The sequence below is a fragment of the Anas platyrhynchos genome, chromosome Z, assembly GCF_047663525.1.
Source record: "Anas platyrhynchos isolate ZD024472 breed Pekin duck chromosome Z, IASCAAS_PekinDuck_T2T, whole genome shotgun sequence".
Classification (NCBI taxonomy): Eukaryota; Metazoa; Chordata; class Aves; order Anseriformes; family Anatidae; genus Anas; species Anas platyrhynchos.
Genome location: NC_092621.1, coordinates 56,095,101 through 56,239,279, shown reverse-complemented (window position 1 = coordinate 56,239,279; position 144,179 = coordinate 56,095,101). Strand labels below are relative to the sequence as shown.

Below are 144,179 nucleotides of genomic sequence, written 5' to 3'. Positions count from 1 at the left end.
GTTGTGAAAACAGAGAGCTAAGTATTTGGACGAGAACATGCTTCCACCTGCACTATGACCTCCACAACTAGATATGGAGCCATATCAGCCAGAAGGAAGTTTCCTTCACAGCTGCTGCTTCTTACACTATCTGGACTCTTACTTTTACTCTTCCTTGCCTTTCCTGCATTAGCACACAAAAAAAAAAAAAAAAATTTTGGAGATTACCTTTGCCATCTGATGTCTCCGTTTCCAGAAACTACACGGAATCACCTTTATGAGAACTGTCCCACACTGCGAGCATGGGTGTTGCAGTCAGGCCAGATATGTCCCTTCTACGTCAATAACCAAACCTGTCAAGTTAAGAACATGGAATTAATGAAAGGGAAATCCTTCTATTTTGATCTGAGTTCACTTTTTTTTTTTTTTTTTTTTTTTTCTAGACCAAGAAGAACCAGCAAAAGTCGGGTGAAAAATGAAATGAAAAATGTTAAGGCCAGGCAGCTTGCTCACTGCAAGTGCTAATCTGAAAGCAGATGGAGTGCATCTTCATACACTCCATCCTGAGAGAGTCCACTCAACAGGCCAGACCAGCTGACGAAGTGCATTGCTGTCCTGAAGTTTCATGTGATGGGCTACTTTTAAGTCTCTTGTTTATGCTGTCGTACTTGAGGTCTATGGCAGGACCACAGCACACTCTTATTTGTCTACCCTTCTTTCTTGATCGTGTGTGGGAAAGAGAGAACGTGCAGAGGCCCTCAGCCACATGTTGCACCTGTCACTCTGTGCAGCTACATCACTGAGCCAAAGTACCAAACTTCATGCTTGTGAAAGGACTTGACACAAACTACAGAAATCTAAAATGAAGCATCCAAACACTTACAGAAGGGTGGGCCCTCTCGATGCACCTCAACGTGGGATCCACAAGTCCTCACGTGGTTTCATCCAGCACACTTCTCTGTCCCTCCTCGCTCAACTTGCTCAGAGGCAGCTGTTCCCAAGGTGTCACAGTGACATCATTCAATTCTGTTGCTGAAGTCATCACCGTAGGCCCCTGGCAGCGGCAACACAACACTCTCTGTTGCTAATGCGAATGTCTCAGAAACAAGTAGAGAAGTACCACTCTCCCCAAGCTGACTTGAATTGGAGTAGTTCCAAAATTATTCTCTGCCCCCCTACATCTGGGGAAGGTGTGTGAGAAATCTTTTCCTTAAGAAAGGATTACAAGCCAAAAAAAGCTTGCTTCTGATACGTTCCCCTTACTTTTAGAGCTGTTCACCTTTGATTTCCAAGGAAGAAAAAAGAAGGTGAAATCAACAATTCTCCTCCTCCGAGTTGGGAATAGGAAATAAGCCCAATTATTTAGGAAGCCTGAAAAAGGAAACTATACATTTCCTTGTTAAACACCTTGTTGCTTCTGAAAACTTTTCCAGTCCTTTGCAGCTGCAGTGCTTTTCGGTGGGTGGGCAGCCGAGCTCCATCACGGCCACTCTCTCCCTCCCCCTCCTCAAAGAGAAAGGGAGAGAAAATACGATGCAAAGGGCTCAAGGGTTGAGACAAGGACAGGGAGATGGCTCAACAAGGATCGTGATGGGCAAAGCAGACTCAGCATAGGGAGACAGTAAGATTTCCGGCCTAACTACTACTACTCCCAGGCTAGACAAGTGAGAACCAAAGGAAAGAAACCAAAACCACTTCCTTCCCCCCATCTGAGCTCTTCCAGCTCCTCCCCCCGTGCAGCGCAGGGGAACAGGGGGACTGGACTGGGCGTTGTGGTCAGTCTGTAGCACTTCATCTCCACCACTCCTTCTCGGTCCCTCTCTGCCCCTGCTCCACGTGGGCTCCTCTCCACGGGCTGCAGCTCCGGCCCGGGGCCTGCTCCTGCGGGGGCTCTCCATGGGCCGCAGCCTCCTCCAGGCCACATCCACCTGCTCCAGCGGGGGCTCCTCCACCCATGGGGGGGCTGCAGCGTGGAGATCTGCTCCATGGGGGACCCATGGGCTGCAGGGGGACAGCCTGCTCCACCAGGGGCCTCTCCCTGCACAGCCCGCAGGGGAACTGCTGCTGCCTGCCTGCAGCACCTCCTGCCCTCCTGCGGCACTCACCTGGGGGGGCTGCAGGGCTGGTGCTCAGTCCTGTCCCACAGCTGTTGTTATGCAGGAGTATTTTTCCGTTTTCTTAAATCTGCTCTTACAGTGGCGCAAACAACATTGTTTATTGGCTCAGGTCTGGCCAGCCAAGGGTCCTTTGGAGCCATCTGAAACTGGCCCTTATCTAATATGGGGCAGTTTCTTGATTCTGCTAACAGAGGCCACCCCTGCAGACCCCCTGCTACCAAAACCTTGCCGTATAAACTCAATACATTCTCTTACCAAAACCATAAACCAAACCTAACCAAATAAATAACGTTACGTTTAACAATAGAGCAAAAGGAAATAGGAAAAAATACATGTACTCAATTTCCTGTAGCTACGTAGCAGACAAAGTGTATCCCCAGGCAGGTAGTTACATCATTATATTTGATGAACCAGATCATAGCCTTTTTTTTTTTTTTTTTTTTCCTAGCAGATCCGCCTTACAGGCATATTTGACAGTTTCAAATGAGGGAGAACTTCAAATGTTTCCTTCAGATTTTTTATCTATATTTGCTGTTGCCAGCTTTACTAGATTATGAACTTGTCCCAAGACTTCCTTTCTGAATGAATTCTGTATCCAAAACACCAGCACCAGCACAGAAAAGAAACAATTGCATCCTTTCTTATTTGGTTCGTATCTATCAGATGTCATTCCACTCTCTTTTCAGCTTTGCTTCAGTAGCCAGTTTCTGAGACTGTTCGAGGTGCTTCTCTAGCCATCTGATGCTCCTAATGATGGTAGCCTACACAATCCCATTAGTTCATCTAAAAAAGGAAATGTCAATCAATACCTCATCTGGGTCAGCTTTAATCAAGTACCTCTACCAGAAAAGCACTTGCTATCAAATGTAACAGAGAAGGTAAAAAAATGTGTTTAAAATACATAAGCATATTAATGAGTTGTGAACCTTTCCTTATCCTGACCTCTGAAGCACTGTACATGGAAGAGGCTTGCATATTACATAAATCACCAGTGACTTATGAAAATTGACAAGATCACATGAGTCAAGTCAGTTTTTCTGTAAAGCAGTGCTCCAGCCAGTTATGATTACAGCTTGTGATAAGCTCAGCTCCCACCTTTCTATTTTTCTTTAGGTGGTCCCTGTAACAAGGAGCACAGGAAGTCAGCCTATCATTCAATAGACCACCCACTAAATTTTGCACGACTGAAATCATGATTGAAATAAACATGATTTTTGCAGTTTTCCTAATAAGAAATTCACATTGATTTTAATTAGAATTTAATAGTGTAAGAACTACATTTGGTATAAAATTCTCTGGCCCGATATATGATCTATAACAGTACCTGTTGCCAATGCTTAATGAATACGTATAAGAAACAGGAGCAACAGATACAAATAAGAAACATACATTTTCAGCTTCCAGAAAACTTCTGTGTGACACAGTAATTATTTATCAGATGCATGTCTATGTTGTGAACTGCAAATATTTTTCAAAGCAAAGACAAAAAATAAAGACAGGAATATTAGATAGCCCACTGTATAAATAAAAAAGGGATACACATACTACTGTAAGACCCATTGCCTACAGCAGTACTCTGGAAGGATACTAGCTTATATCATGCTGTATAGATAGTCATGGCCCAATACTGAAAGACAAAATTTTAGTGAGAGTATTTGAAATATTTTATCTTTCTGGTTGTTTGTTAGTATGTCTAAAAGCATACAAACTTTCAAGAAGTATTAATAGGAAGTCACAAACATCTTCTTACTCATACTCTGAGGAAAAATAAGATATACCTCAAATAACACTGAGTCATCTAAAGAGAAGACAAGCACCTACAGCTTCCTTGAAGGTTAGTGGGAGAGATGAATACCACCTGTGATAATCAGACCATTTTCATGTTAATAGGATTTTAGAGACTTGACATCACTTTAGAAACCTGTAAGTATTTACATTTTTCTTTTGAAGGTTCATGGCATACTTTAGGAGCTGCAAATCACTTAAATCAGAGGAGAATACATGTCACTAAAGACAATTCACTGAACAGTTCAGGATACAGACTACTTGTTGGTACTAGTCAATTCCAGCACTTTAATCTCTCATGAGCAAAAGGAACAAAAAGTATACAGTACTACACGGGAACATCTGTCAGGAAGTAAAAAATGTTTTCTTTCACTAAAATAAAAGTAAATATAAAATAAGCAAAATAAAAGCACTTTCCTACTCTGATCACTGTTCAGACTAGCTATAATTCAGACTACTTCAGCTGAATTTTTGGCAGTGCAAATCTTCTTCTGAAATGTTATTGTCAGTGATGTGACAAGTCAAAAAGACAATAAATTTGAATTGTTTTTACTAGCCAGAAATATACCTCAGTTGACTGATGTTTTGTTATTTGAAACAGTAGAAGCCTACCCTGGCAAGACATATATTATTCTGCAGTGAATAAAATTCAGATTTTCAATTCTGAAAAATATAATCTGCAAACTTTTTTACACAAATTTAATAAATTTTTCTTTCTTAATGATTATTAAGATTTTGGTTGGAATTCACATCACATTAAAACACTACCCCAGAGCTCCTGGAACTTAATTCTCCAAGTCATGGCTCATATGTTAAGTTAGTTTTTTTGTTTTGTTTTAATATCTTTTTAAAAAATGTCTGATCTAATGAAAGGAAGGTAATTACCTGTAGAAGTATTTATAATAATCACAAATAATTAACCTTTATCTTATTTTTTGGTATGTCCTGCCAACCATGACTAATAGCAGTATTTTGCAGGCAGGCAAATACCAGCATTTTAAGTTCAGTTCAATTGTCCAAGTAATATTTTGACACATTGGGTTCCAGTCCACAGCATGAAGAAGAGCTGACAGATCATGGGTCTTGATTGTATCACCTTTCAAATCCATCTTCATTAGCCTAGAGAAATGAAATGTAAGTAGTTCATTACAGCTTTTATTCAATTTGTGATCAGCTTGTGCAGTTAAGACTGCTCATTCATAAAGATGTATTGTTAGAGTCTCTAGAATCAAACATGATGAGTCTGACAAGTGAAGTCAAGTCTTAAATAGTTATTTATTAGAATGTGTTTTAAAGGCTTTAGAATCTATTTAAAATAAAGGGACTTTTTTTTTTTTTTTAAAAAAAAAAAGAAAGTATGGAGTTTAATTTTGCTATGTTATCTGTATTGTCTGAATCTTCCCTGTGTTACCTGAATTGTAGGTTTTAAACTGGTTTCACAGTGCCTAGAGTTTTCTTTAATGTACTGATGTAAATGTTTCTACAGTGTGGTAGTTGCCAGATCTGAAAAGACTACACAAGAAATCTTGCTTTGAAAATTGTTCTTAAAAAACTGTGCAGGAAAGTAATTACATAAAGTAAAATATGCATCTACATTTTTCATGTTCTACAGAACTGCTATGGAGATCATTATGCTTTCCTGCTAAAATATCTTAGTACTATCTTTTATATATATATATAATTCAACAAAGAAAATTCCTTCCTTTCTGAGATAGCTGATGCCTGTCAAAGCATAGAGGTTTCTATTCTTTTATACACTGGAACAAGGTAAGAGGTCAGGTTCTAATTGTTTTTACATAGACTCATAGGCTGCAGATATTTCTGCCTGATGTCAGCACAAAAGTAGGATACAAATCACACCTATATGTGACATTTTCTGTTTGTGTTTGTTTGTTTGTTTTATCTTCTCTTCATTTAATGGCTACATTAAAGAACATGACAAGATCAATGCCTAACTTACATAATATTTCCTGCAATTTTGCTTGACTTATTTTAATATGGTTGACACTTCTCTCTCATATTGACTTAGAGGTTAAACATCATAAAACTTCATGTCTCCATTCTGAAAATATCTTGGAATTAGATACTTTCTATGAATTTGCAGTGTTTTTTTGTTCTGGTTTTCTTTTTTTTTTTCATGAAAATGAGAATAATATGGATTTTATAAAAAGCTACAGAAACAGGGAGAATTTAAAATCTGTAATGTAAATTTTTCACCCATACCTAGCCAAATCATATTTTCACTCAATTTTAATCCTCTGAATTTACATCCAATCAAGACACAGGATGGTCCAGTTTTTGTTTTAGAAGCTAATAGGCACAGCTGAAATGATAAGCTAAGTCTATATGCATGCTGCATTTTTTCAAGGATCTGGCAATCTGCCCAGCATTTGAAAGTCAGGGAGGATTTCAGTAAGTAGCACAGTAAGTAACACAGCATAATAGCACCAGCTACTTATCACTCTGACTTTTGGCAATCTCTCCTTCCTGGGAAAACTAATTGATAGCCAGCTATGGCACTCACAGCTGAGCTGGGGTAGCTTGTATTAAAATTCAGGCTAAAGCTTCTTAGCACATTAGATCACAGAGGGAAGGAACAGTATTCCAGTCCATAAACAGAGTGGAGAACAGAAATAAACATCAGAGGAGCATTCATCATTCAACAAGGAACAGAACTGTTGTGCTGTGCTGTGTGTACCAACTGACAGAACCAGGGAATAGAAAAGGTCAGCGAAGGCACTGGGCTCCTTATTGCATGGCAAGTGGAAGAACTGCAAATCAGAGAGCAGTGTGACATCAAAATTGGCCTTACGTGACATTATTACAGCTGATGAACAGCAGCTGGCACAAGACTATCCCCAAGAACATGCTGACATTAAATATTAACCAAAATACCAGTTCATCATGCTCTAGCCACTCCAGCAAACTTCTGTTTACCCCATAGCACACGGACAGTCCTTTCCTTGGGTAGCTGAGCCAAATTTGGAATAGCTCTCTCTTTCATTTCTTGCTAGCATAGGATAGAGAGAGGCAGGAAAGTAGTTTTCTACTTGCTTTGCATTGGAAATTTCAGGATAATCTTGTCAGGCATTTATTACACCACTAGCAATGTACTCATTAGCAGAGTAATAGTAAGATTAAAATCATGTACTTTACCTTGTTTTTTAACGGAAAAAAAAAAAAAAAAAAAAAAAAAAAAAAAAAAAAAAAAGGCACAAGACTACTTAGAAGGAAAAATACAAGGATACATGACTCCTAAGATGTATCTCCAATTTACAGATGTAGGGCTCAGGTAGCAGGTCATGGTTTAGTCCCAAAGAGTCACTTGTAAATTCTCCTTATATAGTCTCTTCTGAGTTCCATTCTACAAATCATCTGGAAAATTACTCCAGCACACAAGAAAAGACATTATGAACGTAAAGGAGAAACGTGTTAAAAAGCATTTGATGATAGCAACTAATGTTTCGACCTAACTGCACTTCACACACACGCACAAATCTGTTCATTAATTTCCTATCTGCACAACTTCAAGGCTTTTCTTGAGAAGTTAATCATCTAGTCAACAGGTCTTAAATGAAGGCAAGTATCTAAGCCACATACTTTAATTTCCTACCACATCCAATCCAATTGCTGAAAAGACTAATTTCATGCTGGACACAAGAGGGTATTGCAAGCCACAGGTGAGTATTAAGAGTTCAGAAAAAAAAAAAAAGTATTCTGCTGGAAAAAGACTTTCTCATTTCTGGTCTGCTCATTCCTGATATTTACAAAATCTTGTCTCCATTGAATGGGCAACCACATAACCCTGCCACCAGCTGCTCCAGCTGTGAGGTTATGCCAGGACTTAGCTGTTTACTCAGCTCTATCTGCAGTGTAGTGTCAGGATCCCTGGGAAGCTGCTGGGAACCACTCCCAGAACTACTTCTGCTATTCATTCAGAAAGGTTCATGGTACTTTTCAGGGAATTCTTGGCTGCATGAAGTTTATACAATCCAGCTCATGAGGCCAAGAAGATCAAATACCTTTGCCTGTTATATATAAATTTTCAAACCACCTCCCTGGGCAACCCGTCCCAGTGCCTGACTGCTCTTTCTGAGAAGAAATGTCTCCTCATTTCCAACCTGAACAACCTAGCACAACTTGAGACCATTCCCTCTGGTCCTATCACCAGTTACCTGTGAGGAGAGGCTGACCCCCCGCTCCCCACACCTTCCTTTCAGGCAGCTGCAGAGAGCAATGAGGTCTGCCCTGAGCCTCCTCTTCTCCTGACTAAACACCCCCAGCTCCCTCAGCCACCCCTCACAAGCTTGTGCTCCAGGCCCCTCACCAGCTTCACAGCCCTGCTCTGGACACGCTCCAGGGCCTCGATGTCCTTCTTGTAGTGAGGGGCCCAAGGCTGAACACAGTACTTGAGGTGCGACCTCACCAGAGCTGAGTACAGGGGGACGATCACCTCCCTGGTCCTGCTGGCCACACTATTCCTGATAAAAGCCAGGATGCTGTTGCATTTCCAGGCCTGGAATTATTGCCTGATTTTGCCAATTAAATAATACTTACGCATTTCTTTTAAAAAATACATAAATTTATTTTATTTGTAAATGGATCACATTGGGCATGTCCATCTTTTTTACTTTATACTGCAAGCAGGAAGTTCAGCATGATATTTTCTTTCTTATATTGACTTTTAGAGTTATATAAAATGAAAAAGACTTAAAATTTTCTCTGGCCTGATTTGCATCTAGCCATCTTCAGCTTCCTACCTTCCAAAGGGTAAGAAAAAAATCAAGAAACAAGTAACCTGAGAATAAGTGACAGCACCCAAGCAAAACACTCAAAAAGCTTGCCTTATTATTATTATTACTATTATCTGTATTATCTCTATTACTATTAATAATAATCTTATTAATTTTGTGCCTAATAAGTAACAGTTCAGTGAGTCCTGAGAATCAGCTCACTTGCACAATATCAATCTATACTTTCAATACTTGCTTTAGTTTTCAGTAGAGTAGTGGAGCTCTGCTACTAATCAGTGAGACAAGCTGAAAATACCTATATCCGTCAAAAATATTGTTTAAAAAATGTACCTCCTGCAATGTAAAAGTTTTCCCTTCACTTCACAAGAACCAGAGGAATTCCTGTCTGAAGTGTGTCCATATTCGTCATCCCTTTGATCTCCACAGCTGAACTTCCAAGACTGCACTGAAAAAAAAAACCACAGACAAAACATAGTCTGAGACCTCACCACAACAACAACCAAAAAAGAAAAGCTTCAGTGCTAAGATGCAGTACTGAGAGATAGAATAATTCTTGATTCCTATATCACAGGCATATTTTGTTGAACCCTTTCAACCCTGTTCAACCATTTGCTGAAAAAGGGCCGTGACCAAAAGACACAATTTTTAAAGACAATAGATAGAGCATTAAAACTCAGTTTTCAGAGAGATCTGTATAGACTGTGACCAGTGTGCGCTGATACATTACCATATTTCTGTTGCCAGAAATACAACATGGCTGTTGTGGTTCTCTGAAAAGGGATTCACTTTACTGATGAGGTCAGTATGCAATGCATGGTGGTTTTTCTTTACTCCTGAAGGTACACTGTTTCCCTTAAATGCAGCTTGTTATTTTTCTCTCTTTGTCAAGTTAAACTTACCTCCAGTGAAACAAACAAACAAACAAACAACTGGTTCTGGTATTCCATAAATTAGTCCTGGTTTCAGCTGAGATAGTTTTCTCCCTAGCAGCTGGTATGGTGCTGTGTTTCGGATTTAGGCTGAGAATGATGCTGATAACACAGGGATGTTTCAGTTGCTGCAGAGCAGAGCTTGCACAGAGCCCAGGACTGTTCAGCTCCTGGTGCTGCCCTGCCAGCGAGGAGACTGGGGGTGCACCGGGAGCCGGGAGGGGACACAGCCAGGACAGCTGGCCCAGAGGGATGTCCCATGCCATGCTGAGCAATGCGTTTTATTGCTCAGCAATAAAACGGGGGGTTCAGATGGGGAGGTTGTCCCTGCTCAGGGTCTGGCTGGGCATCAGTCAGCAGATGCTGAGCAACTGCATTGTGCATCACTCATTTTATATATTCTTTTGACATTATTATTAGTATTAATTTCTCTTCTTTTTGTGTCCTATTAAGCTGTTTTTATCTCAACCCGTGAGTTTTACCTTCTTTCTGACTCTCTCCCCCATCCCATTGCAGGGCAGTGGTGGTCAGTTGGCTGGTGGGATAAACCACAACAGTTGGGTTCAGGATGTACAACTTCTAAGCACAGAGTATCTGCATTTTGCCTGGAGCCTGCAAGCATCCACTGAAGGACAAGCCAGGCGGCTGGCAGTCTGAAAATCTGGAATACAAGATCTGCTTTCCAAGCTCAGTTCCCATAGCCAAAAGTGGAAAAACCTCTTCTATCATTATCTCCACAAGACTGTGTTTTGTCTTCTAATAATGTAACTTACTGCACTGCTGGCAGGCCTGGGAGCTACACAGTGAACACAAGCAAATGGGAAGTCAGAGTCTATAAAATACAATGGGAAAGTGAATTCCAATATACTCGATGTAATTTCTTAAGAGATCAATTAAAAGTAGATAGAGGGATAGGCAAATCAAACCAGTTGGTATATCTGATCATGAAAAATCTGCTTACTAGGAATGAATTGACTACAGATTCTCAATAACCTTCTCTAAAACCTGTCATCTGAACATAATTACTGGATATGTTTGAATGCAGATGCACATACCAATTAAAATACACATCTGCAGCTTAACATTTGCTGGAGACTGAAAGAGGAAAGTAACTGCATATTTATTCTGACATACTAGAAGGATACAGAAGAATCCACATTGTCAGCACTTACATAAATGGCACATCTGGTATAACTTGGACAACTGCCACTGTAACATTCCAGTGTCTCATGAGCAGATTCATGATACATCTCAGGCCAGAACTGTGAGAAGAGTTAGACTCCTAGATGTAACAGTTCAGGTCATGTTGTACATCTTTTGCTTTTCATAGCAGTTAATCTGTAATCTGATTTTTGATAATATGAATATACTCCACATAAATTTATCAATCCAAAATCACATTAGCTTAGAGTTTCAGTTTGTTCAATGCAGCAAGCTCAGCAGTAAAATAAAACAGTAAATTAAAGAAAAAACTTGAGGTGATACAGAGAAATCATGTAACAGAACAAGAATGCTTATTAACTGATAAAAGGAAATGAAAGCAAAGAGGAAACTGATTCCTGGTTTGTTTCAACAAACAAGTCTGTTTTGGCTAGGCTGTTTCAAAAGTCATCACTCTGCATTTCTGTAGTTGAACTTCCCCAGGTAGTGAAAAGTTCTGCTGTGTAATGTTTCCTACCTCCTTTCATAGGAAATTCTGGAGCATCTTCAAATTACAAGCTTCCTAAAATAGGAAAGCATGAACTAATCAAGTAAATTAATTTAAGTTGCACATCAAATGTATGTGTTGTTCAACTAGTCAGAATTATATCAAAAGCCTAAAGCACAAAAGCATACATGTAGAATGAAAAGTAATATATATATATATTAATATTTTGCAGAAGAAAAGGGTGTTTGAAGCATAATTACTCTCAATTTTGTTGGGCTTTGCAGAGCTTTTGTGGAATTTAGACCTGGTAGACTAAAGCATGGGTAACTGGCATTATTTAGCTGCACAGTTAATTCTGGGGAAAAAAAAAAAAAAAAAAGTTTGTAATAATTATTTCTAAATTTTATTACACTTTGCATTGCTATTACATAATGCTACATTATGTGTAGGTGTTCCAGAACTTTGCAAACAGATAGAAATTACTACTATATGTTACAGTTCTATTATATAAATTTGTGCTTTACAGTACATATGAAAAACAGGTATATACAGCTCAAGTTATTAAAAGCAATAATTTAGTACTATCATCCTCAATGCCTTTGTTATGAGCTGCTTGTTATTTTACCCAAAAGTACAGTCATTCATAATACAGAGCACTAAAATTACTTCTCTCATATTTCTTTGTAGTGATACTGTGATGAATGCTATACAGCTAAGACAGCACTACAGAAATAATTGACACTAAAACGTTGCCTGTGGGAAGCTTCATTTGAGAATTCAAGAATATTTTGTAACTACTAATTAATCATTTTTGTGCCAACAGCCATGCATATTGGTTATATTGCTAACATAGCTTTTAAAGAAGGTAATAAATGCAATATTTTCTCACACAAATACACGTCAGTAATCTAACAACATTCAGTGGTTGTCAGGTATTGATGAGAAAGAATCCAGTTGTCTTGAAAATTATGTCAGTGTTGAAAGGAAATAATGACCTCAGTTAACTACATCTCTCGTACCAGTTTAGATAAACCGAAAGAACTATTATGTAATTTTTTAATAGAAAAGGAGGTGCTTGATAACTCAAATAAATAAATATTAGTTACTATCAGATATCTGAAATTGATAGAAGGATCTGTTCTCACTTTTTTAATGGTTTCTGGAAGCATTCAGTTTTAATACAAAACAACAAAAGCATGTTGGTCCTTTTCCTTAGGTTTATATAAAAAATATCAGTACTAATATACTAATAAGGAAAACCTTTTTCACTGTTAAGACAGTCAATTGCAGCTTGTCCAGAAGGGCTGTACTGTCTTGTGATTGATCAATAAACCCTTAAAATGGAAGAAGGCTCAGCAAAGATGGGCAACAGCACATTTGTATTGTGACTGAACTGTGCATCGCAGTCGCTGTATTTTGCTAAGTGTACTTACATTTGTATTGTGATCTCAGTGTATTTTGTGTCACTGCTAAATTAGGAATCCCATAGAACATCAACCATCATCAAATAAATAAAATTGGTATTAAACTTTACACACTCTATGCATGAAATATGTAAAATAACTTGGTCAGAGTACTGGGCTCTGACAAATCTCCAACACTGGCGAGTTTCAAGGCCAGACTGCCTGAAGTCCTGAGCAGCCAGAGCAACACTGTAGCTTATTCTGCTTTGAACAGGGCTTCAAATAAGATTTGTGACACCCTGAAGTCTATTCCAACCTGAATTGTTCTACATGTCCATGATTCTAATGGTTTAGTCCTAACAACACTGTGGTACTTCATCCTAAAAGAAGGTACATACCACAAGAAACACAAATTTTATTCCTCTTCTCCCCAGTTTAACTTTGTTCCTTGACAATCTTCACCTTCAGAGGAATCTGGTTAGCCTTCCACTCTTGGCCCTATGAATATACTGAGAAGCAGCTTTGGAAAATTTAGTGCAGAAGGTTTTTAACATGACTTCTCATTTTGCATGAATTTGAGTGATTTGCTTATAAAACAGAGAATAAGCAGATTTTATTTTTTTTTTTCAGATGTTTTGAGGATTCCAAAAAATGAAATGAAAATCAGGCATTATAGGAAAGGTATCTTCTGTGGAAGAAATATAATTTGCCAGGGGTAGAAGATTTATTTCTCATCAAGCTAGTACCATGCATCATCAGTTTTAATATTTATGATCCCATTTGCAGGCTGGCTCCATATCTGGCTTGTGCATTAAAAGGGGCCATTGGAATGAAGCACTTCATCTGACATTATTCCAAGTTAAAAACTGAATAAAGCCTGTCCCTGTTCTTAGGGGCTGCTCTATCTCTGTGCTGCCTCTTGCACTCTCTTTGAGCTTTGCTGCACAGTTAAATTTTGTCTCCGCATTTGAAAAGGATGTAGGGCAAAGCTCATTCTAAGCTCTCTCTATTGTAATTTCAGGTCCCACGGTTATGGGGATTATGATTAAGATCAGTCCTTCATTAATTTTATTTCAGTATAATTCTTCTGCTTAAGTCAAATCTGGACTCAGTGTTTTCAATGACTGAGAAAAGGATGAAATACATAACTTTGTAAAAAGAAAAAAAAAAAGAGCTGTCAAAACTATGTTTTAGAATTAAAAAATATATAATTTTACAACTTTAATTCTTACTTTAGACCTTTAAAGTCAAACAAGTGAATAATCTTCCACAGAATCCTTGACCTTCCTAGACTGTCAATGAAAGTGAAGGAAACCAGGCTTGGGAATAAAGTGTAGGATTAAGGAAGTAACATCAGTTAACACAAATCTAGCAAATACTTAAAAGTGTGCTTATGTGAAAACCTTAGTCTTATATTAAATAAAGTTTCTACTTTGTGTGAAAAGATGAACTCCAATGCACTCTGAAGTATGAAAGGTTCAAAGAGAGAACAATTTGTTAACATTAAAGATTTATAGTACAGATACATTAAATTAAAATTAAGAATCTAATTCTAAGTGCTAGGGTCAGAACAAATGTGAGGAAATGAGGCATCCAATCTAACAGTTTGAATGAGGTACAGACCAAAATATTAAGAACAGTTGAAATCCTATTGTTTTCTGCAAGGTACTTGGATATTTCAGGTATAGCAGGCAGATTGATGTTGTAAGGTCAAAAAGTCTTTCCTTGATATTATGGACCATGTAGTATTGGCCTTTGTTTCAAAAGTTTTTCCCCGAAGGTTTTCATGAATTTAGAACAGAATAATAATTCCCGTGGGCAGAATTCTGTGCTGTCACTTGCCAGAGGGACCAAACCTGATCATTCAGTATAGATTTCAGGTAATGCTGGAACAAAGCTGGCAAAAGCCTTAAGACACTGAAAGCATGCACTAGGCACAAAGCAGGCAAGCCCTGCGGCAAGCATGGGAGCCTGGCAATTAGCAGCTAAACAGTGATAAAGTCTATATATCTTGTCTATCAAGCTCCCACACTCCAATCAAATTTCTCATCAACTCAAACCCTTCAGGCTCCACAGTGGGCACTGAAGTAGTGCTGTGGTTTCACCCTGGCAGGCAGCTGAGGCCCTGGCACACAGCTGCTCATTCACTCAGCACAGGTGGGATGGGGGAGACAATCTGAGAGGTAGAAGTGAGAAAAGCTGTGGGCTGAGATAAGGACAGCTCACTAGGTAAACCAAAAGCCACACACAGAAGCAAAGCAAAACAAGGAATCCATTTGCAGCTTCCCATGGGCAGGCAGGTGCCAGCCACTCCCAGCAAGGCAGGGCTCATCACATGCAGTGGTTTCTTGGGAAGACAAACGTTGTCACTCCAAAAGTCCCCCCTTCCTCCTTCTTCACCCCAGCTGTTACTGCTGACCATGATACCACATGGCATGGGACATCCTTCTGGCCAGCTGTCCTGGCTGTGTCCCCTCCCAGATCCTGCTGCATCCCCAGCCTCCCCAGGGCAGTATGAGAAGCGGAACAGTCCTGGGCTCTGTGCAAGCACTGCTCTGCAACAGCTAAACCTCAGTGTGTTATCAGCACTGTTGTGGCCACAAATCCAAAGCACAGCACCATGCCAGCTACCGTGAAGAAAATTAACTTTATCTCAGTCAAGACCGGGCCAAGAAAGAAAGAATATAGTGTCCAACAGCAGCACTGTCTGGCATAGCCAAACTTAACTGCATAAATAAATAAATAAATAAATAATATGAATCAGGTTCCAAATACTTTTTTTTTTTTTACCAATTCTTCTCTTGTACAATGTGATACTGTTTTACAAGAAATGATGAATCTGGTATCTTAAAAAAAAAAAAAAAAAAAAAAGAGAGAAAAAAAAAGTTTGCACTTAATGTTGAAAATATCTATCATTAGGTCTAATTTTTTTAGATAGTTTTAGTTTAGATAGATCTTTTTTTGAATAGTTTTCAGCTCTTTGATGAAAGATATTAAGAAATTACATTATGAATTTACAGATTATTTATGTAGAAACTTCCAGTGCATTGGTCCTCCATTTGATGACTTGATTAAAATCAGGTAGAAGCAGAGCACAGCAGTTCCTTCCAGCAGCTGACTACCCCTAGACTGCTCATATTTCCCTAGACTGCCTTTTTCCATTGGGGTGCCCACACCACTCCCCCACTGACAGTCAGTATTTGGACTCTTAATAGAGCATCCATTAGATACAGCATCTGATCTCATCATAATCCCTGTGACCCATAATGGGACAATGGTTCTCTAGGTCCTTGAGGGAATTTTTTATCCAACCATGCTTCATTTTAAAATTATCAGCCTTTTACTGTTTCAGAGGCAATCTTATGTCCCTTTCCCCTTCCCCCCACCTTGAAAGGGGTGGCAGTCTATGTTGGTTTGAGGAGACTTCATGATCTATGTCATCTACAAAAAAACAATGGTTCTTTTGACTTGTTACTTAGTTTTTCATATGTGAAGCATGGAATCAATCTACTAGCTTGCAGGAATTCTCAGAATGTGCAAATAACAGGGCATTGCATTTCTTCGTATTAGAGTAATTCACTTTGAAGATTGACTTCTGTAAGCTCATTCTTATGTGACTAGGAAAAAGAGTATAACATCACCAAAAAGGAAGGAGAGTTCAGGCCTATCAAAGTTGCCTGAAACTGTTGCAGATGGTAAAAATTTTTGGAAGGAAGCCTGCAAACAGTGAGAAGAAACTCTAAAAAATTAAATTGTGGTCTGAAGTAGAGAAGATAGACAAATCAAATGGAAAGTAAAGTAACCAACTGATAGCCTATACCAGGAAGTTCATTTCAACTTTGCCTTCTCAAAGAAATTTCCATTACAATATTTACATTTCTACTTTGCCACTTGGATAGAATTTTCATCATAACTTTCTCCTGTGACTAAAAATAGCAGTATTTATTGCAAAGAATCAGTATAGGTTGGTATACAGTATGAAGAATTTATAATATGACTGATATAATCAATTGTTTCATGTGTATCTATCTGTCACCTCTCAAGCAAAGCCAGAATGACGAGGCTCTGAAGGCAACATCAAAGTAATTGGACTTTTGTAAGCAGTGGTAATTTCACTGCTAGTTTATGATTCTTGGATCACATGCTGTCAGTCTGCCAGTTGAGACCATGTCACATCTCAAGCTTCACAAAAGCTTCACACACACACAAAAAAAAGAGACAGAGACAGAAATAGGATTATTTTCCATATTTTCCAAACTTTTTATTGGCAGAACTTGGCAGAACTGACCTAAGATCACAATACAATATACAGGAAAATGCAAAATGAGTGTGGGGAGGATAATAGCAGCTCAGTACAACATGCAAGGAATTGTCCAGCTGGATGTGTGCTGACTAAACAGATAAGTGAAGGCATGTCTTGAATCCTAAGTGTTTTCTTCCATATGAAGTTCCAAAAATTCCTAAGTATTTTCCTTCCATTTGAAGTTCTAGCAATGTATAGCACCAAAACACACTATAAGAATCAGAAAAGGCTGAAACTGTCAATTCACACATGGAAACACATGTACTGGTATAAAGTATATTGGTGGTATACTGGTTTCCCACAGTCTTACACTGAAGTTATTTCCCTGTAACAGAATGATTTGCTGATGGACACATTTATCAAACTTATTCACAGCCTCCTTTTACTACCTAAACTTTCATATTATCATTCTGTAAATCTGGTAGTAAAAGTACAAGTAAATTCAAGACACTTTTTTTTTTTTTTTTTTTTTTTTTTAAATGAAGAATTCTCCTGAGGAAGAATGGCTGCTATTATCTTTTATAAATATTCAAGGTATCTCAATTTTTCATTTCATGCTCAGTAGTCGGGCTGTACTCACACAAAAGAGCATGTCAGATAGTTCAAGAGACAAATTAAGTAATAATTCATATGGAAAATTTCCTACCTTATTAATTCAGCATCATCTTTGCTGTTTGCCAGAGCCGAGTAGGTCTTTCTCTGTTCAGCAACAGATATGGACAATTTATATGTATTCAAAAGAAAACTCCAGCCAGCAGCTGAGTACACACTTCAAGGACATCAGAGGCAATGTTACTTAGCAGAAAAGACAAAAAAATGAAATTTCATTTGGAGTTGCAATAGTGTTTTTGATTGCTGAACAGTGCGAAAATGTTAAGCATAAGGAACTAAATCTTCTGCAGAGATTATATAATTGTAATGTAGGGGAATTTTGTGCATTCTCAAATGTCATTGATGTTCCAGTTTTAAAATAGTCTTGTTATTAATATGCATGTCATGACATAAATGTACGTTAGTATTTCACAGATGAATTTATATCCTGAAATTACACAGTGAATGGCCATGATTCTGCACAAACTCATGATTTTGCCCAACCTGACACATTTCTCAACTCAGTTATAATTCCCATTGCATGCAACGCAAGTAAAAAAAGGACTAAGATACAAACAAATGTAGTAGGGACCACATGAAAAATCTGTTGATGTGTATCAACCACATTAAGTCATAGAATAATGTAAAAGATTCAGCTGTTTTTCTCTTCCCATTGATACATGGGAGAATATGGTAAGAGCAGTGATGAAAGATCAACAATCATCTGTCACATACATTCAGAAATAATGGGGGCGGGAAAAAAACAACTGTACAGAAACAACAAATCCTGATCTAGCGGTCCAAGTAGAACTCCTCTTCTTTGTCACTCACTTGAAATCAGCAGAACCATATGGACACAAGGGCCTGCCATCCTGGTGCAGCATTGCAATCATCCTGGGCAAGTTTTTCAGTACATAAACTGATGCCTTATCTGTGTTTGCTGAACACTTTTCACACAGTGAGTCATACCGGAATTAGAAAGGAGTTTCAAAGGTTAGGTTAAGTCTTCTTAAAGCTGAAGGAGGTAAAAACATCATCTACCATTTTAGAAGATGGCAGTTCCATTTAGCGGGAACAATTAATTATCTGTATGGGAAGGTAGTTATGAAAATATCATTCTAAGTTATGTCTGGAATGGAGATAAAATGAAGTCTCCTGTTATATTTTTCCAGTAGTAGGGGTAATAGGATTTTGTAGGTAAGCAGAATATTTCAACAAAAGATTATTGATTTACTCAGTAAGTCTCCATCTTTCAAGAAGGACAATGCACAAGTTCAAGAACAAGATGAGCATTCACATAATGAAAAGAACGGAGTAGGAGGAATCAACTGTAACATATTTGTATGGTGCTGCTGTGGTGTAATACCTCTTTGTGTGTTGTCAGTTATTATAAAACCAAACCCAGAAATTCTGGATCTAAAAATAAAGAGTTTGTCTCTGATACTGAGTTAAAAAACTACGATGTGTTACTAACATGGCACACCTCAAGTGGGCATTAAAAATGGGAAAGAAAGCCTCAAAGTGAAGAATGAGGAACTATACTGAATAAATGTATGTGTAAATATATACTCAAGAATACATGGCTTTCCAATACTGCTTCATTTCAAGTAGAAAAAGATTTTCCATACATCTTACAGGAAACTACTTTTCCTCCTCAGTTCTAAAAATTAAATCTCAGGGTAAAGTAAAAGAAACGCGAGCAAATGTAAAAAGAAAAATAAATCATTTATTTACTCTTCACACCATCTTCCATCCACTTGCTCATTTGCCTTCTCAGTACAGGGAAGATATTGAAGGCGACATGCAATCTGCAGAAGATCTGAAGGAATCATTCTTTTGGAAGTGGAGTCCTCATTATTCCAGGTCTTCTTGTCTATCACTGATTTAAAATTCTGCAGCATGTAATGCTGTACATTCTACTTATTGTAAACACATTTTTGGATTTATTACAGGTGACATTTTCTGAAGTGCAGAGAATTTGCAGCCACCACAAAGCATCAGCAAAAGCAAATGCAGACAACATTAATGGCTAAGAAAACAAATGAGCTAATACATGTATAAAATGTCATGTGTCCAGTGCAATATAAACCTGGTGACTTGCTGCAACATCAGAAATACAACTTCATTCCACCATGGGGTAAGACACCTTCAGATTGCTCAGACCTTTCTGGCTTTACAAGTCCCCTAGATTTCCACTGGAATAGCTCTACACATGCTTGGCAGTAGGCCTTACACAAACTTATGAGACTACCTGTAACATGACAAAGCTGAAATACATTTACTGTAGGAAAACAGAGCCATGCTACATACAGAAGAACATGTTATTCTCCTAACTGTACACAAAATTTATGTTTAACTAAGGAGCAGCTATTAGATGAGGTTCGTTTGTATGCTTTGGCTCCTTTGCAACACACTAAAGAAAGTAGAGCAGCTCTAACCTACCTTAAGAGACCAAAGCAGCAGAACACAGGAGTCAGAACGTAACAGTGAATCTATAAAACAGCTTAAAACCTGAAAGATGCTGATGTTGCCAAAAAGGTTGGTAGCCCTACAGCCACAATTGCTATTTACCACATTGTCTTAAGGAGTAATGCCTTCAAAATAAGCTTTAACATAGTTGTCTTTCCAAACATGTTTCTGGTAAAGTTCTTATTTACAAACTTCATAACAGTTAGAGAAGATCTGAGATCATAGTTTTCCCTACCAAACTGGAAAAAATGCACTGAATCATAGTATTATAGAATGGGCTTTATTGGAAGGGACCTTAAGGGCCATCCAGTCTAACCCTCCTGCCATGGGCAGGGATAATTTTCACTTGATTAAGTTGCTCAAAGTCCCATCCAAACTGAGGCTTGAAGACTTTAGAGGATGGGGATCTACAGCTTCTCTGCACAACCTGTTCTGGTGTCTCACTATCATCAGTGTGAAAAATGTATTCCTCATCTCCAATGCAAAGTTATCCTCTTTCAGTTTAAAGCCATCAGCCATTGTTCTGTCACTACAGGCCCAACTAAAAATTGTCATCTTTCTTATAAGTTTTCTTTAAAAATTTGGGATGCCTCTGTAAGGTCTCCTGAGAGCCTTCTCTTCTTCAGGCTGAACGTCTCCAACTCTCAGCATGTCTTCATAGGAGAAGTGTTCCAGAACTCTGATCATTTCTGTGGCCCTTCTCTGGACCCACTCCAACAGGTCCATGCTTCTGTTGTAGTAAGGACCTAGAACTGGACACAGTTCTCCAGGTGGGGTCTCATGAGAGCAGAATAAAGGGAGAGAATCACCTCCCTCAGTGTGCTGGCCACACTTCTTTTGATGCTGCCCAGAATACACCTGGCTCTCTGGGGTGCAAGTGCACATGGCCAGCTCATACCTAATTTTCATCCACCAGTACTCTCAAGTCCTTGTGTGTAGAGCTGCTCTCAATAAATTCATCACATAATCTGTACTGATACCAGGGATTGCCTCAATGAATGTGCAGAATCCTGCTCTTGGCCTTGTTGAACTTCATGGGCCCACTTCTGAAGCTTGTCAAGGCCCATATGGATGGACATACCTTTGTCACTAGTGTATCAGCTACACCAGTCAGCTTGAAATCAGACACAGCTTTGCTGAGGGTGCATTTAATCCCATTACCTACGTCATAGAATCTTTGAATATCCCATATGCTCTCTTTGTGGACATTAGTGGCACCAAGATGCTATCTCAGAAGCTTCTCCTGTGTCTGTGACTTCTCCGTCACCTTTCTGTTAGGTGTGGAGACAGTTAGGCAGCACTCTTACCAAGGCCCAGAGAGAAGCTACGGTACAGCATTCCCACTCTACCATACGTGGTTGCAAACCAACCTCTGCCACCTCCTCTGGCTGCATCTTGCATTGCCATGTCTTCTCTTAAAGCAGTGCTATCCCAGGAGCTGGAATAGGTGGGGAGTAAGACAAAGTTTTTCTGTGGAGAGGAGAGTCAGAGTCTTGGCCTTTATGTCTGGGGTCCGGCTGTTCAGGAGATATCTGAGCAAGAAGACTGTGTGGCCCCCATGTGGAGGTCTTCTCCACAGCAGAGAGCTGTAGCTGGAGATCAGCAGTGGGAGAAGGAGGGAAGTGCCATGTGCTGAGTGGGGCATTGCCGGTAACCAAGATCCCAATTACCATTTGCAGTGGAGTTACTGGAACTCCTCCTCTCTTTGTGAACATTAGTGGCACTAAGAGGTGACCCCAAGATCTTTCTCCACAGCTGTCAGTGCTTGGACTGCCACAGAGCTCCTATCATCATTCACCACAGTCACCATCTGCTGCAGATTATTGCCACCTGGAAGTTTATCAGGAAGCATTACTATCTGGGGCTAAACACTGTGCAACTAGCAGAGCCCTGTCCTTCCAAAGAACACATCAGGTGGCAGCAGCCACCTTCCCACAAAAGCAAATACAGCTCCAGAACAGGGTAGACAGGCTCCAGGCACCAAAGAATTTCAGATCTGAGTGGCAGAAAAATGATTCCCACTTCACCAAAATGAGGCAAACACACACATCACACACATCATTTTCATGGGAAAATGGAGCCCTGGATGGCAGCACCTAAGCTTTTCCCATCTCTGGGTGTCAATAAACACTGCTGGTATATCTCCTACCACCTGTATTTCCTAGGATACAATGAAGAAGTACACTCCAACTCCAGCAAAAGCAACAGGAACCACTCTGAGCTGCACGGGAATGACAATGCCAGGGAAGACATTGCTTGCTTCAGTAGAGACAAATGTTCATTGCAGAAGAGCTCGCTTTGTAGCTCCTTTTTAGGAATGGAGTGCTGCAGGTGTTCAGAAGCAGAACTAGTACCACCCAAAGGCATTTGCACCTAGGTGAACATGAGTGGGTTAACGAGGAGCAGTCAGCCTTGTGGACCAAGTCAAACACTTTCCTGAGAAGACGAATTATTATGCAGGTAGGAAGGACTGGACTTTGGTCCAGTCTCCTGCTCAAAGCAAGGCCAACTAGATCCGGATGCTCAAGGCACAGCCTCTCTGATCCTGGTCTCATCTTTGATCACTCTTAGCATTAAAACATTTTTCATAAATCAAACTTTCCTGTATCATTGTGTCTGTCTGTCATCTTTCATGCTATTACTGCGTATCTTCATGAAGGCTCTGCCTTCTCTACATCTTTTCTGTGCCTTCACCTTGGGTAACTGCAGGCAGCAATAAGATTTCCCATTCACCTTTCTACGTCAGGCTGAACAAATCCAGTTGTCTCAGTCTCACTTTGAACATCCAGTGGCCCAGCACCCTTTCCCCCTTCTTGGCCTCCATTGGATTCACTCTGTGAGTGGCCATGTCTTTCTAACCCCAAATGGGACACAATATTCACATATTCAGAAGGGCTGAGCAGAGAAGAAGAATCACTTAATTCTGGAAATTTATTCTGGAATTAATCTGCTAAGAGAGCCCGACCAGGGTGTGGTTGTCCTTCATTGATGCCAGAGTTTCATTGCTGACTTAGATACAATTGGTTGTCCCCAGTGCTCCCAGATTTTTATATATTTTTTTTTGTGTGTGCGTGTGTGTGTGTGTGTGTGTTTGTGTTTTGTGTTTTGCCCTGTCAAGTAGCATCTTCCACAACTGCTGTTCCCCACAATGTTATTTTTTTTCTCTGATGTGTCTTCATGGGCAATGTGTCCCATCATCCAGGCAGTTAATAAAGGCATTAAACAGTGAATTTTGATTACCTAAATATTGATCCCTGAGGGCATACCACAGCCTTCCTGAAAATGCATTTTGTGGCATTTTTCTGAGCTCACAGAGGCTGCAGAGCTGCAGCGTGGGGCCGCCGGCTGCTGCCGTGCGCGTCCTTCCTGCAGTTCCCACTCCTTCAATCACGGCCCGGCCGCCACCCAGCGGCTGCTGCAGGAGCCTGGTGCACCTGCAAACCGAAGCTTTCCCACGTTAACCACCACAGCAACCAAGCCCAGAGGAGTTATAGCAGGGACTACTGTGATTTTTTTAATTACTGTTGTTATTTTATTTAAGCTTAATGTTAACTTAATATTAACATATTCCATTTTTTTCTTCATGCTAAGTTGTCTCATTACTGAATCCTCGTAATTTGGTTATTTCAACAACAGCAACAAGGAAAATGGAAACCATCCTGCTTGTGGTCATTTCAGATTTTGTAGTTTGTCTCTCTGGCTGCATTTCTCTTTTCCTTTCTTCACGTTAGTTTCATACTTCCCCTCCTTTTTCCACTGACTGATTTAAATTGTAATTGCTAGGAGGTAGTACGAGAATGGGAGCAATAATGGCAGCAGATAAGCAAGAATTAGGTAGGTTAGTTGAAAGGCAAATAGGTCATACTAAAGCATTGGATTGAATTAAAACATTTCATTCTGTGTGAAAGAAAAAGTTGTTGGAAGTGGTTAAACGTCTCTGACTAGAAACTCTTGGGGTAGAATACTGCAAAAGCTGAAAGCAAAAGTCTGAAATGTGAGCATTTGAACATTTCGATGATGAAATATATTATTAAGACTGAAAGTATATGGATAAAAATAAAATAAACATACTATTGCTGTTGTTGATAAAGAGGAAAGATGAAATATTCCTTTTATACCATTGGGAGATTTTACATATAGCAGTAAGGGGTATGGTTTAGTGATGGGAGTAGGTCAGGTTTGATGGTTGGTTGGATTTGATGATCCTGATGGTCGTTCCCAACCTAAATGATTCTATGACTCTATGACTGGAAAAGCTCAAACATAAACAAATCATAATTTGGTTTGCACTTTGGAAAGTGAAACAAACACACGTGTTTTAATGGGAGAATGATAATATTGGGTTTTAAGTAATTTTGTCTTCTCCAGACCATCCTGGCATGGTCTCGCCCAGCCCACCTGCTCTTGGTGGGGTGAGCCTGAACATGCAGCCCCCTGAATAAGGTCCCTCCCAGCTCTTGGGAAGTTCTGGCTCAGGCTGCATGCTCTGCCTGGAAATGCTGATGCTTTCTAAGCTGGAATGAGCCAGGCTGCTGGGCTGCAAGGAGAAAGGGCTGGAGAGAATCCAGTCTTTGCCAGCCTGGAGAGGACTGGGCTCACCCAGCTTGGCCCACGGGGGACCCCTGCCTGGGGCAGAATGTGAAGAAACTGCTGCAGGCATGGAGCCCCTGCCCAGGCAGTCTGTCCCCCCTGACTCCCTGTTCCTGTCCTGTAACCCCATCCCGGAGTGTCCATGGGCACAACTGGGAACTGTGTAGAGACAGCCCTGGGCAGGGTGTGCAGGACAGAAGGGAGATTCCCCCAGCCCCAGAGAGGTGGTTACACTGTCCCCAGCCCCATTCAAAGTCTCTATGGCAGATATAATCTGGGGATCATCAGAAGCCTTTTGCCCTGGGAATACATATCCCCCATGGGACAGAGTTCAGCAAGGTCATCTTGAGGACCTGTGTCCAGCTGAGTGGATATGGATGCAAAACTACCCACATCAGGCTGGCCTGAGTGCCATTATGCTTGGAAGTGGACATAACCCTCCAACAGCAACAGAGGTATGACTGGGAGAAGATTCCAATCTTGTGAGAAGAGTGGATGGGGAGAAGACCTCTAGAACCTGCTGCTTTCCAGGAAACCCAGGTGTCCTGCTAAACCATCGTGTCTGCTCTGCTCTAGCAGCCTGACTGTTTTCACAACACTAGAAGAACCCACAAGTTTTTGATACTTCACCAGCTCCTAAGGCCCTGCTACTTCAGCAGAGAGATCTTAATCGTTTAGACTCACACCTCTACACCCTCCTTCCCACCTTGATATTACTGGTGGAAAAGAAACCACAGTGTCCAGGAACCCCACCCTCTGTTGGATGTCCTCAATCCACATGTACTCTACTTTCCAGAGAAACCAGGTAGCCAGGATCTCCCACCCTACCCTCCTACACTCTTGTTTGCACCCTGACTTTGTTACATTCCCACTACTGCAAGGAAACCAGATGTTTCAGATCACCCATTCAATGGAGACATCACCCCACCTGGGACATGACTTCCCTTAAACTGTCTGTAAAGGAGAGTGCAAAGCCCTTCTTGACAAGGCCATGAAGTTGTGTGCAAGAAGAAAGTTCCTGTAGCACAGGGCAATTGTTCAGATCTCATGTATGGGGGTTAGGTGGCAAAGTTTTGGTAGCAGGGGGACTGCAGGGGTGGCTTCTGTTAGAAGTCTAGAAGCTGCCCTATGTTAGATAAGGACCAGTTTCAGATGGCTACACAGTCTGTTTTTCCTGTGACATTAATTGTTGAGTGATCTCCCTGTCCTTATCTCAACCTTTGAGCCCCTTTCGTTGCATTTTCTTCCCCCTTCCCTTTGAGGAGGGGGACTGAGAGAGCAGTTGTGGTAGAGCTCGGCTGCCCAGCAGGGTAAAATCCCCACAGTTCACTACTCCAGTCTCCTGTCTTGAATCACAGTTGTTCATAGTACTGCCAGTTGTAAAGAGTGGCAGCCTGACTGTAATGAATTAAACACGGGAGAACAACACAGAGTTACATCTATAATTTAGGATTTCTAGAAACTATCTATTTGAATGCAAATAACCCTATCATTGCTTAGTTATCTTGCAAGTGTTTCTCAGTGTATTTCGAAATACCAACTGTAAGGTCATGTTAAATACACCTGAGACTGCCTCCCACCTTCAAGATCAAATGTAGCTTAGATTTTACAGATGCAAAAATACACAGGTGTTAAAGAACCTGTAAAATAAGCTGAGCACATACAGAGTGTTTTTTTCCTTGACACGGTTTTCAGCAAGTAGAGATTATGTGTTTCTTTGGGGTACCGAGAGTTAATTCTGTCATTTTCAGCTTGGAAAATTGATTTTCAGCCTGGAAAATTGATTGCAGGTACATATTGAATTATAATCCATTTCTTCTGCCCATAGATTTTTTTTTTTTTTTCCCTAGGGTTATGTTGTCTGTAATAGGTATTAGTGTATACTCCTAGAGGTAAGTAAATAAATAAATAAATAGAGAAGCTGTCTAATAAAACTTGGGGAAGAGATGGAGATAATGAGGACATGAATAACATCATTTTCTTCTGTCAGTATAAGAAAATGTTTGCCTTATACTGAAGTAGAAATCCAGCAATTTAATCACCGTTAAAATTTACCTGTGTTAGCTTTGATGACAGTGAGGTTTAAGGTGGATTTGGTTTGTGTTGAATTTATGCAAAGTTTTTTTGCAATTTTGAAAGTTTTCCCAGATTTTTCCTCTGCCTTTGATCCAGAACCAAACGAAAGCATTCTTCTTTCTTTTATCTCACTGACTACACTGACTACACTTTATCTCTTTGCATTCCTCTTTCTTTTATCTCACTGACTACACTGGAGAGTTTTTTCTAGACACTGCAGACAGCTCCAAGAAACACCAAGGCTGTAGCAGCAGACAGACCACTTTTATGTAAGCTCGAAAGACCACATAAAACAGCGGCCTTTGTGGTACTACCAGAGATAGGAAATTATTCCATGCTCGACCAGCAGGTGGAACCAAGAGATGGCATGTACTGTGTCTCTTCTATTTAACTGCAGCATTAGTGAAATATAATTATCCAGGTCTGTAATCAAGAGAGGAAATGCTCAGGACACTCCTTTGTAAGGCTTTTCATTCCTTAGTTGGCTTTTGTTGCATATTTTCATTATCTAGTTTCTGTGTGAGACTATTGCTCTCTGTAGGGTCTGCTCTGCTGTCATCTTTTCTTTCCAAGCCTCCAGCTCCAAACAGCAACAAGGCTGAGCATATATTCCCCGTACAGCATTCCCATACTACACATACATACAAGGCTGGCCACCCAGAACACCACAAAGCACAGAACACACACAAACAGCATCAACACACACGCACACTCTGGAGCACACACAAAGCTCACCAGCACTCCCATGGTCCTTCCAGCAAAGTAAAAGCACAGAATTACTGCATGGGCTTGTGGACCTCTGTAAATTAAAATATTATAGCAAAAGGAAAAGAAGCTTTTAGAATGGGCAACAGATATTAATTAAAATAAATAAATAAATAAATAAATAAATTAAAAAAGGAGAAATTGCCCATAGAATTAGAAGCTTTGCACTGCTGTTCAGTCAAGCTTATTTCTATCTTAGTTACTTGTATTTATATATATATACATGCATGCATTCATATATGTTATATTAATGAGGATATCTTGATTTCTTTAATAACAATAGAGAAAAGTGCACATCAATGGTTGGACTTGATGATCTTGATATAGCTGGACTTGATCTTGAAGGTTTTTTCTAACCTAAATGATTCTATGTTTATATGAATTTATGACATTTATGGCAACATTTTTCATTCAAAATCAACAACTTACTTTTTATTTGCCTTTTCATTTATGAGTTCACGTGAGTCATAAGCATCATCCAGAAAAAAAAGCAAGACTATGTTAAGAACATGACTTTCAAAATATCTAATTTAAAAATCTTGCTAAACTTAGTCTTGGCAGTATTTTATATAATTTATACTGTTGGAACTGTGAAATATTGTAATGTTGCTATAATAACCAACAAGATTATGGAACTCTAATATATGCTTGAATTTAGACGGCATTGATTTAAATGTTTCCATTTTATGTAAATAAAATGTAGGCAGTTATGAAAATATATGCATGTAATTTGAACCTGAAAATAACAAAATGTATTTTTGATATTGCTTCTCCATACTGATCCACAGATTCTCATGTTCCTTGGTCACTTCATATTGAATATTTTTTTTTTCTAAACTGAACTAGAAGAACTTTAGGTGTGGTAGAATGACACTAGCTAGAAACTAAATGCTTTCCTAGTCATTCACACAATCTTTTTCCCCCCACTACATTAAGAGAGAGAGTCAGAAGGGCAAAAGCAAGGAAAAAAACCTCGTGGTTCAAGATAAGGACAGTGTAATGAGGAGGAGTAAGGAAGGACTGGAGGGGAGAAAGAAAAATTAATCAAGCAAATGAAACAAAAGCAATCATTTATCACCTCCCACCAGTACACTTATGCCTAGCCATGGTGTGGTGGGTTGACCTTTGCTGGTCACCAAGTGCCCAGCAATCCATTCTCTTACTCCCTCTCCTCAGCAGGAGAGAGGGGGGAAAAAAATGGGCTGGGATGGTGGACCAGAGGTCTCTGTTGCTAGCAACTGGAGAGACCGTAGTGAGAGAAAAGAAATGCAAACCACTGGAGCAGGACCAGGGGACGGAGGACTCATGTCCATTCTGTCAACAACTGGAGGGAGTGAGGATGTGTGAGGGTGTGACTGTTAGCGAATGTCAGGTCAGTCAACCTGTTACTGGGTGAAGTGGCCTTGGAGCCAGGTGTGTGTGTGTGTGTGTGTGTCTTTTTTTCAGGTTTGGGCCCCTCACTACAAGAAGGATATTGATTGCTCAAGAGTGTGTAGACAACAACAATGAAATTGGTGATGGGACTAGAAAACAAGACATATGAGGAGCAAATGAGGGAATTGGGGTTGTTTAGTCCGGAGAATCGGAGGCTGGGGTGAGACCTCATTGATCTGTACAACTGCCTGAAAGGAGGTTGCAGAGAGGAGGGCATTAGTCTCTTTTCTCAGGCATTTTGGAAGCAACAGCAAAATGCCTAGTTAAAGTTTTATCAGACAATAAAGGGCAACCTAGACCTCAAAGCCTAGTATTTACAGCACTTAAACATAGTTTCCAGTAGGATTTCAAATGTCAGGGCATGCAATTGGCAGCAGTGAAGGGTGAAATTCATAACCTAGAGAGGAAAAGAACAAGGTAGCCAGTACTTCTCTTTATCAGAGAAATACTCTGGAAAACATTGCACAAAGGATAAGCATACAAAAGACCTCATCATAAGTGCATTAATGTTGATAAAACAGTGTTTACATTATCATAAAAATAGCAGCAAAGACCACCCTGAGTTTGGCAGTACTTCCTTTCAATATGTTCATCAATATTCTCGTTTAGAAAAAGCTGGGAACTGCCAAACTTCAGAATCTCTTTCAAGATATTTAGGAACAAAAAGTGATCTCAAACTCAAATTTCAAAAGGCAGATAAAAACAAACAAACAGCAACAGAAAAACACATCTTAATCCTCATTTACAAAGTCTTCCATGAGACATCAGGCTTCAATGTAGATGATAGCTTCAGTGAAACACGCTGAAGCCTAGCAAGTATAGCAATACAAGAAAGTGTCATGACAAGTTTAATCTAAACTGCCACACTCATCTATAGATAGTTCAGTGGCCGGGCCTAAGTATGGTATGAGTCATAACTCACATTATTTCCTAACTTGTAGAAAGTGTGATGAAGTTTTCTCCACTCATGGCCCACGGTAAGTCTTACTGACTTAGCAACAGGCAATTTGTCAGATCACTACAACACTTCTGGAAAAGCCCAAAAAGCCCCCACAGTTCCCATGAGGATGAGGTATTTCCAAGATCACCAAAAAAAAAAAAAAAAAAAAAAGAGTTTGAATGTGTAGTGGTTCCATGTTTCTTTCCTAAGTAGCTTGGAAATAATGGATATCATGGATTATTGTCTTTAGATAACATTTTAATATTTTGAGATTTTGTTTTAACCACATCTATCAATTTCAGCTAGGTGATGACAAGCTGGAAGCTATGTCATTTTTTAGTTTTTAATTAACAGAATCTTTCTCTACCTTTTTTCTCCAGAAAAGACTAGTTAAAAAAAAAAAAAAAAAAAAGTACTTTTTTCTCTTTGTGTTGCTCTGACTCTTGGATTACTCTTCAGGAGGAGCAGCCTGAAATTAACACAACATTTTTGAAGTCTGCTGTAGCCCATGTAATTTTCTATGGTAGGGAAATGAAATATAGTGTTAGTGTATGGTATTCCTCAGTAAACACAGAAATGGGTGTATGATATTTTTAGAGATACATGTGAAAGTGAAAGAATATAGATTCATATGCATACATACACATAAATGCAGCAAGAGAGAGAGAAAAAAATTGAGAAATCATTGTTTTTAATAAAAATACAGCAATGCTGTTGATAATGCCAAGCTGCAGGTAATGGATAGATTGGTAAAATATTAACTAATTAATTTTACTAAGAGAACTATACATCAGTATTTTATTTGTGTGTGTATGTGTGTTTAAGTAACTTACCTTGACATAGTTACCCATTGTTTCCCCTGATTGATTTTTTCTTAATAAATTAGAGAAAATGAGTGCTGTACGTATATTTGATGTTTAATATAAAGCAAGTACTTTATATGTGTTATATATGTGTTTATATGTGTTGTATGCTGGTTTATCCCATAGCAAAAATCACCTGCTCATCCTCACTGCCTACATTCTGGGTTTACATCTCTCTTCTAAGACAGGAAGGTTTGAGGCTGTTGAACAGGGCAAACATAAAGGAGGAGACAGATACGTCTCCTTTCACTGCAAGAGTATTCCAGTACTGCTGTCCATAGCATTTGAAACAAAGCCTCTTTGTTTTTCTTGCTCTCCACTTCTCACCTGAAAAGATAATTGCAGGTTGTTAAATAATATTGCCTAGCCCTTGACTAGTTACAAAGGGACAGGTTTGGGACAACACCTTAGTGTCACAAATTGCATCATTAACAGATTATTACAAATTGTGGTCAGCCAGCTCCAGACAAACTCTCAGAGGAATGAGTAGCACGTACAGGCCTCCTAGAAAACACAGCAGTGACAGGCATCACTCCTTGACCACAGTTATGTGACAACTTCACCTTGCAGAGTTCACTGCCCCACTGAAATTGCTGTAAAGGCTTCTGTTGAAACAGAAAATGTCATCTGAACCATGGTGGCTGATTGACCCACAGACATTGAGTACAAGAGTACACACAGTTTGACTCTTTTAATTCCAGATGGTGAAAAAGTCTGGACAGTTGAAAGTAGCAGAAGTGTAGGATAAAGTGTTAGGACTATGTTAAGTTTGCCATGTATAAGTGACACCATATTTGTAGTTAAAAAGCGCTGCACTTCCCTTACATTTAGTACAGAAACAGAGGTGGTAAAAATATCAGAGATAATACTGATTGCATTTTATATGCATTTATACATACATATATATGCATATGGATGTACCTGCATACATAAATATGAGAAGTTTTACACTGAAGGTTAATTGTGACTATGGCAAAATTTTCTTTGCCTTAGGTGACTTTTAGTGCTTTCCGGCCTCTCCCCCCTGCAATTGCTTCTCATGACACCACCCCATCCCAGCATCAGTGCTCCAGGACCAGTGTAAATATGTGCCTGTGTGTATATTTATACACATATCTACATCCACACAGAGATATATATATAGTGAGAGGCATATGCTTAGGTGAATATATATAACTGGAGGAGAATTTTGAGTATCCTGCAAAAACAAATCTCTTTTTATTTTTCTCTAGGAACTGTTACAGTCGACTTCAACTAGTTGATGTGATGGTAGATTCTTATCTCACATAATAATTTCAGTAAATGACAAAAGTTAATTGTATGAAAAGCTTGCACACTTTTTCTTTGTTCTTTTAAATTATTGCCTGTTGCCTGACTTGAAGTGCATGAAAGCTCATACCTCACGTACCACAGAAAAAAGGAAAGGAAGAAGGGAAAATTTCTCCTCAGTTATATTGCTCTTCAGCCGATTTTTGACATTTCACTCAAAGAAATGATTGTTCTTGCCTCCAGCTTGCTCTGTCAAGTATCATGCAGGAGCAGAGCTGCGGGTGGTAGAAATAGAGGTGTTTATAATGAACTTTTTCCATCCTTCATATGCATTAACAATGATGCTTCCCAGAGTCATCCTGGCACTCAGAAATGTTATTTCTTATCTCAAAATGCCACCCACTCTTGTGGTTTTCTATTGGGACTATCAATCTTCTCAACCACACTTATTTTTTATGCTGCGTGTGTAAGTGATTAGTCAACACGTTTGAGTTATTTATTATGTGTAGAGTTATGATAGGTGATGGAATTAAAAGAAGTCATGCTGTATGTTACAAAGACGAAAGCAACAGCAGTTGCCTGCATGCAGTGAAGGCGTGCTGGAATGTTCCCGCTCCCCAGCAAGCTAAGCAGATAATCTGTTAAAGAGAGAATTTCCTAAGTAAATGTGTACATGCATACAATCAGCCTATCTCTCCCAGTCCTCTCAAATGTGTGGCACAATCAAAAAGCAGACTTTATTCTGAAGTTAATGTAAACCTACTGCAGCATACAAGACCTATCTATTATTTGCCCTCAGCCTCCCCTTTGTCCCTGCTCTATGCTCATGCCCACCTTGGGGCAGCTCGTTAGGCTCCAGCCCTGCGCAGAGAGGCTGGCCTGGGTGATGTGTTTTACCTCTGCATTTCTCCTGCTCCACTGTCCCTCCTGTCCTGGCATCCTTTTGGTTCCTTTCCCAACTCTACTCAGAGCACAGACATTGAATGCCAGAGACCTAATCTGAAAAGGAGTAGTTGTTTAATGGCACAGGTACTATTCACAGACCTTCTGGGTAGTCCATGTGTTTGTGAGCTTAGGAAACTCATATGGAGTGGGATATGACATGTTTTCTGATGCTCAGGACAGAGAGAGGCTTCAAAGCTCAGTGCTGAGCCTCTTGGCCACACGATCAGCACCCAGACCGACATGGTAGGTTCCCGTGTCTAGCGGTAAGACCTGCAGGCTGTGACAATCGCTCACAGGTCTTCCCCACTCACAGCAGCGAGAAGCACAGGTGGTGAATGAGGTTGCAGCAGAGCTCCTTCACGCTTTGTTTCTGACACAGTACAGCACGTGGAGGTCCCACACGATGCCCCATTCTGTCCTGAAGAATGTCCACACGACAGGTTGTCTTCCTTCCAAAATGACCAGTCATTTTGTTCTGAAATATGGTGAAGTGCTGTAACCCAAATAACTTCTGCAAAGCACTTACTTATTGCTAGTGTTGTAGAACAGTAAGAATTTTAGCATACTTAAAATAATCCTGTGGCCATCAGCAAAACGTAGGTTACAAGATTAAAAGGTGGGTAGGTCCCAGATTGTGAGCAGCTAGTCTGAGAGGCCTGGTATAACACACAGAGCTTCTCCCAGAACTCATTCCCATTTGAAACAATTTCTGAAAACAAAGCAAACAAAAACCAACAAAAAAAATGTCAGGGTGAGCTTTCAAATAGGAAGATGTTGACATTGTCATAGCAAGGTGCTGCTAATGGTTATGTGCTCCTACAGTTAAAATGGCTTGCCCTCAACTCCACTCAAATTTCTTCTGCCTCAACGTTCACATGCATATCTCCTCCAGATTTAGTCTTTATGATAACAATAAAGCCCAGTTGTCTTTGTGATAGGGAAAATGATTTTTGTCTCTCCAAAACAGGCTCATTTTTCACATTAATAAAAAATAATAAGATTAAATTGAGTGTTGCTCTGTCTCATGTCTATTTTCAAGTTCTGCTCAGGTCATGCTAAGAGAAACAGTGACAAGCTCAGTCCTATAGCTGACATATAAAATACCGATTTCTTTTGCTTGTATTTAACAGATTTTCATGTGTTAAGATTAAAAAACAAAAACAAAACTCCAAGACAGGTGGACAGGTTCATTTAGAAAATAAAAACAAAAAATCCTTCTATTGTTGAAATTATAATCACAGCGTGGCAAAGCCTAGAATAAGTATTGCCTTACTTACTCTGTAATACTATTTTAGTCAAGATGGCCTCAGTCATTAAGAAACTACTACACATTTTGCTGGAACGCAATTACTATTGCTGCTGCTGTCTTTGCTTCGCTGTAATTTTTGTGTGTAATTAAGCTTCTCAAGTATCAAGATGAGATATTTTCTGTTAGTATTCTTTCTATCTCAGTGGTTTTCTCTTTCAGCAGAAAGATTACTGGCATTCCGGAGCAGCAAATCTGCCACTGATAAAATAAATAAATAAAATGAAAGTATTCACTGGGGATACATGGCAAAGTTTTAGTAGCAGGGGAGCTGCAGGGGTGGCCTCTGTGAGCAAAGCCCCATGTCAGAGCAGAGCCAGCTCCAGGTGCTCCAAAAGGGATCTGCTGCTGCAGGTGAGTGAGAGGGCAGTTGTAGTGGAGCTCAGCTGCAGCAGAGTAAAACCACTACAAAGTAAAATCAAAATTTTCCATCTTCAAAACTTTGTCCTCCCCAGCAAAACTGATAGGAAAGCAGAATCTAAGAAAAGCTTTGCAGGAATGTATGTTTTCTGATAGTTCTGTATCTAGTATAATTGTTTTTTTGCTGCTTTGTACCAAACTGGGATTAGCGAAAAACCCTCACAATTTTGTTGGGCCGCTTTTTGTCAGTCATGTATCCCGTGCTGTTCATTGTCTGGATGAGATCAGCTGCCAGACTGTCAGTACTGAAATTTTCCATGGAGCCCTTTGTAACCGAGGTAAGGGGAATGTAAATTTTGGGCTTTAACTTTTGGTTGTGCCTACAAAAATAAGCTTTATGAAATACATTTCTGTCCTTGAATACTGTTGTCCTTTGGGGACAGGTCATCTGGACCACTGATAGGAATCAATATGCAAGAAACATTAGTGTGAATGTGAAAAATAAAAATCACTGTGAATAAATCAATGTGTGTCTCTTTGTAGCAGAGGAAAACACATTTCAAAATGTGTTTTTTTACACTTTAAAAACATTAATTTGTTTCTAACAATAGCTATTCAGGTTCTTTTATAATTTTGCTCTTCAACTCACTCACTCCACAAGCTTTGCTGTGCTAGAGGTATAGGAGAACAACAACAGTAAGTATTACGTTCTTCTGGTGCAATGTTTTGATTGCATTATAGCAAGTATTGAAGTCTCTCACATTCCTCCTTTACCACAAAAGCAGAAAGGAAGTGCCAGAACAAACACAAACTTTCTTTTAACATGGTGCACAGGAACAGTTGCAGTGACATTTGTTAATTCTGTCTTGCCAGTAATCATAATTACTTCCCACAAATAGTACTGTGCACTCTTTAAACATTACCGGTACACATTTTGTAATGCATTTATTTTCACTGATCCAATAAAGTAAATAAATGAAGTTCCTGAACAGTCACTGAAACATTTGTGCCAGCAGCACATCTTTCTCCTAAGCATGTGCAGTTCAGGCCACTGCAGCGAGCATTTATCTTCCAGACATTATCAAAACTGTCTCTGCATCATTCTAGGTAATGTAGACCAATAATCCTATTTTACAGAGTAGAAACAGGAAAAGAGGAGCAAAATGCTCTGAGATGGACAGGGAGCTTTTAGGCAGAGGTGGGAACAAATGGCAAATATTCCACAGGCATCAAATCCACTCATATCGCAATAGCTCAGGTTCCTACTCATACTTGAGACCTTGAAGTCCTTCCCACTTGAAGGATTTGAGTGCTTCCCACTGTCACCAGGCTGGTTTCTGCTCTGCCTGGGACCCAGAGAATAATAAACCAGCTTTCAGGAGAGGAACAGGGCTTAGATCTGAACCTGATTTGACTTTCCACTCTGTATTGCTCTGAAATTAGCTGTGACTAGATCCTAGATTGCATTTACTCACAGCTCTGGTACCAACATTGTGCTTGGATTTTGTAATGATTAAAGTAATAACAGGAGTGATTTTGATTTTTGGAAGCTATGTTCAAGTATCTTTGCCAAAACAAATGTAAATCCATCTATGTCCCTCCAGTCATTAGTACCTGGGAGCAAGGCTTTGGATCTTTTTCTGTGCCTTGATACAAAGAATAAACATTTCGCTGTACATGAAGGACCCAACATTTGCCTTGGTACAGCAGAAGTGAGGCCACATTTCTATCCTGAAATAACATTAGATTTTTATTTATTTATTTATTTATTTATTTTTGTCATTGTAAAGGCTTTTGATTCCTCAGCAAAAGTAGTTTTTCCACCGGTAGATCTTGTGTCGACTCTTTCTGAACCCAGATAATTGGCTTATGTAGGCTTTTTCTGGTGATTCCGAGTTAACTTAATCAGTCAGATCCTCTCTAATAAATAAGATTGAGTCCAGTCCCATTCAAACTTAAAATGTGCTTTTATTGTACACTTGGAGACTCTCTGCGTATGTATTTAACATATGAGGCACTGGACCTTGACACATGTATTTTGGCAAGAGAGTGTAGCACATCTCTGAGTTGTGTTCCCTGAGGAAGACACTTGAGCGGCTTCTCAGGCATGTTATTTATTCTCTGATAGCTGGCAGGGAAAAGATGCCTCACTTCTGTGTTGTTTCCTGTCAAGTCCAGTGCTGAAGAAGCCTGAAGGAGCTGTGCAGGTCTCAGACTAAGTTTTCAGCAGAGTTGTTGTTTTTAGACATGGTAATAATGAAAGTGCTTGAGAAAAAGTGGCCAATCCAGAACACACTTGAAAGAAACACAATAACAAACTGTTGTGAATTACAAGAGGGTTCTCTCACATTGTGCATCTCATGCACAGTTAAAACCATTTCACATCCTGAGCAGCCACTTGGCTCTGTGATGAGTGTCTTAAGCCAGGACAAGCACTGTCTTCTCCATCTCAACCTCCTACTCTGCTCAAGCAGACTGGGAAAGTTTCAGCACTCAAAAAAAAAAAAAAAAAAAGGACCTTGCTAATTCAGCAGTGGCTCAGTTTCTGAACTCCAGAGACTTCTGCTTCAGTCCAGCAGTAATCTTCTCACTGGCTTATGCATTTAGGAAAACTGGAACACAACATAACTCTTTGACACGACTAAGTTAAAACCAAAAATTCCTATTCCCATTGAAACATATAGCAGAATCCTGTTGGAGAAGGGAAAAAGTACTTTTTACCAATGATAGCCTTTGCTGGAAAATGTTAATCTGAGGGCAGAAGGAATTGTGGGAGAAAGGAAAGAAATTCTACTAGCTGAGGTCATCAGACTCACGAAATTCCTGATTAATTTCCAGTCTAATTTCTATATAGAGAGATTGGCAGAATATTTGCTTTCTCCATCTACCTGGATCTAGTTTAATTTACCAGCATGTTTAGTACTACATGACTCACAGGATGAACAAAGATTGAGGAATGAGAACACCCAAACCTGGCAGCTCTGCTCACCCATCCCCATGCAATCAAAAAATGTTATTGCTTAATCCATGCAAAAAGATTTCCTGTGGGGGAGGAACTGTCGGCGCTTTCCCATGCTTCCAGCCTTGGCGTGCAAAAGAATTATTTCAGAATTCCTACAGTCCCCAGTGAGGGTGGCAGATGGACTTCCTCCAGGACAGTAATTTCCTATTCCACATTGATAGTACGAGTCCTTGGTGGAGCTGTTGCTAACCGATGCTCCATTGCTAACCAATGCTCCATTGCTAACCAATGCTCCAGACCCTTGCAATGCATGACGATGACAGTGAAAGCTAATGCTTAGCTCTGATGGGACAGGGAAAAAAAATACATTATTAATAATGAACAATGCAGCGTGCATCCAAGTTAAATGAAGGCACAAGTGCAGAGAATTGATCCACTTTCCCTTTGGCAGCAGTAGCCCAGATTTTTCTGTCAGTAAAGATAAACCTCAAAGAGGGGAATCAGTATGGCAAAAATGTCTGGGGAATTTAATTCCATGTCCATTTTCATCTGTTTACAGTTTTCCTAGAGATGTTTGTGTGAATGAGAGAAAGGCCAGGACCATACCTGTGGAGCTGATAAGCAGCTGAGGGCATCTGAACCCCCTGTCTGAAGGGTTATCCCTGATTAGTGAAAGACAAGGCAGTTGTCTTTCTGAGGGGGAATGAATGTCTTGGATACCTTTCTGTGGATTTCTGACAATTCTCATGAAGAGAAACAACATTATCACCACAGTTCAAAATAATAAGCACCATGATCACTTAAAGGAACCTGGTCATTGAGTTAGGTTCTCTCACATTCATCTTAGGGTAATTCATTAAGATTTAAATAACTATTTTCAGTTCCCATGTAATATCTGGGATGAGATCTGAGAGATAATATGAATTCTGCCGTTTCAGTTGGGATGGTGACTTTGGTCCGTGTAGAATTTGTTCCTCAGAGACAGCCAAAAGGGGCAATTTAATGCCTGGAAAGCTCTTCCTAAGGGCCTGAAACCCATCCCCAAAAATTCTGCAGCTAGTGAATGAGCAAACACATTTTAGTTTGTACTCTGTAGGATGATTTCCCGGTTCCAGTATCAGTATACATAGGTAAATATATAAATAAATAAATACTAGGATTAAACAGAGTATCTAAAAGCTAATTTCAAAACAGGGAGACGTGGGAGGGACCAGCAATCAAGTGAGGAAGTGGTGAACCAGATAGCCAAGCAAAGTGTGTGGAGCAATGTAAGCAGCTAGGCCCTTCTAATAAATAAAACAAGGTTTGAAGGGACACACTCCAAGTATATGTGAATAAACAAGGAAGTGGCTACAGAGCAGTACTTTGGGAAAAAACTCTCATACCTTGTCTAGGAAACCAGCATCAATGTGTGCTTCTCTGAAGTTTCTGTATGAAGTTTCTTTCATCCATGCAGTATGAGAAATAAGTATTCAGAAGAGTTAGAAGAAATTAACAAAGGAATGAGAAGTTTATGTGCAGTTGCAGGGTTATAATGACATTGGACTCAAAGATTCACATGGGTATCTCACGTTAATTGGAGTGGTGCAGCGAGTGGATATAGGATCTTTATATCACTTTTTTTCTGACTATGTCATTTCTCATTTACACAGATTACACAGTTCCTTGGGTTTGGGATTGCTCATAAAATAGAAATCAGGGTCACGGCTACAGCTGCAAATGGGAAGGTGATCAACATGTAATAGTTATCTGCTGCCTGCGCAGTTCTGAACAAAAGTAATTAGTGTAGCTCTAATGAAGGTGAGACATGAAAGAGGGAAGCCACCAGCTGAGACACTAATGTCACTAGCCACAGGAAATACCTGCTCAGGAATGAATCAATGCTTTCAATCAAAACAAAACTTTGGTTTGCCATGCAGAAACTTCCCTGGATTAAGGAAAAGGAGATTCAAAAGGGCTCTGCCAGACTCTTCTGAATCCCGGGACACTCCCAAACTTTTCTGCCCAAATTACCACAGTGGATATCAAGGAAAAGAACAAAGACCAGTAAAAGATAATTGGTTGACTCCCAAGGTGACTCATGACAACAGAGATATCCAGGCACAGACATCAGGAATTCACTGTTCCACCAAGCAGTCATTGGGCCCAAAGGACCTCCAAACAAAAACAAAAAGAACTTCTTCTCTGCCTTAGTGGTACTTGGATTTTGATTATTTATGTGCTAAACTTAGACACTAACTGGAACATTTGTAATAATAAAACAACTTGGTGATTTAAAGAGAAGGGCAAATCTTGTTCACAGAATCCCTTTCCTCTATATAGCACAAAAAGCATAATTCATATCAAATGCTATGGAACTTCTGCAAGATCCATAAATATGTTTTCTTTATTGTTTGTAGCCAAATAGAACTGTACAATCAGAGAATGGTTTGGGTTGGAAGTGACCTTTGAAGATCAACCCGTCCCTGCTGTAGGCAGGGACAACTTTCACTAGATTAAGTTGCTCAGAGTCCCTTCCCAGCTGAGTCTTGAACAATTCCAGAGAAAGGGCATCCACAGCTTCTCTGAACAGCCTGTTCCAGTGCCTCATTATCATCAGTGGAAAAAATGTATTCCTTATCTCCAACGTAAAGCTGTCCTCTTTCAGTTTAAAGCCATCACTATTTTTCTGCCACTACAGGGCCAACTAAAAATTGTCTCTCCATCTTTCTCATAAGTTTTCTTTCAATTTTGGGCGGCCACTGTGAGGTCTCCCCAGAGCCTTCTCTTCTTCAGGCTGAACATCTCCAGCGTGATAGGAGAAGTGTTCCAAACATCTAACCATTTGAGTGGTGCTCCTCTGGACCCACTCCAAGAGGTCTCTGTCTCTCTTGTACTAGGGACCTAGAACTGGACACAGTTCTCCAGGTGGGGTCTGATGAGAGCAGAATAAAGGGAGTGAGCAGTGTGCTGGCCACACTTCTTTTGATGCAGCCCAGAATATGTTTGGCTTTCTGGGGTGCAAGTGCACATTGCCAGCTCATATCTAATTTTTCATTCACCAGTATCCCTAAGTCCTGCTCTGCTGTGTTGCTCTCAATAAATTCATCAAATAATCTGTACTGTTACTGGGGACTGCCCCTACCCAGGTGCAAATGCCCAGTGTGTTGCAATGCTGAGAACCCCTAGGATCCCAAATTGCAAGAAACTAAGCCACCAACCCAACAGCCTCTAACTCAATAATGGTACCTAGTGTTGAAGAACAATGCTGTCCTCCAGCAGAGGCACATTCCTGTAGAAAGTATCATCCCAGAGTTGCAGAAGTCCATGTTCTAGTAACAAGTAAGGTACCACCAGTCCCTGCTTGGCTTCTCTTCTTGGTGCTGCGGTGAGTCAATTCACCCACATGGGCAAACCTGTTGGCCTCAGGACATTCAGTGAGCACAGTCTTTCATCAGGGATAATAAAGAACATTCAACATTGGTCAAGATATTTAATATTATTATTATTATTATTATTATATTTCAAACTCTAACTAGAGATCAAACTAATTATATTGATCTCTAACAGCAAAGAGGATAGAGAACTAATCTACCTACATGTCATGTTTTGTTTGCCTACAAGATTATTAAAACATTTTTTGAAAACCAAGTGCAGGAAAGCCTTAGATAAGTGTACCTCTTCTTTCTGAATCTCTTTCACATACACATCTGTGTACCTAAAGAGGATCTACACCTGTGGTACCTAAGTCCACGTATATGCAGTCAGCTTGCAGTTGCATACACTTGAACTTCAGCTTTGCTGACTGACAGATCAAAAGATTAAGTTAAAAAGATTTTATTTTGGATTAGAGAGGGGGAAAATCAAGTGTGGTATTGCTCCAATACAAAGGATTAAACAGCTAATGAGAAAAGGGCTTAGAAGTGCAGAGACTTTCATTTGATGCTGTTTGCCTCTTTTAGTCTGAAAATGAAATTTCCCTGTTCATGAATAACAGTGTGCCAGGGAAAATCTCAACAGACGTGAGTCATATTCATTGCTTTCTCTGACCTTTCAATACTCTACAGAATGTTAAAGTGCTCTATTTGAACAGTATTAACTATTTTTACAGATGCTGAAGTTAGATGATTACGGCTTTTTATCCTCACTACTGTATTTTGTTCCTCTTACTCTGGTCTTTCCAGCACACAGAACCACTCTAGGACTTCATTCTTTAGCAGCTTTATAAATTCCCCGCCAGTATAACTAAAATAAATAAACAATTGAAAATAAGAAATAGATAAAAAACAACAAGCAAATATACGCTGCACTCAGATAGTAATTTAAATGCATAGGATAACCAAGATCCCGGGCCACAGGGGTCAGTTGTGACAGCCCCTGAGGGAAGATAAAAGTCATACCAGTGCATGTAAAAGGGTTCACACAGCAATCTCTGTACCATAGGGAGATTAAGGTGTGGCATTTGGCTTTGATGTTTACCCAACAGTAAGTGACAAAACAGTCTTCAGACACATCTCTGAGAGATGGAGTAGATCGCAAACCTATAAAACCTCTGCCCTCTGTGTAGATACCTTCCAGCTAGCAAGTTCTCTGTGTAATGCTTTGACATCCGAGCTCCTGTTAAGGCTTCCCTCCCATGCAGAAATTACAATGAAAATACTAGGTGTTAAGGCAACTTCACGTGTGCAGAACACAGAACACATTCAGCTTCCTTTGAGGAAAATGATTCATCCCTACTTTATGCATAATGACAATTATCTATAGTCAGCCTGCATATTATTACAGCTCTTACTTCAGGAAGTATGTTTTTTTCCTGATCCATCATAGCATTACCTGTATTAATCACGTATCTGGGAACTCTCCACTGACCCTACTGTGGTAACAGACCAGAAGGGACAGCTGTGGAAAATGAAGGCTGAGAAGTCTTTCCAGTCAAGCTGGAGAACCAGGGAGCCATGGTCCTTTTCCCACATCCTTGTGGCCAAGAATGCCAGCAGTATCCTGGGCTGAATTCAGAAAAGTGTTGCCAGCAGGTCAAGGGAGGGGATCCTCTCCCTCTACTCAGCACTAGTGAGGCCACCCCTGGAGTATTGTGTCCAGTTCTGGGCTCCCCAGTACAAGAGAGACATGAAGCTACTGGAGCGAGTCCAGAGGAGGGCTACAAAGATACGTGTAATTAGAGGCCTGGAGTACCTGTTGTATGAGGACAGGCTGAGGGAGCTGGGCCTATTTAGCCTGGACAAGAGAAGCCTGAGAGGAGTCCTCATCAATGTATATAAATATCTGAGGGGAAGGTATTGAGAGTGTGGAACTGGTCTCTTTTCAGTTGTGCCTAGCTATGGGATGAGAGGCCATGGGCACAAACTGAAATACAGGAGGTTCTGGATGAATATGAGGGGGCACTTCTGTGCTGGGAGGGTGACAGAGCACTGGAGCAGGTTGCCCAGAGAGGCTGTGGAGTCTCCTTCTCTGGAGATATTCAAAACGTGCCTGGATGCCATCCCGTGCAATGTGCTCCAGGCAATCCTGCTTGGCAGGATTACTTAATGGTAATGGTACTAGATGGTCTTAAGAGGTCTTTCAGCCTCGGCCATTCTGTGATTCAGTGCTTCTGTGATCATTATAGTCACTTCAGGACTGTGTTTGGGTGGCTGTGTGACCCATGCTGTAAGGCAGTACAGCAGCTCACCATCACAAAAACCTTTCTAGAGAAGGGGCACAGACTCCATTTCCAAAATCCAGTAATCTTCAGTTCTGTGGGTATGCCTGTGAGAGATAGGAATGCAACCTGCAAGACCCTGTCTCCAGTCAGAAGTCTTGTGTTCTGCCTACTACAGATGACTTTGACTTTTCCCTGCACAGCCAAATCAAGTTCTTATCACTAAATGTTCATTAATTCCTGCACACTGGTGGTATCAACCACACCGGAACTGGAGGGAGACACAATATGACACCACCACATAGAGGTGAGAAATTCTCATTTCAAATTCTCATTTTCATGTCTCCTAGCTGGGCATCACGTTAGCAGTAAGCAAACTCCTTGTTATTTTAGGTTGTTTTTATGACATAAAGAGTAGGGAAACATTAAGGGGAAACTGAATTAAAAGTCATTTATTTATTTAAGTGAATGATAGTAGGCTAAGTTTGAGACTTTTGAAAGCTCAAACCAAGCTCCAGAGTCATTTTCAAGAGTGACAATGAGCTGTCTAATTTATAAGCCCAGGTTTTGAGGTGATAAAATTAAAGCTCTGTCTTCTCAGAGGCATCCAAACCTCTCCTATACTTCTTTCATGTACAAGCCTCAGCTTTGTGTTTGCTCAGCTTTGCAAGGCCCCAGAAGCCCAAGGTAACAGGTTTTGAGAGCTTTTGATTTCAAGGGAATAAAATCAAATCTTAATCTTCCTGAGGATGCTCAAACTTCTCTTTCTATCTTTTTGCTGTGAACTCAGAACTTTTTGCTCAGTACTCCCTCACTGAGAAATAGTACTCCCTTGCCTTAGCTTTGTACTCCCTGACTGAGAAAAAATCAAAGACAAATTAGGAAAACAAACAAAAATTCCTCTTGTCTGGATCCTAGAAGTCATTACATTCCATGTGCCATGATTATAGCACGTGATTGGGAAAAACTGTGATCAATTTGCCCAGCAGTGGAATTGTTATATTTATCCTAAAGAACTGTAATTTCCAGACATAGGAACCTTTGACATGGATAAATAAACTTAGTTTCACCATTACTTGAAAGAAAATAAATAGAGACAAAGGGATTCTTGGTTTTTGTGGTACAAAGAACAAAAAAAAAAATCACCAGCGGAAACCTATCATAGCTAGCTTACAGGACAAAATGCAAACAATGAAGAACCAGTGAAAAAGATGAAAATAAGTTAAAAATAAAAATAAAGATCACTTTAAAACTTCACATCTAAAACTTCACATGGCACATCTCCATACTAAAGCTTAGTATTTCATGTCCTTCTCATTTTAGACATATTTTCAGGATGGGTAGATGTTTTCTCCTGTAAATATGCAGACATAAAAACTGTTGGAAAAAAAAAAAAAAAAAAGAGGTTTCTGGGAGAACATATTTCTGGATGTGGTATTCCTCTTACACCAGATATCATTCCCTTGGCATATTTTACCTAATGCAGAAAATTCACGCAGCCCTACAAACAGACCCAAAGTGTTGTTGTGCCTATCACCGCCAATCCACTGTGGTTGTAGAGTGGAAAAGCTTTGGTTTGAAAACTAAATTGTCAAAGATTTTTGGAGACACATCTGAAATGTCCAGCTATGTTATCTCTCCCATTAATTAAACATATAAGAAGCAACATGAATAGAAATTCTGGTTGTCACCTCAATGACATTTTAATGGGCAGATCCATGTGACTGTCTCAAACAGCACTCTCAACTCCCATACAGTCAAACCTAAAACTGGCAGATATCAGTCTTCTATAATACTGCTGGGTGTTACTGAAATGTGCTAAGACTCTCCACAGGCCCAAAAGAACATTTTCCAGAAACCGTCACTGAAGTGTGTCACTCCTTGAAAACAGGAGACTGGATCTACATTAAGATGTGCCAGCAAAAACACACACTTCATCTGTGCTGGAAGGGACCTCATCAAGTTCTTGTGATGGCTAATATTGTGTTAAAGTGCAGGGGCCTGTTCAGCTGGATCTGCACTTCCCAGTGCAAAGGGATCATGCCACCTTCAGACACAACACAGGGTGTATCACCTGTCACAGCAGAGCTGAGTGATCCATAGGAACATCTTTTGATCAAACCTTGATGACAGTACAATTTACAACTCTGCAAACAGACTTTGATGACCCTACTGATATCTACAACCTCTTGATTGTTTTTAGAAATTGTAGCTTTGTTTGCCCTGGGATTTTGCATTGTGTTTTTATTATTACCGGTCATGCACCAACCTGTCAGAATTGTTGTATGATCAGGCCTAAGGTAATGAAGAATTACAAGGGTATATGGCTCAAAGGCCATAACATACAGCCTGTTAATTTGACTGGCATTTTGTACATTAGGATGTTTAGGATTTTTTTTTTTTTTTTTCCTGGCATGTCAGCACATTCAGACCTCTTCTGGAATAACAGGAAAAACTTACCCAATGCGATAAAGTACAAAATGAATGCTCTGTGCAAAATCTACTTATTATTTGATGAACAGGCTTCTACCAGATCTCTCAAGCATTCATCTCCTGACTAGTAGCATCAGAATTAAAAGAGATGGGTAATGTTTTGCTTAACACAATTTCAGCCTTGAATTAGTAGTAAAACAAGCATCTCAAGAAGCCCTGCAAAAGAGAATGACATTAGATTATGTGTTTCTCACTCAAGAAGGTATCCATGTATTAGTTAACACCATTTGTTGTACAAATGCTGGCCAATATCAGACAATTGAAATGGATGTATATAATATTCAAAGTAAACTTCAGACAATGTATGAAATACCTGGGGAAAAACTATTTGTCTGTTGGGGAAGGCTCCCAGACATGGAAAGATGGTTAGGAAAAACTATGTAGGAGAGCATTAAAGCATATTTTGTTGAGATTATTAACTTTGGTGGTCATATATTGGTTCAGTCGATCTTACATTGCAGCAGTGGTATGGAAGATTATTGAATGAGACACAGTGCAAGCAGAGACCAGAACAGTGATGTTGAATATATTAAAGGATAAGGAAGAAGAAAAGGAAGAAGTGCCTGGACTCATGACTATAAATGATTAAAAAATCTAGTGTCAAGAACAGGGGGTGGGACAGCCAGCCCATGTGGTGTTTGATCCTGGATTTCCAGGAGTCATGAGAAGGATGTCTGTAATCTTTCTGCCATACTCTAGATCTTTTGCAGAAAGGTGTTTTGAAACTCTACATCTTAAAATGTCTCAGGCCTATGCAGGCTTCAACTGTTAAAAATTATTTGTAACTTGTGGTCTTGTCAATCAGCACTGTTTACTTAAAGGAGTGGTTTATTTGCAAATTTTCAACAGGGAAGTATGGATTAAGACTGTTCTTTTTCTCTCTGTTTTTCTTGCAGTGATTATTATCACTTTTTTTTTTTTTTTTAACTCATTTTTGTGACAACATAAGGAGATGGAATTTATTTGCTTACTTCATTTACTATTTATTTACATATGTATTGCACTGTACGTGTATTGTATTATACATGTATTTACATACACTCAATTATCCTTGTGGGTCCCTTCCAACTCAGAGCATTCTATGATTCTACTGCAAAATAAATGATTTACTCTTTACCTCCGGTATTTAGGGTATGCTTTGACTTTTCTCTGTGATTCATGCCACAATGCAATGGGGAAATTGCACTGTTTCCTTTGAAAGGAAAATGCATTTTTTTCCCTCACCAGCATTTCTATTGCTAGAAAAACATCAATTATAGTATTCTGATTACAGGAACAGTTATGCTATTGTCATTTTGTAACTACATAAGAATCATTCCTCTCTTCTTGACATCATAGGACAATTTGGAAAAGCAGCAGATGAATACACAAGATTACAATGAGACAGAAATTTCTTGCATTCAATGAAAACATAAACAGGCGGGCTACATTATCATTAACAGAAAATTAATGGCAATTAAGGACCATAATGGCTATTCCATGCTTTGTCTCTAGCAGGTTAATGGAACACAGATCCCTGTACCTCTTACACAATAACCATCTGGGCTAACAATCAGGAGTTCAAAGAATATTAAGCTCTGGCACTCCCATTAACGATCCTTTATCGAGTTAGTGTAAAAGACCAAGTGGCATTTCACAAGGAAAGGAGTTCTAAAAGGGTGATAAAGAAACTGGTTACCATGTTAAAGGTCCTCCCAAGTCACTATCCTGAAAGATAGACATACTTGTATTCATTCCTGTTCATTTTGGTGGCAAGACTTGTCCTTCGCAGCAGGATTCTGTCACTGGAGGCTCACAAATAATATAATGCTTTTTCTGTGTGTCATTGTGAGGAGGTTCCTGTGTCGGGAACCTCTGGGGGGGACCAGAATCCAGCCCCGCTTTATAATCCTCTCAAGATCTCCTCTGTTACTGACAGCAAGCAAAGTCACAAGCCCAGCCACTACTACTGTGCTGTTAAAGCTTTTGGGCATGTGGTCAGTCAGCTTTTCGGTGGCCTTTGAGGCGAAGCCTTTTGCTGGGATGAAAAGAGGTGCAGTGTGATGCACACCATGCCAAGCGTCACCCAACCTGTATGTTGGGTTAGGCATAGTGCTTTAAGGATATACTGCAGATGTATTTTCTTTAAAATAAATAAATAAATAACATTGGATGGCAAACCTGTATTAAGCACTTAATTATCTGCCACTAAGAAATCTTCTGGTCAGGTATGCTGGGTTATTCAGGTTTAATGTTAAGGTATATACAAGGTAAATGACCTGCCTGCAAATTGACTGAATTGAAAACTGCCCAGGTAGCCAAAGCATAAGTTAAGAGTGCTGTGAGCCAGATCATCAGCTAAATTACCGTAAATTACCATAGGTCCATTCATGTTACCTCCTTATCTGCTTCACTAGAAATAAGCCTGAGTCCTTGCTCACAGTCTTTTCTCAGGAACTGTCTATATAACTGATAGAAAAGGGAAAGACTTTACTTATGTTATAACACAAAAGCAAATTCTGCCAACCAGCAATGAAGAATGACTGACAACACAATTTGTTTTCTGGGATTTGTGCAGCATTTGGCTCCTGGAGGAGATCAGAACAGATGAGAAAGAAGCATTCCCCCTTCCCACTGTCTCAGACATAGTCTTTCTCATTGTGTCTAAGAAATCTTTAACTTCCTTCATGAACAAGAACAGGCCTTTTTTTTGGACTTATTACTGATGTATGGATGTGATATTAATGCCAAGCGGATAGGTCTCCAAGCTGTTACTGATCCAAAATTGTCTGCTTTCTTCATTTTTTTAAGCTTCTGCTGTCTTCTTTGCAGTGGTGGATAATTGCCACACACACAGAAAACTTATGCCTCAATAACTGAAAACATTCTTGTCCCCAGTCAGAGCACTATATCAATCAGAATCATGTCAGGAGAGGTCAAAGTATAAAGAGAGGAGACGAGAAGAAGAATAGGCATATGCATGTGGGAGCACTTTCACTGTGGGAGTTCCTGGGTCTTGAGCAATCTATTTTTGGAGTTCTTAAATGCACAACCTTTTTCACAGCCTCAGCCTTGGCTCTGAACATGTTACTTTCTGTCTTTCCCACTCTCCTTGGGAAACTATATCTTTGGCAACATGGTGACAAAAACAGGATAGAGGCTGCCTGTGCTTGGATTTCAGAAGTGCAGAATGGCATTACTATCCAGCAAAGAGTGTCAGCTGATAAAATCTATTAGCTCTACCAGTTCTGATGGGAAATGCATATACAGCTTTTCCTGCTTTAAAAATAAAGGGTCAGACAGCAGGGAGTTCAGAAGTCAGGAAGCATCTATATATTGAACATCCCCCTTTTCAGGCCCTTATGTTACACATGGAGTTGTCACATTTTCTCCCTTGGGCAACAAATGGCACATTTTGTGTGTTTGTTCATGTGGGGAACAGCAGCAAATTATATTTTCCTTTATTTCATTGCTGCTTGCCATTCTTCCAGCAAACATTTAGCAATGTGAGAATAAATGTCTGGAGTAGTGTGGAACAGAGATTATCCTCCCCAAGACTTGCAGTCTACAGAGAATGTTTCCCTTCCAGTCGACTTTGGGAATTTCTGTTCCACAGTGCTCCCCACTCTGAGAATACAAGTGGTTGATCATTGGAGAAAGCAAAGGTAGGCAAGTTATTTCCTGTTTAAAATCTACAGAGTGCATGTAGGCTCATCTCCTGCTAGTTTCTCTCCACAGAACCTTAAGTCTCATGGGTAATGACAGGTAGGAATAACCCTGCTTCTGGCAGGTCTGTGCCTTAAAAGCAAATGGCTGTTAATACCGACAGCTGGAGTTTTGCCAACACTGTGACATAATAACCAACATAATACCGATTGTCTATTGTTTCATTGCATAATCCTTTCTAAGTGATTAGGCTATTTAATGAGGTATGATCCTCCGGAAATCTTTTGCAATCACTAGTTTTGTTGCCTCAGTTAATTTCAGAAGCTGTCCTTTATGTCGAGTTGTTGAACAAGAAAGTCTGATCTGAATTCCTGCAGAGTATTATTTGCCCTTGTTAAAGGAAAAGTACACAACTTCCTTAAATGCCCTTTATTATTATTATTATTTTTACACAGCCACTGTTTTTCACTGTTCCCTATTAAAAGAGACCACAGACACTACCTGACATGCCTAGACATCTTCCAATTGAACTTGTAGTGAGTATTTTAAAGAGAGATACTGAGAGTCATCAACACTTTTTCTCCAAATAACTCTTTTCCCAAGATGGATGCACATGCACCGAACACGGCAGACTGTTATGAGGTCTTCAGCAGACAATCAGTAGACACTGTTCTCTCCAAGGACAGGCCATAAATACTCTTAAAACCCTGGTGAACTCTGAGGGCTTCAAGGGTCTCTGCTAAGACTGCAATAATAGTGTGCAAAAGGTTAACCTCATTTCAGTGAGTTACAGTTTTTGGATGAATAACATTGTTTTAACTGAGAAGTCTACCATTTAACTGCATTTGAACAATCCGGCTGTGTTAAAGCTCTTTTATGGTTTCCAAGTATGAAAAATGCAAATCTGTGTCTGGATTAATAGTCAGGCCAATAGTCTTACATTGTATAACATGGCCAGGATTGGGCATCCATAAGCCATCAGATGCTAGATAAAAGTAAGCAGTTAACCTTGTACAGAGTCCGAAGGAATAAAACTCTGATAGGAGGGCGTTGATTCAAGGCATAGGAGTCATATTAAAGGCATATTAAAGGAAGAGAAGGCATATTAAAGGCATATTAGGAGGCATATTAAAGGAAGAGAAGTGCTTTAGTTTTCCTGCAGCATATGCCTACGTACAAGCCACCAAATTATTTTCTACTTTTCTGGAATCAGAATTTCAGGCCTCTGCAGTTGCTGTGCACATGCTTTCCTGGTAGGAGCGTGAATATTGCAAAGCACCTTGGTGCTACTTGCTTATGGATTACCCTCCTCTCATGTACAAGCTGAAGCAGAAAAGTCCTCTGCTAAATAGAACTGCAGGAAAATGTTGGTATTGAGAAGCAACACCAACGTGGTGCAAACAGGAGCCACAGAGATGTTTTCTGTTCCAGCTGGGTTTGTGGACATGACTGAAAAGCTGTGAATCAGTGAACGCACTAACGGGAGAAGGGTTTGTATGGACTTTGACATCAGCATATCTTTCTGTATGTGACTAAAACCACAGGGCAACATCCTGTCATATGTCATGCCACTGGCAGTCTGAACTTGCTCAATCCATTGAAGTCCACCAGGCCAGACAAATTAATGGCAAATGGCTTTTGCTGCCTCTATTAGCAGCACCTAATCAGGATTAGCAGGAGAAGTATTCTTCTTTCTTAGATCCACAATGCACAGGAAATGAACAGCAAAATCTGCAGGCCCATCTCCTAGCGGAGGTATAAAGGCAGATGTGTAGCCAATCTAAATAATCAACCTGGAGAAACTGTAGTTCCTCTTTCCACGACAACTGAAAATAAGGTGGCACAAGACCTCAAGAATCATTAATCCACTCTTCTACTTGAAGGAAGGCAACGTTAAAATGGGAGCAATAACAGAATATGCCACTTGTAGAATTGGGTAATGCTAGAATTAAAGTTGCATGCAGAAACTTAACATAACAACTTACTTGAAGGTGTTATAATCCAGCCCTTAATTACAGAATTGTGCTCTGTGTTTCCATAGAACTCAGACTTTGCAATGGCTGCTAAGTGTATTTTCTGCTATTAATTCTCATTTTTCCTGAGGTACTGAACAGTGTTTCTGACCAACACTTTTTCTAGTCTTGGTAAGGATTTTCCTGATGCTGTTAACTGTAGAATGCCTGGGCCATTGCATCCTTCCCTATGCTTTATTAAGAATTTCCCTATCTATTGGAAGAAACCTTCAATTTCTTCCACGATGACAGTACATGCAAGTTTATAAAATTAGATTAACTCTTATATAAGTCTGTCAAGAACACTGCAGAAACTCGGGCTGTGAGGAGTGTTAAATCCACAGCTTGCTGAAGAGATGCACAGTGAAGGAGAGAAGAGGAGGGTAGAATTTCATGTCCAGTGTTTTGAAACTCTCAGTAATATCAACCAAAAGCAGTGTGTACCTTCATGCAAGGTAATGTTAGCAGCTGTGACCGAACAGAGCTTCTTATGATGGACTCAACAGGTCCATACTCTGTAACTCTTATATCATACTTGACAAATGAATGAGAAGAGAAACTGGGGCAACAGCTCTCCTCCTGTGTATTTTGGTGCAGTTAAAAAAAGATCTGAAATTACCCTCCAGCTACTTGTAAGTGGTGACACTCTGTTACCACCTGATCCTTCTGTTAGCCTAAGTTCCACATCTCAACAGCAAAGATCCTCCAGTGAAACTGCCTTAAGCCTGGCTGGAAGCAAGCGGACTTTCCCTTTTTGTAACCATTCATTAGCAAAACTCGCACACCAGTGATTTGGGACAGCTAGTCTCTCTCCCTCCAAAGATAGGTGACACATCGCTCTGTTGCCGAGGGAGTAGTTACATCCGTGCACCTCTGCTTTCTCCGGTTATTTCATATCCCTCCCTTGACATTTGACTAGAGTAGGTATGGCTAAGCATAGACAAAGGTCTTCAGGCTTTACTCAAGGATCTTCCTGAAGAACCAGAACTTCCTGGGAATTAATGCCAGAGTCCCATTTCTTCTTGCATTCTGCAACTGGTCTTTTAAGGTAAATGTTGTGGTTAATAACTGGTTGGTGCTGTTTCAGACCACAAGAAAACCCTACTGGGTTTTTTTTGCATCCCGAATCTGTGTTCATTAACATTGTTTTTTCCATAAGTTGAATGGCCTGAAGCTGGTTTACTACTCTCTTTCCTAAAACCTAAAACCTTTTACATGCCAATATCATGTGAATTATGTTCCTTGCATGCAAGATATTGGATTTCCTCCCCCTTCACAAATCCTCCTCCAGCTTAGTTCACTGTAGACTGCACATAAGCAAGCTTCTGATCTGCGTGGTCAGGCCCTGCTTCTGAATGCGGTCATTGGAAGGCCTCTGCTCTAACAGCTGGCCTGTCTGTCCTTGTACAGTGGACCTTTGTTAAAAGAACAACACTGATTAACCTGGTGAACACACTGATGCAACATATTTTGTCCGATTTACTTGGGCTTCCTGTCATTCTTTCCCTCCTCCTATGGTGCTATTGCAGTGTGTTGACCACTTAGTAAGCTAAATTTCTATCCTCTCCTTTAATGTTAAGAGCACATTTTGATTTCTGAATTCCATCTCTCAGCCCTTTGTTTCTCCCCATGGCTTCTCATTTGTGCCATTGCACTAGAATAACATGGCTCCACTCCTCCTTTTGAATGGTGAGGGAATAGTTCCTACCCTCTGTATTCACCTTCACCAACACTAGAGGCTAATGTCTACAATGCATTCACTAAACCATGTATATGGCCAAGAAAATTAAACAATTTCATAGTACTGCACACATTTTCTGATGAAATGGAGATTTAGCTGGAATAATAATGAATACATAATGCAGAGAAACAGTATTAAATAAAAATCTATTTTTACCAATAACATATTTCAGTGCAAACAATTCCTATGCCACTACAATGACAAACTGTATTATGGTGTTACTGCTTACTCTGCATATCTCCCTGACTGAGCAATAGTGCACTACATGAGGTATTGTTGTCAGAATTTGGTGTCCAACACATCTCTAGTGCTTAGGGGTGCAGCTGATGTCAGGGATTGTCAGTTCCAGCATTCGATCTTTGCAGCAGCCACATAGATATGGATTTAAAGGGGAGAGATGTCAACAAATCTGGCTTCCTTTGCCTCTTTTTTTCTCTTTTCCTCTTCCCCCTCCCCCCAACAGTTGTAAGTGGGTGGGCAAAGCTTAGGGAAGAATAGCATGGAAGAACAGAGACAACATTTTTCTTGCCTTAGGCTAGACCGATATATGTTACAAGTGGTGTGCAGTCATAGCTGTGGTAGCTGTGTTATCCTAGAACTAAAACCAGGATAAAACTGTAGCTGGAATTTTGAGATACAGTTAATTAGTTCTTGTTTCTCTGTCTGTCATTGAGAGGGCATGCTCTCAGATATAGCAAAGAGTGGCCCTCACTGTCACCCCCAGTACGGTGTAAACAGTAGCTTTTTTACATGGACTGAATACTGCACAGAAAACTCAGTACTCTGCTAGGCAATACATGGTCTCATTCACATTGTAACCACAAAGGTGCTCCAGTAGAGGTGATGTGTTTTTTGGCTTTTGTAACTCACCAGGCTGCAGAGAATTCTGGTAAGTTCCTTTGAAAACAGTGTGGTCAGGAACAGCTAAGTACCTTCAAAGCCTGAAGTGCATCACTTAACACGAACACATGTGCAGAGCCCATGGATCAGTGTGAAGATAAGGTTTGGGAGGTGAAGCCATGCCTCATTACTGTTAGAATTCAATGGAAAAGATAAGGTACCTGATTAAGCACAACCTAAGGACAGGATTTAGTTAGACTTTTGAAAGGCTTCTGATGCTGTTTCCCACAGGAGCGTATAAAGGAAAAGAAGTAACAAAATACTAGTAGTTAAAGTTCTGTGAGGGATTAACCACTGGTTAAGAGGTTGGAAATGAGGAGAAGAAATAAATGGCCAATTCTCCCCTCTGAAGGAGGTTAATAACAGCATGCTTGTGGAGTCTATGTTAGGACTGCTGATGCTCACTAATAATTACCTGGAAAACAGTCTGAATACTGAGATGGCAAATGACTTAAATTTATGTAGGATACTCACAGCTAGCGACTAGTTTGAAGGCCTCTCAGAAGGATACAAGAAAACTAGGTAAGTGAGAAGCATGGACAAAAAAAAACTACAGTCAACTGTAAGGCATAAATAATGGGAAGACTCAACGTAGCACAACAGCTTTGAGTTCAGTAAGGATAATGACAACTCAGCAGGGCAGCCATCAGGTATATCCACCTGGAAGATCTGCCTGTTGTGCCAACAGAGGTTTCCAGGTCAGAACATGTTCTGTCTTATGCAGCAAAGGAGCACAGGAACTGGGGAGTACGTGCAAAGGAGAGGAGCTTCACGGGAGCACAGAATAATTTAGGTCAGATGGAACCTCTAGACCCTGCTGGTCCACCCTCCTGCTCAAAGCTGGGCCAGTAAAAATCCGCATGTTTAGGGCCTTCTCCAGCTGAGGTCTCGATTTTTGGCAATGGAGATCATCATGCCTCTTTGGGCCCCTGTAGCAGTGCCCAGCTTTCCTTCACTGGGCAGAGGTCCCATACCTTCCACGAAGTTGTGTGCAGCACTGGAGCTCAGAGCAGAAGCCAGAAATTTTGAGATCACTGCACATTACAACATAAAGCAGGGAAATATCCTTGCACCATAGTGGCAGAGCTCCTGTTTACCCAGCTGAGTACAGTTCACACTTGAGCCATTTAACACTCAGCCTCACAGGCTGAACAAGGCCTCAGCCAAATTTTACAACCCATGAAGAATCCGCTGCTGCTGCAGCTACATCTCTGTTAGACCTAATTGTTTTCTGAAGGGTTGCTGGGACTGGAAATCTCAGTTCCTCTGATTCCAGAGTGCCCATACCCAAAGTACTTCTATGATGCAGCCTATATTGGTCACCTGGGCCAGAGATTTTCAGAAAGCTTGCAAACACACTGTATCTTAATGATAGATGGCTTTATGAGCTGCTTTTGCAAGTTCTACAGCGCATCGATAGGTGACAAAAAAAAAAAAAAAAAAAAAAAGACTTCAAAATCTGACCTTGCCCATAAGATACAAGAAAAGTAAGGATAAATGGGTATGAACCACACTGGCTCTTGGAGGAAGAGATCATAAAAAAAAAAAAAAAAATACAAAAGGAATAACAACTGCCTTTCTTTTCCTGCAGCATGACAATGTGGGAAGAATTGGTTTACTTAAATAACTATAACATGATGACAGCATGAGCACTCCCACCTACTCAGGAGTAAATCAGTTTTCACAGGAGGTCTTTCTGGAAGGCAGAAATATCAGATCTTCCAAGTAATTCCACATTTAGCCATACGCATACACAAAAAAGAAAATGTTCAGAATTTTGATGGGATGTGGGTCCAAACTGATCCAGAATCATTACCTGAATGTGGTGCAGTATGCACAATTAGGAGAAATCCAAGTGCATTATGGATGCTACACACCCTTTCTGAAATAGCCAACATTAGTCACCAAGAAAGAAGCATATCAAGAATGAGAACATTTCTGTGTTTTGTGATGGCAGTTCTTAACATGTTGAATGCTTGTAACTCTTTGCCTAGCCCAAAGCCACAAAAGCCAGAATCATTCCTACTTTCCAACCCTCTTGTGGGTATTCCAGTGAGAAGACCCGGTCAACTTAGAAAAATAATGGACTTGCTTTCTTGTATATAAACAGAGGAATTATGTATGGCAACACTGCTTGCATGTTTATTAATCCAGAAAGTTACTTGCTCCGCATGTCCCTTGCTCTTTTTTCCTCTTTATGTTAATTAGAAATGCAATTAAAATGTACAGCATATTTATTACACATGGAAACCAGAAGCATGTGAGGAAATAAATGTCTTGTAAATTCCCAAGAAGTTGCTCCTTAACTTCATTATTTAACTAAATTAATATAATTAGCAGTGTGCACACTTAGCACAAATGTAAAATAATATACGCTAGCATGTAATAATATACATGAATCAAATGCCAGCTCTTCTTTTGGTCTCAGTGGCAGTAAGAATCCTGGTATTACTCATTCTCGAAGTTGGAACAAACTGCAACCCCTCTCCTGGAGTTTCTGCTTCGAGAGACGAAGAGCTAAGCAGAAGCAGAAAGTTGTCTCTTTCACTACTAATCTTCCATTCTCATAGCTGTAAAAATGAATCATAAATAAATAAAGAAATAAATACAGAAGCTAACCAACCAGGACTCATAACCCCATTGAAAGAGCTCTGAAAAGATGAAGCCTGGTTCCTCCAGAGAGCCATGAGACACACAGCTGAGACCAGGAGTGCTGCAGGTGTACGTGTACACCCTGCATAAGCAGACTGGTGCTGGAAAGCACCCGGGGGGGCTGTGGTCCTTGCCAGCTCAGCTTGGTGCAGTCTCTGAGACTGGTATGCTCAGCAGGCAACAGAAATATTAATCTCATTTCTCTGCTATGCTGTCTGGCAGATTCTTCTGTTTTCATTCACACAAAGTGTCATCCAGGTTTGGCTTTTCCTGAGGTTGTCCAGTCTCCTTATCTTTCCTATTTGCACATGCTGATGAGATCTGATGGTAGATAGATTAAAAGAATCTCTGGAGCATTAGATAAACTGCCTGGCATTAGCAGCATTTATCTCACTTCAAGCTGCCTGTACAGGCAGCGTAGAAAATGTAGTTCCTCGTTTAGCCATAAGGGACAGCTGTGGGACTGAGTCCAGGGTACTCCTGGGGCCTTCATGTCTTTCCCATGCTTCCACTCTGGAGCCAAATTCTTGGTGGAAAGACTGGCAGAACAGGAATTAGGGAGTATTTAGAGAGCTAGGCTTCTGAGTAATGAGGTCCTTGGAGTTTTAAAGAAATTGAAACCCGTCTTGCTTCAGGACAGAAACTCACACTTGCATAAGGTCCATTCCTAGAAACAGCAACTGCTGGGAGTCTTTCAGCCCTCAGAAAGACCCTGCTAGTAGCCAGGTGAGGAACCGGGCACTTCTCGGGGTGGATCTCAGGATGAAAGGCTGCCCTGAGAAGAGCAACAGTCAGACGAGGTGCATATGCTGACAGTGCAGAGATGGGCAAACAGCAGTAGGAATGTTAAAAGGGAAATGCTTCCAGTTGCCCAGACTAGTAAGGGAGCACGCTACGCAGCTTTCCACACAAGCTGCAGGAAGTCCTGCCAGGAAGGAGTTATAATTGAGCCTCTGTGTTCATAATGGGGAAGCTCTGTTCATGGGAGGACACTGTAACGCACAGGCAGGCTTATCTTGAGCAAGCTGCTCAATGTGATGACCAAAAGCAAGGAATTTCTTTGCATTCCAAAGAAAATGATGCTTCCTGTAGTGTGCAAATGTTCCAAGAGCAGGGTTAAAATGGCCCACAAGACCAGGGAAAAACTTAATGTGAAAATCCAATCCATATTTAATTAACTCATGCAGACAATTGACTTTGTTCTGCCTTCAGAAATCATGACTGGAGGTGGGCGTGTCAGGTGTATTACAGGCATGGCTCTGATGTTGGACTTTAACAATGCAAAAATGCAAGCAGGGCACTGCACAGTCAACTTGTAATGACGTGTTGATAAGGGCTTCCTCTCCTCTCCCTCATTCAGAATATAAAATACAAGATAAGAAGGCCCAAATGATTACAAGCAATAGTGCCAAACATGACTTGCTCCTTACAACTTTGCTCCCGTCTCTGAACACTGTAAAACATTGCCTTTCCCATCTGTAAAAGAGGCATATGTTTCAACTCCAGTTTCAGGCCACCCCTCTGTGCAGAGAGCAAATTCGGACCTCTGCCTGAGGTAAGCACTTGTCCATGGCTCCTAATCAAACTGGATGGTTTTCTGCCGAGCTTTGTCTTGTATCAAGAGAACGGAGATCTTGAGCTGCAGATCCCCAGCTTGTTCACCTCGGCATTCACGGACATTGAGAAAGCAACAGGGAGGCACTCCTTTATGTGAAAGTATGGGTCTGAAAAACCCTGTCATCATTTTGAATAGTATGAACTATAGGGATGAAAAGGGTGATCCCAAAGGGAGGAAAGGATTAACCAGCTTCTTAGTGCTTGTGTCGATGGGTCTCAATTCTGGCTGATGGAAGCCTCCCAGACATGTAATTGGTGAGGACTTTACTCTTTTTGAAGCTGAATCCCACTCATGCAGTGCGGACAGAACAGAAGAACAACAAGAACCTCCTGTCCCGGATTAGTACCCACAACTGAAGAACCACCAGCCAAGTTCTCACCTCGGTAGTTCTTTGGTCTGATTTATTTCTTTCTTGTTGCAGAAGCCATAGATGAGCTTAGAGAGATCAGCCTAAGGATATTCCTATCTCCATTTGCATATCCATTCAGTGCTTGTAGCTTTCTCCAGGGACAGACCAAATCATTACAGAGATGAGTACTAAAGATGAAGGTAATAGCAACACAGCTAGGCAGAAAAAAAACCTTGGGAGAAGCTGCTACAGTTTGGGCAAACGCAGCAAGTTAGTAACAGCAATATTAACTGGTCAGAACCATGGTGGCCCAGAAGGTGACAAGCCCTCCCAGCAATAAACCTGCTCAGCAGGGTGATTCACACAGGTATCATCTCCGACTTACTGTGGCCCTTATCTAGCAGCACACTTGGGAAAGGCATCTACTGACAAGACTACATCCTGTTTGCTTAGCAGCACCTGCCCTGGCCACCAGCAGCGGGGCTTGGTGCCCCTTGCTGGGGGCGCGGCCCAAGACCCCGTCCTGCTGAAGGGAAGGAGCACACCCGGGCAGGGGGACTGGAGAGGTCAGAGGTGGTGCAGAGATGACAGGAGGCCACCAGGGCCCAATGTACCTTGAGGCGCATCAGGCATGGCATTGCTGGCTGGTTGAGGGGAGGGATTGTCCTGCCCTGCCCTGTGCTGGTGTGGCTTCATCATAAGTATTGTGTGTGGTTTTGGGTGCCACAGTATTAGACGGGTGTTAAGCCATTAGAGAGTGTCCAAAGGTGGGCTGCAAGGATGGTGAAGGGTTTAGGGGGAAGATGTATGAGGAGTGCTTGAGGTGACTGCGTGTGCTCAGCCCAGGGCAGAGCAGGCTGAGGGGAGGCCTCATGGCGCCCTGCAGCTCCCTCACGAGGGGAGCGGAGGGGCAGGCGCTGAGCTCTGCTCTCTGGGGACAGCGACAGGACCCGAGGGCACGGCATGGAGCTGGGACAGGGGAGGGTCAGGCTGGGGGTTAGGGAAAGGGTCTGCACACAGAGGGTGGTCATGGCACTGGGACAGGCTGCCCAGGGCTGTGGTCAGGGCAGTGAACTTGGGGGAGCTGCAGCACCGCTTGTGCAGACACGTGTGGTGATTTTGGGGTGTTTCCGCGCAGAGCCACCAGCCCCCGTCCCCATCCCCGCCCCCCGGGTGCCGGCGGCCCCGCGCCCCGCCCCGCCCCGCCCCGCCCGGCCCCGTCCCGGTGGGCGGCCCCGCGCAGCCGCGTCCCCGCCCGGCGGCGCGCTGAGGTCAGCCCGGGCCGCGGTGCAGGCGCGGCGGCGGCGGCGCTCGCGAGAGCCGGGCTGCGGCCGGGGGGAGCCGGGGGCCCGCAGCCCGCCGGGGGGGGACCCGTGTGCGCGGAGCGGAGCGGGGCGGAGCGGAGCAGGGCTCAGGGCAGGGCAGGGCAGGGCAGGGCAGGGCAGGGCAGGGGGCGGCCGGTCCCTCGGCGCCCCGCCAGCCGGCTGCTCCATGCGTGCGGCGAGCGGAGCGGTCGCGCAGGGCGGCGGGGGCGGCAGCGGCACCGGCCGGCGCTGAGGGCCCTCGTGGCGCGGCGGGGACGATGGCCAAATGGCTGAACAAGTACTTCAGCCTGGGCAACAACAAGACCAAGAGCCCCCCGCAGCCCCCGCGGCCCGACTACCGGGACAAGCGCAACGGGGCGGGCGGCGCGCCCCGCCCCGACGGGGCTCCGCACCTCCACCACCACCGCCAGCACCACCAGCACCAGCACCACCCGCAGCAGCAGCAGCAGCAGCAGCAGCACCCCCCGCACGCCTCGCCCGGCTTCCCGCAGCGCCACCTGCGCGACGACACCAGCGACCTGCTCCGCGCCTACCGCGCGCAGAAGGAGCGCGACTTCGAGGACCCCTACAGCGGGCCCGGCTCGTCCCTGCGCAAGCTGCGCGCCCTGTGCCGGCCCGACGAGCCCGGCGAGGCCCCGCGCCTCTTCTCCTCCTCCTCCTGCGGCGCCGCCAGCCCCGCCGCGCCCGGCTCCCCGCACCTCTTCCGCAGCCAGAGCGAGCGGCGGCCCGGCACGCCGCCCGACGGCAGGTACATCTCCCCCCGGCACCGCCTCATCAGGGTGGACATCGGCGAGGGAAAGAGGACGGGCCCCGAGCCGCCCGCCGGCAAGGAGAAGGTGGGTGCTGAGTGCTGGGCGGTGGGCAGCACCGCGGGAGGGTGCCCCAAGCCAGCTGCACGGCCGCTGGGACCTGTGCACAGCACAACTTCATTTCATACATATATATATATACACATAGATACCTCATTTCATACATATATTCTTCATTTCATACATATATTCTTCATTTCATACATATATTCTTCATTTCGTACATATATTCTTCATTTCGTACATATATTCTTCATTTCGTACATATATTCTTCATTTCGTACATATATTCTTCATTTCGTACATATATTCTTCATTTCGTACATATATTCTTCATTTCGTACATATATTCTTCATTTCATATATATATTCTTCATTCCATCTATATATTCTTCATTCCATCTATATATTCTTCATTCCATCTATATATTCTTCATTTCATACATATATTCTTCATTTCATGTACATCTATATATATACATATAGATACGTATATATGTACATGTGTATATGTGTAAACTAGCTCGTGAAACTGCAGAGTAATAACCCCCCCCATCACAGGAATCCCAAGCATGTGCTGAATGTTATCGGTTCGGGCGATCTGCGCGTACACGTTGGTTGGGAGTTCATAAGGAAGGCGGCTGGGCTGAGTGGTAGCGCATCCCCATGACAACCCGATAACTCGTATCCTGCCCAGGTGGAATTCCGAGTAAATCAGCTTGTCGTGGCAGTGATACAAGATTAAAACTGCTATTACGTAGCCTGTCTTTTTACACCTACCTCCTGACTGGAAGCGACTTGTTTCTGGGAAGTGAATCAGCGCTAAGGGTACGGTTTCAGTACATTCAGTCTTCTCGCAGTTACCTGTGCTGGGGCTACGCATCCAGTCTGAGGCAAATACTTTCAACAACTTCATACTTCAGGGAAAATAACTGCTTGGGGCAAAATGCTTCCTAGTGCAGCTGCTGTTCTTTTTATACAAAGGTCTTTTTATGTAAAAAAGGGCAGTTATTTTTATCTTGCTATTTCAGAACCTAGTGAAGCAATTTTCAAATCAGAAATGACATCTTCACCCAACGTGCTACCTTGTGTGGCTGTGAGCGTGTGCTGCGCCAAGCCTTTCTGCGTGTTCTAAAACTGGTTTTGAGCGAGCAGCCCGCACCTTTTTAAGACAAGGTGATTCTCCAAAAGATACAGAGTGCTCATGCCATAGCCACGTTCTTCCTGGCTTTGAGAGAGAGATGTGCAGGAGATTTTTACTCATCTGAAAAAGGCAGGTGTGCCTGTCCCTGCCCTCCCCCCTCAGAGCCGGGTTACGAGGAGCCGCACACCCTGCCTCCTGTACTGTTTGTTTCCTCCCAGCAATGGAAATGAGATCGCTATCATTTCGCAGCCCTGATATGCAAGGACTGACAGGTGAACCTGGAAAGCAGTGCCCTGACGGGCAGGCAGACAAATGCTTTCATTTCGGCAAAGCGAACCCTGACAGAACAACTCTGTCACTTGCAGAGGGGAGGAAAAATGAGGAATTCAGTGAAGAGAGTGGCGCGTTCAATGGCAAATAAAGCAGGTGGAAATAGCCTTCCTACAGAAGGGGGACAGTAAAGGAGGTGACAAATGAGGGGGAAAAAAAGACAAAAAACATTTAGAGGTCAGACATTCAGACAACTTGATAGAAATGTTGAAAGCATTGAGAGGGAAAAAGTCCATGACTAGCATAGCTTAAGCTGGAAAGTATATTACAAGTGAAAGAAAAGTATAGTTGCAGAATAGGTCTGTCATCTCAGAAAAGTGTTAATGTTTAACAATCCAGGAGTGTTTGGTAAAGTCTTGCGGTCTGTTCCAACTTCTCTGGTCTTTTTTTCTTTTTTGAACATGCAAGGATAAAGTGCTGTTTTCCTTTACAGGGAAGTATGTTTTTCAACAAATTCAGTGAGATTTTCTTTTTAAGCTTTGTGCCTGGTCATTGTGTGTTAAACTTGCAAGAGGTACTGGGATGGATAGGAGACTTTTTAAGGTGCTTGTTTGGTGTGGTTATGCATAAAGGACAAATGGCAAAGTATAAATAACTGCAGACTGGTTAGTCTAAATTCCCAGGGAGAATTTAGAGTGTCCCAGTGTGTCAGTAGCAGGCAGGCAGGAAACTTTAAGGCAGCTTAATTTCCAAAAGTCTGAAAGCAAGGGCTTTATGTGAGTTCTGTACTTGCATAGGAAGGAAAAACTTAGTTTCCATGGGATCTACCTCCAAAGTTTGTGGTACTGAGATCTGGATGCTAGCTAAGTGTGAGGGCTAAGGCCATTTGCCTTGGAAGCTGTCCCTCTATTATGCATGAAACAACGGCCTTTGTTGTGTTGCACTTGGCTGTGAACATGCAGTTTGAGCCTTTCAGCTCCAGCACAAAAGTGCTTGTGCTCCATAGAGCAATATTAATATCTGTATGTTATTAAAACATTTTAGTAAGCATTGAGAAGATGTTTATCTTACTTTCTTATCAGGAAGGTCTGCATTTGATCTTGCAGGTGGGAACAAGTCACATGTATTTAGCAGAGTCTTGTAGCTGGTATTTTGAGATGCACTGAGAAACACTTGCAAGGTATCTTAGCACTGTTAGAATTATCTATGCCCAAGTGTATATTTTGTAGAGATCCTAAATTACAGATGGACATCTGTGTCATATTCCCACGTATAATCCCTTGCAGCAGGGTGTCAGGCTGCCGCTCTTTACAACAGGCTGCACTCTGAAACCATCTTTCTTTCTGCATGTGGCTCCTATTGACATATGGTTCTGTCTTTGAGCCAGAGGTCTGGAAAATAATACTGGTGGCCTCTGGCCCTGTGGTCCTGTGTGAAAGGTGTGGATATGACCATGCATAAAGGCAGCAAGCTGTATTTTTTTTCCATGCATCTCGGACAGATAGAAATGTATTCTTCCACATACATCAGTCTGACGATCCAGGGACTATCTGCCTTAAGAAAGGTAAGGTACTCAGTTGTTACCCAAACCTGTGGAGTCCTTGGGATTTTAGGGCTGTTCCAAGTGATGTGGTGGGTTGTTTGGTTACAAGCATGCCTGGCTTCTGCAGCGTGCTGCAACAGCTGCAAACCATCTCAGCCCTGGAAACCATCCAGACTTTCAGACTTTTGGACAAAGAAAATTGGAGCAGAAAAAGGCTACCAGAAGGGATTTCGAAGCAGTTGGACACATGCAGATGGAAGGAGTGAGTGGTTGTCTTCTGAGAGAGCGTGTTGTGTATACCTTTGCAGTAAATGGGTCCAGAACACGCACAGTGCCTCAGTTACTGGCTTCAAGTAAAAGACTGGCTTGCCCCTTCTGAACGCAGATGTAGGTATTGAATCATTTACTGGGAGACTGCAGCCGAACACGTTCCACATGGCCTCGTGCTGGAAAAGGCTGTTGCTGTGGTACGAATGCCTGTAAGGGAGCTGGGCAGGAGCGTGGACTTTTGTTCAGCTTCCATCCCCTTCTCTACAACCTCTGTGTAATGTGTACAAACCATGGCCCCTCCTGACCCCCAGCAAGCAGGAATACGTGCCCGCAGCAATCTTTTGTGCGTGCCCTGTCTTCCTTCCACAGGAGAGCATGGAAGACTGGTATCTGTCTGTGCTGGGATGTCACCCCCCATCCAACACATCGGCACTGCTGCTAGTGACAGAGACTCTGAGCTGTCCTGTGCTCAGTTTCTGTGCTCATTGTGTGGTTCAAAGTTATCATTCACTTTGGACTGAGAGAGTGGGATGCTGAATATTAAGTGTGAGGTTGAAAGTTCTAGGAAAAAGCTCAGAACAGACACAGTTGTTTTCTAAAAATGCTTGTGTTTGTCTTCCCTTGCATTGTCCAGCTGTGAGCTCTCTAACTACATCCCTGGCACTTTAATCTTGATGTTGTGTCCCTTTCCTACTCCTGGACATCAGGAATTAGCATGTGTGCCCATCAGCTTGGTGGCTCTTCAGTGCACTCTCTCCAGTGTGCCCATGTCCCTCTTGTACTGGGGAGCCCAGATGGACACAGAGCTCCAGGTGTGGCCTCACCAGTGCTGAGTGGAGGGCAAGGACCACATCCCTCGACCTGCTGGCAGCACTTCGCCTCCTGCACCCCAGGGTACCATCAGCTTTCTTTGTGGCAAGGGCACCTTGCTGGTTGGTGTTCAGCCAGCTGCTTCTCCCAGTTTTGTTCTGTCTGCAGACTTGCAGAGGGTACTCTGCCCCATCATCCACATCATTAATGAAGGCATGAAGCAGGACTGGACCCAGGACTGACTCCTGAGGTACTCCGCTAGTTAGTGAACTCCAACCAGCCGTTGTGCTGCTGATCACCATCCTCTGGGCCTGACATTTATCCCATTTTCAGTCCACCTCACTGCCCATCAAGTCCATATTTCATCAGCTTCTTCTGGAGAATCTTATGGGAGACAGTGCCAAAGGCCTTACTGAAGTCCAGGCAGGCAACATCCACTGCTCTTTCCTTACCTACCAGGCCAGTCATTTTGACTTCTTAACCACAGTTTTCAGTTCTAGCTGGAGAGAGGGGGGGAAAAGAAAGAAAGAAAAAAACCACAAACAACAGACAAACAAAAAAACCTCACTATTCATAGCTGTTGTGGCCTGCAAGTAGTTGGGATGTTTTCCATTGGAGGGATGGAGGTCAGCTTAAAGCAAGTAGCTTGTTAATCTTTAACTCTTTAAAAAATAGCTGTGGTCTGTTTGGCATGGATGAAAAATACCTGCAGAACTGCTTTGTTCTCTGTAGCTGAATTCTGTGCTTTGATGTCAAATGGTAATGCTTGCGTTCTCATATTTTCTCCATGTGACTGTGCAAAAATACTAGACATCGGATTACCAGTGACTGCAATCCCCAAAGTACCAAAGTGTTTCGTAGGCTTCACATGTGGGAGTGATAGTGACCGCTGATGGACTTCAGCCACCTACAGCAGTTGTGTAGGACTGCGGACCAAAGGCTGCTGAGGAGCAGCAGGAGGAGCGCATGTGAAAGATCACTGCCCCCCTGGAATGCAGATCTCTGCTCTTCTGAAGCGTTTCAAGATCTATTTTAATCTTGCATGTTTTAAACAACAGCGTAGTCTAATCTTCAGAGAAGAGTCACAGCAGTGTGCCAAATGTAGTTTCAAAGATCGGCATGCACCGAGTGCAATAGGAACGGCCCGGAGCTGTGCTGCACACCGTGTGGGTAGTTCCCTATCTGAACCTTGCAGAGATAGTGAGGTTGTAGCTCAGTAACTGGGACTCGGGGGAACTTTGTCAGGGAGAGGTTGCATTGCAATGGGTTCTCTTCAGGTGGTCTGAGAGTGGTGTCTCTCTTTTTTCTTTTTGAGGGATCTTTGTCTGTCTTTAAATAAAGTTTTATCCTCTCAGATACAACATTTCTTCTTTAGTTTCAACCAGTATTGTTCCAGCAAACAGATTTTTGTCCATTCTTCTGTGTAACCCCCCATATTAATTGTTCAGCATGACACCCCATGGCATGGGACATCCCTCTGGCCAGCCAGGGCCAGCTGTCCCAGCCGTGTCCCCTCCCAGCTCCTGCTGCAACCCCAGCCTCCTCCTGGCAGGGCAGCACCAGGAGCTGACAGGTCCTCAGGTTAGTGTAAGCACTGCTCGGCAACAATTAAAGCATCAGCATGTCGTCAGCATTATTCTCCTCCTAAATCCCAAGCACCATACCAGCTACTAGGAGGAAAGTTATCTCTATCCTAGCTGAAACGAGGACAGTGTAGAAAGGAGTAAATGCTTGATTAGTGTTCAGCTGACTGGGATGATGTCCTGCCATTCAAGGAGCAAGCACTGCTCCAACTGGCTGTGGCCAGTGTGATCTGTGGCTAACTGATCACTATTTCAGGTTAGAGAGACATTCCTCTGCCTCAGTCTCCAGAGTTCCTCTCTTGTCTCCCATCCCCTGACATGTCTGCATTAAAGGAATAAGCTGGTCAGCCACAGTGCTTGGCATGATCGCCTAGCCAGAGATCTGTAGGACATCCTGAAGATTGAAGACCCTCTGCAGCTGATATAAAGCTTGAAATTTATTAGAGAGCTCTGACAGACATGCATCTCTGGCAAAAGCAACGCAAGGTTACTGAGACCGCAGCAGCAGTGAAGAAGGTGAGCTGAGTGATTCACTAAATCCTGGAAGAAATTTTCCTAGTGGGAGGAAGAGATAAATGACTTCAAGATGGTTGAGAATCAGAAGCTACAATGTAAGAGCAACTGTGAACTGTCAGATGCTCCTAGGTTGTGGTAGAAAGGTGGAAAGTGACCCAAGGTGCTCATTGCATTTGGTGCTGGGATGAACGAGTTGTCCCCGAGGCATTAGACAAACGCTTTCCATTTTTCCCTCCCACACTCTTGTCATGAAGCTCAGACAGGGGAGGCTAGGGAGAGCTCTCTGGCTGTGTGCTGCAGCTCCCAGGTGCTGTGTGTAACACCGTGCTCTGCAGACCCGAGGGTGACTGAATTGGCCTCTTTGTGACCATGGTGCTGATGTACTGAAAGATGGACAGATAAGTCTTATATTTTGGGTTCACTGAAGTGCATGGGTGTAGCTGAAAGGTTTCTGACTGGCCTTTAAGGGTGATGGAGAGTATTGGAGTGTACATGGGTGCTGCTGAGTTGGATTTGTTCTCACATTTCTGTGTCACGACATCAGGACTTCTCTCGCACTGGGCAGCCCCTCTGGTCCAGCTCCCAAAGAGCTACGGTTAGTGGTTTCTCAACCCAAATATTTATCACATAGTGAGGCTGTGAGACGTCTTTGCTCACGAGTAAATTCTGCTACCTAATTATTCTGACCCAGAGAACTCACCACGTTGCCTTTTGGAGTAGTTCTTGTTTCGGGTCAATGCACCCCGTTTGAATGGCACAAGGGTGATCCCGTTCCATAAAGAGCATCTGGATGGCACACGTTACGCTGTGAGTGGGCACAGCTGGAAACTTGAACTTACTGCTTCTGTCTGGAGTTGGGTAAGTCACTTACCCTTACCAGGGTAGGTCAGCAGAGAGTCTCACCGCATGTACCTCTGAGCATGCTTGGTGGTGTACCCAAGTGCTGTAACTGCTGCTAAGGTGTGGGGAACAAGACCGTGATCTGCAGCATAGAGGAGGGAGACATCAAATCCAGGTGGGATTTGATTTAGAGTCCTTCAGCTGTCATGTATGGACCCTGGCTCAGCAGGGCGTGAGGTTCGTGTTAAGGTTATTTTTCCCTGGTTTTCTGTGGACTGAGCTCTGAGGTATGTCTGCTTCATGAAACAGGCTTGAGTAAAGCCAAACAGAATGGAGAGTAGACAGTGATTTTCCACCCAGTGTAATGCGACTCATTGAGCCCTGAGCTGTGCAGGAGCAAGGTGATGATACAGAGTTTGCCACTATCATTGCAATATTGGAAAAATTGTGGACAGAATGATTGTTCGCTCTTTGGCACAAAGCATGGAGAAGCTTTGTGGTAAAAGGCAGCTGCAGCTGGCTTGATGTACCCAGGCTGTGCTGATCATCTAGATGTATGATCATCTAGATGTGGAACAGCACTGTAGGGTGGCTCTTTTGCAGCTGGAAATCCTGTTCAGGGTCTCCTGCCACTCTGAAGCTAGAGCACCTACTGTGTTGGAGGAGTCCACGTGCTCCTGATGCTGGAGGCAGGGTAGAAAGGGACAAGAGCTGTTTGTGATGGCTGCTGGAGGCAAGGCTGGAACAAGGCTGTGTTCAGAAGGGGCTAGCTGAGCGCAGACCAGCAGGCAGCCGGATGCTGGCTGTGATGCTCTTGGCAGGGTGATAGCCTGGAGCTACGCACCTGGGCTTCTGTGAGCAAGCAGGAGGGCACACCTCTTCCTCCCTGGTGCAGAAAGGAGCTGGATGGTGCTGCTGTGACTCAGCAGGTCGGAGCCCTGTCCCTTAGAGATGAGGTGGGCTGCAGGGCTGTCCCTGGAAGGGTATCACCTTGCAGCAGCCTTCCAGGTCCTAGCACATGCCTGCCCTTTACCAGCTTGCCTTTATGTGTTTCACAGCTGGTTTGCCTCTTACTGATTCTGTGTAAATTCACCACTTAATCTTCCTATCTGGGGATTGCTGTGAGGACGTACGCTGGAAAGCCAGCTGGGGGAGAGAGGGAAGAAACTCATTGCTTTTATATGGCTCTGCTGGTGTGATGATTTTGACCTGTTTCCAGCAGCTGACAGAGCATGGGGACAGAAGGAAAAAGCTGCGTGCTGCAGATGCAGTTGGTGCTCTCCCAGCCTCTGTACGTCTTTGTGTCAGACAGGGGAGGCCCTGAAGCACTCCCTGCAAAAGTTCAGCTTGCCTCTGTGACCAAGCACTAGCTTACCATGTGTATTGGAGGGATGGATAATATTAACAGTAGTTGTGAGGCCTGTCCCTGTGGTTACACTTTTGACATTGCGTTTTTATGTCGAGCCAGCAACTCTAATTAGTCTTCAGACTGATAAAGCTAATAAATGTGGGAGACAAAGAAGAGGTAAGCAGTTTAACCTCAAACGGTAGTAACACAGTCTGCATAAGGCTAAATTTAGCTATCAGATGGTGAAAGGAAAAAAAATTTGCCTAAAAATAGTGCAGTATTGGAGTTTGCATGGAGAACAAAAGGCGGCAGGTGAGCAGTCAGAGTGCCAGCAGTGGGTTCATTGCCTTACAAGTTCCAGCTTCACACATAACCAAAAGATACGTGGTGGATACTACGTATTGCTTAGTGAGGCTTTCTTCTAAATTGAATGAGTGCAAAGCGGGGATTGGGGCAAATGTCCAGAGCAGTCCATCAATATAGCACTTTTATGTCTTCCGTCTTAATGGGGACTGTAATAACTGAGTGGAACCCAAATGCGTGCTCAGTGACATCCTCTGGTGTACACAGCTCCTGTCTGATCTCAGGCTGCTGCTGCAGTCTACCAATTACACTCATCTTCTTCCTTTGTTTTGCCTCAAATGTAGGTTTTCCTGCTACATATATTGAACGCAATGTTATGATATTTGCATAATATGTATGTACATAGGTGTACATAAATATATGGTGTGTGTATTATATAGCCATAATTATTGCTTGATGTTTTATATGCATACGTATTGCTGGAGGAGGCTGCAGGACTTCCAGCTCTGGAGCACTTCAGAACCTGTGTGGGCAAGACCACGAACAGCGTGGTCTGGCTTTCACATGACCCCTGCTTTGAGCAGAGCAGGACAGTGAGCTTTGACTCTGATTTTAATTGTCTTCAGAGATCTCACAGAACCTAAGCCTTTGTTTTTGTTTTAAGTCTGGTGTTCAAAAACTGCCCTGGAGCCTGAGCGCTGCCAACAGACTTTTGTAATGTTAATACAGTGCATTCCTGTAAGGACAGCAGTGCAGGATCTAAGGTGCAGCTCTGTCAAGCTGGAGTGTCTTTCCCACTCCGCAGCTGAATCTTTGCGGTAGGTGATTGTGGAGTTAGTCTGACGTGGTCTCTGAAGTGTACAAGCATACCTTCTTCTGCAAAAGCACGAAGGAGTGAATAGGGCTTTGTTCAGATCAAGTGCATGTGTATACAGTTGGGCATGGCTGGGTGAGTCAGTGGGAGAGAATGATTTTGTGAGGACACTAAAGCAGGGTTGAACACTTGCTGATCAGCAAGAAGGAAAAAATTGCGCTTTCTTCTGTAGATTGCCCCCTGAGTTTTCACGTGGGTGTGTGCGGGAGCTGAGCTGGGTAAGTCTGCCTGTTAACACCAAAGTACTGAGACAGCAGCATTGCACAACTGTTTCTACATTTGGGCCGCCATAAATGCAGCTTCCTTACTGTTGTGTGACAGCGCAGATATCATCTGCATTCTTCCCTTAAACTGCTCAGATAAGGAAAGAGGTCTGCATTACAGTTACTTACGCATCCAGCTTAAGGCAGAGTTGTGAGCAGTGTCAGCATTGGGACTGCTCTAATGTCATGCATATGTGGAAGGAGAAACCTATAGGCAAAATAAGGTTAGGCAATTTCTTGTGATTTAAGGGACCTTTGAATGAGAAGGCAGACACAGCAAGAACATGTGTGGGAACTTAGGTAAATGTCTTTTAGCCTGATTAATGAGAAGGAAGGTCTAGAAAGGAGAAAGGAGAATCTGTTTATTTTTAATTGTTGAGTTCTCTAGCAAACTTCTGCTTTACAATCTGATCTTCTTGTGGCAGCCAGCTTGCTGTTGTAGAATAGGCATTTCTTCAGTGGTACAAGTAAATACGTCTTTACAAGCTCCTTTGCCCCCCATGTTCCCTGATACTGATCAGTACTGGGAGGAGAGACTTTGTGTCTCTGAACATCTTTGTACATGCCCTTACCTAGCAGGGTCTTGGTGCCTGGTTCCCAGACATTCAGGCAGAGCTGTGGTCAGCACTGAATACAAGGAATACAAGGAATATGGTTTCTTTTCTTCTCTTTGCTTCCCTGTGTCACTGTGACTGTATCCCATCACTGAGCATATGCCAGTCATTGCTGTCCAAGTAGTGTAAGTAATAGGAAACCTGGCAACTGAAACAGTGTATGATGGATTTTGGTGATAGACAGCAAAGGGGCTGCCATCCAGGCCTTCCTGGCTGTGTCACTGTTTCCATGTTAATGGATTGCTTTACTGTAACGCTTATGGAAACAGATACAAGATGTGATTTTTGGAGCAGTTGTGCATCATGCAGGAAGTGTAGAAAACTTTGGGACAAAGCTTTCTGCTAACAGCAGCGCAGAAGGTAAATCCTACAATCTTTTTTTAACCTGATATTGCAGAAGGAACAATACTGATTAACTACTGTATCTATCCATCCTTCTGTAACTTTTGGATCTGTTGGCAGGTGCTGGCAGGTGCATTTTCAGATCTAAAGTAGCTGAGTGGATGGCTGAAGGAAGGACTCTTTCCCTGCTGAAGGGAAAGCAGGTATAACTTTTTAATGTTTCAGCAGCAGCTTTTGGGACTGTGTTGCCCTGTATGATGTAGGGACACACAGGAACTACAGACACACATGGGGTATGGGCAGCCTGATCCAGCGGGTGGCATCTACACCCTTGGCAGAGGGGTTGGAACAAGGTGATCTGATCTCTAAGGTCCCTTCCAACCCAAGTCATTCCTTGATTCTGTGTCAGGGAACTGCGGTCACTGCCTGGGCAGCCAAGGGCACACAGGGAGGGAGACGGGGAGGCAAAAAGACAAGAATTGTTTGTCTCAGGTTGTCAGCAGTTGGGTTCTGTCAGTGTGAGGTGTAGGTTAATGCATTTGCCTGAGCTTTGTAAACTGCTAACAGCAGTCTTTCGTGAGAACGAAGCCTTATGCATGAGTGAGTAGCCATTGAAATGTTGTTATTAAATGCTGGTTTTTGTACTTTTTTTGTACTTTTTTTTTTCCACCAGCAGTCCACCCTGTCTCAGAAAATTCGGAGCCACTTTTCCAAATTCGAGCTTTAGTTACGTTTTAGAGAAGAATACATTCCCCTCTGGAAATCAAACCTATGAATGACACCTGAGACATCTTTCCAACATGCAAGTCGAGGAGTATAAGGGAAGGCTCTGTACACAGCACAACCTGTGGAGCAGTCCTCTAGTATCATGACCTAAATTTCTGATTCCTTAGTGAGATATGCAAAATCCTGTTTTTACTATTCCTGGTCTAATGCCACCAGGATGGTGGAGATCCCTCTGCTGGCTCTTGTGGGAATTCAGCCATGCAAAGGTCACAGACTTGGGAAACATGCACATCCATTGAACTTTATTTTGAAAGAAGGCAGTACTGAAACTACAGGGAGAATTACCTGAACATGTTTGGGAATTTGGGGTTTCATGGAAGAAAGCAGGAGTGCCAGTTTTCATTGGTTTGGAAAACAAATCTGGATGAAACTTGGCAGTTCCTCTGTGTGCAGGCTGAACTTCATCTGGGTTTCGTCATCAGAGACCTTTCTGATGTGTAGCGCCTAAGCATTACATGAAAGTACTATGTTTACAGAAATATCTGCCTCGGGCGTGTTTGTGATGTGAGAGACCTGGAGATCCCTTGGGGACAGGGAGAGAAATTTGGCTTTGTCAGAAATTTCTCAGGGTTGTAAGAAGAAACAAACAAAAAACAAAACAGCATGTAATACAAAGTGACTGGCCTTTTGTGACCAGGTTTCCAGAGAGGATGACGAATTTTCATTGCGCTGTGTTAAGTTGTGTTAAACCGTGGTCTTCCCTGACACAACTTCAGAGGGCTCGTCTTGAAGTGAGAGCTCCTGCCCTATCTTTGCTGGCAGCTGCACGTTCTTGTCTGTGATATTGGTGGATTTAATTGCCACTCACAAAAGCTGGGAAAGGAAGGCTACGCAACCTGTCTTTTTTCTGTGGGGAGATTTAATTACAAAGTAATAATGAATCTCTACCCAAAGGGGTCTTTCATAATAATTCTCCCAAAGGTTCAGCTAGTAGGAGAGGTCTTTTGTTTTCTGAGTATTGCTATTTGTCATAGTTCCTTTTGGATTTGTCCGGAATACTGTGTGCATAGCTGGGATAGCCACTATTAGTGGCAAGTCAGTTAACAGACAGCTCTGTGCTGACGTTTGCCATTTCCAGGGTAGCTTTTTGTATCTTCTTTCAGTTCAAAGAAGGGTTGTGCTTCAGTATGCCGAGTTCTCGTTTTTGTTGTTGTTTTTTCTTGTTCCTTTTAGAAATGTGATTTTAGTGAGATAGATACTTGTAAAATTATGCATTTGTGTTTGTTCTTTGTTTTCTTCCTGTGGCTTTATATGCAATTCATGTTTTTGCATATGCAAAAACTCCTTTGTGTGTAGCATAACAATATACATGTAAGTAGGTCTTACATGGTGTTTTAAGACTCTAGAGGAACAAAGATAGCAATGCTTGCATCTTAGTTAATACCCTACTAGAGGGATAAAACTGGATTTCATCTTGTATTTAACTTTTGAGTTTTTCCTCTTAAACAATTCTGTATTTGCTAATTGGCATCTTAGCTGGTGCTATTGTTACAAATTTGTCAGCTTTCCTGGTAAGTGAGCCATGCTCATTTTCTTTCGCTTTTGAGTTTTACCAGAGTGCCTGTGTGGGAGAACTCCTCAGAGTGCTCCCTGTTGATGTCTCTGATCTAGGAAGGCCAAATACAAGTTTCATTTAATTTTATATGAGTGCACTTCTATTCATGTTTTAGAGTTTCTTTTGCTTGAAATTAATCATACAATAGGTATTACTAGGTCTACATGATTGAAAACATGTTTATGTTTTTCATCTCTTTCTGTTAGGGACCTCTTAAATGGCTCTGGAAGGTGATTCATATGATTGATATTTGCCTATTCAAATTTATAATTTCTTTCTAAGATGTTATTGGCTATGTTTCTGCATTTTGTCTTTAAATTGTCTGTGGTTTTCTTTCCCTATATGCCATTCTTCCAAAGGCAAGACTGATTCATTTTCCTTGGAAAGAAAGCTGAATGACATCAGATTAACTGCAAGTAGATGGATTACTATGCAAGAGCGTTTTGTGGAATAGTGGAAAAGTAGCTTGCTCCATTTGAATGATAGAAAGCAAAACTTTTTTTTTTTTTTGTATGTTGTTGTTGTTTGTGTACATAAGTTTGGAAAAAGCCCATAGGAGAGTGAAGTATGTGTCAGTTACATACCTCGCAATCTGCCCATTGCTCAGTAAGTGATAGGGTTGTGCCAAGCCAAATCCTGGTGCGGTTTCTGAAACAGCAGTCCAGGTGGCTTTAATGTTGAAGCCTGTCTTCTGCTTGCTATCTGGAACACAGACTTCACAGACCTTGTAATGACAGGGTTCGTGTGTTCATGTGACTCAGCCCAATTTTCCTCCATTGTGCTTGCACTGTTAAGATGCATGGTCTTTCTTTTCAGTGACAGAGGGGCCAGTCCCCAGTGTCTCTGAGTCCAAGCTGTTATGCTCCAAACAGTATTTCCATTTTAAAAGCAAAGATGGCTTTACTAGATTAAATCTGAATTTCAGCAGAAAATGTGTAGTAGTAAAGTGTGCCTCCTGATACAAGGAGCCGCTTCTGTCTCCAGAAAGGTGAGGACATACGAGTGCTCAGACCAAAAGTGCAGCATTTTTGCACCAGAAAAACTCGGTTAGACTTCCCAATCACTGAGATAGTAACTGTTCTGCTCAAATTGGTGTTTCTGGAAAATAAGCAACTGTTGAAATAGAGGAATGCCTGCAGAATAAGTCACATGCTTCAGGATCAGTTGCTGTGAGATGTGCACAGAAATGCTGTTCTGCAGGGTGGAGGGGGGTTGTTTTTATTGAGGGTTTTAGGTTTATAAAGGTTTTTTGCTGTGTGCTCTGGTTTAAAGGTGGAGCAGAAAGTTCTTGCTCTAGCAACCCTGGCACAGGCCAGGCGGTAGCCTCTCATGCAGGGCCAGGCTGGTGACAGAAACAGATTTCCACCGTCTGCTGACCAGCAGACTCAGGGAAGGGTTGTATCAGGCCCGGGGTATGTCCAGGATGTCCAGTTGGGAAGAGCTGGAGGTAGCAGTACCTGTAACACCACTCAGGATGAGACCGAGACCTCGGCCTGAGCTGAAATGGAGCTGTGAGCACAGTGTGTGGATGGAGGACCCAGCTGAGGCTGGTCAGATATGGAGGGTATGGGTATGAAGGCTGGGTGCCCAAACTGGTGGGCTCAAAGCCCCAATAGTTAGGATTTTGCTCACCTCTCCAGTAGCACTTCATAACCCCTCTGTTTGATCATCCTGTGTCTTGTTTCCACAGCTAAAACCCTTGGGACAAATGGTGCCCCACTGAAGTAGGGTCAGTGTGAGCGTGTTGCAGGGGAGGATGGTGTGGAGTAGCAAAACAGATGTGTACTGGGTCTGGCTGGGATGGAGTTAACTTACCTTGCAGCAGCCCGTACAGAGCTGTGCTCTGCACCTGTAGCTAGAACAGCAGTGATATCACACCAGCGCTGTGTCTATCACTGAGCAGTGCTGGCACAGCACCAGGACTCCCCCCAGCCACCCAGAGCCAACAGGCTGGGGGTGGGCAAGAAGCCGGGAGGGGACATCACCAGGGCAGCTGACCTAAACCAACCAAGGAGATATTACGTACCGTGTGGTGTCACACTCAGCAATAAGAGGTGGGGAAGGGGATAGAGAGGGAGGGCTCTCATTGTGAACATCTGTCCCCCTGAACAACCACTGATGCATATTGCTTCCTGGCATGTGGTCGAGTATCACTTGCTGATGGGGAATAGACAATAATTGTTCTTTCTTTCTTTCTCACTTTGCTTTGTCATGGCGTTGCTCGTTTTTTCTTTCTTTTCCTTTAACTAAATTATCCTTATCTCAACCCATAAGCTTTTTTTTTTTTTTTTTTTTTTTTTTTTTAACCCCAGCATGTTTTCTCCGCTCTCCCCCCTGCCTTACTTTGAGGAGAGCATTGTGTGAGAGCAGTGTGGTGGTTTATTTGGCCATCAGTGTGAAACCACGACCACCAGACATTGCTCAGAAGAGTCTCATCATGTTCATGACCGAAACCAAGTTTTTACAACTCTGGCTTAAAGTGTCTTATCTTTACTGATGGGAAGTAGTGACTAATGGCAGAATGGCTTGGGCACTTGAGGTGAAGTGTAACGGATGTTAGCAGCAGCGTTGTGTGGCACAGCGCAACAGGTGTGCTTTGATCTCCACAGTAGATCTTATTGTGTTAGGAAACACAGACTCTAAAGAGAAGTTAGAATAACCTGAATCATAGCTCTGTCTTAGGCCCTGTCCTTGGCTGCAGGTGGTTCTTGTACTTGCAGATCTCGCAGGTGAAGTCTGGAAAGATTACTTCTACATGTTTTTGTGATGGCCTGCTGTATGGTAGGAATGGTAATGCCACTGAATCCTCTAAAGCTATTTGTAAAAAAAAAAAAAGCTATTTGTAAATATGGGTAACTAATTTGCATGATATTTGCTGTATCAAAATTATTTTTAATAAAATACCATTTGACATTAAGCAGCACAGAACCACTTTTGAAAACAATTTAAACCTGTGCTTAAGGTGTTCTTTTGGTTTGGTGGGATGTTTTCTTGTTTAGTTGTGGTGGTTTGGTTGTTTTTGTTTTTTTGTTTCTTTTTTTTTGTTTGTTTGCTTGGAAATAGTATCCCATATGTCAGAAGCTACACAGGATTGAAGACTTGCTGTGTTTCAGGAAAGCTGGAAATTTGACAGTGATGTGGCCGGCTGTATATTGCCAGTAGGGTGACTCACTTTAAGCTTTTATCACCTGCTTTTCTGACAAAAAGAGGCAGATAACACAAACAACAGGAGCTGCAGCTTGGCATATATTTTTTTGTTGACCGTCATAGCATGTTTGCTTTCAGGAGGTGGAATGTCCATCTTCTGTTGCATGGTGGTAGACTAAGCTGTAATGGTGAGACTGAAGTGAACTAGATGCTACTCAAAATAAGGAGAGCTTTTCCCTTCCCAATCTTTTTCTTGCTTTTTAATTGTGTATCTAGAGCAGAACTATCAAAACTTTTTGAGAGTTCATAGTTTCGCCACTGAACAGCATGCAACTTAAATAATGGCAAATGCAGCAATTTGAGACATTTGTAATCCGAATGGCTGCCTGAAGCCATCTGGGGGTTTCCTGATTGCTGTGATTCCTTTTGGCAGCTGGGACCCATGTGAAATGTGTCTGGATTTAGCAAAGGGGAGAGGAAAGTTAACTATGTCCCAGTCAGGTCAGACACTGTGTGTGAATGCTGTGCAGCCTGCTGCTTTCAGAACCTCAGTGTTTCCACTTTGCTGTGTCTAGGTACAGCATTAGCTCCTGAGTGTCCTGGCTCTTTGAGACTTCTGAGATGTATTATTGGTGGATGATGGATGCCTTCCATTCTCTTCCCTCTCCTGTCCTCCATTTGTCAGTCGCTAACATGAAGGACCATTCTAGAAGCCAGTCAAACAAGTTTATCCATTTGCCTTGCAAGTGTGCTTAGCTCGAGATGTGGATGTGTGCATGCAGGTCACAGGCCAGGGTCTCCTGTGCTGGCGTTGGCTTCTGAACTACAGAAAACAAATGGCTGACCAGTTTGCTGGGCAGTGGGTGATGGATTTGTATTGAGCTTAAGCGTTCTGGTGTCATGGAGCTGCAGGGGTGGGCTCTGTGAGCAGAGCCCAGCAGCTGCCCCATGTCAGAGCAGAGCCAGCTCCAGAGGGCTCCAAAAGGGACCTGCTGCTGGCCAGAGCTGAGCCAGGGAGAAACGGTGGTTGGGCTTCTGGGACAGCAGACTGAAGGAAGGGAAAAAAACTGCTGTGCAACAGCAGCTGGGAGGGAGAGGATTGTGAAAGCGTGAGAGAAGCAGCCCTGCAGCTCCCAAGAGAAGGGCCGCAGGAGGGCAGGAGGTGCTGCAGGCAGGCAGCAGCAGTTCCCCTGCGGGCTGTGCAGGGAGAGGCCCCTGGTGGAGCAGGCTGTCCCCCTGCAGCCCATGGGTCCCCCATGGAGCAGATCTCCACGCTGCAGCCCCCCCATGGGTGGAGGAGCCCCCGGTGGAGCAGGTGGATGTGGCCTGGAGGAGGCTGCGGCCCATGGAGAGCCCCCGCAGGAGCAGGCCCCGGGCCGGAGCTGCAGCTCGTGGAGAGGAGCCCCCGCAGGAGCAGGGGGTCTGGGGGGAGCTGCCCCCACCCGTGGGGGACCCGTGTTGGAGCAATACAGGGAAATGTTGGTTTGGTTTGCTTTTAGTTTCTCACTTGTCTAATTTATTGCTTATTACTAACAGCATAATCTCCCTATGCTGAGTCTGTTTTGCCTGTGATGGTAATTGGTGAGTGATCTCCCTGTCCTAATCCCAACCCTCAAGCTCTTTCCATCACATATTCTCACTTTCTTCCTTTGAGGAAGGGGAGTAAGAGAGCAACATGGTTGAGTTCAGCTGCCCAGCAGGTTGGAGCTCCTGTAAGGTTGTTGGCAGAAAAACTCATGACACTATAATCCTTGTCTGAAATGCTGATGAACCCCGGTGAATATGGAGGCACTTTGGCGTATGGAAAGGCCTACTCCTGTATGTGTATGGTGGGAGAGGTGACAGACAGCATGGTGCTCTGGGATCTTCTTACGGCGTGGAGGTGATTCAGACCACAGTCTGCAGAGCCCCACTGAACAGCAAGGGGTATGCTTGGTGAATATCATCTAGTGAACAGAACTTGCTTGTAAAACTGGTAAGCAGGTGCTTGATAAGATTGGCAGGAATGGTCACAAGGAGGGAGTATTTATTTATATTTACTGGCGTGAAGCAATGTCTGGTTTGCTCTGTGTACCATAGAAAACTCTTCTAGTCAGAACCTTGCCTTTCATCAAAAGGTATTGTCCATTGCCTTGATGAGGATCACACTGGTTACCTGACCTCTGCTTGGACAGCTGGTCTGTGTCTCTCATAGTGAAGCGAAACTTGCCTGAATATGTACTGTCTCAGTGGTCTGTGTGCAGCATAGAGGTTCAAGTTCTCTACTTGGAGAACTTAAAAGCCATCTGGATGTGGTGCTGAGCAACCTGCTCTAGGTGTCCCTGCTAGAGCAGGGGTTGGAAGAGGTGACTTCCAGAAGTCCCTTCAGACCTCAGCCATTGAGATTCACAGTCGGTGAGTTTCAGAGTGGAAGTTTTCTCTTCTGGGTCTTGTTGTCAGCCCAGCACACCAGGCTGCTGCTTAACCATGGGCTTGCACAGGCATAATGCTTAGTGGCTTGGCATCTGAACTTAGTAAGGTAAAAGTCATTTCTGTAGAGATAGCACAAAGACTTGCATAGTAGAGGTGATATTCCATAACGGGATTGTGGAAAGGAGTTTAGAAATTTACATGGGGTGTGTCATAATAGAACTGACAAGCATATTAATTTGAGGTTTTCATGGCATTTTGAATGAAGGCTTCTTTTGGAAAGAAGTAGAGAATTGGTAGCTGTCAACGAGTATAGAAGAAATCAAATGTTCGTATTGGCCGACTGCTGTAGGTAGGCTGGGAATTTATACATTTTAGTATAAATGGAAACTGTAACAGTCACCTGAGAAGTTTTCTTACAGCTGATAGCTGTAGAGCTATACTATGGACATGCAGATACACAACTCAAGGAGAGAGAAGCAGACTGCTATTTCTGCCTGCCTTACTTCTGAAAAGTGGGTTGGGGATACATTTGTGGGTTTTGAGGGGAGTTTTTTGGGGCCATATTGGGGAGCAGGTTTTCTCAATCTGACAAAGCTGATAGGTGACCTGATTGAAAACATAATTATGGTGACCAGTCCACAGTTCCTTAGTGCTTCTGATGCTCTTATTCCTCAGAATGAGAGGAACTTGCACTCCTGCACAAACTAGGGAGGTTTGCATACCAGGGGATATGGTAGCAGGGTTTATTTCCAGCTGCAGTCAGATCTGATACAAATCCACGGATAACTTAATAATAATATATATAATAATGAATTAATGTGGATATATGAACCCTCTTACAAATTTTGGAATTGTTAGAAAGCGGGCTTTGTTTTGTTAAACCTCTTCTGAATACCAAGTTAGTTTCTGTAGTCTTTGTGTTCATGTTAGATATTCTGAGCTCTTGACTACGTTGCCATTATGCTTAAAGCAAATCAGTCTTGATTTTTATCTTGTTTGACAGCATTTTGTCTGTGTAATTTTCCTCCCATTAGATTTTTGGCAAACGGGGAAGAAGAAATATCAAATAGTTGTCTACGCAAGACTGTTTTTTGTTTCATGTTTTAGCATAGTTATACTAAGGACCGTCAAGAATTACATGTTGACATTTGTAATAGGAGAGCAGCAGGGAGCCCGTGCTACCATCCGTCAGCTCTTGACAGCATTGCATCAGAAGCCTAAATGGATGGGCATTTCAGCTGCAGGGCTTTTAGAGATAAACCTCTCCTTTTGACGAGGAGAAATTAGTGCTGCATGATGCACATTGTTGTCTTTGTCTTAAGTGTGTGCAGCCGCTGACACGTCTCTGACATTGCAGTTGATTTGCTGCTTGGGCATATGTCGCCGGGGCTGGGGGAGGGGGCTTCTCTCTTTTGGGTTAGCTCTTTTTCACAACAGTGAGACAAGCATTTTGGTCCCTGTGAGAGAGAAAGAACTATTTTTTCCTCCCTCTATTATCCTTGTCAGTCTGGTGGTTTCGTCAAACGAAATTTCCAAGCGCTTTCAACTTTGAGTGGAGGAAAGCACCCTTGATTTTTAATTAAAATATCGATCCAAGACAGTTTGGTATCCCAGCTGTTAACCTGTAATTGTAGGATAGCTAAGCCTTGCTCTGATATTTATGCCTTTGTGGTCAGTGATAACGAATACGTCTTCTAAAATGTCCCTTTGGGATGTGCTTGAGAGTGGTGTTTTTTGTCTCTGTCTGGTGGGGCTATTCTGGCAGGGGGAGACAGAGCAGATGCAGCTTCAGTCTTACAGCTGGCAACGTACTCCTACTTCTTTGTTAACAAAATTGGAGCTGTTGAAATAGCAGTCTGCTGTCAGTCCCACTGGTGCTGGTCTTAAAGGCGTAAAGTGAATGATGGGACAGAAAGAGACGTGATTTAAAAATCCCTCAGAAGGAGAGCTGACATTCAGGGCAGGATCCTTCAGGCTTTCCCTGTGTTGAGTGCAGGACCAGGCAGGGTCCATCCCAACAGAATTGTTTTATGGTTCTGAGGTGGTTCTGGTACTGAGGGACAGAAGCCTGCCTCTGCTCTCTTTGTTTCAGACTCCTTTGCCTGTCCTGTCTTACATCAGTGCTGTCCAGTAACTCTCACATGAGGATTCTTTTCTTTGCCCTGGCACCTTTGTTAGCTTTTAGAAACCAGGATTATCTCCTGCCCATCAGTAATAGGAAGGGTTGATTCCTATCAGCAGGTAAAATTGTTAGCAATACTTCAGGTTGTATCTCATAAAGCTAAAAACAGGGGATGGAGTTTGTGCAAGTGAAAGTGTGCTTTTTTTTTGCCAAGCATTAGCAAATTTCCGTGATGAGGGTTGCACTGGATTGAACGTGCTAAGTGATGAGACCTTTCTAATTTGTCCTTCCCAATTATTCCATGTCTTCAGCTAATGGTAAAGCATTTGACATAACGCCTGCCTTTGTGAGATCCTTGAGATGAGCAGGGTCAAGCACGGTTCTATTTCAGCACCCTATAGTCAATGAACTTTAGCAGTTTTGTACTCTGAACTCAGATTGTACTTCAAAGTTGACATAGGGTGCAGCTGTGTGAAATGCTTTTTAGCTGCTAGGGTGTTCCTGTCTTCTGGTTTAGATGTCTGACTTGAGATTCTAGTAACAGTTATTTTCCTGTCTTTCAGGTCTTGATAGCAGACGACTACTCAGATCCGTTTGATGCCAAAAGTGAGCTGAACAAAATGGTAAAAGGGGAGAATACTGGCTATATGGAACCATACGAAGCCCAGAGAATAATGACTGGTAAGAAAATAAAATTACACATGATATTTAATTGCATTGCGGTTCACGTGGATATTAACTGCTGTGAAACAGAAATAGTACATATATTTGTGCAGATTTGTTTTGCATTTATCAGATTTCTTCAGCAGTTCCTTTTATCCTCATTATGAGGTAAAAATCGCTCTAGTGCCTTGCTGATTGTGTGCTTTCCTTTTCAGTTGGCAGCTCTGGCTTTGGGCCCTTATGAAAGATTAATCAGTAGGGAGAGATGAGGCTGTTGTATGCAGAGATCCTTTTTCCAGGAGAGAATAGTTAATGTGTGGAGGAACAATCTGTGAATGCTACTTAAATCTTGTTTGCTTACCAGCGCTGGTGTTTTCATCTTAGAATTGTTTGGCTCTGAGCAATTAGTTCTCAAATGATTGTAATTTTTAAAAAATGAAAAAGCCTGGAAGTGAATGATTTTAATAAATGGTCAATCTGATGCCATGCACTCTGTGGTGGAATTTGGCTTAGTTAGGCTTGAAGTGTCTTTTACGTAGTGTCACGAAAAATACTGTCTTCCCAGATTTGCAGTTACATTGATTGGACGAAAGCAATCTTTATGTAAGGGTTTGGAAAGGCTTTTTGAGGAAAGGCTTGACTTGAGGCAAAGGCAGAAGCATGCTGAGAACGAATGCGTGTTTATAACAAGTTGTTATCTCCTGGCAGCCATCCGCATCTGCTGGCCTGGGCTGATACTTTTAAGTGTATGTCCCCTCTATGCCAGACATTCAGAGAAAATCCCTCAGAATCCAGTTGCTGGTGTGTGGTGTGCTTAAAGTGTGGTTGCATATTTGCCATGTCCCTGTTCTGTGTGGGGATTGGATGTCCCAGTATAAATACCATGTATGAGGGAGGTCCGTGATCTAACTGTCTGACATGCTGTGTATCCTGGATGGAGTGAGATCCTGGCCTGGCTGCTACCACGCGTGTCTGAAAACAAGTACAGATAGCTGAGAAGATGCTGATTTCTAAGGATGCTGAAAAGAAGATGGAGTAGAGAGAAAGAAGTTACCTGTTAAGAAGATACTGGCATTGCCAATAATACCTGTATACCATGTCCTAGCAAGAAATAGGTGAAGAAAGATTGCAGTCAAAGGAATGAAGGAAGAAACAACCCAAGATAACATCAGTGTGACTGGGGTTCCTTGTAAAGCTGCTACCCCAGGTTCCGACTTACTGGGCTAACAGCTGAAAAGGCTTTTCTCTCTGGAACAGCAGTATAAAACCTTTTTTTTTTCCCTTGCAGTGACTGGGCTGTCTCTCCAAGTGTGTTGTATGATATTTCCATTGCTTTCCTAAGCATGCTTTCAATTCTTATTTTTCCATTAGTCTCAGTCTAGAGCCACCTTCTGCTGTGATTTTGGGACACATCACAATAACAGGCGAAGCGAGCTGTGTTGACATGTCAAGTGTCATTGCTTGGGTCAGGCCTGGGAGATGCTTCGTGCTTAAGAGAGTTCCCCAGAGGAACGGTGGTTTGAGCCACTACATTCCAGAAGTGAAAGGATGACACCCTGCCAAGGCAGAGTGGTGGTGCCTGTGACATCCAGGCTGCTCTGGATGTCATCCATTGTTCCCAGGCAGTGCTAGTGGAGGTAAAAAATAATAAAAAAAATAGGCCTAATCTGAGAGTGTACTCCCATACTCCCATCAGCCTGCGCCGGGTGTCAAATGATGCAGAAGGCTCTGTTTATTTTATGTGGTAATCCTGTACCTGAGAGGAGGAAATGTTCCCCAAATTCATATGGGGATATGAATTCCCCATTCATATGGATATGGGTATATTGGAGAAAATCTGGGTGATTTTCTTCCCACCATTAAAGTCCTTTAAGACTGTATCACAGCCATGCGAGCTGGAAGGGATGGTGCCTTTCCACTGTCTCCTGACAACTGCGTGTGTCAAGTCTGCTCTTCCAAGTATCTCTGCTTCTCAGAAGGAATTAATCAATTCTTCAGACCACATGCAACATTTGCAGTCAAATGCCAAATCAAGGCAACACAGAGCTATGTGTTGGACCACAGACCTCATAAAACTTACCTTTGAAGGAGGATCCAATTTTAGATCATCACTCAGATGGAGGAGATGTCAGCCTTTCAAGGTCTGGTAAGGAACGATAGCTACAGAGATGAGATAAGACTGCATCTGTTGCCCTTTGTAATTTGTCATTTGGCTTTGAAGGCAGCCTCTTACCTCCAACTCATGATTTTTGAGTACCAGGTGCCTGACATGGCATATGCCTTCATACAAAAATTACCTTATTTAAATTGTGAGGTTGGTTCAAGTCTCAGACTAATTTGGAGTGACCTTACCCAAAGTGTGTGTAGATTTTATTTATTTTTCCGAGCAAAGAAGTAGCATTGTCATTGGTTTGGAAGCTGGCATAAGCAGACAGTACATCGGTGCTTTGATTTCTTAGAGGCCTAGCTCATAGAAATACCTCAGCTCTGTGTCCTGCCTGCAAGTTTGAAGGTACACATTGTTTTCTTTCAGCTTTCTCAGGCATCACCTAGCACTGGGCCAGGGACCTCTGTTACTGCTTAGGGCTCTCGTTCCCATTTCATGCATCTGCTTCGGGTAGGAAAGGAGAAATCCATCCTCTTATTTCAGACTGCTACAGGTTTTGGTGGGTGGCATTTCTGAAAATAGTCACCTTCCCTGAGAAGTAACATGTCGTGTGATATCCCTTATGTAGTAAGCGCTGTGCTGGGAGCAGACGTCGGAAGACAGTCGTAACACTATGGATAATACACATGCTGTGCCTCTCTTCTGTTTGGGATAACTTCAGAGGCTACGTAAGGCTCTCTCAGGACAATCAAAGGCAGATGCGTGAGTCTGTGGAGGCAGGAGTGCCATTCTGTCCTTGATGCATTTCCTCCATGAAGTTAGTTGCATGGTTGTCCTGGAACAGGGTGCATTACGTCTTGTAGGTAGGATGTGTCAACCCTTGAGATTAGTGGAAGTATCAATGTGTGTCCCTTTGAGTCAGTCCTGAATCAGCACAGCAGCATGCTGCCAATACCCCTTGAAGCCCAGAAGATCTAAGTAGGTCCCACAAGGACTTCTAGATGTAAATGAAAAGCTGAAGTCTCCAGGATGCTGTCAAATCTGAAAGGAACGTGTCCTTCCCCATGCAAGCCTGGTGTGTGTAAAGCAAATTGATCAGACCAGCTTGTGTACATGCTCCAGGACTGGGTGACTGCAGCAGGAGAAAGGTGTGTCCTTGATTTGAAGAGCTGAAAGAGATTTCCAGAGATGCTTTAGAGCATTTGATTCATGGCACAGAGATTGCTGTTGTCTTGTGGTCTTTCCTGTGTTCAACATGTGCATCAGCCTGGCTGATGATACATCTTCACCATCAGCAAAGCTGTGCAGGTGAACATAAACTAAGCAAGTGCCTCCATCCAGAGGGAGGATTGCACCAATTGCAAATATGAGGATTGCACCAACAGGAGCTTTTTTTGAGGTTAAACAAGAGCAAAGGATATTGGAGAGGATTCCAAATGAAAATTTCTTGCCTCTCCTTTTTTTTTTTTCCTGGGTATTTATTATCCTGTCTCTGTACACATCATCCTGGCTATGCAGCAGAAGAGCAGTGAGCAAATTCAAGTGGCTGACTCCTGGAGATTTTGTGCTTTGGATGCAGAAAGGGTGCAGCCAGTGCTAGAAGCACAAATGCCTTTGTGCATATTGCTGCTTTTTTTTTTTTTCTAGGTACTGCAGTAAGAGTCTGTGCCTGAATTGTGGCTGAATCTCAAGCTCATGACAGGCAGCCTAGCCAGAGCAAGTGCATCTGTCTTAACTGGGAGCTCCCCATGGGCATGCTGGGAGCAGTAGGTCTGTCTTGCTGCAGGCTATCGCAGAAATGCTGGGAGTGTGAGGAAAACAGTATTCCCATGAACCTGCACCTACTTTAGAAGACCTTGGGTGTCAGTTTCCCTTGTAACTGGAGAGGCTGTTTTTTTGTACAGACATGTAACTTCATCTGAATAGTCACTACGGCACATTGGTGGTGAGTCAGTTCTTGTAAAATCATTCTTCCTTTACCAGGTTGCCTCTGGCATGTTGTTTGCTGGCGCCAAGTATACAGTTGCAAATAATGCAAAAGGAGTAATGATAATTATGTTGATAAATATTCGGCCAGATATATTAGCATGTAGAGCAAGAGATGTTCAGAACAAAAATTTCTGGCCTATTGAAGGTCACTGAGCCTAGCAAACCGGCCCGTGGTCTCTGGGCACTGTAGGGGCTCTGCAGTTTAAGATTTGCTGTCTGCTTGTACTGGAACGCAAGGAACAGCTGTAGCCAACACCTAAGAGTCATTGCGTTTAGCCACCAAGCTTGACAGTTGGCATAGTTTTGAAAAGACTTTAAGCTTGTTCCCTTGTGCTTATATTTGTGTGTGCTCCATTTATAGATTCTGTTTGAAGATCTAACATTTGGCTAGTCATGGCTAGATGTTGGCCCGAAATGAGAACTTATCCATCATCAGCCCACTTTGTACGGTATTTTGGATTCCTCACTAAAACTCACGTATTTATTGTCTCTTGGCAAATGGTGTGAACACATGTTGGTCATTCTAGCACAGCAAGATTTTTCTTCACATGTGAGGTGGGAAGAAGTGTAAGGTAACTTCATTCTTGAAACCTGATGTGTGTTTTCTCTTAGTTTGCAGAGATTTGAAGAAGTTCGACAGCAGATCGAGGTGAGCTTGTGGCTAATAACAAGATAGCTTTATTTACTTGTCAGTTCTGTAAAAGACTGCACTGAACATCTTGGAGAGCTCTTCCTCGAGCTAAGAAAGGGATATCTGACATGTCTTGAGCATACCAAGGTTTTGGAGCATGCATGATGCTAGTGTTACCACGTGTGTTTATAGAGCGTGGCCCTCACGTACTGCTGGCCTGGAGGTGGTGCGGGACTCCCTGCAGCCCAGCAGCAGAAAGGAGGCTGTATGTTCTCAACAGCTCTGCTCCTTCTTTAAAGCTTGCTAGAGCTAAAGTTAATGAGAAACCTCCTGGGCTTCAGAATCTATTTGAAGTTGTTTCTTGCTTTGTTGGAAATTTGGACAGAGATTTCATTCAGCAGTTACTTAGAGGAAAGCAGATGACTGGGAGGAGGCATGCCCTAAGTATCCCCCATCTATTGTGTAATGGGAAGCAATACAGAGGAGGACTTCTTCCTTTCCACTAGTTCTGATGTGCATCCATTGAGGTACGACTGAAATAACCCTGGAGCTGCTTCAACGTGAGTCCTCACCTCCTCTCAGAGCAGAGCGACAGATCTGGCATATGCTGTGAAGCTGCATCACTTCAGATTCGTTTCCAGTGGCCACTGGGGATACTTCACACCCTGTTGGTGACTGCAGGGAGATAAGGGCGGAATGTGTGGGGTCTCATTTCTTGTGCTGGGAGGGACCGTGATGTGTTGTGGTTGCTAAAACTGGATGCATAACTGGGGGTGGAGACCAGCTGTACATAAAATGAATAGCATTTCTCTATATTTAACTCTGTCTCCCCCGCCTGAAATGATTTAAGGCATTTTTCCTAATGTTTAAAATTATAGTGCTGCTTGCTGCTCTGGTTAGTGCATACAAGCTTACAAATGTATGGAGGAAAAAAAAAGAAACAACAATAAACAATAACAACAACAACAACAAAACACTAAATTTCTCTACTCTGTGCAGCTGAGTAAATGTAAATACATTCTAATCCTAAAAGAGCATCCTATTTTGCCTCCCCATGCTTCCCCTCCAGTCTTGGTCTGGAACAGGAATTAGGAGGGGATTGAGTGTTTTGCTATTCCATGCATCAGATTTATGGGCCAGGACTCAACACTGGAGTCAGAATTGCAAAGGTACCGAGCCTGTGGTAATTTGTTGCTCCTAATTTATAGTAGGGAATGAATGTTAAGCTCTGATGCACAGGGTTTTGTTGCCTTAGTTTCAGTTCAAAAATATACTGCCCAAAATAGGTTTAAACCAAGATTGAAATAACTTTTTTTTTTTTTTTCTTCTGTTTCAACGCTTTAATCTTCTCCTTATGAGTAGATGCAGTCTGGAAACGGACTAATGGTAAGACGCGAATCACAAGCCTTACTTCAGAAATGTAAATTAACTTCTTTGGGGTTTCTGTCACTTCCTATTAATACACAATCATTTGCACAAAGTAAGGGGAACAAGGTATCCCGAATTTTGGAAAGGTATGTCAGCATCATTACAGACTGAGAGTACATGTGGAAGAAACTTAATTCTTGACATTTACTTGTTCAGTGTGTGTTGAATCATGGCTTGTGTTCTTCTGCAAAAAGCAAAGTGAGAGAGTGAGTGCTTGGGTGGCTGGGGAAGACAAGCCATCAAGCTCAAAATGCTACTAAACCCATGCCCTCAGTTTGAAGGACTCCCTGCATCATGTGTTTATACAAAGCACTAGTTTTAAGCCACTTTGATCAAAAGGGCTATTTAGACACAGCCTATTTGTTTTCCTGATGTGAGCAGTGTCTGTAATGTATGATGGTGCTTTTTGCTTAGTTACTGTGTGACTTGAACACGGGTCTCCCCACTCTGTCTTCCTCTTCCACCTCACCTTCTGACAAGCTGCAAGTTTTCAGTCAGCTTTACTTCAGAGCAGTGGTTCTTCTACATTGGATGTGAGCTGCAGGGATGCTCCTGGCAGCAGTGCAAGAAGCATTGAGGTTCCACGCAGCCCAAGAGCACTGGTCGTTTTACAACTCTAGCAGCTGGTATCTGAGAAATACACAAGAGAACTGTGAACACCCTACAGTGAGAAGAATTGATGAGGCCTGAATTTACTGGAAATCTTGGAAATCTTCTGGCTACAAAGATGTGAGAGCTTTCATGACTGGATGGCAGGAACAGAGCCTGTGTAACCTCTCCTGGCCACATCGCTGGCCCTGCGTAGAGCAGCAGATTGAACAAGGTGACTTCTTGAGGTTCTCACTTGTCCCACACCCTGCAACTAGCCTGTCAGCTATTCTGTGACACTGAGAAACAGCTTCGGGAAACAGGGTATTCCAGCTTATGGGATATACATCTTTGGATTGAGTACATATTCAGCTTTGCCACTGCACTGCTGTGCTCCTAGCACTGATCTTTTTGAACGTAATCCCTGGAAAGACAAGACTGGTGTTTGCAAGGCGTAAAGAAGCAACCTGCTGAGATACAGCTTGAGGAGAGGCTGCACTGGGCCAGCGCATGCATGCCTTCACGATGGTGGTGGGAACTCTGGCAGCTCTCCAGCTGGAAATATGAAGGAAGTGCAGTTGACTGGTGCCATTCTGGTCGGCAGAGAAATGAAGGGAGCACTGTAAGCTCTCCCTGTAGGCTCTGGCTGGGAAGGATGTTACCCTGTACTGGCTGGAGGACATCAGTGGTATATCTTGCTGACTTCTAAGGTCAGCCCGTGATCTTCCTAGCGAGATCCTGTTGTTCTTCTGGAACAGTTCTCAAGATTAAAACCAAGGACTTGTTATGTGAAGGGTCAGTAGCTTGAGAGAGAAGCGGGCTGTTGTGGTTGAGCATTACAAGGATTTGATAACTGGAGCTGGAACAGTGATGCTCAAGCAAAATAGGAGACTGGCAGCATTTCTACGTCTCCTTCCAGCAGTCCCTTGACTCACTGAAATGATCCTTCAGTTCTTCATTGTTTAGTTTTACTCTTATCTTTCTACTTGTTCATTTGAGAAGTGGCTTTTAGCAAAAGGAAGTGTGGTTACTAGACTCGAAGCCCATGTGAAAATGTTTGAGAGCAGCATTTTCATAAGTACCTTAGTACCAGGATTGCAACTCTGGTAACAAATATCTCTAACTTGGACTTCCTTTAAAAACAAACAAAAAAAGTGGTGGACATTACCTGTGCTATGAGGTGAAAAGGAATTTGTACTTCTATCTCAGCTCGCTGTGCTGAAGACAAAGGTCTTTCTTGGGAGTAGCTTTTTCTTGAACTGTTGAAGTTTTTCTTTCTCAGAAGTATTCTCTACCATCCCTTCATATTATATTCTTTGTAATTCCAGTAACTATGTTTTTTCACTATATTGTACGGAAATGTTAAGCCAGCTTAGAGCAAAACAAGTTGGTACGCTATGTACTAGTTAAGCATGTGGTGAAGATACCATAATACTTCTTGGAAGGAGATGGTATCTCTTCAGACTGTAATATTTTGTCATTTATATGCCTAGTTTACTGGTAAATGGATAGTTGTTTCTTTTTTTTTTGCCTGCTGGCTTTTTGTCCAAACTCTCAAGTTCTGTAGTGGCAAAACAAGAACGGCATATTTAGGTAAATGGAGTCTGTTCTGACATCAGCTGTTAATTTGCATCTTTTTTGGTTTTGCAACCCAAACCAAAGGAGATTTTTTTATCCTTAAAAGTAGGCGAGGGTTGAAGATTCAGACAGTTCTTCCTGCTTGCAAACAGAGGCTGAATGTCTTGCTACATCAGTGTACCAGCTTTTTAATACAGCTTCACAGCAGTGTCATAAAATGGGCTTATAACTTCAGCAGGAACTGTTCAGAAACCCAGCCTTTGTGCTCTGTGCATTTTATGTGGGCTTGCAACACAACATACAGCTTCTTGCCCTGTCTGGTTTCTGTCTATGAAGAGTTCTGCTTGACAGGGCTCTTTTGGAGGTGCTAACGTACCTATGCAGGCTCAGCTGTTCACTGACACTGTGGTTGCTAAAATGATTAGAGGCCATTCTTTGCAGGAGCAGCCTGCCCTTTCTAGCTGGGGGCAGACAAGCCTCTTAGGTTTTTGGTCTGTGCTGATATGCCGCTACGTGCACTTGTTTCTGTCATCCCTTCCAAACAAAGCTCTGGTACCTGGCGGTGTGTTGTGTTACCATGACTGGATTTCTTGAGCACTATCAACCTGTGTGAAAAGAAGATGGGGATACTCGAGCTTGGTGTGAATTTGCTCTTGGTCCTGCCTTGCTCAGTGTTGTCACCTGTCGGTGGCACGGAGTGGAAGAGTTTGCATACAACTTGGCATTATGAAGCAGGATGTAGGTATGCAAAACTGGTGCCATTATAGGTCAGACTAGCAATTAAGAACAAACGAGGCAAACTGTGGGGAAATAAGTCTTGCCTCGAGAAAATCAGGACTTGTTTTCAATTCTGCATACATTTTCTGTGGAGTGGAAAAAGTGAAGGTCTGTCAAATCGTTGCATCTGTCTGGGATGGACTGCAAAGCAGTAAAATATGATGACAGACCTGAGCCCTCATGAGCTTTTCCTAGGTGCTGGAGCAGTTGTTAAGGCCATCATGCAGCCCCAGGTAAGCAAGAAGGTGTTTGTTCTGCTGCATCAATTGAAGTAAAAAGAAGACGGAGAGAAGGGACAAAATGTCTTTCAGATCTACCATTGCTTTTGTGTGTCCTGAATAGGACTTACTGCAACCAACACAGCTTCTGCAGAGGATGAGGTTTTGTGCTTTACGAATCCTTGCACGCACGCTCGTTACTGGTGCAGAAGCATGTACTGGAAAATACGAGTAACTGGAAAAATTATCAGAAAGCGTTGACTCAGTCATATGCAGCAAGATCATGGCTGGAATGGATTTCTATAACATGGCACTTTCTGACCTGACCTCAGTGGAAAATACCAGATGTTACCCTTCATGATTTGTGATGCTTTTGTTACAAAGAGGGAAGAAGAGAGCTGATTAATGGTGTTTGCATGACTGTGGTTTGGTTTCCCTAAAACTGGGGTCTGTTCTTAATGATGCTCTGCTGAATGCTAGTCAGATTTATTTGCTGCTGTTAGATATCTGTGCAAGCACAAACGCTGTTGAATGATGATGTGATAGACTGTATGCTTTATAGCATTTTGTCAATAGCTGCATGCATTCAAACACCTCTTCAGGTCCTGTATTGTTGTATGAATGTATTGTGCCAAGGAGGAAAAAAAACACCACAGAACCACAATAGTAACAGATTTCTTTGTGACTGGTCTTTCAACTAAAAATCAGTATCTAATGAGGGGTTGTCTGAGCAGCGTGACAACTACAGATAAGTCTGCAAACAAGCGCGAGGTAGTGGGTATGAGCAGCTGGACAGCGCAGTACCGAGCTCTTGATGTTTGGAAACGCTGGGGACTGGTTTCTCTTTCCATCAGTCGCTTGCTAGGCTGATTCAGTGGGTGGAGGTATCACCTGCCGAGGGGGTGAGTGGAAACATTTTCTCAGTATTTTCTGCATCCATATCCCTGCTGCTTTCTCAGTGCTAGCAAGTTAGCTGTCTTTTACTTCATGCAAGGCCTTGGATTTATGAGAAGCAGAAATCCGTGATGGGTTGTGATGACACCAGGGAAGTGTTCCTGGTCAGCTCAGCTCACGAGGAGGTAGAAGTCTAAGCAAAACCACTTCTGTCTTCAGAGCTGAACAACAAGTCTAGCCCCTTCTTCACTGTGTGCATTAATGACTCGTGTATGCTTGTGCAGGTCTGTGCTGGGCATGGAGCTCACTGAACATCCCATTCTAACATCTGTAGTTACATCTGAAGACTTTTGCTTTCAGCAAGATTCGTTACAAGTCCTCAGGTACTGATCAGAGCTCCTGGACTGTGCCAATAGCTCAGTTTGGGTGATGGGGCAGAGAGGCTGCAGCTAGAACAGCACTCTCCTTGGGAAAGCAAGCCAAAGTGGGCAAAACTGTAAATGATGTCTGTAGCTGATCACTATTTTTTTTTATTTTTTTTTTGGTGTTCAAAACTGCACTTAATCACTGTGGCTGTTCTTGCAGCACATAGGAAAAAACAGACTGTTTGGTATGCAGATGCTGTGTGGCTTTTAAGTCCTGCCAAAGGAGGAAACGTGTGACGAAGTACTGATAGTGCCTGCTCTTGCTGGAATCCTGGTCAGAGGGAAAGATCTCCTGCAGTAGATATCACTTCCAAAGCTTTGGCTCCTCTTTGTTTTCAGGGTGTTTTTATGAAAAATGACTAACAGGGAGAAAATAAATTCAAATGGAAGTTAGTCATCAGGGGAGCTTCAGGCTATGTGTTTGAGCTTGCGTTTCTGTTGTGTTTTTTTGTTTTTTTTTTTTAAAATCACAGTTGACACAATCATGCACAGGCTAGATATTTCATTTGAAACAATGTGTAATGCACATTTCTGTGAATCTGACTGTGCAGCCTCTGTGTCCTTGGAAGAAATCTTCTCCAGGAGTTTTTGAGCGGGAGCCTTTCTCTCAGTGCTGCACTCTGTATGGAGAATGCTGTCAGGTGGCTACAATAAGATGAGAGTGCATCTCATCTGGCTGAGAACACACCTTGTCTGGCTTTCGTTAAATCTGAATGGTTCTGGCTACATGAATCTACTGCCTCTATCTGCCACATACTTTATTTTGTTCCTGTGAGCAGCGTCGTCCCCGCTCTATCACTGGTCAGTTAGGTCTGCAGGGAGGCCTCCATCCACTTTGCACTTTTTCCCAGGTAAGGCCAAGTTTAAAAGTTAGTGACATCTGGACAAAGGAGTTTTCTTAACCTCCAAATATTGGGAGCAATTTACATATTTTTTCTTGATAATAAATAATAAATAAATAAAAAAAAAACAACTAACTTTTGCTCACATGTGGATATATCTGTATCTATAATATATATATGTTGCAATATCTCCTTGAACGTAGATACATATTTATACCCACTAAAACGCTTGTTGCTCAGTGCTTGCCTTGTTCCCTGCTTTTGAGTAAGCTATTTGCCTGTCCAGGTCTGCTTATTGATGAGATTCAAGACAATATCTCACTTGTGTGAAGGCATTGAGCTGCAGCTGCCTTATGAATGGGTTCTCCTTCCACTCCCCGCACCTCTCAAGGTGATTCCTGTCAAGGGATAGGACGGTGTGGCTGAAGGGAGCTGGCAAGGGGCTTGTGAGCACTGGCAGCAGCCGTGAGCTGCAAGGCTGATCAAACTGCAGGAAGCAGCAGTCACGTTCACTGTACAGCTCTCTGCCCTGACACCGGGGAGTGTTAACCTGTTTAAAATACCCACCGCATTGGAATTAAAATGTCCTTCAATGAGAATTGATTCTGGTTGTGCTAACCTTAGAGCATTCTGGGGGGGGACACTGGTTTGTTTCATGGGGCAGTGATAACCACGGTGCTAACAGCTGTACATGGAAATACCAGTGCTGTGCTCTGCCTGCATGCTCTGTGCCCAAGAGGGCTTCCACCCCGAATAAAGAGAGCATCCTTTCTCCTCTTTTAGGTCTTTCTGAGAAATGTGTAATGAGTAGCTGGCTGAGCAGCAGCGAAGCACCTCTGAAATATGCAGTCTGCAGAAATTTTGAATTTTAAGATGTCAGATATAATTTTTAACCACGGCTCATTTAACAGAAAATGGGATATTTGGGGGATGAGGGTAGAGTTTGTAGAATAAACTTCTGCCTTCAGGGAACTGATGAAATTTAATTTTTAATTTCATTGCATCTGCCATAAAATAATTGTGTATCCAAGGGCAGTTTTCATGTGCTTAGGTAATGATACTGCTGCTCTTCCAATCCACCAGGATTTAAGCTTTCTTCCTCTGTGCCTTGTTTTAAATCAGTGTCCCTCCACTCCCCCAGGCACTCCCCAAAGAAGAACACGTACCTTCTGTCGTCTTCAGCAGAGTATGTTTGCTTGTTTTATTTTGGAGCACAGTGTCTGTGAAGGATATGGATGCTTATTGCTGCTGGTTTATTGATACTTGGGACTTCTCCCCTCTTGCCCTTGCTCTGACCCACAGAATACTTCGTCAGGGCTGCTGGGATGTGAAGGAGCTCCATGTGCCTTTCCCTGGGGGAAGGAGTCACACCTGGAGTCCAGGAGGATTTCGGTGCAAGCTGTTTCAAGCCATTGCTGTTCACATCGAGGGGTTACGCCAAGCTTTCAAACCACGGCAGGAGAGCAAACACCTCTTGTTCATCCCTGGAAAACGGCTCACTTCTGAGTCATTTGGCTTCTGTTTAGAAGGAAAACTGAGGGAAGATCTTTCCCTATCTAGCCTTTCCTGCAGGGTAAATGGGATTTTTAAGCACTAGGAAGCAGTTGCTTCAGTCTGAAAGCAAAACAGCCCTCACAGTTACCGGGGTGGTGTTGGTGCTCCCTGCTGCCCAGCAGCTGGAGACATCAGGCTGCACCTGGGAGCAGAGCAGAAAGCAGCCTGAGTTCTGGTGGTCCGAGGTGAAATTTGAGCAGAGGTGAAACTCAGCTTCTGTTTTGAATAGACGTTGCGCTGACACGGTGGGAACTCCGCAGCCTCGGTTCTGAAGTGTTTCCAGATGATCTTACTGAGATAGGCATGAAAAGAAATGTTTACGGGGAGGCTTGGGAAAAAAGCAAGCAGTTGGCTGGCCTGTTTATGGAGGGGGAAAGGAAACAGATTCAGTGGGAGTAAATAAATGTTCTTCTGTCAAGGTGATCTTTGCATTAGCATCTGTCTGACGCCTGCGGCTAGTCGCTGGCTGGTGCGTGGCCTGGTGCAAACAGCTCGCTGACCTGCTCCGAGGTTACTCGCCCCTGCAAGCTGCAAGAGCAGTGTGTGCAGAGGGCAGAGGTTCAAAAACAACTCAACAAGGCTGTTCCCTGGTGAAGAACAACATATGACAACGTGTTGTCCACAAGTAGGCTTTGTTCCTGAGTTACGTTCTCAGGTACTCTTTTTTTTTTTTTATGAATTGTGGTGCTCTTCTAGTTATCCCAGGGCTGTTGATAGAAACCAGAGTGCTACAGCAAGCCCCCCAAACACCTTGCAGGCTGCCCTCTGGAGCTTTTGAGCATGAAATGTTCAGATCCACGTTTTGAAAGTTGTGCTGTGACTGTCCCAGATAAAGACAGGTTAGTCTGTTCCCTGGCTGCTGAGTGCTGTCACTATTTAGGTCCTTGTGTTTGCACAGCAGGAGACTGAGATGCAAACAGCGGACTGAGGCAAAGGATTGTTGTTTGCTTGCTTCTAATTAAATATTCAGACCTTTCCACTGGTAATTGTGTCATTTTTCTGTGTGCCTTGAAAACTCGATTCCAGGAAGATCTGTAATTTCCCGAAATAATTGCTTCAGTGCTAATAAGGCCTTTGTAGCTGGAGTTATCCAGGAGGTTTGAGTGGTACAAATGTACCAACAGCAAAGTGGCATTCCTCCAGGCTGGTTTTAGTTTGTTGTGCCAGGCTGCCTTCTTGCTGTGTGTAAGCAGAAAGCTACATCCAGGTCGCTAAGACTGAAGCTGTTCAAATGCTGACTTGTGGGAAGAGGGGTGTCACCGTGTACAAGAGACCCACGGTCTGAGTCCAGAGAGAGGAGGACAGAAAGTCTTGCATGTGTGTTCTGTAAACAGCTCTGTCCTGCACAGTCCTCCCCCAGCACAGTGTTTAAATGTTTCTGTGCACTAAATGAATGAACAGTCTGCTGTGTTTGATTCAGATGGCTGTGCATCTGATCAAAGTCAAGTGCGTGCGTAAAGGACTGAAAAATCATTGCATGCTCACTCAGCTGACAGCTACTGATCGGGGCATGGAGCATTGCAGAGTGTTTTGTCTCCTGCTCTAGGACAGAGGGCGAAGCTCTATCCACCAGTATGAGCTTAAATTCTGCAGTGATCTCTGTACTGGTGACTGGATGTGAGTGTAACCATGAGTGCTCTGCAGGGTCCCAGCGACAGCTTTCTGTCACCTGTCCTGCTCCCAGTCCTGTCAAGGACAAAGGTTGTTCAGAGCCCTTGCACTTGGTTTGCAAAGTGTCAGTGCTAGCTTTTCAGAAGCTGGCATGGCATGATTGCAATACCACTTCCAGTGTGTTACATTCATAGTCTGATCTGGCTCACTAGAATAAGATTTTGGTGGTAGAGAAAACAGCTGCAGGTCTGTTAGGACAGTCTAATTACACTATAAGTCTCTCAGTGGGGCATGAAGGCATTACTGTTTGCTGTCAGAGTGTTAAGGAAGCTCGTGTGCCTTATGTTGTCACAGATGCTGCGAAATCCTTGTGTGTAAAATGTTGAAAAGCTTTTCCTGTAGAAGAGCAGGGTTGGAAGAATCAGGGGATTCATACGATTTCCTGCTTTGTCTCTTGCAGGCTAGAACCAGGATTAGCCAACATGGGGGCTTATCCAAAGCCCAGGGTTCTGGTTGCCAGTGCTTCTTCTGTCCTCGTAACATGTCTCTAAAGGGCTGCAGGGGAGTTACCACATCTGCCTGAACAGGAGGCTCACTTTTGGCATATCGGCTGCAGGAAGGCAAGATGTGTTTCTGCCATGATGCAGGAACCTCTGGTTCTACTGCTGTCACTTACAGACCTGCCCAACGGAGTCTTTAGCTCGCTGCCTCTCACCAGACAAGAAAACAACAATTTTCTCACAAGTGCTTAACTGCAGGGAACCTTCTTCTTACACAGCTGTTGCAGGAGAACTCCTGTGTTTTGTTTTACAGTTTCTGTAAGCAAGTAGCACTGCCTTCAGAATTTATTTTGCTTGTCTGCATAGCTGTTCTCTTGATAACATATCCCCCAGTTCTCTCCAAGCTCGTCTCAGGAACACAGTGCACCAGTGAGTAATGCTGGTGGGTTACTTAAGACTATTAAAAAGTTTACAGCTGGAAAGATTGCCATGAGGTTATCTGTGTGTCAAGTGGTGCTCGAGGTTTCTGTACGTGCATTTTTGTCAGAATTGCTCACCATCTGGGAAGAAAAACGTGAAGTTCAGCCATGTATCACAGGAACTCGTCCTCCAGATGTCTCAGTTTCTGGAGCTTGCTGGTCAGGTTCTATGTTTTATAAAGGTGTCCAGGCCCCTGGGGCCTGATTCTGTTATATAATGCTAATCTGACAAAATAAGAATTACTTGTGACTGTCTTCCAGCCCGCTAGCGAAATTGGCTCTTTCAAAATTTCAGTTGCTTCTTTTTCTACAACCTAATTAACCAATGAGCATAATTCTATAAAAAAGCGCTCCAAATATCAGCAGTAAGAGGATAAAAAGATAAAATTAATAAATCAGGACTTCAAAGTACTAAAATGTGAACTGAGAACAGTTATATATAACATATATATATATATATATATATAACTGAGAACTGTTACATATAACAGATACAAGTCTTCCACACTGTGTTCTTAATGTACTTTTCATTGCCATTGCTGCTTTCACAGTGGAAAAATATGCTTGACCCTTTACGTGCCCAAAGTCAGCCTTCAAATAAAGTACAATTAATATAATTTTGGTCTCCCTGGTCAGTCCAGTGACTGTTTTAGTACTCAGAGCTATCATTGTTAGAGGTTACATGGAAACTTCATTCTTAAATATTCAAGTCTGCACTGAGCTATCAGTGTCTAATATTGTTTGCGGTACAGTATTAACTTTGCTGCCTGCTATTGAAAGCAGCTGTTTTTTATTTAACTTCAGAAATTTCACTGTTCTGCACGAATATGCTTTCAATGTATTACATAAAAGATGGACTTGCAAGCAAATTTACAGGAAGCTGTAAAAAGACCATGTATGTCAGTCAGCCTGTGTATCTGTGTGTATGTATACTCTCTCTTCCACTTCTTCAATTTCCTGAAGTTATGGTCTTTTCTAGAGAGAGTTTTCTCCTTTAGAATCAAACATTTGACGTTTTTTAGTTGTAGTCCCTGACCACAAGGCACGAAATAGTAGGTTACAACCTTCTATTAAGAGGTCATCTTTTCTGTGCAGACTGATGCTCTACTTCTGTGGGTAAAAGAAAAATGTTGAGCATAGGCTCCTGTATTAAAATAATCTTACACACCAGAAGCCAGCGGATAAACTGTGTTTAGCACTCCAAAATCAATATAAAATCTCTGATTTGGTGGAATCATGTCTTTGTTCCTCAGTAGCGTTCTCTTCCTTGTATAGCACGGTCTGGCTTCACAGTACAGAAAGAGAGACAGGCACAGGCCACATTTGTGGCTTAGAAGCAATGCAGTGCTTATGTCCAGGAGATTTCAAGAGAGTATCAGCAGTGTGTTTTTCTTAATGTGAAATTTTTCTTAGTGCAGCATGATGTCATTGAGCAAAATTATCTTAGAAGGGTAGTTGAAACAAGGACTGTTTTACTTCTGGCAGGTCAAAAGCACACGTCTTTTCGAATAACTTACCCTTTAAGGTACTCTTTCCCAGGTTTTCCTTGTATTTGAAGGTGGTGATGTGGTCATCATTTGTAGCTAGGAATCATCCTGACCTGCCTTCTTGTATTTAGATCATTGGCTTTAGTGTAGGTTTCATCAGATTTATTTGTAATGCATTAAACTTATTTTATTTTTTTTTCCAAGCAACAAGGCCATTGACTTCGTGTAGATCCTTCACTGTACTTTTGAAATAGTTTGGAACAATTGCCCTGATACACTGTTCTTGCTGATAAAAGAAGTGGTGAATGACCTTCTGATTAATACACTGATGGGGAGAGCTGTTCTAAGTCTTTGCATCATTTGTAGGTGTTTTGTTGTGTGCTTGTTTGTTGGTTGTTTTTTTTTTTTTTTTTTGCTCAGGTTCTTTTCTTTCTGTTCAAGCAGAGTCAGCTAGAACAGGCTGCCCATGACTATGTCTAGTTAGGTGTCTAATAACACCATTAATGGAAACTCCACAGCCTCTCTAGGCCACCTGTTTCAGTGTTTGACTGCTATCAGAGTTTTAAAAAAAAAAAAAAAAAGGTTGCATTGATATGAAATTTCATGTATTTTTATTTCTGCCTGCTGCCTCTTGTCCTGTCACTGAGCACTACCAAGAAGAGTTTGGCTCCATCGTCACTCTCAAACAACAGTTCTTTGTATACGTTGATAAGACCATTGATAAGATCCCTTCTGTGCTTCCTCTTCTCCCGGTTGAACAGTCCCAAATCTCTTAGCCTTTTCTCACTGGAGAGGTGCTCCAGTCCCTTCATCATCGTTGTGGCCTCACGTCGGACTCTCTGCAGTGTGTCCATGTCTCTCGTTCACTGGGGAGCCCAGAACTGGACACAGGTGTGGCCTCACCAGTGCTGAGTAGAGATGCACTGTATCTCTACTGTGTATGTCCAGTTTGTTTAAATCTTCCCTTAGGTCCTGATTCTGATCCTCTTCCACCAAGGCTAAGTCTCCCTTGGTGTCCAGCCTTTCCCTCTGTTCTCAGGAGTCTGGGGTTCCTGGAGCTGATCTTATTAGTGAAGACCGAGAAGAAGCCATTGAGTATGTCTGTTATTTCTTTATCTTGTGTCACCAGGGCAGGGACCCTGACACCCTTAGCTGTGGGCCCATATTATTCCTAGCCTTCACTTTGCTGCTGATGTACTTTCTTCTTGACCTCGCCAGACAGGAAAGCCAAAGGCCACTTGGGATCTTGTGCAATCACATGCTGTCTCTGTATTCATCCTGGGTCATCCAACCCTGCTTCCACCTCTTGTAGGCTTCACAAGTGTCTTGACTTGCTCATATAAAACTCTCCATAATGGTTTAGCATAATGACATGCCTGAAGATTTCTAAGACTTTTTTCATAGACAAAATGGGAATGAACTGGCATGTTGGAGGGAATTCAATTCGTCACTGAAGCTTACCAACCTTCTTCTACGTTGTTTCTACACAGGGTTCACAGGTAACAGCTCACAGAATCCTAAGGCATTCTGGCCAAGGAGAAGGCCTTCTGGAGGTCTTCTGCCATGCCCTCAGACGTGACCATAGCTTTATCTAGACAAGGCTTTGTAAAGTCCAGGGAATAGAGAAACCAGAATGGCAACGCACTGTTCCCTTCTGTTGAGCTTCAACCTGATTACTTTTTGACAAAGTCTGTGTTAATTTAAAGGAATATGTGTTTCTTAATACAAGGTGAGATAAGGTCCATTCAGCGCTGCTTCCATTTGATGTTCTCGCTGTTGTCCCAGTTCATTTTCTGCTGGTGTTGTGCGTTCTCTAGAGGTAACTCAGGTAACTTTTAATCAGCTTTTGTAATTACACTCTGAAATTCATTTTTGTTGGTATTTGAATCTGCGTTGTATTTCTGAACGATCTCTAGAAGACCTAACTGCATACACAAATTTCAGCATTCTTGGGGATTTTTGCACAGTTGACTGTAAGCATGCTTTACAAGGCTGATAATTATTGTGTGTTTTCTCTAATCTGGCTCTTTCTTTGACCAGGGTGTATTGATGAGGCATGAGACTCTGCCTTGGTTGTTAGCTAGAGCAAACTTTTGCTTGCAGACAGTTAACCAAATGCAGAAGTAGAATTTAGAAGTCTTGTAGCAGCTTGCCATCTGTGCAGTTACACAGAAATTAAGTAGTGCATGGAACTTGAATGCTCTAAAATTATTAACTGTGATAAGGCATATTTGGTAGTGATATTGATGCAATTTTCTTTCTTGATAACAGAGTTTCAGAAGCAGGAAGGCACGAAGTCCCATCAGAAAAACATGCAGCTCTATGACACGCCCTATGAACCAGAAGGCAGTGGTGTGGAATCTGATTCTGAAAGTGTGGTGAGTCAACGTTTACGAGAAAGCAAATTGCCACAGGATGATGACAGGCCTGCAGATGAGTATGATCAGCCATGGGAGTGGAATAAAGTCACCATCCCAGCTCTGGCAGGTAGGAATCCTAGATTCTGACCAGAAAATTCTCTTTTTCACAGCATATATGCCTGCCTTTCGGAGAAGTCAAGTGTTTCTGCACTTCTGAAGGGTGAGGGGTGGAGAGAATGGGGGCTGGGGAGAAATCTATCAAAAACATTTGTGGGTAGTCTTTACCTGCTGCAGAAATGTGGAACGTTGCACTTACTGATTTGCTGCTTCAGGTGAGTTGTCGTCAACCATCTCAGCGCTTGGTTCATGTTAGTAAACCCCCTGTTTCTGTCACCCCTTAATCTCACCCCCTATTTTAATGAGTATGATGCAGATAGTGTTTATTGTTGAGTGGATCTATGATGACAGTGATGCTTTGCAAGGTCCTTAACTTATGGGCCACTTTTTAAAGGGGCAGGATAAAAAGCAGCATGTGGTAACACGCTTCTCCTCAGTGATGTTTCTTGGTGTTTGTCACTTGTCATTTTCATTCCAATCCTGAGCATTCCTGTGGATGTGTAGAACTTGTTTTCAGATCGATACTTTTGTATGTCTGAGTTTCTCCCACATAAGAACTTGTCAGTCAGGGAGACCTCACACAAAACTACTTGCTCTCTCTGCAAATATCTGTGCTTGGTGTTGGTTATTTTCTTCTTCTTAGTCCCTGATGCTGCTTCGCAGAAATGGCTAGGGGGCTTCGTTCACTGATGAGGTGATTCTAGAGGCCAAGGGCTTCTTTTATTGGTAGAGCTTCAGTGTTTACAGCAAAGCCTGGCCAAGTCACGGTTTGACCATGTTCCAGGAAGCTCCTATGGGATGCTAGTCATACATGCTTTATGATTTCCCCTTCAATTATATGTTCCTGTTAAAAGCTGTCTAGGAGCAGGGTTGTTCCCCTGTCTTTTTAGGGGTCAGCTTGGCTTCCCAAGAAGGCTTGGGAGGAAGAGCTATATGTGGTGAGGACTGTGGGTGTGAGAAAAGACGAGAGATGTGGCTCAGGAATCATGGAAGAGCAATGCTTAGGAGCGGTCAGTGTGGATTCACCATGGGTAAATCCTGCTTGACAAGCCTGATTGATTTCTGTATTGAAACTACTTGATCCCTTGATGGAAGGAGAGCGGTAGGTGTCATCTGTATTGAGTTCAGCCTTCAACGTGTTGTGCTGTGGCATCCTTGTTTTGTGGTTTGAAATGCTGTAGCTTAGATGGGCGGACTGCTAGATGAGTGGAAAAAATGCCAGGATCACTGAACTCAAAGGGTAGCGCTTAGTGATTCATGCTCTTCCTGGAATCAGTTTACAGGTGTGATTCCACATGGGACCAGTTCTGGAACCCTTCCTGTTCAACATCTTTATCAGTATAATCTGGAGGAGGAGAGGGAATGCACGTCATCAGGTTTGGAACGATGTCAAGTGGAGGGGTGAAGAGCTGCCGTGCAGAGCGTATGGGACAGGCTGGAGAAAAGGGCTGGCAACAAGCTTGTGAAATCCATCCAGGACAAATTCAAAGACCTGCACCTGGAGCAGACTAACTCCTTGTGATGATATAGACCGAGGCTGGCAGGTTACAGCTTCAGTGGAAAGGGCCTAGGAGTCCTGAGGGAAAGTGAAGTAGACGTGGCTGGCAGTGCTCCCTGGTAGTGATGAAGGACAGCAGCATCCTGGCCTTTGTAAACAGGAGAATAGCCAGTAGGTCAAGCAAAGTTTCCCTTTACATTTTTGGGAAAAAACATGGAATGTTGTGTCCAGTGTTGTGTCCAGTGTTCTGATGCCAGAAGGATGCTAATAAATGTTGATTTCAGGAGACAGGCACCAAAATGACAGGAAACTGCAGCACATGAGGAGATGCTGACAGACCTGACTGAGCTTGCTTGGCCTGCAGAAGAGAAAGCTTTGGAGGGATCCAATAGCAGCTTTTCAGTGCCTCTGAGGAGGTCTTCCAGAAGATAGAGCTAGGCTTTTCACAGATGAGCGGTGTGTTAACAGAAGGTGAGAGACAACAGGCATAAGTTGTATCAGGCCAAGTTCTGATGTGATACAGGGAAGTTTTTTTTCCCTCTGTGAGGACAGCCAAGGGATATTTTGCAGTCTTCATCTTTTAGATATTTTCATCCTGAGAAAAGGGATAACTGGATAGATCTCTGAACAACCTTATCTGATCATGTAGCAGACCCTGCCTTGGCAAGGCTGGACTAGACACGTCCTAAGATCCCTTTCTACTTAATTATTCTGCGATTTGGCAGTTCTGCATGCCATGATATTGCCACACTGGAAAATTGGGAGTGCATTCCCTCCACAGTTCTACAGGGATACTGTTTTGTAAACAGTCTGTTGTGACACTGCCCTTCTTGGGTGTTCCTGGCCTGATCACCTAATAGGTAGGTGGATGTGGGTGACACGAATGTGTTTCTCTTGTAGCACAGTGTAGTACAGCAGTGTGGACTTGTTGTAAGAGAGATTTCTACCCCTCAGCTTCATTTGTTCATTTGTCTTTGTGTTGCAATTCATTTTATGGCTGCTTCCAACCTAAGCTGATGTCTGCATTATCCATCCTGAGAATGTGGCTGGGAGCAAGAGACCTGGATGAGCCTGAAGCAGCTGACTTAAAAAGAAACCTTCTGCTCAACACCCCCTGTCTTCTTTTTGGGCTCCTATAGAAGAGAAGAGACTAGGGAAATTTGATTTCTGCTTTGTAGCAGCATGGTTTGCTTTGGCATGTTAGATGTTAATAATCTTTTTAGGATTCCAGACTCAGTCAATTGCCATTAAGTATATGCTAATGGTTCTTTGGAGCCTGGATCTAAGCCACCATCCAGTTCTGTTGCACGCTGTGCAGGTATAATGTCTCTCCCCAAAGAGCACGAACTCCAGCACAAAAGCCTAACCTGTTTATGTGGCTTCCAGTAGGATATACAGCTCTGCTGCTGAGCCCTGCCACGTTGGAAGCAGGCTTCAGTTCGGGCTTGCCTGAGCTGACTCATCCCCTTTGCTGAGCCAGTTAAAATGCTGGCAAGAATTGTGTTGGGAGACTGTCTGGCTGGGAGATCCTGGCCACAGCTTGGGATATCAACTGTGTGTCAAGATAGGCTAGTCAATTGGGCCATACTCAAAGGAGGCACCTATCCCTAAATTTCCAGTGCCACTATGATGCTTTTGCAGATGCTGAAAGTCAGCCTGTCACCTGTGTTTAAAACCTTCTGCTTTGGGTTTAGGCTCTGAGACTTCTTTTCTGTTCCAGGTACCACTGTCACAGCTCAGCTGAGTCTTTTTGTGTGTCCCTGTGATGGCAGTAACGTTGTCTGTGCCTAAAGCAAATGTGCAACCTCAGTCTCCCAGCTGATGAGCCTTGCTGCACTGCAGCACAGTCCCTAGTAAGCCTGTTAGAGGTAGGGTGTCTGCTGCCTGGAAGGATCCACAAGCTGCCCACAGTAGGGGCTGCAGAGTGACACCAGCAGTGGGTTTGCAGTAGGTCTGCAGCTGCTCTGCGTTGTCTTCCAGTGAGTTTCTCTGCTCTCCATTCCAGAGGGTTTCTGGCCCTCTGCCATTTGCCGCCATGTTTGCACCTTGTCTTTCTTTCTTATTTTGCTTCTGGTATCATCTTTACCTGCTTTTTCCTTTCTTTTCTCCCACCAATCTGCATCTATGCATAGTCTCTCATTCATCCTTTTCCTATCTAACACTTTGTCCTATCGTGTCACCTTCTTACATCTCCTTGGGACTTCTCAACTCCTACCTTCAGACACCAGCTCCCTATCACCCTTCCCTAGTACCTGTGTGTACATTTCTGCCCACAGGGAAGGAAACTGCTGTGCTTCATTTTTTTTTTTTATCCCCATCCTTCTTAGCCCTCTCAGCTAGTGCTATAGGGATGCCTGTAGTGACTACAGATTTCCTTGCTCTTCAACAGCAACAACGCAGTTAATTCTGGCTGGCTGCATTACCTGAGAGCCCTCCAGATACTTTTCTCCATTCTCTTCAGTGTTTGGCTGGATGCATGGTCTGCTATTCCTGCCTGTGTTCTTGGACAATTTGGGAAGAGAGCTATTTTTGAGCAAAGAATATTTTATTTGAAGGCAAGGGTAAATAAAGCCCTTGGACTGCATATAATATTGGGAAAGAATGCATGCTTGAATGTGACCCTGAAATCTTTAAAGGTGGAATTCTTTAGGGCTATTTATTTCTCTGCAGCTACTTTCTGTGTTGTAGCCTAGCACAGAGTTTTTACCTTGTTGAGTTTTTCTTTACGTACTAGTTTTGATAATATTCCAAAGGCTAAGAATAATGTCAGAGTTGCTGTGAGCTTCCCGCACAAGGATGGTAACTGTGTGCTACCCAGAGGTCATTTTTCTTTCAAAGTATGCAAAATACCTAAAACAGAAACTTCATTGTTTAGCAATGCTGAGATACAAGCTAAATATTTACAGTACAACTCTGTGGAACCAGGGCACATCTGTCTGCGGTGAGATCATACTTTGCAGATTTCTCAATTAGTAGTAATACAGCAGCCACAGAGGTGAGGTTACTGGCTTCAAAAGTTATTGTCCCAAGAGTCATGTGTGTGCATATGGAAATCTCAGACTTTACTCTTCATGCATTGTGCATATCAAATGGAAAGGCTGAGTTTAAATTAAATCCAGAGAATAAATGTATTGGTTCCTACCGCATTCCTTCTTGTGCACCACTTGGCGGTTGTGAAGTCTTTGAGTGCTCTAATCATCTTCACGCTCAACTTTTTGATCTTTAGTGGGTAAATGCTGAAATAGTCTAGAGTGTTGATTAAAAAAAATAATCTTAGCTGTGTCAATTTTTTTCTTCATCAGGTAGTCTTTAATTAGGATATATTTGAGTGTAGATTAACGAGACACCATCTACCCAATATTAGATTTTATGATTGGCCTGTGTGTAAATATTCTTCTAAGGCATTACGTAGTTAACTTTTATGAAAGCACACATTGCTTTACAAAATTAACAGACTAAAAGGAAATTTAATTAAAAAGCATTATGATATGGTTGAATTCCTTATGGGCTCACATCAGCATGCAAAGTTCTGTTTTACAGTGCTAAGAGAGTAAACATTTTTAGATGAATTAGATTTCTGCGATGGGGTGTGTCATTCATTATAACTGAGTATGTCTTAGGTACCTGGTTATTTGCTACAAAGCAACACATCAGGACTGGCTGCGAGCATAGATTCAAGCTGCTGTCTAACCGGTTCTCTCCTATACTTTAACTTGCTTGGAATTATAAATATTTAAAATAAGGGAAGAAGAGATTCGACTCCGAAGTTGGAAACAATGACATGTTTGCAGTGGAGAAGCACTGACACTCTGCTGAGATATTTGAAGTGCTTTTCTGACTTTCATGTGTACTGTGGTTCTGTAATGTACCTAGTTAAGCTGTGTGGGTTTTGCTCGCTTCTTGAGTGAGGTGGATTTCTCTGAAGATCACGATGTTGTCTAAGTGGTAGAAGAAATTACAGGTTCACAACTGAATCCACCTCCTGCTAAAACTTTCCTATTTTAGAGGTTCATCCACAGGGAACAGTATGCATCTGTGATGTGAAGTGCAGACACAATGAGCTTTATGCAGCAAACGTTTTTGATTTGTTAGGTGATAGACTTAGGAAACAAGCCAAAATGGCAAGAAACTGTAGAATTATCATGGAGTCAACTACTCATGCAAGTCTTTTAAGGAAAACTTTTGTACCTCTGCCATGGTTTCAAGATTTATTGGTGAAGTATGGATAGGAGCTGTCTGTCTCCAGCCTGGAGTCCGAGATGTGCCAGACCAAAACGGTGCACAAACTGAAGTCTGCTCTGTCTGAGGGAGAGCATGTGTTTGCTGCAGCTCCCAAGCGCTGGCTGGGTCTGGTGTCGTGCTGATGCTTGCAGAGCAGGCTATGTATAGCCTTCCTTGGGGACTTCAGCTGTTCATTGCAGTGCTGAAAGATGTGTCTCTTTGTATTGGAGTGCAGCATCTTGCCTATCTGAAGTTTTGAGTTGTTTCACAAACAGGTTTGGCTTTGTTTCGTTGGAGGCTGTACAAAGAAGAAAGCAGGAAGGAAATAATGGCTGAAGCTGAAATGCATTTTTGAAGGTTTTTATGAGATGTGGGCAGGTCTTGTTAGACCTCCTGCTGAGCTGGGCAAACCAGCTTGCCCAGAGGAGTTGAGTTTGGCAAAATAACAGGAACAAGGTAACTTTCTGGTACGTAAGTCTGTCTGGAAAAGGAGATAGCAAAACCAGTGAGTCTGTTTGGGAACTTCAAGCTGACCCTGGCTCCTGCTTGGGGTGTGAGAGAGAGCAGGCATTTCCTGGTGGGCATAGCAAACCTTTGGGTAAAGGAAATGCATGTGAAATCTGCACAACCAATCTCAGTTATCATTTAAGAAAATCAGTGCTCCTCTAGTACAAAGAGGGCCATCCACTAGTAGCGTTTACTACTCAGTGTAGCTCACAAAGCCCTTGAGGGAGGATCTCCAGGTTCTGGACTTGGCCACCTATGCTGCGTGCAGCTGCTGATGCACAGAAGGATGGTGCCCAGGTCACTAGGGCCTAGGGAAGCAGGGTCGTTCGGGCATGCCACCCCAGTGGGAAAAGCCACCAGCTACAGGGCAGGAGAGGGGAACGAGGAAGAGTCAGGGATGCAGTCGGTTCCAAAACAGAAACAGCAGCATAAACAGAAATACCATGGCAATAAGAAACTTTCCACTCTCAACTGCATGGAGTTGAACTTCTGAACCTTCACTGTATGTACTACATCTTTGGTAAAGAGCGGATTTATAGTACCCTAAAAATCCATCCTTATAACAGCATCACATGGGCCAGTGCCTGACTAGATAGCATACTTGCCAGTTTTGTCTGCCTGGATATCCCTTTCAGGCTGCTTCTTCCTGCCAATTTAGTTCACAAAAAAAGAAATAGGGCAGGAGCCAAGAGACATGTCTCAGCTTTTCAGACAAACAAAACATTCAAAAGCATTTGAAATGTAACTTTGTGCTATTTTTGTAGAACAGATCCTATTTCCAACCCTCACCATGTCATAAAGATATCACTGTTTACTGTAAGAACTGGGTTTCGCATTTGTTTTGTGAAATGTGTTTTTTTGGTGTCTGAAAGATGTTGCTCAGTCAGTAGCAGACAACATTAACTTCACAAGTATTCAGAGTTCCCAAATTACAGTATCCAGGTGTTTTTCTTACAGTTGAAACCACTATGCTGTTCATATGTGTCACTTGCAAGTACACACATGCAATGTTTCTCCTTGTTATGCTAATCAACCTCATTACTGGATAATGAAAGCTCAATATGAATTTGCATTTTAAAATGTAACCATACTTCTGCCATGTATACTTCAGAATGTGATTTAATACATTTGCCCAATTTTGGTAATAATTGCTGCCTGCCTACTTTGCCTCTGAGAAGAGGAGCAATTTGGAATTGTTCTAAGTCATGAGGAGAGCTTGTAAAAACAGCCAAAACAAAGTGCTGTAGAATATTTTCCTTGTCCGACACATCTCTATTCTGTATGCATAATCTTTTTGAAGATTACAGCTCCTTCCTGTTGTACAGTTGCTTTAAAGCAGTAAGCACTGCCAGTCACATGCCTAACTGGCTGTGTTGTTACAAGTCGAGGTTTGAATGCATGTGATCTACAACCTGCTTTAGTAGGGATTCCCTGTAATTGTTTTTGCAACATTTTTCTGTAATGCTGCTGTTGAAATTCATACAGGAGCTGACTGCTTTGTGTGTGCACTGTGATATTTGCTTCCTGAGCTTCCTGATACAGGGAGGTTTGTTCAGCCTGTTCCCCACTAGATGACCTTAGAAGCAATAATCCATCCACAGCTGGGAGTGTTTGTTGCTCCGTGATGAAGAAGCAAATCTCAGAGGGCAGTGAGAGCATATGGAAGATGGTGTGGATAGCTCCTTTCACTGTTTCTGTCAGGATTCAATTCTTTAATTCTTTGAAGTTATAGATATGTAGAGTCTGTAAGTGTGGTTTTTATAGGAATGAGGATGCAGACCTCGTTAGTATGTGCTTTGTTAACAAGCCATATCGCTTTCCTTGGCATCACAGAGTTTGTGAGAGAAACTTTAAAAGTGTGCTTTGCCCTTTTCATCACTTTGTACTCTAGCCTTTCAAGACAAAAGCCTTGTGGTTGCGTTATATAAGTAGAAACATTTTTAATTGATCACTGTTTGCCAGCATTTCTGATGTGGGTAGATGGGTGTTACCTGTCTGGAAGTACACTGAGATTGCTGTTCAGATGATCCAAGTAAGCTGAGGCAAGCTGGGTTTGCAATGTTCTCACTTGTTGGCTTCATTGTAGAAGGTGACTGAAAGCTTGTGTTGTGGGTTTATGCGGCAAGGTTTTGGTAGCATGGGGTCTGCAGAGGTTGCCTCTGTGAGCAGAGCCCAGCAGCTGCCCCATGTCAGAGCAGAGCCAGCTCCAAATGGCTCCAAAGGGACCTGCTGCTGGCCAGAGCCGAGGCAGGGAGTGCTGCTGGGTGGGCCTCTGGGACAGCAGATTGAAGGAAGGGGGGAAAATAGTGCTGTGCAACAGCAGCCGAGAGAGAGGATTGTGAAAGCGTGAGAGAAGCAGCCCTGCAGCTCCCAAGAGAAGTGCTGCAGGAGGGCAGGAGGTGCTGCAGGCAGGCAGCAGCAGTTCCCCTGCGGGCTGTGCAGGGAGAGGCCCCTGGTGGAGCAGGCTGTCCCCCTGCAGCCCATGGGTCCCCCATGGAGCAGATCTCCACGCTGCAGCCCCCCCATGGGTGGAGGAGCCCCCGCTGGAGCAGGTGGATGTGGCCTGGAGGAGGCTGCGGCCCATGGAGAGCCCCCGCAGGAGCAGGCCCCGGGCCGGAGCTGCAGCCCGTGGAGAGGAGCCCACGTGGAGCAGGGGCAGAGAAGGGACCCTGAGGGAGCAGCGCAGGCAAAGCACTATAGACTGACCACAACCCACATTCCCCCATTCCCCTGCACCGCTCAGAGAGAAAAGGCAGAAGAGTATGGATGGGGGGGAAGGTGTTTTAAATTTCTTTCCTTTGTTTTTCACTCCTTTAGCTTGCTAGTAAAAGGAAATAAATGTTACTAATTTCCCTTCTCTGACTCTATTTTGCTCATCACAGTAATTCTTGAGTGATTTACCTGTCCTTATCTCAACCCTTGAGCTCTTTGTATCATATTTTCTCCCCCTTTTTCTTTGAGGTAGGGGAATGAAAGAGCAGTTTTGGTGGAGCTCAGCTGCCCACCTGACTAAAACCACCACGGCCTATCTTCATTACTGCAAGGGATAGTTCAACAACATCATCTCTTGCAGAAGAAAACAACAATTGTTAACATAAGCATGGGCTATTTTAACGGGATTTAGAAGGGTATGGATTTTGCCGATGGAAAGGCAAGAGTTTTAGGGCTGTATTTTGCATAGTTAGAAACACTTTAGATGATACATCTAACTTGGTAGGAAAACCACTGTATCTTAATGTTGGTGGATGCATGTTTATTCTCCCAGGGAAGTATGAAGCTTCTCTAAATGCTACAGCTATGTTGGTCCTTATTAACCTTGCCTAGAGAAGTAATTATTGTGTATCTTGCAGCCCAATTTAATGGAAGTGAGAAACGACAAGCATCTCCTTCTCCCTCAAATGACCAGCGCAGGCATTTAAGAGCACCTGGAAGAGGCTTTAAACCCATCAGACATGGCAGCCCAGAATTTTGTGGGATCCTGGGAGAGAGAATAGATCCAACTGTTCCACTGGAAAAGCAGATGTAAGTAAGCACAGCAATTGCTTTCTAGCTCTTTGCCTCCCCACTTACAAGAGCAGCAGATGTCCTAGATCCTGCTGTCCCACTCCTCTTCCTCTGCATCCCCTGCATTACTGCACACTTAAAACTATCCTCGTTAATTCTACAAACTGTAAATAACTTTTTGGGGGGACAATATAAATAGGAACATCTCATCTCAGGAACAGTGAATTTTGTCTGCTAAATCACGTGCAGTTATTTCACTTATAACCATGTTGATTACCTTGCATTAGAGAAAGGAGGTATGTATCATATACATCCAAAATGTACTTTAAAGCTGCATGAATTCTGTGTCTTTATGGCTGCATATCATCTTTCTAGTATCTCAGACATGCCTTGTATTTGGCTGTAATACTGCTCTAGTGAGAGCCTGATGAGACCAGTTACAAAACTTTACAAAAAAAAGTGTTTTTTCTATCCTGTGTTGTCAAAGCTGAGGATGGTATTTATAATCAGCTTTGTCAGCTTCAAACTCGAGTTCTGGAGAAATTCTGTGGAATATTCCGTATCTCTTATCCACAAGGGGTGGCTTCTGTCCTGCCTCATTTTTACCCTTCTATGAGGTGTTTGGACAGACTGGCTTGTGTGGTGGAGTGACCCACTGTCCTGTATCATACTGGATGTGCAGCCTCAGAAAGGGGGCCAAAAACAAAGAAAAATCTTTGTGTGGAACAATTTACAGAGGGTACATTGATATTTGTGAGCACTGAGTCATCCAACAGATTCACACAGTAAAGTCAGGGACTTGTCTTTAATTCTTCAGGCAATCCCACTCTAGACACTGTCATTCTAAGTTTGGTGGAGAATTTATACTCAAAGGAGAGAGAGGATTGGGTGTGAGGGTATTCTCTGTCAGAATACTTCATCTCTGAATGGTACCGGTATTGGTAAGATCAGTGCTGAATCCTTTTGCACTTCAAATCCTTGGTTGGAGAGAATCCCCTGTCAGTTGAGTCTGAGAGAAGGTGTTTCCTGAAGTTCTTTTTCCTTTGATGTACTATTTTTACATGCAGTATTTGGAACCTTAAGATTGAAAAGGAGATTATCTTCCACGTGGTATCATGTTACACCTACTCAACCTCAGCCTTTGAGGCACCTGCTCATTGACAGAGGGCAGACTTGTGTGCAAGACAGGAAATAGTGACCACTATTGTGAAATCACTTGCTGATACTACAGATAAATAACTAAAGGCTATACATCAGACTGCAAAATTTGGCCCTCAGACTTGAATAGTTCCAGCCCACCATAACCCCCCAAAAATACATTTAAGCCACTATGGAAAGTTAAGCATCTGTTAATTAACTTTTGACTCATAAGTGGCTTGTTGTGTAGATCTGTTATAGGGTAACTGCAACTTAGAAATGGAGACTGCAGAGTTGGTTTTGTTTCCTTTCATTATTCAAGTGTTAGTCACAATATTATTTTTAATTCTTCATTTTGTAGGATCAAAACTGAAATGAATGTCCAGTTAACAGTAACTGATCAGAAAATTAATGAGTGGATTTATTGTACCTTTGATTATTCGTAATCGTTCAAAATGCTTGATTTTTTTAATAGTGTGAGATTTCTTCATGGCACCATGCCATCTTTTCTGTATAAGAATGGAATCTCTTTTTTTGTAGAGAGGATCTACATGAAAAGTAGCATGCAAATTAACAGGTGAATTTCTAATACGTCGGAAGCTTCCCAAACAGGCAGAAATTCCAATGTGTAATATGTCAAATTACTCCTAGTTGCTTGTGATTAAGGAGTCCGTAACCATAAACTGAGTAACTCGTGGACACAGGGGAATTGAATGAATTTGTTCTGCTTCCTCCACGTAACAGTGAAAAAAAGGAAAGTGTGCTCTGCCGTTTTGTATGTTCTATTGAAAGTGAATCCCTCCCTGCTTTGTATGCAAGGTCTGGTGACTTCCTGTTTTGCTCTGACCAATTCAGAAATGGAGTGGTGCTGTGCATCCTGTGAGCTGTAATAACTGATCATACCTACTGCAAAACTGATGCAGCTGTCCTGTTTGCAGTGGAGCTGTGACCCCATAGCATCTGAAGTCTGATCATAAGCAAAGCAAGAGACGTCAGGAAGAACATCAGTAAAACACAATCAGGATGCTTTCAATTAGTCTTGGAAAGTGTGTGATTCCGTTTCAATTTTGCTTCTAGTTTTGTATTGTGTGCCTGTGCTTTCTGGGATATCTTAGAAGATACGCTTGTCTTCAGGCTGTCATGTCCCATGCTTTTGCACTGGTGTGTTTTACAAGTTGTTGTTTCACAGTTCTGCGATCACATAATTCACATTTGAATCTTTGAACTTTCTGAACAAATACCTATATGTTGACATTTAAAAAATAGACACACCCAAGGCAAACAGCCCCGGTACAGTTGAAACTGCAAATTAGCCAGGAACTTTAAACTGATTGTAGCACCATGCTTATCTCAGTTAGCTGGAACAGGAGCAAGCCGAATGTCCCATTTACATGAGCATATGATTCACAAGCAATTACACTTCTCGATACTGCTGTTTACTCTCAGCTGTAGCCAGAACAGCTTCCAGGCATTGTTTCTGAATCAGATGTTCTCCCATCAGTTGTCTTCATACTTTGCTGTTTTTCTTCTGACTGTTTTGAAAGCTGGCTTTGTTTCCTGGAACCAACTCTGCATTCTTTTTCCATGAACCTCTCTGCCAACCAGGGATCACCAGGCCCAAAGAATGTACGAAGTACTTCCCTCTGAATATCAGACTCCATTTATCTCCCTGATTTGGGCTAGGTCATATTTTCTTTTGGTTTTACTTGGCCATTTAGGAAGAAAACAAGAATGATTTATAAACAATAGGAATAGTTTTTAGGGTCTCTCAAATACATTTTCTGATTGACTCTTAGTATTCATATTCTTCTTCACATTCAGAAGACTGCTTAGTCCTTAACTTAGTCTTTAAATTGCTTGTTGAGAAATACTCTTCAGCATTAAGTAACTGATGAGGTACAGAGGGAATGTTGCCTGAAAATATCTACATCTGTGTGTCAGTGTTACTTGTAATGTGATGGAGCTGTCAGGGTCTCCCTTTCAAGTCTGTCTTGAATATACAATAATATATTGCTCTAATGCAATCCTTGTAGCTTTCTCTAATGCAGACTTAAGTTGTAGCCAGGCACAGGATGAATTTTTCTTCTGAACACCAACTTGCATTTTGCCCATTCACTAGCTTTGACAGCTGAGCTGACATTGGGTCAGGATAGTCAAAAGCATGACTTCTGTGAAAAGAGCCTCTCTCTTTATTCACTTTCCTTTTAGTTGGAATGTTTCTCTTAAAGTACGTTAAGCAGATGAATGAATTTAGAACAAATGGAAGGAAACTGTTTTGCACATGGCGAGTCAGTTCCTGGTAATGACAGGCAGAGAGCATTTCTGTTGCATGTATTATCCTGCTTAGGCAGTATCATATCGTGCTTCAAAGTGCATTTTCTAGTTGCAGGAAGGGGGAAATCTCCCTCAGAGATGTGATTGACCCTGTGCAGGGCCAGGCACATTACATGGCTGGGGGAAGGGTCAAAGCATTTTGAATGCCAATACAAAAAAGCAGATACTGAGAAGTTTATTTGCACTGGTCAGTTTAGGAGAGGACACATCTCTCCTTTCCCCGTTCCCTTTCTTCCCTGCATACAAGGACCACATCAACTATGCAGATTCTCCAAGGATTTACTAAAAGCACTCAAAGTTGTCATAACCAAGTTTAGAACAAGTCTTTGTTAATCTTCATGTTGATTAAACAGGCACTCTTATCAATTTCCTCCTTTCTCAATGTTTTTTTTAAGTGATCTTTTTCACTGCAAACTGTATTCTTCTGATATGGTTTTGTTTGCTTTTTTTGTGTGTTCTTTATTCTTTTCTATATAAAGTGAAATACTGATATGTCGAAGGACTGAAGTCAAGTAAATGTGTGTATTGTGGATCTCCTGCTTGCAAGATAAAGGTTATGACTTGCTGCTCTGCAAGCAAGTCACTGTACACCAGTTCTGTCACATGCTGTCCTAATCTGATTTTTTTCTTTCATCTGAGAGGCCAAGTGGAAATGTTAACCTCAGATAAGGCAAACAACATGCTTTTTATCTAATGTATGAGATCTTAAAGATATCCGTGTGGTATTAACCAATATTCATACCTTAAAAACAAAGTAGTGAAAGCAGTATGAGTTGGAAAATGCGTATTAATATCTTCTTTTTTCCTAGATGGTATCATGGAGCAATCAGTCGGACAGATGCAGAAAACCTGTTACGTCTATGTAAAGAGTGTAGCTACCTTGTACGAAACAGTCAAACAAGCAAGCATGACTATTCTCTTTCACTGAAGTAAGTACTTGCCAGTATACATAATATTTGTAATTTATAAGCCATAATTTCTTTGGTGCAAAAAAGAAAAATTATTCATTCTGTTGCTGTGCTAATTCAACTCAGAAGGGCACCCAGAAGGGTTGAGACTGTCAGCCCCCATGATGTATAGTGACAGTCACTGAATTAGGACCTTAAATTTGGGTGTGTTAAGGGACTTTTAGTCTTCCTGTGGTGTCTGTTTAACTAAATAAACTTGATCTTTTTTCTGGGTCCGATTTGAAATGCTCTGCTGCTTCTGCTTCAGGCTGAATTAGCAACTGCATTGTTCAGGGATTTTATTCCTTTTATAAAAGAAGCTTCACATATGGAAGGAAGACTTTGTGTGGTAGAGCTGGATGGTATTGGTACAATTCTTGAAAGTAAAAAACATAGGATCAAGGCTGGAAGATCTGCACAACTGGGAAGTGCTCATTGTTCCGGTCTCAGTGCTGTTGTTTGCCTCACCTACCTTGGCTGATCAGAATATATTACAGATACTTGCTTCAGTGTATGCTCATCTGCATTTCCAGCAGAGGAAGTTCTCAGGCTCCCAGGTTTTCAGTGCAGAACAAGAAGGCCTTTCACCATCATATTGGCTGTACAAGCGCAAAGAGAACTGTTCCCTTGCTTTCTTTCTTCCAAGATAGGGTCTGATATGGAACCTATCTTCCAAGTAGGAAATAAACAGACCTAGCATGTTTTACAAGCACTGCTCCTGACAGTTTGACTTTTACACAGTTTCTTCACAGAGCTGTTCTGGAAGCACATTTTACTGCTTGGATAAAGTAATACTTGATGGTAACGCTTTCAGAGGTGGTGCCAACCTATGTATGTTCTTAGGTTCATCAGAAATAAGGGGCCACGTCTGCCCTACCCTGTTTTATGCAGATGGTCTAAACAGTAGATTTCAGATTGGTTTTATATCCCCATTTTGGGCTTAGTAGAAGTACATCTGTTAATGTAGTTTTAAATTCTGTTTAAATATGTATTTTGTAGAACTTCTTTAAATCTCAATTCCTGTGTTGTGGTCTCTCTGTGCTGAAGAGTCCTGCCTTGAACTGGAACACACCTGCTTTAGAAATGTGGTTCAGCTGCAGTTGACCCCTTTGACATTTGTGTGTTCTCTAATGTAATATTTCTCTAGTTACTTGCAAGCACTGGAGGCTTGATGACACATGCTTCAGATATATATAGGCTTACATTTTCCTCTTCGTATTCTGAAAGTCTTGAAATACGGCTTTTGTTCTTGAAGCATGCCATAGTATATCACTTAATTCTTGCATTAGTATGGTGACTCCCATTATGTAACCAGTGCACAGATTTAAGAGAAAAAGATGAGAGCAAATTCTTGTGAATCTGCTGCAATTCTTAATTATCTTTTCTTTACATCACCTTTCTCTTTATTTTCTTTGTTTTCCAAGTTTAGACATCTGGATGCTGGCCCCTAATGTCCCTATAGTGTATTTCAGGATTTTCTAAACCAGATTTCCTGATGGCACTTATCTTAAATCTCCCCATAATAAGACAATCAATAATAATTTAATAATTAAATAAGACAGCTCAATAATAAGACAGCTAAATAACTTAACTCCAATCTGCATTTTCTGTAGTGTAAGAAAAGTGGTTTTGGTACATTCCAACTCCCCTTCCATACATTTGTCAAAACCAGTGCCTGCCCTGGCCTCCTGATGCTGTGTGCTGTCTGTGTATCAGCTCCCTGTGATGTTGATCATTCTTCCATGGCTCCTCCAGAACCCGCAAAATCCTCTTAAGCCCGTGGTATTGTACTTAAGAATTCATGTCTTGTCCATTAGCCATTTTTCCTTTTTTTTTTTTTTTTTTTTTTTAATGAGCTCTTTTGATATCCGGCAAATGCAAACAATGTTTTAAGTATCTAGTTAAATAATAAATAACATAATTTAACCATATATGCCAGTTACCATGAAAACTTGCTTGCTCTGCTAGCAACATGCATAAGTTTTACTTGCCATCTCACTGACCATTACCATCTGTAGACCACTCGCAAAGTTCACGTTCAGTTCTGGTGTTCCCTGGCACCTGATTCCTTCTCATTGCCATAAGGTTCTCTTCCCTTTCTTCCCCCATTCAGGACACTAAATGTATAATACATTGTTCTTTTTGCACCCCCTCTCAAGGAGGATGGTTATTAAAAAAAAAAAAAAAAAAAAGTAATGCTTCGGAAAGTTTTGGTAATGGAAGAATTCTTGTTCATTAAGCTCAAAAAGGTGAGTTATTAGACAGTTTTCAGGTTTCACTCACAATCCTTGTGAGGAAATGTTTCAGCCTGGTTTATCACTAGTTTTAGCTGTAGGAAACTAGCCCTTCAAAGTGCCAAGCATATGCTGCTGTTTGGGATTATGATTCTTTTACCCAGAGGCAACTGATCAGTCTCTGATGAGGTTATTTTGCACCCCTCTATCCTTAACTTGAGACAAATCTCTTCATTTCATTGCCATGTGATCTTACATCCTTATTAGCATTTGTCTTGCAGGACCTCTTAATTCCTACATCCTTTGTTGAAATTTGAAATGCAATGTTCGTACTCATTTCTATAATATGCAATTTTCACCTATTTCCATTGAACTTCCTCTGAATTTGGCACTAGCTATGTTTCCTTTTTAATATTTGTTGTTCTCCCCATTGTGAGCTTTAATTTCAAACTCATTTTGTGTTCTGGTGACGTTTTTTTGTTGTTGTTTGCTGTATATTTCCCTACCAATCCCGTCTCTGGGCATTACGGCAAATACCTATTTTTCTTGATATCCTTCCAAGTGGTAGAGTTCATGAGCATGAATTGAAGTGACTGTCATGTATTGCTGATGTGCATTCTGTCACGTTGGGTGTCTGGTTTAAGTCTTCCCCTCTGTAATGATGAGAGATTTCAAGCCCATGTGTTTTTTTCACAGTTCTGTTGACTCAAGTGAATGGACTAAGAAGTATGTCAGTGGGGCTGACAGTGCTCAGATGTCTTTGTGCTTGTCCCAGTGCCCCATCTTTTAGTCAGATTTGAGAGGATCAGTTTCACTTCCCATTTTCACCAGAACAAATGTATAGCTCATAAAGTGCTCAATACAAGGTGTTCATGGGGTAATCGGCAGAATTAACCACAGACACAAAGGTAATCAGCTATCCCTTCCTCAAACTATACTGAGGAAACATACAACCTTGTTTATGCTGCCACAAGTACAATTTACTTCTGCTTGCAGAAAAGAGCCCCTGGAACATTCAAATGCAAGGTTAAGTTATTAGTGGCAGGCAGATTTCCGTCATCACCAATAGAACATGAGACTGGATCTCACATCACAAAAACTAAAATTGAAGTAAAAATGAAGGAGCTGCAGGCATCGTGCTGCTGGTGTGAGCATGCATGAGGTTGTGTGTGGATGCTTTATAGCAGTGTCCTCAGTAATGCCAAGACTTTGTAACAATGTGCTTGTCCTTCTGCTATGCAGAACATAATTTGTGTTGCTGTACCAATCCAGTGTAACATCCTCTTACTGCATGGGGCTGCATCAGGACTTGCAAAAGAGCATGGTAAAAACAGGCTTTGCTCACTTTTCCTTTGGCAGGCAGGTTTAGGGGTGCTTGAGGTCTTTTGCAGGTGTAAGAGACACTTGTAAATATGGAGGCTTTTGGATGTTGCTGGATGTGTACAGTCAAATGAAGTTCAGAACAATTTCAACATTAAACTGCTGCTTTATTTTATTGGTATATTTATGATGAAATGGCAAGTCCTGACTGCACTGCATCTGGTAGCACACTATAAAGATACATGATAATTATCAGGTAAGCATGTTAATAAAGCAGTAGCACAAAATTAATTGTCACCAGGCATATGTAATTCTTTTTTTTGTTTTCTTGCTTTCTTGTTATCAACTTGCAACCTTGTCATTTGTTACATTTTCCTATAATAATTTTGTTGGGATATGGTTCTTGAATCATAGCTCTGGAGATAGTGAATGCAAGAGTGGAAAAAATGAGCAGTTTTCTGTAAATAATTTGTGAGCATCCATGCTTGTGAGCATCCCTCGGCTCGTGCTTAAGCTTGCCATACATACTTGCCCCAGGTCCTGCTCTGGTATGGTCTGTGCAGTGTGCACTTTTTCCATGGATTGACCTCGCAGGAAGCAGTCTGTGATGCTAGGGTTAGAGCACAGGCCTACGCTAATGTGAGACTACTGGCTTTGAAGGTGACTGCAGTTGTTAACTATTTCTTGCCACAATTTCAGTAAATTCATTGTCAAGTAAATTCAAAGTGATTATAGGAGGTTGTGCTGGGATATAGACTGTCTTCAAGACCTACAGTTCTGTGATTATGTTCATAGTCATCATGTCCCATTGGAGCAGCAGCCAGGTATTTGATGTCTGTTTCTCGGAGGCTTTTGGACCACAAGTCTACTAGCCCTGTTTCCCCAAAACTGTGCCGCTATTTCTGGTACCATTACAGTAACTTCTGTTTGATTTATTTATTTTTTCCCATGTAAGCTGCTTGCTGGATAATGTGTTACTCTCCACACTGTGCTATTTATTCTCTCTACCTGTGAGAGCGTTTTCTTTACCTTGAAAATTAAGGGGTGTTCTGATTGCCAGCCATGTGCCATGGTGGTATGTTTTGCAGGAAAGGCTGGGGCCTTTATTGCTGACCAGAGAGTAGGTGGCATTTTCCCTGACATGTGAAGAAAGGAGGTTCCTTCTGCTTGCAGTGTGTTATTACCTGCACCAGAATTTACTTGAAAGTCTCACTGGAGACATGTCTCTTCCCAAACACTTTACAAGACTTTGGGAATACTCCATAAAGTTTGACTATAGCTTGATCTTTGTTCTTTTTGTTTCAGTATTACCTTGCTCCTGTGAGGGAGAGGGAACAAAATGCAAGTTACATTCACATTTGCCCAGCCATTGCTGTTACATAGTACAACCATGTTCTGCTAGAACAAATAGAAAATAAGAGAATAATCTGGTAGGTTAGTAAATAAATGAAACATTTCTAATTTGTAGGGTATTGTCATGGTTGCAGTGAAGCAGCACATTAATTTATCAGTAAGGTCTCCTTTTCACATATACATCAGTGCCAGAATAGGACACTGTGTTAAATAAAACTATGAACAGAGTGGGGGCTCAGTATTTTATTGCTATTGCCAGCTAAACAAATCTCTAATAATTCAAATGTACATTGGTTGAAGTTGCAACTGTCCAACTAGAACCACGTACCAGAGCAACACATTTTAGAAAACAAGTATTGTCTTCCCCTTTCAAAAACATCTGCAACCTTTCTTTCCTAAGAGTATTTCTGTCAGTAATAACGAGCTGCAGCCACAGTATTGTCACAAGATGACAGTGAGGCTGGCATGGAGCATCAGTATCTTTTTCAGGCCAGCAGGTAAGGAAGAATAGCGTGTTTCATACTTGAGTTATATCTAAGTTGTGAATGGCTTCGTGGATGACTCTTGCAACATCTACATTTATCCGTGAGTCTCTTGCAGAATACCTGCAGGCAGGAAAACGGATAGCAGTTGATAAAACTGATTTTATATGGTGAGAAGGAATTTGTGTTGTTTTTTTTTTATTATTATTATTGTTATTATTCACTCAGTGACATATAGCTAAATTACAGGTCTGGGCGAAGATACAATCTTGAGTGACAAAAAACCGTGCTTAGTAGGGCAGTCTATCACTAGGCATACAGGGGACCCAAGAACTTATTTCCATCTGTTTGTGCTTTATCCTATTATCCTTGCATATTTTATATGACTCAGACTCCCTGAGCTTGCACCTCAGAGAGGCTGGTTCTGGACTCACTCATCTCCTGTGGTACCTACCTCCTTCCCCCAGAAAGAGGGGAAAGACCTATAGGATGTCCCCATCCTATAAACAGAAGACAACCAGTTACTGGATAGACTACAGTCGGTAACTCCAGGAGTGTCTGTTTTGTCTGTCCTGGACGAAGATTGAATCCTTTGAAGCTTGGCTAGGTCTCCAGGACTGTAAAACCGTGCTGGAAAAACAAACAAGGTATTTAAGTGTAACAAAGAAAGACTCATAAAATTATGGACGACTGTCTGAGGTATGGGAGAGAAGGGAGTACTGCCCCACGGCTGGGCACAGACCCAAGTAAAACCTGTTGGTGTGCAGTCATTGGTCTCCAGCCAAAATGAAGGGGTTTGTGTTGCAACAGGAGAACTGGGATACATACTAGAGTTGCATCTCAGAGTCCAGCTTGATTGTGTATTTTCTCTGGGGATGCTCAGGCTGCCTCTGGGTACTGCCTTAGGCCTGTATCCTCAGATCAGGCATACTGAAATGGAAGTTCAGGCAGCAGCAGAGACCTAAAGAAATGGATATGCTGTGACTGGTGTGACTATATGTGGAATGTGGGAAAGCAGTGCTGAAGCTGAAGGCTGTGGAGGTGGGCCCTCCAGTCTTGCTCTGTCAGTGCATTGGAGTAGATGTGCAAAATCTAATTATTAAATTTGTTCTTCATCATCTAATTGTGGTACATCTTGCTGTTACTTTCTTTAACCCTTTCCTCAATTTTATTATACTTTAATGTTCTGAAGTGTACCTGGCTGTCTGTGGTCGATGTCCTCCCAATACTCTGAGCATCCTGGCTGTGGTTCTTCACATTTGCTAACACGGGTTCGGCTGGTACAAGCATGGCAGGCCTGAGGAGCTTCTATGTTGCTTTTGCTCCTTTTTTTCCTTTTTTTCCTTTTTTTTTTTTTCCCCTGTGGAATATAAGCTTTTCACAACAATTTGTGAGCAGGGGATACAGTAAACCCTCTGGTGGGACAAATCTATTGACTGTGGGTTCCCTTTATTTTTTATCATTGTTGTGGGGGGTGGGGGGTTTGTTCTTCCTTCACGTCCCTTTCCTCATGCGCCTGTAACTGATAAAGCACACAGTTTCTATTCCTCAGACCATTAACCATCCTAACAGGCAGGCAGGCACATCAGGAGAGCTCCAGAAGCCCCAGTATTGGACAGGTATGTTATGTGAGCTGGAGGATGAGGGCACAGAGGTGATGATCTCTCCAGGATCAAGCAGTAGATCAGCAACAGGAGCAGAAGCAACACAATGTCTTATGGACCATCCATGATCCACTGCAATATGAAAGGGTAGTCAGTCTCCAGCTGGTTCTTACAGCAGATGGGAAAGTTGACATACATCTCAGCTCATGATAGGGAGAGATGAGAGGCAGGCAGAAGATCTGTTGACCCACGGGAGTGACTCCATGCAATAAAGTAGTACACATTTTTGAGTGAGAGATAACATCTATAGGGAAAACACTGGGGAAAATTTGAATTTATATAAACCCACATATGTACATATGAGTAAACTCACAGTATGTCCATGTTTTGTGCAAAGCATTTAATATTCAAATTTCAACTCCTGGAAAATTCTCTGATCTGTGTAGACAGCAAGCTCTTCCATGAATGTGGCTGACTTGTCAGATTATATATATGGTGATGGACTGGAAGAAGACTGTGAATTCCAGTGTTAAGCTTCTGGAACTGTGCTACTAGTGCTCTTGCTGCAAAATGTGTTTTTTTGTTTTGTTTTGTTTTAAAAAAATGAAAAATGGCATATTCAGGGACAAATAATGAAATGGACCTCTTTGTGTAACAATGCATAAATCAATCACATTAGAGAATAGAAAGATTAAGATTTAATTTAGTTAAAAAAAAAATAAATAACCCCATGGAAAAAGCTTCTCAAGGGTTTACTAAACTGCTAGCTACAAATGGTTCTCAAATGGAGAACTGAAACTGACCTTTGTAAACCGCGGTTCCATACCTATTGGTACAGGAGCCAAAGGTACTTCTTGTTTCAATATCCAGGAGCACTGCTGCTTCCATTCAGGTTCATTGAAGCAAGGGTTCCAATATCAGACTGGGTTGATACTGAAATCCGGTGAGTTACTTCTGTCTTCTGTGGTTGCATTGCTTGATTGATGACCCTGTGTTTTCCTTATTGTTTAGGCAAAAATGATTCTACTTAGTCATAAAAATAGGGAAGTAGTTAATCAGGTTAGTGGGATGTGGAATTGCTTTGTGGGATGAGATAAGCTCTAGTAACCATGTAGGTCTGTATCTTTCAGATTATTCTTGGGCAGAAGATGAAGCATCTATCCCCATTTAGCTGTTGCTCACATTCCCTAGGCATTCATATTCACTGTTGTATTTTAGGTGTGGTTGTGCCCCTCAGCAACCTTCACCAGTGTGTATGTGCAAGTCAGCATTTTTTCAATTCAACATTGCACATTTCTGATATGGAGCAAAAGGAAGGAAAAAATACACAGATTTTTGTATTTAGATTGTGACAGTGATGTAGAGTCTATTGTGTAGCGTCATGTCGCCAGTTTTAAAACAGAGAGGCAGCTCTGCTCTATTTTTTTTTATTATTATTTTTTTATGGTTTTCTTCTCTCTGGCAAAAACAGAAGAATAGGTTTTCCAAAATACAGCGATGTCTGGCAATGGAAATCTGTACAAATATTACCTACATCTGAAAAGTTAGGTGGTAGCACTTGCTCAATTTCATTTAATATAACCAAATACTGCACAATGGAGAAGTCTTTGAATACCATCTCCTCCAGCATTAGGAAAGCTTCGTGTTCTGTGGTCTTTGAAGAGGGCCAGACACATGAATAGTGTGTGCCTTCAGGGCAGGAGGTGTTTGGCCCAGTGATACTCTCCCACTCTTTCTGTAAACCTGTTTTTAATTACATAAAAAACTTGAGACCCCTACTCATGGTGGCTGTGTCACTGTTGCCATTGAAACACCCTGTTGCAGCTCCTTAGTATTAGGTCTATTTTTTATTAGCATGTAGGGTGGTAGAAGAGGTGGAGGTAGATATATAGAGGCAAGAGGAGAGCCATCTCACAAGTATTTCAGGTGTTCAGGCACAACTCGTAGAGATACATCATGAACTGCAGCACTGGAACATCTCCCTTTGTAAGCTGTGCTATGTTTCAGCCTTGCTCAATGAAATTCAGCCACCTGCTGGGCTCTAACAGCTAAAGCAGAGGCAGTAGATCAAAAAAGTGACTCCTTGGTGTACAGGGCACCAGCAAGGCTGTATCTGGACACCGCAGCTGGTGTAAGGACCCCACATAACAGAGAGAAGTCAACATGGGAGCAAGTCCAGAGGCAGAGCCACAAGCACATAATGATGTCGTAGGAGTTTAAATAATAATAATAATAATAATTTGCTGGCATTTTGGTAGTATTCTGCCTTGTAATTGGAAGGTTACAAACTTGATACTCAGTTGTGCTGCCTGGCAGGGATAAAAGTTGACTGCTTTCTCTAACAATGTAAGGGGCAAGAGCCTCTATGGGTTCATTTGGCTAGAGCTCATTTAGACTGCATGAAAACAGCTGGCGGATTTAGATGGCTGATTTCTATCCAAATACTGGTAAGTGTGTTGGAAGAGGAAATCCAGTGATTTGACAGTGAATGAAGTATGCCTGCTTGATGGGTGGTAATGGCTCCTTTTCTCTGGAATGAATGGTGGGTAATTTCAGAATTAGTAGTACTGCTGAATGTTTATTTACTGTAATAAAAGTCTCCAGCCTGGGGTCCTGAAGAGTAATACCATATGTTTTTGATCCTCCTGAAATCTGCTCCAATATTTAAACTCGTCTCAAAACCCTGAATGCAATTGCCTGTAGCCCTGTTTATTTGCTGTTTTTGAGGCTGTTCTGGCCACAGGGGATATGTGGTATTCGACCCTTTACAAAGTTTTATCAGGAACTCGAGAGGCTCTGCCACTGTTCAAGTGGTTGGCTTATGACAATTTTCTAAGGTTCCCAGTGCTGACATTTAACAGTTTCAGTAAGGATCTGCTTTTTCCAAGGCCCTTTGCAATGCTGTACACCACGCCTGCTCTCCATTTCCTGACTTACTTTTCAGTTTGGGGAAATGTGGCTAATTTTAAATTTTAGTATAAGATCATTTTGCGAGTCAGCTAAATGGGCAAACTGTGAGTACAAGCAAGAATGGTCTTTGCTTTCTGCTCTGTCAGATAATTTCTGAATTGTCATTACCAGTGGGGGGAGAACAGAGCTGACTTCAGAGGCTTTTGTTTTGTTTGTGGAGGGTGGTGTGTATTGAAACACTGATCCCGGGGGCTTATAGACAGGTGCGTGGTTTTCCCTACATGGCAGAAGGAACACAATAAAAGCTGTCGTCACCTATGAAATTTCAGGATTGATCTGTAGAAGAGATCCTGTTTTCAAAAACTGAGAACTCTGGACAGGTAATAGTCTTCAGATCAGTGCCACACTTCATACCTTTTACCTAATTTAAAACGCATAAAATATTATTAGAAAATAACTGTTGTGACATAAATAAAATCCTAGTTCTCTCCTGTCAATTTAAAAGACTTAGGGAGATTTTAGAGATTAGAGATTTTTCATAACTCTCTAAATAAGAAATTTAATAAAAGTATTTTAATATTTATTTCTAGACTGCTGTCAGTGTAAACAACTGATAGGGAGCAGGCTGTTTGCAGGCAAGAATTTTGCCACTTTTGTAGAAGTCACAGAGTCGTAGAATAAGTTGTGTAGAAAAAGACCTCTTAAGATCATCTAGTCCAACCTTTAATCTAGCACTGCCTGGCACTGCTACTAGACGGTAACAGTGGTTGCCAGATGCAGAATGACAGTGTCATGTGTTCTGTGCTTGAAAAATAGAAATAAGCCAGAAAAAAATATACCCAGGTAAGCATCTTGGCTGTCTCCAGTAAAGGAGTTTTTTTTTTTTTTGAAGTGATCACTCATGTAGAGGAAAAAAGAAATGCTGGATTTTGTATCTTAGAAATTTTAATTTATTTCTTTGTTGTTGTAGGTTTCCATGAAATGTCAGTTTTGTTCAAAGTGACAACATACAATATAAAATAAAATTTTGAAACAGAAAACTGTTTCAGGATGGAAAACCAAAACATTTCCAGCACTGCTACAATGCTTTTTCTGATGTTATTGGAATGCTGCTTTTTTCCCTGCCCAACTGACATTTATTAAAATGGATGCCTTGATGCAGAAAATCTGTTCTGACAAAACAGCACTTTCACCAGCAAAACCGATGTTTGGAAGGCTTGGCCAGTTTTCCTGATTGTGAGCATGAATAATGTTTCATAGCTATTCACATTTTTTTTTTGAAAAAAATACTAGGTTTAGTATCCAATTAATATTTCGTGAATGCTCTTTTAACACAATTCAGGCATAAGATCAAACAAAGCACAGTCTGACGAGCTGTCTGCACAATCTCTGTTCCCATCCTCACTGGGTTTTGAAAACTGAAGGAAAACGTGTGGGAAAGCTCTAATTCAAAGTCGCTTGGTTTTATGGTTGTGTTACAAAACATTTTAAACAAGGTGTGACTATTAGTCATATATCAAGGATTGTGTCTGTAAAAACACCTGTCCTTGAGACTTCCAAAGCAGTTTGGTGCAGGGGTCAGTGTCTAGGAGTTTTCCTGTTCTACAATTGAAACTCATGGGAATGGTGGAAATAAGGAAGGAGTGAATATGGTTGGTAGTGTTGCTGTCACGTCACTGTCGCTGTTCTGTCAGCCTCGGTTGAACAAAAACTTGGGATGGAGCCATTTCAACATTTCAGAAATCCTAGGACGATTTGGAAGCCCCAGTGTAACAATGTGTTAAATTAGTTAAGCAAGTAAGGTTCCAGCATCTTTTGTTGCAAAAATCTTGTGCGAGATCTATTTAAGGTCCTGGCTTTCATGAATGTGTGAATTTGGGATTGTCATTTAGGTTCTGCTCATTGTGTGGCAGGCCTGGCAGGCTCTAATAGTTATTGCTTTTGAAAAAATTGAGAAATCCAAATTCCAAAACCAGAATGATTTACTATCAGGGACATATTTTGCTTGTACATGTAAAATTTAAGTGGATTCAAACAACACTTAGAAAACTAAGCAGAAACTGATTTACAGCCAGTTAAATCATGGCTCTTTTTCCTCATCTATCTCTGCTTTGAATTTTACTAATCTCTCTGCTTACTAAGTTCAGGGCTTGAATTCAAAGGGCTTAGAGGAGGAGATGGAGGCGTATGACTTCCAGGTTCCTTTCTGAGCGGTGTTCCTATAATCTTCATCACTGCACTAGCAGAAATAGCGTGGTAAGACAAGTGTAGACACATTCTGCCCATGCCAGTTACTGGGCACTGATTTTCTTCAAGCCAGGGCAGACCAGGAACAAATGGGGAAGGATGGGATGTACAGCACAGCAGGATCCTTACTGGAGATGTGAACAGCTTCAACTACTTTACACTTGGAAGTGCTTAATTGGAGGGCATAGTTTCAAGGTGCTAAGCTGGCTTTAGAATAGAATAGCTCAGTTGGAAAGGACCTACAAATAGCCAGTCCAGCTGCCTGACCACCTCCTGCCAACTTAATCTGTTCTTCACTCTGGAAGATGAGAAATAGCTTGTTTTGTATGACTAGCTGCAACTAGTGATGGCTCCATTGGCTTACTTGGAATAAGGAAAGCAGGTAACAGGTTCACAAGGTAACTTTTGGAAACTTAATAAGAGTCGGGAAGGGAGGGAGGAAAATATTTGAAAACATAGTCTCCAGCTCCTTAATGATTTTTGCTTTCATCCAGCAGTAAGCCTGGAATAATGCTCAGTTTGAAGAGTTCTGAACATGCAGGAAAGTAGTTGGGACAAAAACTAAAACTCAGCCCATCATTAACAATATGTGGATGAATGTTGGCTGCAAACCTTAGCAGTCAGCGAATCAGTCCATTGTCTGAATGCCATCAGTCCTTTTCCTTTGTGAACACGCATGCATGACATTGCAAAGCTTTGAAGTCAATTTCAGATAGCTGCTGCTTGCCACCTCTACTCCTCAGCATCCATACAGAAAAACTCAGAAACCCAGAATCTGGGTTTTGCTTTGTGAAAACCTCTTCGGACTGGGTTTTACTCAGTGAAAAACATTCTGCTTTTTCAGGAGGAGAACCCAAACCCATATAAATACAAAGGCAGAAACAGACTGGGATGTGGGTCTTTTTGTGCAACTATTCCACAAAAATAAATAAAATAAATTCTACCTGTATTTCAAACCACCTACAACACACTACCAAGGGGAAAATCTGCAAAAGGCAAATCCGGTTTCTGATGTCTTCTAACTCAAAAAGCTGAAGAAGGAGCATATGTGCTGATGGGGGGAAGACACAAAGGAGGTGGGACATGAGATAAGCATGCAGGTGGGGAATACCAGCTTTTCAACAATGAAAGCATTAGGCTTGCTGGCCAACTATTCCCTACCCATTTTCCAACATACTGCCTTGAAGAGAAAACCAGTGCCAGATGGAGGGATGTCAGAGATCTTACCGAATATAGAAGATAGTTAAAAATGAAGATAACTGAAGGTAACTGAATGGAAGTAACCTGCGCAGTTTTTCATCTTCGTGTGACCAGCTGAAAGATGAATCATTTGGGAAGTTCCACAAAGATCCCTGTTAGCAGTAATTTTAACAGAGGAGCTTTGGGGAAACAAAATCCCCTGGTGCGTCAGTCTCATGGAATTCAGCTTTCAATGGCTAAATGAGCTGAATGTCAGAGAGGGCTGCGGTGATGAAGTGGTGATATAAATGATGATTCAGTGATGGCAAGAAGAGGTCATTTGGTCATCAGCTTAATCCTCTTGCCCCACAAGTCAGTTTGCTTCACTATTGATTTTAACAACTGCAAGTCTGCCTCTCAAAAATCTGTAACAGACTGCTTGAAAAGGACGGATAGGGGGTGAGATACCCTTGAGATTGGGTAGAAATCTCAGAAATTAGGGATGGAGCTTTTGGTCCTGTGAATACAAGTTTCATGTGGATTACATTAAGAGGGCTATTGTTTATGTAAGAAGAGAGTGGCCCCTCTACCTCCAGTCATATCAGTTTTGTATGCAAGGGTTTTTAAGTCATTCTACCATGAAAGGAATTGATTTAGTGTAAGTGTTGCTTGTATTCTTCATGAAAAATTCATTGAGCAATTACCAGGAAAAGTAAGAGGTGTAAGAGGTACCTATTAGCTGCAGGCGATAGGCACCAGCAGCTGCAGAATTACATGATGTATTATTAAATATCTCGCTTTTTAGGAGTGGATTGGTTTTGTTACGAAGGTCAATTTCATTAGCAGTATTTCATAGCCCTTTTGATCAAAAATTGCTTTTTGTTATGATAAAGAGCGACATCCAGCAGCAGTGTGTGTTGCATTGCGTTTCCTTTTCAAGATCACATAGGTTAACGAGATGCGTTACCTGCTGGGGAGTTCTCTGTGATTGCAGTTCGCTCCTCAAACATGTTTTACTAAAGGGAGAAAAACGGGCAAGAAGGTTCTTCTTTTGATAAGAAATGGCGCTAGTCAAGCTGCCTTGTGCAGCATCAGTGTGAACCATAAACATGCTTTGGAGGAGTAATATAATCACAGAACCATTAGTGCTTGCCATACTTCAGCTGCTTTGCAGTGAAGGGGAAAACCAGCAGCACAAACACTCCCTTGTTTGTAAGAAAATGGTCTGAAGCTCTAACCACTGAACCAGAACAGTTCTCTAAAAGGAGTGAAGCAGTAAAGAGATGCTTAGCCCAAGAGAAATAGCTCCCAGCTGGCCAGGGCTTTAGTTGGATGATGGAGATGATCTCCACTGTGTCTAGCAAGACCAAAGGAAGAAGAAAACAAAAGTCTAACCCCTTTATTATTCTAAAACACAAGTTTATCAGAAGAAACTGTCTTCCTTGCTGCCGGGAGTCAGTACTGTTCTTCTGCCCAGGACAGGATAGCTTGTCTCCAGGCATTTTTGTCAGACTAGGGTGGACCTGAACACAGGGCAACAGCATGTCTCCAGCCCTGTCCTCATTAACTGCAAAATTTCTCTGCATATGGTTGCAAGGTGTTGTCATCCCTGCTTGGCAAAGATCGAGTATGAAAAGCAGGAGGTGAGCAACTTGCATACAGTCTGCATCTTGTAGTACCTGCTGTCACCCTGGTTTGACATCTCACCACCTTTGAACTTCTCAGATGTCAAAACCTGCACCCTTTCAGGTCTCTTTCGTAAGTGTTTCGTGCCTTGCTTGAGACAGGGGCAGATTTTATTGTGCTTTCTTATGAAATAATTGCACAAAGCACATTTTCAGTTTCAAGAATTTTTTAGTTGAGAGCCATGAAGTTTACTTGAAGGTTACTTCTGATTCTTTCATCTTTTTGCTTTAATATCCAATACGTCTAAATGTTTCAAATAAAAATTGTTGTTAAACTAGAAGCTCAGCTTAGTGATTTCTGGTAATATAAAAAATGGTAAAGATTAAACCGTAGACTTCTAGAGGACTCTAGAACGAAGTGGACATGTGGAGGTGTGTAGTCGTACCCCCTAACCCTAGCAGGACTTGCCCTTCAGGTTGATGAGTGCTTTGTCCAGGCAAAGGTAGAAAACCTGTAAGGATGGAAATCTGACCTCTCTGAGCCTGTTGTGGTGTCCTCACTGCAGGACCCCAAGGAGTTGCTTTCTTCCACCAGGTGGCTGCACTTTTGCCACACAATCCGGGTTGCAGCGCTGTCTTGGCTCCAGAGGCAGACTGCTGATCCACGTCCTGTGTCTTGTCCACCGTGACAGGGTTCCTCTTCTGGCACATCGTGCTGCAGCCTGGGTTTATTGTGTCCAAAGGCAGAAACTTTTTATGTGTCTTGGTCAAATTCCACAAGGCTTCTTTCCATAACTACTAGGTCATGTTGTTTTCCACTCACTTTCATGAACAACGTGGGAAATGGGCAAAATGAAGTGCTCCAGGCACTGTGTTCAGGACTTCAACCAGTGTGCCAAAATACAAAATCAGCAGGTGTCTTGAAGGGGAGTGTATTTCACTAAGTGTCTCTGGACAGGTGACAGGTGCCCCAGCATCTCTCTCCTCTATTTCCTCTCAGTTGTGTTTTTAGCAAAAGTAGCCCGAGAAAGTCTCTCTCTTAGAGATGTTAGAAAAGCCCTGCTGACTTGCCCAGTGCATCACAGAACCTGAAGCTTCTGCTTTCCATTTGGTAATGAAGGGGAAAATCAAACGGTGACCACTTGGCAGTGGTAACTTGTGGCACGGAGGGCAAGAAGGAGGGCTGCAGGATGGGCTGAAGCCAAGGGGAAGCAGGAACGCCAGGGACAGAGCGACTCCGTGCAGGGAGTGAAGTTCCCCTTGCTGATAAGACATGCGGCAGCTTTCTCCTGGGGTGATCGTGTGGTGCAGGTGCTGGAGGACACCTGTGGGGAGTGGAGGTGGTGCTGGGGCACAAACCCAGCACCAGGCAAAGGTGTCCTGTGCCAACATACCCTTCACGTGCCTCTGTGAAGAAGCCTCAGGCTTCTGATATGCCAAAACCAATGGCACCCTTTGGTCCATAACTGATGTCTGGTTGTTAGGAAAATTAAATGTTCATAGCAAAAGCAAGGGGTAACAGGATTACGGGCTGTCCTGTGGCGTGCCTCTGGGCCAGTTCCAGGGTAAGACAGCCTTGTCCTCAGGTCCAGAGAGTGAAGGTGGTGAAAACAAAATACTGGATTAGGTTGCCTTAGTGTTGGACTGCCCTTGGGGGTTTGCAGGTAACAGTCACTGTCTTTTGGAGTAGTCCTGGCCTGTCACCTGGTAACTATTTTGTTCTCCTGCATCATGAATGAGTGTGTTGTGGTGCTGCCTTACTCCCCATACACAATCATGAACTAACACTTTGCTTTTCTTGCAGGAGCAGTCAAGGTTTTATGCACATGAAACTGACGAAAACCAAAGAAAAATACATCCTGGGTCAGAACAGCCCTCCCTTCGACAGCGTTCCTGAGGTCATCCACTACTACACCACAAAAAAGCTGCCTATCAAGGGAGCAGAACACTTGTCACTGCTCTACCCGGTGGCTGTGCGGACCCTATAATACCCTAGTCTCACCCCTTCCTGTGGATGGGAGGTGAGAGGTAAGCTGGGTTGCACTAAATCCATAGCCAGAATTCAGTGCTTGAGTCTTTGATGGAGAATGGCTGCCTTTAGACTCGGGCATGTGGGCTATCCACGGAATTGTGTATGGGACTGTGTGTGTGGTAACCTTATGCTGCAGCATGCCCCTAGAACTGTGCTTCTGTGTAAGAGAGAGAAACCTTACTTTGGTGCAAAGGGAACAGATAGCCTTCCCAGAGCTTCTCTGTGAATGAAAATACTTCCCAACAGAAAGTTCCTACTCTTTGTTTTAAACCGAATCAACAAGTTCTTCTCAGCTGTAAAGCACCAGCAATGTTTGTTCTCTTGCTACCCTGAGAAACTTCTCCATGTGAAAGAGTAACCTGCCCTTGAGGGACACTGGGGTGTTCTTGGTGGACCTGAGAAGGAGCTTAGCAGGCAAGTCCTTGCAGCTCTGTGGTCACTCAGCTTGGTGGGGTTTGTTTTTTAATGCCCAGAGTTTATGCCAACCCCAAAGTTTCATGGGGTAGTCAAATACAGAAATCCTATTAGGCACAAAATCTTAACAGTTTTGTGACAGCAAGTCATGATCAATTATTTATGAATAGGGAATATAATTAAAAAGTAGCTTATTATATATTTTTATCCTTTTTTGGTACAATAATAAATCTATAAGGGTTACTGTCTTCATTTGCAAGTTTCATTCATAGATGCAGGTGGCTAATTCTGTTTGGGGAAGTTGCACCCTGGTGTTTTAAGTAGTTGAGAATGAGTCATTTTAATATGTGGGTTAGTATTTATGCATGAGGGTGGTCAAAGGCTTTTACAAGGCTTTTGTAGGCAAAATCTTCACTTGCTTATTTCATCTGGAGCAAACAGTTGTCACACTGAGGTAGCAGACTTACAAGTGTGTGTTACACTGCCCTTCCACAGGCTGGCCTGTACAGCTGTGCCAGTGAGAATGGTGGTGTTCAGCAGAGCAGAAATTCAGCTTTCTAGTGTACAAGACATTCCTAAAACAAGGTCCCTTGACACACACTTTCTGGCCAGTGTTCATTTTCCCCACAGGCAGACACCACCCCCCCATTGTACTTTATTCACTGCCAGCAAGAAGCGCTGCAGAAGCTGCTCTCTACCTCAGTCCTGCCAACTCGGTGCCCATCCACTTGAGAGGTGTTTGGTACATGCTCTGTGTGCTCGTTGAATGCGATAAGTGAAAAACTGTAATTGTGCAAAAATTGGAACTGGGGATTCAATAGCCTGCTAGTCATCACTTTTGTGCCATCTCCCACCTATATCTAGAGTGTTGTGCATTAACCTATCGGCTGTTATAGTAGCAAACTGGTTTCATGCAGTTTAGGTATTCTACGGACTGCAAAAGGACTGTGAAATTGTGTGTTATTTAATTCAGCTTTCTTTCCTACTCTTTTCTTTTATGTATGCATAGGAGTGCAAATCTGAAAAATGTAATGGAGTAATCACTTACTGCCTGTAAAAGTAGTGCTTCACTGTATTGTCTAATCTGATAAGAACCTGAAGGATGTCACACGTAATGTCATCAGTGGTGAATGTTCTGCTGCCTGTCTTTTAAGCCTGCCTTGCTCTGTTTATGGCATCCAACACAGTTTGAACAGGAGCGGATCACACATGCATGAGGAGCCCAGTGTCACTCTGTGCCACAACGGTAGTGGGTCTTGCAGCCCCTATCTCACCCATAACTTAAAGGCAGAGGTTCTTACTGTGTTTTTTTTGAGAGAAGGGTGGTACAATGAAGTTTACAAAGAGACAACATTCCTCTCCAAGAGAAACCAAACATCCCCCCCTTTTTTTTATGTACTCACCTACATGCACTTTGTGTTTCCCTCACGTCTTCACAAGACTCTAACTCTCCCATTAACATCACCCAATTGGCAAGAGCGTACAGGCACTTTAAAGCTCATGTGTCAGAGCAGGAGTTCATGAAGGTGGCAGGGCTCATGCACGTTAGGAGTCAGATTGTATCTGCTGCAGTCTGTTTCCCTACCTGTGTGGCTCTGGCAACCCCCTCCTGCCTCCTGGGACAGAAGGATATCACTTTGCCTTTCTCACGTGTTGAAGTGCGTTTTTGAGAATCTGCCATTGTTGCTGTTCTACAGACCGGGCTTCTGTGGTGGAGAAGTAGGCATAATTGTTCTCTCTAACAGCAACTGGCAGAAGAAACCAAAATCATTGTAAACCGAGACCTTGCCCGGCTTCCTTAAGTACGCTTTCTTTAGTTTGTGGAGAGGACTGTTGTACCGAATCTTTCTTGACACAGGCTGATCAAAAGTCAGTTGAAGCCAGCAGTGCCACTTTATTGCCGTCTGCAGGTTTGGGGTTGGGATCCCATACCTGACACAAATCAGGTCAATATGCACCATACAAATATGTATACAGTTTACTACGGTTTCAAGGATCAGACCATGATTCAGCAAATGGAAATCATCTCAGAAAATGTTGGTTGTCTGTGGGTAGGTTTTTTAATTATTTTTTAAAAAAACTTTTAGAAAGAAAGTACTCAGTAATTGCAGAATAAATAAAACCAGGATTTTGTTTGCACTGTAATGTTGTCTTTGTTTATTTAAGTGATTGTATGATATTTTTCCAGTGAAGGAATATTCTTCCTAGACTTTTTAATGTACATTGAAAATGCGGTGTGTTGCAGTGTGTAGTATTGCATATAGGTGTAAGATCTCGTAGTGATCATGCCTATATAGCACATTAAAAATTTATTTTAAAAAAAAACATGAACATCTCCCTTTTCTTCCTCTAATTATTAATGTGTTCTCAGATTGTCTTGAACAGGGAACAGTTGAAGTGGCCTTTCAGAACAACTTATGCTTGTGTCTTAACTACGTAGTGCAAGTAGCTATTAGGCTATAGTCTGTTTTGGAGTCCGGGAAATCAGGTGGCTCAGTTCTGCCCTGAGTAATTCTCTGGATAATGTGTAGCTCTGCAAGGGCTGTGCCAGAGCAGCACAGGTGCATGTATGAATGACATCGCTGTCCTGTTGCTTGAGATGCTCAGGGATGACATTACTGCTGTTTACAGCATAACACAGCTAAATTACCTTCTGCAGATTTTAAAAGAGATACTAATTAGGCTTCTATTTTGGTGAGTATCTTCAGCATGGTAAAAGGTCCTGAGCTGTTACAGTAGGCATGATTACACCTCACAGCTCGTTTCATAATTGGAAAAATCTTCAAGGTTTGTAGAGGTACATCACCATGGGTTCTGTACTTGCTAATAGCTTATCATCTGACTGTGAAATGAAGTCTGTGGAGCCAGGATGCACGGTGAGGGGCAGGACTGTCTGAAATCCTGAAGTACAAAACACACACTTGTAGGTTCTCAAAGGATTTGGCCTGAGTCTGCGCTCTGAGAAAAAACAGTTTTGGAATGACACATTTATGTACGGTTCCTCCCTATCCCCGTGAGGCTCAGGGTTTGCCCGTTCTCTTGCTCTCATGGCTCAGGCAGTCAACACAAACACATGTGGTCATGCTGGTAGTGGCTGCAATAGCCATCTTTCCTCCAAGCTCAGATGCCATATTCACCCCTCTGCAGTGCTAAGCTACGCTCTGGGGTAATCAATTGGTCCTCAGTGGCTGGGGAGACAGGGAATGGTCTGCCCTTCTCCTCCTCTGCTGCTGCTGGTAATTCATGCTGTCCTTGGCTTGTACCTGGCTGTGGTGCTGGAGCAGAACAAGCAACGTCTTGGGGCTTGTGTAAAAACAACACAAACTAAAAACACCCAACATACCGCTGCACTAACTCCTGGAGAGGGGTTATTTCATGGCTGTGAAACAAAACAGAAATGAAACAGACCTTTCTGCACTCCTGGTCTCAGCAAAGAGGGAAGGGAACAAACAGTAGAGAGTCTCCTGGTTTTTGTACAGTCTCTCCCTTTTTAATCATCTGAACTGATCACACATAAAACACTGCAAATTGTTTCTTTTTTATTTCTTCTAGCTGGAGTCCCTTGTAAGAAGGAAATTGAAGCAGCTGAACAAAGCTGGGTGTCTGAAATGAAGCAAGTAGAAGTCCTACTGAAAAAGATGTTGGCTGGTTGTGTGAAACAGCCATATGAAATCCCATTTTCTGCAGTATGTTATTGCTGGTCTTACGCATTGAGTTAACTCTGAGAACCATGTACCCCCAATTCAAAGTCACTGTAATGATCTCTCAGTGCTCTGGACCTTGCGGTTAGTTCAGTAAGAGCATCAATCCAAGCACTGCCTGGGTTTTGTCACATGTCTTTCAGAGTCCCTGGGTTTCACTTATGGATGCTGCCGGTTCCAGGATACAAACACAGTAGCTTAACTGCAGCTTTGCAGAGCTCGGTTTTCTTTCTAAGCTTAATACAGAGAATATTATTACTGGAGGGGCACAGGTAACAGTTAGGTGCTGATACCTGCAGTAGTACAGGAAAATCAAATGTTGCATCAGTGCCATATTATCAGTGCCTTCCTCAGCCCAGAGCAGCTCACAGTGCCTACCTATTACATGAAACTGATGCGATGTTTTTGTCAATGACTTCTATTTCAGGCAGCTGTCCAAATACAAAACACTCCTACAGCATAGCCAATACAACACTATCAAGCCTCAGAAAAATCTGAGGGCTCCTACTGCTATCCACACCACTCAGATAAGCAAATTTGCAGGACTGATACCAGCACCTTCCCTCTCGTTGGTCAAGCAGTTTTGCCACCAGAAAGGGACTGTTAACCTGCCAGCTAAAGGTCAAAGTGCACAGGGCCTGTATTCTTATTGAAGAATAAACCCAATGATTATCCTAGATCTGTCTCAGACATCCTGGACTGCCTCCTTCTGCCAGTCCACATGTTGGAAAGGACTGTAGCAGTTGATAAACTGAAGGGAAACCCACAGGGAGCTTGATTAGCATGAGGAACGGGCCAGCATGAATCTCCTGGAGTTCAACAAAGGCAGTCCCACACCAGGATGCACTGACCACCAGGGTATGGCAACAAATAGCCTACCAGATCCAGGAAAGGTATGTATTCATACATTACGTGAATGAATGCATGCCAAAGAACTGAGCCACAGAAGAACACCACAACACTAAAGCTAAACAAAGTATAACCCTGGTTGCAATTATGAACCTGGACTGGCAACACAAAGAATTACCAGTGGTCCAACAGGCCCATGAGATGGCAGGACATAGAGGCCAACGTGGTATTTGGTGTTGGGCCTGGTGATTACATGGAATGAATCTGCAAGAAGAGTTGCAGGACTGTGTACAGAATAAAAGATAGAGTCAGTGGGAGGTGGCAGGGGTTGGGCCTGGCTGAAATTTAGCTACAAAGGCATGGAAAAGAAAAAGGGAGTAATTTAAGAGTAAACAACATTTGAATGCTATGAAAGTTGGAAATGTATCATGGGGAAGATGTGAAGGACCTTTAAAAAAGGCATACTGAATGCCAGTGAGGTAGGAGACAAGTGTTAGATGCTGAGAGAATGTGGATGCACCAAACTGAAATCAGGCACTCTCTACACAGATCTGTAACTGGTATTGTCCAGTGTCACTCGGGAGACCTGGAAGAGACTTCCAACAGAGAGCCCAGAGAGAGAGGATTTGGGGAGAGACTAGAGCAACATCAGGAGACTCCAAGGAGACCCAAAGGGACCTCAAGAAAAACCCTGGGGAGAAAATGGGGAGATTTCAGGAATGCCTGGGGAGAAACGAAGGGGACCTCATATAGGGACCTGCACTCAGACTACCTACAGCATGGCTGGTACTGCTTTGCTGACACCTGACTTCTCTCCCATGTGGTTTTCCACACAGGGAAATAAAGTTGTCTCAGGAACTGCTACAGTGACCAGCCCAACTTCTCTCCTGGATTACACAGACTTCCCTGCAGAACAGAGGAGTCACATTAACATCAAACATATCCATGACAGGAGGGTTTTGGTGTCTGATTCCATTTAGTGTCCACACTGTCAGTTTGGTCTTAAAACTGCAACAACCAACCTTGAGCCCTATGTTCCCTATTAATTATTGCTATTAGTTGTGGTTAAAAATTCCAGATACAAATATATGTGGTATAATTTTAATAAATGATTGCAATTGATAACCACATCAGTATAATAAGGACAATTCTGAACAGTGACTTCAAATGTCCAGGATGGACTCAGCTGAAGCCCTGGAAGAAGCTATCTATTCTGCTGCCTCCATCTGTTCAATCCATACATGATCAGCTCTGTGAGATTAAAATCCATTTAAACAACATCTTTGAATTTTCTGTTCATTCATAGCCTTCTTTCAGCACACGAGAAGTCAGCTTCCCTATGAAATCAGCTTTAATGGAAAGAATGGCCTGTAAGCTTTTACCATCCGCCTGTTACATCCACACATAGGGCATGTCCTTGTTCTGCTGCTGTTAAGGCCATTTTTCACCCTCCTAAACCAACAGCTTGGGCAGCCCCTTTTCTTACTTCATGTCCCTGGGGCACTCATCACACCGCCTGAATTCTTCTGGGCTCAGGTCACTGTGCACAGGCTGAGTTAAAGAATTTGACTTGCCTGCAAGAGACCCTGGTGCAGTGCAAAGCCCAGGGTTAGCTCTTCCCCATATGGGATCTGTTGTGAGGAAAGCTAGGAGCACCTTCCCTTCAAAACCGCTTTTAAGCTGCTGGCTCCACCTGTGCCACATCACAGCTGGGTAGCATCTACATTAATGGCTATTCTTGTACCTCCGTTATTCTGATCCTGACCCGCTGCCTTGGCTTCCCGGCTTAACCTCAGGCCTGCTGTGTCCCCATGGACCTGCTGCTTTAGCAGTGGACTGAGACAGACCCTGCTTGCTGGCTCAGCATCCTTGCTCCTTGCAGCATGTCTTGCTGTCACTCTCAGCTCCCAGCTCACTTTCTCATATTGCCTTCCCTTGCTGCTCCCTGACACCTGGCTCAGCTATTTGTGTGGCCAGGTCAAGGATTTCACTGAAAAGTCACCCAGGAACCGCTCCCATACACAAACACAGAGTTCCTCAGTAATCTCCATAGTTCACATAGCTCGGATACCAGAAACCTTCAGCACCAACAGAATGAAACAGCCTGCAAATTCCCCATAACATGGACTTCAAAGCCAGCCACCTCCAGCAAATGATTATCTTGAGGAGCAATAACACTTTCCCACTCACCCATTCAGGAAAGCTGTCACCCACTCCAGCAATGCCATGCAATGTGCTGGGGAAGGGATGGGAGCTAAGAGATCCTTTACTTTTGCAGGCACCACCACACAAGAAGAACATCCCAGGCAGCTCTTGCTTCTCTTTCTTTTCTGGTAAACTAGATCAAAATCCCATAACTCAGCAAACAGGCTACAGCATGACTGTGGGGACGCAGGCAGCACTGATGTGAGGACATTCCTAGAAGGAGAGGCAGTCCTAGCAGGCAGAACACACACCATCACGTGTGAGCTTTCCCCAGTAAATGACACCAGAGCTCTACTCCTGCCCTTCCTGGCTAGCAGCACCATGAAGCTTCAGCACTTCTCTCACCTCCTGCAGACAGCAGCAGGCCTAAGAGGAATTTGGCTATCACTGTCTGCCACCCAGGACAACGCTGCAGAAACCAGTCACTGGTCACACTGCCTTTCAGGCTCCTAAGAAGTTGAACTATCAGCTCAAATGCATAGTTTGCTTCACTGCTACGTACCCCTGTGAATCAAGGCAGCAGAGTAGGCCTCAGCTACGTGGCCTACCTCTCTGGCTTGCATGCAGACTCCTCTGGCTGTCCCGAATAGTTTCAGGGACACCATTACAGAGCTTTGCAACACAACCAGCTCTGCAGGCAGAGAGAGGAGGCCAGAAGCCTGGCTTGGCTCTGCATTCCCTCACAAACCTCCTTCCCCTCCTGGTACCCAGCTACTTGCCATTACGCTTTTTGACAGGCTGTTTGAACAACCTGGGCTCTTCACAGTTACACAGCTCAAGGAACAGTACGGCTGACCCACAGGAGTTCATGCAGAGACCTTTCCATTTGCACCTCGCTGTGCTAGGGCCAGGCTTCCCCCCAGCATGTGGTCATCAAACTTCTCCCCAGATCCTGGGCCTCCTGGGACTCCAGCCAGCCCTGTTGTCCTCCCAAAAAAACAGCCAGGCCCTGCTGCAGGAAGCCATTCTCATGCCCTGGGAGAAGAAAACAGAGCTGCTTTCTACTAGGCACCACTGCTCACCACTGCTCTGGTGTCTTCTGTACTTCACATAAAAGGTGGCCCTAAGCATGCTTGTCACTCTGAGCACAGTGACCACTTCATGGCTGCATTGTAAAGCATGTTTCTGGCACTACCCACTGTGCTTGGCACCATGTTTTTGGCACCAAAAAAAGAGAAAATAATCCCCTGAGGAGAGAGGGAAGAAGCAAAGGACTATTGGTTACCCCAGGCTGGAGCAAGGGTTCAAGAGCATGAGTTGGCCCCATCTCAGCAGCACCTGTCTTGACACCTGCCATATCAGGGAGTAATTGGAAAAGTTACCTCTGCTCTGGGCCCTGCTGGAAGGAGTGGCATGCCCACGGGCAGACAGGACCTCTTCCTGCTGTTTCAACTTTAACTTAGCGATATGGTTTAGTGGAGGACTTATTAACGTTAGGTCAGAGGTTGGATTCCATGATCTTGAGGTCTCTTCCAACCTAGACAATTCTGTGATTCAACAGAAGCAGGGCAGAGTCCACTTTGCCCTGCTGCTGGCAGCTGCTTGCATTGAGGAGTGGATCTGGCGCTCAGGCAGCCTGTGCTTGAGCTTGGCTGCTTCTTGGGGAAGAGCTGCACAGCCCAGAGTCACCTGCCGAAAGCCCCTGCTCTCCTGGGGTGGGGTGACAGTGTCACAGGTAAGAACTAACATGTAAGCTCTGGCTTTGAGTATTCTCCATCTCATGTCCCTGGCAGAGGCTCTAGTTTTACCCCAGCAGGACATATGCTTGGGATCGTTCTTATAAGGCTGTTGGGCTTCCCTGGTACCCATGGGCCTTCAGTGCTAGCAATAACTTGATTTGCATTTCTTACCTAGTGTTGTTTAACCTGGCAGGCAGCCAAGCACCACACAGCCATTCACGTGCTCCCCACCCTGACCTGGGATGGGGAGAGCACTGAAAAAAAGGTAGAAGTGCAAGAAGTGACAGGATGTGATAGGGGTAGTTTACTAATAAATAAATAAATAATGAAAACTAAATAGAAAATGATGCACCATGCAATAGTTCATCAGCAGCTGACCAGTACCCATCCAGTCTCCAAGGAACAGCAGTCCCTCAGCCAACTCCCCCCAGTTGCTTTGCTGACCATGACACCCCATGGCATGGGACATCCCTTTGGCCAGCCCAGGCCAGCTGTCCTGGCCGTGTCCCCTCCCAGCTCCTGGTGCACCCCCAGAAGGCCCTCTGGCAGGGCAGAACCAGGAGCTGCACAGTCCTGGGCTCTGTGTGAGCACTGCTCTACAGCAACTGGAACATCCCTGCGTTGTCAGCATTATTCTCATCCTAAATCCAAACCACAGCACCACATCAGCTACTGTGAAGAAAATCAACACTATCCCAACCAGTGCTCCAGGACCCTGTCCCCCATCTCAGCCTCCACTGGACTTACTCTGCGAATAGTGACGTCTTTCTTGTGGTAAGGAGCCCAAAACCCAAAACCAGTGTTGACATATGGTGTAATGATGGCCAGACACAGCGGAGGAACCACTTAATTCTGGAAATTTATTCTGGAATTAATCTACTGGCTACAGTCGTGCCAAGAGAGATCAACAACTGCATGGTTGACCTTCACTGATGCCCAGGGTTCATTGCTGACATGTACAATTGGTTCTACTTTATCTTCATTCAGTGCCATCCCTGTACCAGTGTGTGGCCTCAATCCCTTGCATGTGCATGACTTCAAAACTGCCTTTGTCAAATTTCAAGTGGTTAATGCTTGGCCCATTCCTCCAATCTGTGTAGGTTCTGCTTGAACAGCAACCCTACCCTCCATTTTTACTGCTCCTTACAATATTATTTTTTTTTCAGTGAAATGTATGCAAAGGCAATGTGTCCTACCATTCACATAGTTAATACAGACACTAAATTGTGCTGGCCTAAATACTAATCCCTGAGGGCTTGGTCTATTCCTCATGCCAGTCATGCCCAGATACCAGTAGGACTTTGCACCACAGATTGCAGCTTTTTGCACCCAGTGGTCCAGCTAGTTTTCCATCCATCTTACAGCTAACTTGTCAATTCCTGCATCACCAATTAGGCTATAAGGATAGGAGGGAGACAATGCCAAAGGCCTTGCTAAAGTGTACAATGACCGTTCATTTCTTTCCCCCTGCCCAGTGAGCCTGAACCATCTCATCATAGAATGACTTCCAAGGAAGCTTTCCCCCAAAACCTTCTTGAGGAATGAGGTGAGACTAACTGGCCTGTTGGTCCCTGACCAGACTCCACACCTTCTTGAAGATGAGTGTGAGCTTTACCTTTTTGAAGTTCCTGCAACTCTTGATACAGCTGAGTAAATCAAGGTGAAGAAATAGTCTATGAAATTCTATGACAGGTTAAAAGTTTAGCTATCTTAATGTTATGTCTGTGAAATGCTGAAGAACAGTGTGCTAAAGGTATTCTGGAAGCTCAAACAACATCCTTCCAGCTTCTCCTTGTTCTTCCTTCCTGTTTGCTTGATAAAGCATTATAAAAATTACTGTAATTTTTCTGTTTTACTGATGGCACCAGAAACAATGTTCTTGTGTGTTCTCAGTTTGTCTAGAACGATTCTAGTAATCTGTTATCTTTTACCTGTTAGACTCATTTTTGTACTTCCCTGACTTAGAGGAGGCAGGAAACTGAGCAGGGACAAGTTCCGCTAGAGAGTGACTATATGCAGCATCATGTTTCCTATTATAATAATTCCTAAGTTTATTTTTATGGGATGGAGACAGTAAAATTGCAGTGATGAAAGTTTTTGTTTATTTGTTCTAGAGAGAACTTCCCTGTCCAATCATTACAATGGCTAACTATATTTTGTTTACATTCAGAGCTTATCTTTACATGGAGATTGTTTCAGGTCAAGTTCCACAAGCCAAAGAAACCATTCAGTACATGAGAAGATCAGCTCAGGACTGTTGACCTTGAAATGAACTTTGGCTCGTTTTGTGTCAGTTGAGTCTCTAGTTGTGCTTGTCCTTTTTAATTTCACTGTGTTAGCTACAATTTCTCCTGTTTCAACTCTGTGTAAATGAGAGTGCAAACATACCTTTGGTTATTTTGAAAAGTGCCAGACCGAATTGAAATCATACAAATTGGTCAACTCCCTTTTTTTGTTTTGTTTTGTTTTATTTTTGTTTCTCCTGTTGGTTTTTTTTTTTGTTGTTTGTTTGTTGTTTCCAGACCTAAGTTGCACTG

General features: G+C 42.6%; 1 protein-coding gene and 1 long non-coding RNA gene across 2 annotated transcripts in view; one reads left to right on the top strand and one right to left on the bottom strand.

Moving 5' to 3' along the window:
- LOC113840138 (uncharacterized) overlaps positions 1-1,029 on the bottom strand; it is a 3,298-nt gene extending 2,269 nt beyond the window's left edge. The window contains exons 1-2 of the long non-coding RNA XR_003492887.3: positions 863-1,029; positions 208-332 (exon numbers count right to left, since the gene is read on the bottom strand). This is a non-coding gene — a long non-coding RNA (uncharacterized lncRNA). The remainder of the gene's footprint in view (positions 1-207; positions 333-862) is intronic.
- A 58,769-nt stretch (positions 1,030-59,798) lies between these two features.
- Positions 59,799-135,353, top strand: SHB (SH2 domain containing adaptor protein B). Its single transcript, XM_038170921.2, is given in 8 exon segments — positions 59,799-60,235; positions 60,238-60,353; positions 60,355-60,697; positions 81,976-82,093; positions 101,455-101,670; positions 111,237-111,408; positions 115,671-115,790; positions 132,567-135,353. Coding segments are annotated over 8 exon segments (1,386 nt in total). The 5' UTR covers positions 59,799-60,118; the 3' UTR covers positions 132,751-135,353.
- The last annotated feature ends 8,826 nt before the right edge of the window (positions 135,354-144,179 follow it).